Consider the following 139,923-nt stretch of genomic DNA (forward strand, 5'->3'; position numbering starts at 1 on the left):
GCATGTGCAGCCAAATGGTGAAACTTATAGGATGCCACTTGCGAAGTACACATTGACAAGAGATGAGAAGAAGAGTTTATGTGAGTGGTTGTTAGGTGTTAAATTTCCTGACGGGTATGCATCTAACATTGGTCGATGTGTGAACAAGCTTCCTGGTAAAATTTCGGGTATGAAAAGCCACGATTGTCATGTCTTCTTACAGCGCTTGCTTCCTGTTGCAATTCGAAATTTCTCTACGTCGAAAATACGAACAACATTGACCGAGTTGAGTACCTTTTTTACGCAGTTATGTGCACGGACGTTGAAAGTTGATATCCTGAAACAAATGAAAGTCGATATTGTAATAATTTTATGCAAAATGGAAAAAATATTTCCGCCAGCTTTTTTTGATGTTATGATCCATCTAGCACTTCATTTACCTCGGGAGGCCGAGCTTGCCGGTCCTGTACAAAACCGTTGGATGTATCCGTTCGAAAGAGAACTTGGAAGATATAAGAAGTGGACACGTAACAAAGCGCGTCCAGAGGGGTCTATTGCCGAGTGTTACCTAGCTGAGGAGAGCTTGACCTTCTGTTCCAGGTATCTTCGGGGGATTGAGACAAGATGGAACCGTGAACGGAGAAATGTTGACGTTGAGGAAGTAGAAATGAGCCAGCGCTTGGATGTGTTCTCCCAACGAGTTCGGCCGTTAGGAGCAGCTAAATTAGTAACACTGAATGCTAATGATTTTGATAGGGCACGATGGTATGTGCTTACCAACTGTAACGAAACGGCGTCATATTTGGAGTAAGTTTAGTAATGGTCTTTGTGTTTTACCTGTTACGACATGTTATAATTTTAGCGGTGATGATCATTTACGAATATGTTTATTTTTCATGCAGTAAACATTATAATATGATCAAAAGAGAAGGCGGCCATGACATTGATAAAAAACATGAGGCTAACTTTGAACGTTGGTTCCATAAACGTTTATACAATAGTGGGTGTACTGCAGACAATGGCTCAAAACAATTATATGATCTTGCATGCGGGCCTGATCGTCATGTTAGATCGTACAGAGGTTGCATCGTGAATGGTGTTAGGTACCACACGAAAGAATGTGCAGAAACTCGTACTACCCAGAACAGTGGTGTTTCTGTTTCAGGTGAGGACGAAACCTCAATAACTGAGTATTATGGTGAGTTAAAAAATATTCTAGAGTTACGTTACCCTGGCCAAAATCTCGTGTACTTGTTTGAGTGCGATTGGTGGGACACTGGGAGTGCAACAGGAATACAAATGGACCAAGGCTTCACGATTGTTAATACTTCTCGTACATGGTGTGAATCCGACCCGTTCATCTTAGCATGTCAAGCTTCGCAAGTGTTTTACTTGGATGATCCCAAATTGGGTGGTAATTGGAAAGTGGTGCAGAAGTGGATCAATAGGGACATCTATGATATTCCAACAGTACAAAAGGGAGATAATACAGAAGATGACGAAAGACTCAGTGATGACGTATACCAGGAAGGTGAATGTGTTGGGGGTAATATGGTCTTCGTTGATGAAGCAAATGTTGAAGCCTCCACTCAATTACGTAGAGATGATGCGACAATAGCAATTGATGAATTATATATTCAACTTGATGCAAGCATGTTTGCCAACGATAACTTGTCGAACGAGGACTATGATACAAACTTTGATGAGGAAGAGGAGTTATGTAGCGACAACGATATAGACTCTGAACACGAAGAGGACTCTGAACACGAACAATCATCTTCAAGTAACAGTGATACAGATTCTGAATATGAATCTGATGATGATATGTGTTGAACATAAGCTCACATTTGGTGTAAGTACAAAGTGTATTAGCATATTTAATGAAGTTGATGCTCTCTCTCTCTCTCTCTATATATATACATGTATTGTGGTGTTTGTTTTTTTTTTTTACTAGCATAATTATTGTTTGTTTGTCAAAAATATTGAACATACTATATGGTTATAATTTGACTAATATATTTTTTTCGTTTTTGAGTTGTTTGCAGATTGATCATAACAATGACAACAACAGGACGTAAACGTGTTCCAGCAGCACGAGGCCGAGGCCAAGGTCAAGGTCGGGGCCTTATTGACGAGCATGAGAGTCCGACTCCCAATTCTGGGTTTGGTGATACAGATATGCAAATGGCGCCCTCGCCCCCCCTCCTCCTCGAGTCAGTGGATAGGCATCCTTCGCACGAGTCTAATGATCCTATTCACTCAGTGGCAGGATTGGATTCACAGGGAGGCGCCCCTACTGCATCTTGTAAGTTCATGAATTATATGTTTATGAAATGTTATTTTTGTATTATTTTGATTTGTTATAGACATTTGACAATATAACTTACTACGTTATCATGTTTTGCATAACAGCTACCACGTCTGTCAGAAGTGTAAGGGGTAAGGCCAAGTGTAAGAAGTTGAGTGAGCACGTACTTAAGCATGGTCCCTTAGTGCTAAACATCCCAAATAGACACCGGGCACCTATAGGCGATAATGCGTCATGGTTTGCAAGCAAGATTGGGGAGATTATTCGTAACATGTGCGAACTCCATCACGGTGAATGGAAAAAGGTCCCAGCTGAGGAAAAGAACAAGTTATTATTTCATGTTCAGGTATGAATATCAATGTAATGTTTATGAATATGTTTTGTATGAAAAAATAATGTGACACATTTTTTACCATTGTTTTCTTATCTATTATGTATCAGTCAAATTTCGCACTGAATATGGAACGATACGAGCACGTCAAAGCTGTTGAAAATAAATTGGGTCGTGCATATGCTAGGATTCGTTCCAGCTTGTATAGAGACCACTACAAAAAATATTTTGAAGGCATTGATAAAGACGATGATGAGGGGATTGCCAAGGCTAAGGCTATTGGGAGGGAAAACGTGCCAGCAGGATATGGTCCTGAACAGTGGAACCTAATATGCGACTCATTTGATGACGATAAATGGAAGGTAAATATATATTATTATACTGATTAGAAAATTCAGATTGATATAATTTGCATGCACTTGAGGACATTTTATGAATAATTGTGTTTGTTTTTTTCTCCAAATTTTATAGAAAAAGTCTGCACGAAATATAAAAAACAGAAGCAAATTGGAAACAAATCACACAGCTGGCACTTGTTCATTTGTTAACGTCATTTACAAAAAGGTAAGTGTCTCTTTTTTATAATTTAATTAAAGTAACATTATTTAGTGTAAACTTTGATTATATGTATTATGTGTAGGAACAAGAAACAAAAGTGAAGCCCGATCCTGTTGAACTATATGAGGCTACCCATACAAGAAAAAAAGATAAAGAGTTTGTGAACGACAAATGCAAAACTCTATATGTAAGTAAATGTTTACGCTCCGATTATTAAGTTGATTAGTGAAGAACATGAATAGTAAACTTGCATGAAGTATATATTAAACTAAAGCCAACTATGACTTGTGCAGCTTCAGATGCAAGAATTAACAACCAGTGAGGCCTTAGAGGAAGGCAATGTGGAGGGGACAAGTGTCGAGGACCGAATGCAAGAAATAGTCACACAAGTGCTAGGGGGCCGACGATCTGGTCACGTTAGAGGAATGGGATGCGGTCTTATTCCTACCCCTTTAAGTACTTCATCTCAAGCGTTCACCCACTTCGACAACCATGACGAGTGTAGGAAAAGACAAGAAGATACTCAAAGCGAGCTTCAACAGACTAGAATCGAACTTCATCAGTATAGAGAGAATTTGCAAGCCAACGTTGAGGAAACCAACAAATTGAAAGCCACTGTTGAGTTCTTAATGTCACGTATTGGAGGGTTAGTGAAACTATATCTATGCATTAATTTTACAAAAACACACATACTAAGTAATCGTTAAAAAGCTTATTAATCATTATATGAAATTCTATTCTTCTTAGGTCTGGAGGGAGCTTGCTTGGAGGTGCATCAAGTGAAGCCAACAATTGAGGGAGCTTTGAAATAACCATTTATTTATGATGTACTTTTTGATACCATATTTCAGATTTTTTTTTTGATACTATGTATTTGGATAGTTGTTGGTACTTTCTATTTGCTATTGTGTATTTGAGTATTTGTTGATCGTGATCTGTTTGGTAATGTATATTTGTTGGTACTTTTTATTTGGTTTATATTATGTTAAGATATTCGCAAAATTTTTGGTTCACGAACTTTTGAGTTAGTAAATCTCCCTTGACATGTTTATCAAGGTTAAAGAGCTTTGAGTAAACAATGCAAGGGAGTAATAATATCTTTCTAAATTTTATTTTTAAGTGTATGCAGGATGATAAGAGTACAAGAAAGTTAAACTACCCAAGCAGGTTCTTACTTTAATATGTTTCATGAACAAACACATTTTTAGTATTTCTTTCTCTATCATGTTGGGTTTCATTCTTATTGTCTTGATATCATATATTGGTTCATTGTGGTAGATTACTCAAATTGCTTATGAGGATGAATTGGCAAGGAAGATGATGCAGATAAGTATTTTATTTTGGGTTTTGAAATTTTCCTGGCCATAGATTGTAAAACATATATTTAATAGTTTTCTCCCTTGGCAGGTTTGGTTCATGGGGCAGTTCTCACATATTTTTGATGATTTTGATGAGGTTAGTCATTTTGAGTTACGTTGCTTGTGAGCATTTAGATTAGTTTGAAGATTGTTGTCTGATGTGGTGAAGTAGTGTTAATGCATAGTACTCTTCTCTAAAAGGTGTTAAACTTTTAAACTTTGCCAATATTTGTGGTTTTCGGCTTCTGTTTCCAATGATAGGTGTCGTTTTGTAGTTTTAAGCCATTATTCATGATATGTTTGCCCTTTATATTATATCATTTTCATAATTATAGGATAAAGAGGTATAAGATGTGTTAGTTGTGGTGAATGAATGGGAGAGAGTGGTTGATGGGTTTGTTTTGTTTTGGTGATTGATAGCGTCGAGAAGGAACGAAGCGGCGGGGTGGCTGAGGAAGATGGTGGGAGTAGTGGGGGCGAAGGATTTGCCGGCGGAGCCGTTGGAGCAGGAGTTACGGCTAGGATTGAGAGGTGGGATCATTCTCTGCAATGTGCTCAACAAGGTTTACTCTGGAGCTGTGCCCAAGGTTAGCCTTTTCCTCATCCTTATCTTCATTTAAATTCTGTGTCTTTTTTGTTTTTTCAATTTGGGATGTTTAAGCAGTAGTTTGATTTCTTTTTAGGTGGTGGAAAGTCCATGTGATTCTGCTTTGGTTCTTGATGGGGCCGCATTGTCCGCATTTGGCTGCTGTATTTTATGCACAGAAAAGGAAATATTCTGATAAGTTAGGACCTCAATGGAGCAAGGAGGAGCTTGAGCATTTTTATCAAGCCTATTGGAAATATGGAAAAGACTGGAAGAAGGTATGCCTTTATTTGACGTTGTGTTTTATTTACTCTTTTGGGATTTACTTAATTAGCCATAATTGGTTGTCTTTCATTATATAAGCAGCTTCTAATTTTTGTGGTGTAACTTGATATCTAATTTGGTTATGCATACATATGCAAACATTTTTCATGCTTTCTCCCTGTAATACTGTTTACAATAAAATTTTTTGTTCTAATGAGACAATTTCTAATGTGCTCCAGTTTTGTTTTTGGTCTCTTTTCTATTATTGACTTCTGTGCATATCCAGGTGGCTGCTGTAGTACATAACGGATCCATTGAGATGGTGGAGGCTCTCTACATTACAAACTGGGTTGGTAGCGTCCATTACTGTTAGATTGATTTATAACTAGAATCCGTAAAATTAAGCACTATTTTCACCTTTCTTGTATAATCTATTGCGCTTTATTTTAATGTAATTGATTTGCATGAACTAATGACCAGGGTATGACCTGGTTTAATATTTCTTTTGTTTTTTTCTTAATACTTGTCACTGCTTTGTCTTGAACGCGTTCTTACAGATTTGAATAAGGGTCATAGTGCTCATTTACTTCTATTAATTGCAAGCTGGAGGATTGAATCTACTAAACCTCTTGGCAGAAAATAGTTTCTTTTGCATCCCAGTTATTAGATAGTTTGGAGCGGGTTTGTCATTCAGTTAATAATTTCTTCTAGTTTTAGTAGTTAGTTATGGTGAGATTCTTGATAACTAAAGTTAATAAATTTGTATGAAATTTGATCTTAAATTCAGAAATGAAACTGGTTTGCATATGTAAGTAATTTGGTTCCCTGGGTCTGGGTCTGGGTCTGCGATCGATCGCACACGATTGTGCGATCGATCGCAACATCACAAACACCTTCTGGTACTGCGATCGATCGCACACATTGTGCGATCGATCGCAAAATCTCGAACACCTTCTGGTACTGCGATCGATCGTACACATTGTGCGATCGATCGTAGATTATTTTTTTTTAAAATTTTTTAGGACAATTAGGGTCCACTTTGTGGACGCTAATGGTTAACTATTAGCGTCCACTTTAAGTCGACGCTAATGGTTAACCATTAGCGTCGACTATGGGTTCCGTTTACATTACCTTTAGGGTCAAAAAATTGTGACTTTTAGGATCCATACAGTGGACGCTAAAAGTTATCAATAGGGTCGACCCTAAGCCGACGCTGATACATAGTTTTTTATTTTTATTTATTTAGGACCATTAGCGTCCACTTTGTGGACGCTAATGGTTAACTAATCAGCGTCCACTTTTATTTGGACGCTGATAGTTAATTTTTTTTTAATTTTTTTTAGGACCATTAGGGTCCACTTTGTGGACGCTAATGGTTAACTATTAGCGTCCAATTTAAGTCGACGCTAATGGTTAACCATTAGCGTCGACTATGACTTTTTTTTACATCACTTTTAGGGTCAAAAAATGTGACTTTTAGGGTCGATAAAGTGGACGCTAAAAGTTATCATTAGGGTCGACTTGAAGTGGACGCTGATGATCACACGTATGAGCATTAGGGTCGGACTATTAGCGTCGACACTTTTAGGGTCCAAAAGTCGACGCTGTTGGCAACAGCGTCCACTTTAGGACTTTTAGGGTCGACTTTGAGTCGCCCCTAAAGACCTAATTTCTTGTAGTGAGACGACCTTTACAATTCAATGTAATCACCACCGATCCACGAGGTGAAGCATATATAGGACAGAGAGTTATGAAGAATGAGAGTGCAATGGATGACTGCCCATATTACGTGAAACATGTTATTCATTGAATCTGTTATATTTAACTATTCTGTAATACATGATCAAAGTCGGATTAGGGTTTGATAAAGAGAATTTATTTTATAGTTTAAATTAAATTTTACATATTTAATATTATATATATTACCACGTGAAGTACGGTGGCGTAGATGGTTCGCAATAACAAACAACAGTAGAATCACAATTCTTCTTAAACTAAGATTCTATCAAGAAATTAAGGCAAAAGGGATAGAAAATCATTCACTCTCTATTTCATATTGATAAATTGATCAAAATACATAAAATCTGTCTCTTACATATTAGGTTGGTTGTATTTATAACAATAAGTAAACTTGGAACAAAAGTAAACCTAAGCCTATTATGTGAACTTCTAGAATAATAAAGGAAAGATTACAATTAAATAAAATCATAATTTAAATAATGTAAATAATAAAATAAAATATATTTCATTGCTGAATTATTTGATTTGTTGGAATAAAATCTTCATTAAAGTCCCCAATAGAGCAATCAAGCCTTTCCTTATTGGATTATTGCATTTATTTCCGTCCAGTTTTTCAATATTTCCTTTGCATCCTGTTTTGACCTAGTAAAGATCGGAATTAGCCAAATCTTGTGACACATGACTTTGTAGATCTTTGAATTAGCTTTCCAACGCCACCAATCTTCCTCAAATCAGATATCCAAAAACTCGAGATATAACATTTTTAGTAAAACTCTTCAAGTGTGAATTTAACCAAAATAGGTAAAACTGGCTTGCATCATTTAAAATTTAAAATTTTAAATAACATCACTATTTCATTTAAAACCAAATAATCCAATTCCAGAAAAGAGAAGGCATTGATTAGAAATGTTATAAATTTGACAGAAGTTTTCTCCAAACCAGTTTAGAGGAAATATCTTCCAACCCATTTAAAATAGAGAAATGCTTGGTTGTAATAAAAAGTCCATATTTTGGCCATAAATGTCTGTGGCAAAATGCTACATCATTTTTTTTTTTTTTTTGTCTTTTTCCGATCCCTTCCAAATAGCACATTCTCTCTCCATTGTCGGCAAAGCAAAAGTTTTTCTTCTTTTTCTCCTCTGTCACTCCATTTCTTCCTCTCGCCATTTTCTCCCTCTCTCAAACGCTCTCTAGCTCTCGCTCTCTCTCAAAAAAAAAAATCAAAAAGTGTATTCTCTCTCCTGTGTTTGACGTTTGGGTGGTTTGGGTCTTGCGGAACTCACAGTTTTCTAGAGTCGACCCTGGCGGTTTGGCTCCGATCTGATGTGGCATTGATCTGGTAAGATTTTTATTTTATGATTTTTATTTTTTACTGTAATATGATTCTTTAAACATTCAAATGTGATTTTTTGCTTCAATATGATGTATGCTCGTGCTGAGTGGAGAAAAATGGGATTTACTACAATATGATTTCTCTCTCTCTCTCTCTCTCTCTCACTCTTTTTTTTTTTTTTTTTTTTGTGTGTGTGTGTGTTTCGTCTGCGCATATATGGGATTATCTTTACAAGCTCAAGCTAAACTCAACGATGCATGAACATATGGGTTCGATAACAAATTGAATTTAAAAAAGAAAAAAGATTGTGGTTAATTGAGGTGATTACTTTTCTTAGCAATTGGGTAGATGATTATGATTTTGGTTCAACTCAAGCACTTGAATGGACAGGTTATTGAACTTGCTTAATCATCATTGATTAAGAACTTGATTGGACAAGTTCTTAGACTTTACATGAATGGATTTCATTTATAAGATATGTAGGATTAAAATTATGAAATGATGTTAGGTATGATTACTCCATTTGGACATTTTCTTCTTGTCAAATAATTATACTAATTATACATTTGTACGATTGATTGGGACTGTCTTCTCTGTTCTTAAATGGACATTCAAGCTCATGCTTAGGTAATGAGAGTGAAGTTGAGTCTTTGTAACACGTATTCCAAATGATGACGAGGATAAAGAAGACATGTTGGTTCTTTGTTCGGAGGAAAAGTTTGATGATAACGAAGGCAATGTTGTATTACCCGAGATGATTGATGGGGATGACGAAGTTGAAGAACCACAAAAGTCAATGACATTTAGTTCACAAGAAAAAGTTATCTCATATTATAAGAAGTATGCTAAGCAAAGTGGCTTTGGTGTGTTAAGAAGAATGATTAAAAAGACACCATATGGTCACCCAAATTACATGATTCTTACATGCCTTTGTAATGGCTCAAAGTGGTGCAGCAAAAGTAATGCTTCCAAAGCAACACTTACAATTATTAGAATTGGGTGTAAGGTTAGGATTTGTGCAAGTTTATAGGATGATGGGACGTGGTATTTGAGAAAAGTGGTGATTGAGCATAACTATCATGTAAGCCCAAAAAAATCAAGGTTTTTAAGCAGATTAATGATGCTGCAAAAAGAAAGCTTGATCTTGATGATAGATCTAGAATACGTTTAAATAAGAATTTTAACTCTTTAGTTGTTGAAATTGAGTATTTGAGAATATTCCCTTTGGGGAGAAAGACTGTCGAAATTTTATTGCCAAGGCAAGAGAGCATCGGCTTGGCAAATGAGGTGGTCAAGTACTTTGTGATTATTTCAGAAGAATGCAGGATATGAATGATGACTTCTATTATGTGATGGACATGGGTGGTGATGCTAGGTTGCAAAATGTGTTTTGGGCTGATGCACGAATTAGGGCAGCGTACGAATTCTTTTGGGATATCATTACATTTGACATGACTTACTTGACAAATAAGTATGACATGCCATTATATTTGCTCCTTTCGGCCACCCCATTTTGTGTGAGGCACCCCCAGATGGTCAGTCTAGGGGTGGCCGAACCACCCCCAAGCAAAATGGGGTGGCCAAACCACCCCCCTTGTCCTTTATTTTATTTATTTTTAGATTCATTTTAAAATTAAATTAATAAAAAATTAATATTTTAATGAGGTGAAACGGTGCATTTTGAATTTGACTAAGTTAAAAAATTTTGACCGCAGAAATTTTATTGTCATTTCTATTAACCTAAGGAGTAAATTTTCGCGAAAAAAATAAAATAAAATAAAAAAATAAAAACTTAGGAATTTAAAAATTTTCTAGGGTTAACTCAAGAACTTATCATACAAATACCCAATTAATTAACTACTCATAATCAGCCATATAAGTCTAAAAAAAAAAAAAAAAAAAAAAAAACCCGCCAATTAAGTATATCTATAGGAACAAATTTTTATTAAAACAAAAAAAATTTTATTTTCCTTTTATATTTTTTTTTTTCAAATGTTCAAAATTATAGCGTTTGATTTGTATGATATTATTTTCTCAGAATTTATTACTTTCCAAAGTTATATAAAGAAAATATTTAAAATTTATTCAAGAACCAAGTCCTAGAATTAATGAAAAAGTGTGAGCAAAAGATTAATTCGAAGCGATTAATGAAAAATAACATAGCTTAATTGTAATTTGAAATGGTCTTATATTCCACCAATGTTTTGTGGAACTAAATCAATATTTATATATGTACACAGAAAAAGGATCTTCATTAAAAAGGGAAATTAATTCTCTCCCTCTCTCTCTCTCTCTCTCTCAAGATGGATAAGAAGAGAGCAAGTTTTTTGGTATACATGAAGAACTCCTCCATGCCCTATCGTGCAGCTTAAGTATCTCTCTAGCTTTTTCTTTAGCCTTGTTCTCACAGTCAATTTGAAGCATCAAACATAGCTTTGCCACCACACCCAACTGCAACATTTCCTGAACAACCGCCGGAGTCGCTGAGAACTTCGAAACTGACAGGAGAATTCTCACAGCCTTGTCGGTCGCCACCTGCGAAACCCTCATAATTTTCTTCGACACGATGGCCAATCCCGCCGCGTGCTCCAAGAGCTCGGCCCGCCCCTCGGCGCATCCGCAGAGAATGTCCACCGCCATCAACATCATCTCACAAGCCCTTCGTTCGGAAGAATCAAGAAGAAGTCCTATCAAAACAGAAATTGCGCCTCCATTGACGGCTTTGATTCTGTTTCTCCCCCACGGAGAAAGCTGGATTAGTAGTTTCAATGCGGCGCTTGAGGCCTGCTGGGAGATCTGATCATGCAAAACCTGCACTATTTCGACGAAGAATTCGGTTTCCAACTTGATCATCTGCATCGGATCAGCACCTGACATCATGGATTTCAACAACAAAATCGAATAAGCACGAGACTCGTAGCTGCCACGTTGCATGACTCGTAGCAATGATTTGATAAATTCGCCATTTTTCCCGATGAGAATCTTCAGAGTAGCTCCGGAAAGCTGGAGACTGTAGAGGATGCTTAAGGCGTCGGCGCTTGAAGCTTCTTCTACTGTTGTTGAACTCACAATGGAAGCTAAGAACTCAACGGCTCCTGCAGCTTGCATGCAACGTTTGTTGGCGGCACTCTCCGAAGCGATTGAGCGGAGTTTTTGCAAACACTTGGCATTCAAGTGTGGGGATTTGGCGTCGTTGAGGAGCTTGGCAATCTGGGTTTTGCTGATCGGAGGCTTCGGGGTCGGAATCCTTTCGACGCCGTGGGAGGCGTTCATGGTGCACCAAGACTGGATTAATCGCCTGAGAGTGTGGTTTGGCGTGAGATCACAGTCGGCGGGAAGTGCTTGTTTTGTAGCCGGACAGGTGTTGTTCTTCCCGGAAAACAACCACTTTTCGATGCTTTCGCGGTCGTAGGTTATTCCGGTGGAGACTGTGACGGGGTCTTTCATGAGCTCCAGAGAAATGGGGCAGAGAAAGAAGGGAGGAACGTCGATCTCGTCCATTAATTTTGAGCAGATACGAGATAAAAAGTTTGAAGGTGTTAGAGAAGGCGCTAGCTGTGTGAATTGGTTTGAAGATGTTGGGAGAGGAGATCAGGGGGGGTTTTATATACGCGTTGTGGAGTGAGGTTTCTAAATGAGAAAGTCAAACACGGACAAAATGAGAGCGTTGAGAGATAGAGAGAGAGAGAGAGATGACTTTTCCAAGCTATTAAGAGTCGGTCATCAATGGCTGGTTAATTGAATGTGCATTATCCGGTGCCACGCCCTTTGACTTTCTCTCACTTCTTTCTCTCTCTACAAGTATATATGTTTTTTTTTTTTTTTTTTTTTTTTAATTAAATTTTATGAAACTCGTGGTTTTTAGAAACGTCCACTTGCCGACAAAACGTGGTGGGAGGGGTAGGATTAATTGTCAATTTTGTTTATTTAGGAAACGATGTCACTCCATGGTTCTACTTGGCCAACCTTTTTCAAATGGGGAAATTGAGTTGCATAAATTGAATTTGTCCGCATGATTTAATATATGATTAGGGTAAGTAAGGACCAAATGATTCAATGTTTGCCTTAGTCAACCCCATTGGCATTGCAACTTGTAACGGCAGTACGAAGTATTCCACCTTTTTTTTAAGGTTTGATATGGACACAATAAAAACTTAACTCTTAACCAACTTCTTTCTATGTGTAAAAAAAATTTGAATTTTAAATCAAGCAAATTGTTTTTTTTTTTTCTAAATTTTTAGAATCCCAAAATTCTCTTTATCAATTTTTTTTATTTTTTATTTTTTAAATAACACGTAGGAGAGAAATTGGTCATAACTTAAATTTATGTTGTAACCTTAATATTTTCTCTTTTTTTTTAGGTATCAAGTATTATTTTACGTACATTCCTTAGATTTTGTGACTTCAAAAATATATATATATATATTTATTTTAAACTTTTTTTATTTTTGTAACTTTAAACTTAAAAAGTAGTTAACAGTACTCATGAAGAACAGTATTTGGTTGCGTTGAAAATTCTAGCTCTCACACAAAGAGATTAGAACAACAATTAATAAAAAACGTGCTCCAAGAAAAATTGGTAAGCCCCATCCAATTAACAATCAAGAAGAAAGAAGAAAATTAACAATCAATTGTCGTTGTCGGCCATGAAATCAAGTCTTCTCACGTGGCAAAAAAAACCCAATTACTAGTCCCACTCAGACAGTAAGAATAGTAGTGGCAGTGCCATGCATATCCACATGGCAAAATTTCAAAGCCGCCATCGCCAGCCAACTCCTCTTAGAGAGGCTGACCTGTCCTTATGATCCTATCCCCTAATTCCACCCTGCAGGCTTCCACGAGCCCTTCGTTGTCAATAAGAACCCGTGTGAGAGCAGCGTAGCCGTTGATCGCTCTGGTCGTTCGCCTGGCCATAGATTAATCCGCAGTACCCATGGTTTACGAAATTCTTTTATTGGTAGTTGGATGTTTTATTTCTACTTTTGTATGTTTTTTCTGTTTAATGTGAAGTCAACCGCCAAGCCGACCATGACGTCTCACCCGTGGCAGTAATTTAAGGAATTTACTTATTTATTTTCACATTTATAATATATTAATATATTTTTATAAAAAAATATATATATCTACTTTAACCTCCTAAATTATGTATTACCATGTACAATTTTATTTGCACCTCTTTAAAAAATGACATCCGCAGGCCTAAAATTATTCACTTTTATTTACCCTTCATATTACTATCACCTATCAAATAAGTTACTTTTGTATTTTTTTTTTTTTTTTTTGAGAATATTCTTGACGTTATTAAAAAGTAAATATAATTTCACGTACACAAAATAGTAACATGGGTTCAGCTCTTGAGGTTACTTTTTACTGTTTGAAGGCATACATAAAAATATAGCGGTTGTTAGGCCGTTGTTTTCATCAGCATTTTCCGTTAAGATTTATATCCACACATGAATATTCCTACAAGCACAAGCACCATCTTACACATGCACACTAAAGGACAAAACAAGCCCCGCAAAAGAAAAAAACAATTGCATATCTCAAAAAAGATATCACTTTTTAAAAGATAAACCTACGGTTTGCTTTTTAAAGCTACTATCTTCCAACATCTATTTAACTCAAACTAGTAAGCACTTGCCATAGAACAAAAACAAAATAACCAGACACACAGAGAGGGAAAGATTGTTTACATAAATAGAAAGTACTGCCAAAAAACGCAAATGCCCAAGTCTCAGACTCAGATGAAGACGACGGCAAGAATCATTGGGGAAGATGAAGACGACGGCGGCACAGGGGATATAGAATGATTATGTTTATTTAATTTGACGTGAAGTGTGTGTTGGAGCCTCAAAATGACGTGAAAGAAATGTAATTGTCATTTTTTAAAAGCATAAATAAAAAAGAACACGTGTCTTATTTTTATTGAGTGTGATGCGGCAATGTAATGGTTTCCGTTAAATCATTTAACAGAAAATGATTTCAGGAAGTAAAATGTTATTTTGACCTACCCTAGGGACCAATAAATTATTTTTTAAACCACAGTGAGTGATTTGTAAATTAGGCCAACCACAAGGACCAATTTTGCATTTATCCATTATATATATTACATCATGAAGCAAGATGGTGTAGAGGGTTTGCAATAGCAAATAACAATAGAATCACAACTTTTCTTAAACCAAGATTCTATCAAAAAATCAAGGCAAAAGGGGTAGAAAATCACCCACTCTCTGTTTCATATTGATAAATTGATCAAAATACATAAATCTGTCTCTTACATATTAGGTTGGCTACATTTATAACAATAAGCAAACTTGGAGCAAAAATAAACCTAAGCCTATTATGTGAACTTCTAGAATAATAAAGAAAAAATTACAATTAAATAAAATCATAATTTAAATAATGTAAATAATAAAATAAAATATATTTGATTGCTGGATTGTTTGATTTGCTGGAATAAAATCTTTATTAAAGTTCCCAATAGAGCAATCAAGTCTTTTCTTATTGGATTATTGCATTAATTTTCGTCCAGTTTTTCAATCTTCCATTTGCATCCCGTTTTGACCTAGTAAACATCGGAATTAGCCAAACTTCATGACACATAACTTTGTAGATATTTGAATTAACTTTCCAATGCCATCAATCTTGCTCAAATCAAATATCCAAAAATTTGAGATATAACATTTTTAGTAAAACTCATTAGGTGTGAATTTAATCAAAATGGGTAAAACTGGTTTGCATAATTTAAAATTTAAAATTTTAAACAACATCACTATTTCATTTGAAACCAAATAATCCAATTCCAGAAAAGAGAAGGCATTGATTAGAAAGGTTATAAATTTTGGACAGAAATTTCCTCTAAACCAGTATAGAGGAAATATCCTCCAACCAATTTAAAATAGGTGTCAAGTGTCAATAAACATTTAAAGCGCATATTAAATTCTTAAGGTCATTAATAGCAGTTTACTAATATAGACTAACGTTTTAAATGTCTATAGACACTTGACCTAATTTTAAATGAGTTGGAGATGGAACTGGTGGCTTATATTAATACTAGTGGAAGACCAAGTAAACGGGAGCAGAGTGAACGTCGCGATAAGTCCGTACAAGTAGGGTTTTGGGTTTTTCAAAATTATACGCCTTTGATTTGTACAATATTTTTTTTGTCAGAATTTATTACTTTCCAAAACTATATAAAGACAATACTTAGAATTTAAAAACATACTACATTATTATTTATTTATTTTTTATTTTTTTGAGAAAAACATAACCTCATAAAGCTCTAAAGCAACCATAGCATAAAGATACAAGATTACCAAGTTTAGTACAAGATTCAAGACCAATCCGCTAACCCATAACTAAAATCAGATTTAATACTAGATCTATGACAGACAAACTCAACCAAATGCATGGATAGCAATTATTTCTTGATCTTGAGAGCGGAAAGACTCTCATGTCAAAACTCTTTCTCTTCGACCCGAATGTCAAGATAATGATCACATCCACAACCCAAAGGTCTGGACCAAAACTAATTAACCTAAAGGTGACATAGATTGAGTGAGAGAGGAAAGAGCCTTATTACAAGCCGAACAAAACAGAGAAATTGAACAATACAGGGAAAAACACAAGCCAAAACACAAATACATCTTAAAGAAGCAACAAAACAGGAAAATAAAACAAGAAAAGAAACAACACACTCCGATCATGCACACGCTAGGAACCGAAAACTGAAGGGGCGTTGGAAGCTCATCGCGGCGGCGACACGTCGAAAGCCCCAGTAGTGGACAGTGGGCGGCGAACAAGCACGGAGAAGACTGGCAAAGCAAGACCTGAAAACAACCACAAAAAAAAAAAAAAAAAAAAAAAAAAAGGAAAAAACAACAAAGAACCACCAAAACAGTGAAAAAACAAGGAAAATGAGCACAAAATAGGAAGATGGTAGCTGGAAGGGAGTTGGACCCTTGCAAGCCGGAAACCACCGCGTAAGAGGCATGGGAGTTCAATGCGGTGGGGACGCATGAAAGAAAACCCTAATATTGGGCAGTGAAGCGGGGACACAGGTCGGCGGCGACCACAGACAAAATCCATGAGGGTTTGAAAGAAAGCCACCCACAAGTCGAACCCACAAAGAGCCAAAACAAGGCCAATGAGCCTGCTGTAAAAAATGAAGGCAGGGGAAGAAAAGCGGCAGGGAAGGGGCAAAAACGGAGAAAACGAAGGGGGAAAGGGGGGGCAAGGAAGGGGAAGAGAGGAGGCACCATAGTTAGGGCATTAGGTAAATAACTAGCACCGGAGTGAAGTGGACGAGGGGAGGAGGGAGGCAGCCAAACGACCAACCCTCCTCCCCTGTGTGGCTGAAGGGTTTCGCTTTTCTTTCTGGCGGCTAACATACTACATTAATTAACTATTCATAATCGGCCATATAAGTTATAAACAAAAAAATTAAAAATCGGCCATATATATAGCCCATTATTTTGAAAGGCTATTTTTTTTTTCTTTATACTTTTCATTTTAAACTAAGTATATCTATAGGAACAAATTTTTATTAAAAAAAAAAAATTGTTTATTTTCCTCTGTATTTTTTTTTTTTCAATTGTTCAAAATTTGAAAATTTTTTTTATCATTTGGAAAAAAAAAAAAAATAGATTCATTCAATGTTGAGTTAAAAAATGTAGTATTATTTTGTATTCATAAAAAAATATTTTGCTTCTTTTTACCTATGTTTTTTTTTTCTTCTTCGAATGTTCATAAGTATACGAGTTTTATTTGTATCGAAATATAATAGGTATCACACCAACAATATAATAGATTCTTGAAATAATTACACTTTACTCCCCCAAAGTTGGCAGCATTTTTCAATTTGACCTCCAATGTTTCAATTTTTGCAATCCATCCCCGCAAAGTTTCAATTTTTTGCAATTCGGCCATTTCGTCAGTCAAAGCCGTTTTGACTAACCGAACAGTGATCATGTGACTCGCATGTGATCACTGCTGGCCTTTTTGTACCCAAAATGCCCTCACCCACACTTTACCCACAGCAAATGGCATCATTTGGTGCTGTTCCTTTGCCAGAGTTCGTTGATGGGTCATTGCTCGGAAATTTTCCTTTACTTGCAACAGGATAGAGAGCCCAAATGACGGAATCATCTACAACAGATCAGAATCTCCTCCTCTGCCTCCTTTGGCGTTCAAAGATAGAGTCCCCTTTAACACTAAATTAATTCAAACTTTGAATGTCATTTTCTACAAAATTAATTCAAACTTTAATTATTCATTTTGTTGACAGTCTTCCTAAAGGGATCGTACAAGTCAATGTGTTGCTTGTATGTTTTGTTTGTTGGCGGGATGCAGATCTTCAGGAAAACCATGTGCTGCATTTGGATTGGTTAGGTCTAAGCCCAAAGACAGATGTTGGGAGATGAGAGCATCCCCAGAGCTAACGCGTTGCCCCACGCCTTGTCCTCTTCCATGTGCTTGCCCCGCGCCTTATTCTCTTCCTACAGATGAGCTAGATCTAAGCAAAGCCAACCAAGTTCGAAGCCAGGTTTTGGGGATTCAACAAACTCCGGCAAAGGAAAAGCACCAAACTGTGATTAACGAAAACCGTGATTCTGTGAAACTTGTAAGAATTAGAAAGCACTGAACCTGAGAATGATATATTTGAGATAAACTTGTTAGAAACTTAGACCGTTAATCGTGTTACTTGTTAGAGAGAGAGAGAGAGAGAGAGAGAGAGAGAGGGAAATAGAGAGACAAACCTGAGAGCTGAATGGAAAGCTGGAGCGGTGGTCCGGTGGAGATCGGAGCAGCGTGGGTTAGCCTAGGTTGGGTTGGACGTGCGTGTGTGACAGAAAAGCATGGGGGCATTTTGGTTACAAAAAGGCCAGCAGTGATCACGTGCGGTGAACATGATCACTGTTCCATCAGTCAAAACGGCTTTGACTGACGGAATGACCAAATTGCAAAAAATTGAAAATTTAGGGGGGTGAATTGCAAAAATTGAAACATTGGAGGTCAAATTGAAAAACACTGCCAACTTTGGGGGGGTGATGTAGTGCCCCAGAATTTTCAAAGCTATTTAAATAGATTATTTTGATAATGATGTTATTTTAATATCCATTGTAGCTAAGGATTTTAATTCTTGGGAAATTTATGAGAGTGGTAATTAGAGAATGGTAATTGGCGAAATAATAGGATAGTAAATGATAGGTATAAGGATGGTAGAATAAGAAGGTAGAATAGTATAGGTAGAATAGTATAGGGTTGGTAGAATAGTATAGGGTTGGTGAAATAGTATAGGGTTGGTGAAATAGTATAGGGTTGGTGAAATAGTATTTGATTTTCTCCTATAAATAGAGCTCTTCTCCTTCAGTATTTTCACCACTCATCTCCTCTCCCATCTCTTGCATATATTCTTCCTTCTTCCGCTTTTTACTCGGTCTTTCTTCTTTCTAAGAGTGTTTACTCAGAACAGAGAGAGAAAGGGCGAGACCAAGCGCTACAAGAAAGAAAGAACACAAGAGATAGCGGACTTTAGAAAGTAGTTTCAAAAGATATACTAGTGGTGTTAGTCATATTGGAGCAACTAGATTCCTTCATACCACTTCTAGCTTCAGTCTAGAGGTAAGTAAATTCACTACCCCTTCTAAAATTACTTCATGTCATGCTATTTATTCATTCTTTAGTAAATTGTAAATGATTATTTTATTTATGTATTATGAAGTTATGTTGCATGCATGAAGGATTTCTAAAAGAATTATCTAGAAAGTTTCTATTTATTTAAACGCTTTCTAAGTACAACAAGTTTATATTTGAAAAGGTTTCCATTTTGAGAAAAGAAAGTTGAAAAATGATGATGATTATAAGAAAGAAAAAAGGATGATAAACCCTCCTACATGTTGCCCTAAGATGCATCAAAAGAAGTATAAAGAAAAGTACAAGAGATGAGATAAATGTTTATGAAATGAGGGCACATGTATGGAGGAGAGTATTTTTGGCCCCAAGATAAGTAAGAATGAGAAGAGTTCGGTACCGATACTCGGATGGAGGCGAAACCACTAAAGGAGGCTATGCCAGAAGGTGGTATTCCATCAACAGACCGTTGAGTGCACCAAGAAAAAGAGTTAATTGACGGTCGGGCATGGCTGAGGCCACAGTTCAGTGCCATGGTCACAAGGACCCGCAACCCTCGTGCACAGGGGTAATAGTGTACATGGGCCCTATTATGAGAAAATGATACTATATTTTCAACGATGATATGCTATGATGATTTACAGAGATGATTTATAATGATGATTTATAATGATGCATTATGATGATGATTTATAAAGATGATTTACAACGATGATTTATTACTAGATGTAATAGTATGTATATGTTACGGGAGATGCAACCGTACGTACATATATTATTATGGCTGGATGTATATTTATTTGTGAAAACGATTTTCAAAACTGAGAACAAGGAGTAAAACTATTTATGGTTGTGGATTTTACTTGCTGGGCCCCCTTTGGGCTCATTCAGTTTTATTTCTTGTTTTCAGGTAGAAAGGATGCTGGAATAGGAGGCCGGAATGGGGTGGGAATAATTATTAATTTTCAAAGTCTTTTCATATAAGTTATTGTAATGATATGATATTCCGCAACTAAAATCTAATGTTTTCTAATTCCGCTTGTAATAAAATCTCTTGAAAAAAATGTTTTACGCATTTATTGTATCTTTTAAAATCAAGTACTCTGATAGACCTTATAGATCTTTGCAAGAATTTTTAGAAAAAGAAGAAAAGTGGCAAACTCAGTCTTAACGGACTGGGGATGTTACAGGTGAAGTGTAGTTTTTCCTAAATTCTTACTAATTTCTATTAATGCCTTGATAATCAGAATCCAAGTTTTATTCTTGCTTTTTTTTTTTTTTTTTTTTTTTCTATTTATACTTCTTTTCATTTTAAACTACTCCGACGGGAACAAAAATTTTACCATGTTTTAGTTTTTATACATTAAACTAAATTCAATGGTAGTCTTATGTTTTAATTCATCTGTGTATGATTGTGTCATTAAGTACATGTTTAGTACACTTAAAAAAAATTGCATGTTCAATAATGTACTGGTGTATAACCTTTAATATGCCTTTTCGTTAAAATAGACATAATAAATTTTTTTCACATGAAAAGTAAGATGGGGATACGTTTAAATTTTAAAATTAAATTACACAGAAGAATCCCGTGCATAACGCGAGTCATGTGCTAGTTACTATTAATTATCGTAATCGAATCCTTTATAGTCCATTTTAGACTGGTGAGCATCCAGTTGACGGCCAGGTTTTCTTAGTATTTCTTAGACGAAATCTTGAGGCCATAAATGGGACACATATATATCCAACTAACAAAAATATAATAAAATATTATTTAAAATTTAAAAAAAATTAAAACCTAACATATTAAAAAACTAATGAGGGTGGCTAGCCACCTCATCTTTGCCATAGGGGGTGGCCGCCACCTTGGTTGGGGCTAGGTATAGCTTCGGCCACCCCATGGCCCGTGGGGGTGGTTCGGCCACCCCCAATGGTCAAATAAAAAATAAAAATAATGAAAAGATTGGCATTTGGGGGTGGTTTGTCCACCCCCCCCCCCCCCCCCCCCCCCAAAAATCTCCGTTGGGGCGGGTTGTGGCTTTGGCCACCCCAGGCCCAGGCTTGGGGTGGCCAAAGCCACACCTAGCCCCAACGGGGGTGGCCGAGCCACCCCCAAATGCCAATCTTTATTTTTTTTATTTTATTTTTATTTGGCCCAATTAACCCCAAGGGCTATGGGGTGGCCGGCCATTCCTTATGGCAAAGATGGAGTAGCCAGCCACTCCATCAGTTTTTTAGTATTTTAGTTTTTAAATTGTAAATAATATTTTATTATATTTTTATCAGTGGGATATGTGTCCTATTTATGGCCTCAAGATTTCTTAGAAGAAATGCTGGCCATATGGCAGATGCTCTCCAATCCATTTTGGACCGGAGATGATCCAATTCCTTAATTATCATGATCATATTTAATTACTAATTATATTTACTTTACAACTAATATAATCATTAAAGTTGTTGCGAATGGCATTTGGACAAACTTTAGCAAATAATTCGCTTTTGAAACTTACGTCAGTTTTTGCATGCATCCACGTGGTAATTAAAATTAAAACATGACCACATGGTATAAATAAAATCGTCTAATTGGCTGCACATTGTTTGGATTCTTTTAACGGGTAATGATAGAGTTTACGCCCGGCGTGCATCACTGCGTAAATTTTTATTTTTATTTTTATTATTTTAATTAAAAAAATAAAAAATTTACGCCAAATCCAATCATCTTTTTAGGATTTCCATTTGATGGGCTCCTTTAGAGGGGCACACTACACATCTCTTTTTCTTTTTCTTTCTTTTTATTTTTTTATTTTTTATTTTTATTCAAATATGGCAAACAAGTTACGGAGGATCGGACAATAATAAAAGGGTGAGCACCTTAATAATATAACCCAAACGAAAAAGACAGTACAAACAAACAGAGAAATAACAGGCAATGGTTTCATTCATAATTTTAAAAGAACCATAAATGAGACAAGCATTTTTAAGAGCCGCGTAAGGAAACAAACGACAAAAAGACTTAATGAAGAGCTCGAACCGGTAAAGGCAACAACCATCATGAAATGGTTATTGCAGGAAACTTACTGCCACAAACCATAATGGAGTCATTGATAAAGAATGAACACTAACTACAAAAGTCTCCTTCACTGGATCAAATCAAATAAGGACCATGAGACAGTAACCCACAAAAAACAAGTGCAACAAAACATAAAAGTAAATGTAGAAAAAAGAACAAAAAGACAATAAAGGAGAAACAACCACTCCACAAAATAGCTGCTCCAGTTGCCAATTAGACAAGAAGCTGAAGATCCAAATTCGTTGATTTCTAATTGGAGCCCGTTGGATTTGTCAAGTGATGATACTTTCTCAAGAACATGATCAGGGAGTACGAATTTCTTTGTTGTTTTCTTATTATTTAACTCACTATGATTATAAATATTGTATAGAATAGGATGGGAAAATTACCTTTGAAATAATCTTTTAAGTGTATTGAGGAGTGTTATATATATCAAGAATATCACTCCTATAGCCAAGTTTGAGATTCATGATCCATTTGTAAAAAAAATTATGTATCCCCATGACCAACAACTTAAAAAAACACATTTTTTTTTTTTTTTGAAAAAATACGGAATCAGTTTTTGTGGTTACACCCATTTATAATTCAGCTCTTTGTGGTATACAAATTGGTTGAGAATAAAAAAAAAAACAAATAGCTTTCTACCTCCATTAACTTCCGTCAAAGATTTTGACATAATTTATTAATGTGCCATGTCAAACAAATCAGATAGTTACATGCGGCTGATTTGATTACTCACGGGCAACAAGGCATGTTAGGCTTGACACATCATTTAGTTAAACCCATGTGTGCTAGCTCCACGTCAACTCTCCTCTTCTTTCTCACCCTTTCCTTCGCCATTAACAAAGAGAAAACATTACCAATAAACATCTTGATGAGGCAACATATATTGTGCCTACAGGATAGCTAAACACAAAGTTTTGGTCTTTCAAATTACACCATCAAAAATATTTTTTGAGTTATTGAGGCAAAATATATTGTGTCTAAAATCACAAATCTTTTGGTAACGTTTATCACACGAGTTTTATGGATGGATGGTTATAATTATGTATGCGAACTCCAGGCAAATTTGAAGCGTAAGGAGACAAATGACGCCTTGAAATAAAAGACAATATATTATGATTCAACTGTTTATAATAAACAAGAAAATAAAGCTATTAATTCTTAATATTACAACTAAGAATTTCATGAATAGAGCTCATATATTCTTGGCGTATGATGAATGCTAACTGATCATGGCATGCTTAATTAACACATTCAAATGGCATTAAACAAATTAATTACAACATAATTAACTAAAAAAAAAAAAAAAAAAGGATTATTCTAGATGCATGCCTACAACTTTGATTCTAGTCCATGTATTCGTTGCCAACTAGATGGACCAATCTCAGCCGATCTGCAACCAATGATTCCTCCATCAGCTTCGATTGCGGGCCAAGAAAAGTTCAACATGCAGCACAGGCATTCAAGTTCTCATGGTAGGTAGCTAGCTAGCTAGGGTTGGGGCTGCCATAGTTATTCCAAAAGCTTAAGCTGGTCGGAAGAGGTAAATTTAATCACTTAATCATTACTTTAACACTTTCCTTCACGTGTGGGATCAATAAGTGAAATATTTAATTAAATGAGAGTGAATTGACGGAGTCAAGAGGTTCGATCTCCAGGACTTTTGACTTTGATACCATATTAAAAATGGGTCTTAGGCCTAACTTAATCCAAAAGCTAGCTTAAGAGCTGAGGTTTCCCCTCACCTTATAAATAGCTCATCTCTTTAATACCCAAGTAATGTAGAACTTCCAACAAATATTAATATTGCAGCTGGGACGACAATAAACCAAGTGGAAAAGACATCCTTATAAAATTCAAATACACGTTGTGAGTAACTTCAAACTCCAAACCAACGGGAAACTAGAATTGGAATCCTAAAATATCCTAGAGAATAAAAGTACTTGGTAATTGAAAAATTAGAGGACAAAAGACTACAATCTTGTCTAGATCATATAGACATGCAATTTTGTGACGTGTATATATATATATATATACACGTGGCATATATGATATAATTCAACTCATGTAAAGATCGATCGTGGAAACATTAATTTTTGGTCGTGGGAAGTTTCTACCTTTGCTTTGCTGGTCAAAAACTTGGAACAGCAACCCCATGGTCCCCATCTCCCAATATATATATATATATATTAGTTCTGCCCTAATACTAGATACGATTGGTCCCTCGTAAGTACGTGGACCTGAATTGTAATTTAGTGAGAATTTTCTAGTCTGTTTTGACCTTAGACTCATGCATATTCAAAACCCTATAAAGTAAAAGCCATTAATAAATGCTACGTGGAATTTTTATAAACCACGTGTTCTATGTGGGAGTTAAGACCATATTAATTATTTGAGATATGTTACAATGCAATAAAAATATTATTTTTTTATTCATAAAAATGTTAAATGGCAAAAAATTATATGTTTATTAGTGGGTAGAGCCACAACAACTACGAATAAACCCTATAACCTCTTATCATCTAAGATATTTATAAGTTAAAAATAATATTTTTATTAGGAAAATCATATCTAAAATCCTTAGGTAAACGCGCTTTTTTAAAAAACTCCCTGGGTATTTTTTTTCGGAAATTTAATCCCTGGGTCACTCGAGACTACTTAAAAACTCCTTACCGTTAATTTTTGTTAACTTCCGTTATTTGAGTTAAACGCACCGTTTTACTTAAGTCCACCTCAGTAGAATTTTGTATCCTACGTGTTCACATTGGACACGTAGGATATAAAACTCACCGTTTTGGACCATCCAAAACGGTGAGTTTGGCTTAAACTTGAGGGCTTATTTTTTGAAACCCTCAAGTTTCATACGGTCACAATACCAGCCTCCCGATACACCTCAAGCGGCAACCCACCGACGCAGACACCACCGACGCAGACCCCGCCGGCGACAGGACCCACCGGAGACAGAACCACCGGCGACAGAGGCCACCGGCGACAGTACCCACCGGTTAAATCACCCATTTCGGCGTCACTTTTCCGGCTAGGTTTCCGTCAAATCACAATATTTTGAATCGGAAAAAATCTGGTTTCGACGAAGGTATTTTCCGAAATTTCTTTGTGGGTTTTGTTGATTGACTGAAATGGAAGCCTTTAATAGTTGTTTTTTGAATTTTTTTGTTGTGTTGGAAGCATTTGGTCGAAACCCCATCCCCAACCTGTTTTTTGTCCAACCTCTGTCCCCATCCGCAACTTGTTTTTTGTCCAACATCTGTCGAATATTGCACTTTTGAGCCAATATTAGTGTTGATTGGCAGTGGGTGTGGTCCACCTTGGTTGTGGTCCTGGAATGAGACAGTTGTTGTGTCGTGTGCATTGGCAGGTTTGGTCAAGGGGGATTTTGTCGTGTTAGGCAGAAGGGATTCTATCAATTTTTTTCTGTGGGGCTTAATTTCCTTCCATTTAATGTACAACTCAACTTGCTCAATATACAACTCACCGTGCTCATTCTAGAAGGGGATTGATGTTCTGAATTTGTAGAAGTCAAATTTGGTGTTTAATTTATCTGTTATTTTAATATGGGATTTAATTTGGATGAGGCATTGATAATGAAATAGTAATTTGAAGATGGTATATATATATATATATATATACTGTTCTTTATATTTAAAATTTTTTTCCTTTAGTAGTTAGCTCAACCACATTTTGCCTTAAACAGAAGGTTTTATTATCTCATGAGCTGTCTTCTAGGATAAATTGTCTATATCCTCTTGTGATAGCTTTCCAATATGAGATTTAATCTCTCACGCTCACAAGTGTATATAATTGTACCTATATTCAACTACTTTCTTGGATTACATGCCCTCCATGCTATTGTGCATGGTAAATTTCATGTCAATCTGGTGGGATTTACTATAATCTAAAACTTATTTATTTATAAGCTTGTTTAAAATTCTTTTTAAAGAAACTTTATCTTTAACATTTCCATAACATTTCCAGATTAGACAGTTTCTAATCTCTCATTCTCTTAATATTTAGCAAGCATGATGGACATGTATATTAATACAATGTAATGGTGACTTTGGCAAAATAGTGATCCTATGGAAAGTTATTAAGTAGCAAATGTAACTTAAACCTGCCTCTTTTACGTATATTGATGAATTTTTGCATAATTTAAGGCATTGAATAGGTTAATGGTTCTTATAGAAAGAGAAATTTTTTACATGTATTGTATGCATTTGTTGATCTTTCCACATATAACAATGAGCGAAAAGTGCACTTTGCACCTATAACATGCATGTGCAAAAGTATATGTTTATTATTACTATTATGTTTTGTCCTTTTTTCCCAATTGAATGGTTGCCAACTATGTCAACCTAACTTCCAAAATCAGCTTAAGTTGGGCATCTTGAGTCCAAAACATGCATGTATAATTTTTAATGATATATATATATATATATATATATATATATATATATATATATATATATATATATATATATATATCATTTCATTTCATGCAATAGATAGATATTATTGTTTTTTGTGTTTTCTTGTATTGACAAATATTTTTTCTTACACTCTTTTATATTTTTTCTTACACTCGTTTATATGTTTACAGATATGGCTGTCAATATAATCATGCACCACGGTGGAACAATGACGCATACCCCATTTAACTACGTTGGTGGCGACGTCCATGAAGTGAAAGGCTATGATGTTGACTATTTTAGTATGTGGGAAGTCAAAGAGTTGGTTCGTGACTTAGGATACATGAGCGACGTTAGATGTTGGTATAATGTCGGTGATGGTCCACATAATCAAGTGATATCTTTAAATAGTGATGCAGACGTTGTAGATTTTGTAAATATTATGGATGAGTACAGAGCACAAGATGTTCATTTATACGTTGAACATATGGTGGACAGTGCTATAATAGTAGATGAGCATTTATTTCTTGAAGCTGTTGAAGGACAACATGGAGAAGGTGGTAGCGGGGTGGGTGAGATACCTAATACTGCCCAGCATGACGGAGATGGAGAAGGTGGTGGCGGGGTGGGTGAGATACCTAGGGCTCCCCGTCATGATGGAGATGCAGAAGGTGGTGGCGGGGTGGGTGAGATACCTAGGCCTCCCCTTCATGATGGAGATGGAGAAGGTGACGGGGTGGATGAAATACCCCGTGCTGAAGGTAGTATACTTATTTCTTATTTGTTAACTTAATTGTTTTTTCAAATAATATATCATGAGAGCACTTAGCCTTCCCTTCCTGAATGACTAACAACAAATTTGATTGTTTCTTTTAGGGATGGAGGACATACCTAATGCTGCACGTGAAGATGGAGATGTACAAGGACAAGGTGGAGAAGGTGGACATTCTCAATCAAAACATTTCAAAAGCCCCCGAGTTAAAACTAAGGCTGCCCGTTCTGTTACGCCATCCAAGAAACCAAGCGGGCAACCGACCACCAGCCGAGGAGGTACATAGAAATTGAAATTGAGTTGGACTCTTATGTTGTCACAATTATTTATGGTTTTTATTAGTTGATTCTTTTGTTTTAGGTTTTTTATTTTAATTTATTTGTATATATTTTTCAGTACGTAGAAGAAGAAGAAGACGGGTTGCTCAACCGGTTTTGCAGGACGAGGAAGACAATCAGAATGTTGGTGCGGACACCGTGCCCAAAACTGGTAAAAAAAAAAGTGGACGTGGTGGTAGGCCACGGAAGAAGAAAGTGGAAGAGGATATTGATGAAGTTATCAAGGAGTTGTTGACTGACTTCGAAGCAACCGATGGCGAGGATGAGGACCTTTTCTATGATGCTGCTGAGGTCAATAAAGAGAATGATGGGACGTCCAAATGGTGGGAAAAAGTTGACATTAACATAGGTGATAAAGGAGCCGATTTTGGGGAAGAGGAATCTGATGATGAAAGTGATGGTCTTGCAAGTTTGCAAGAAAGTGATGCTGCCGAGGTTGGAAAAAAAAGGAAGCGGTATAGACAGTTCAATCTGAAACATGACTTGAAGATTCCAGTGACGTTTGAGCTTGGGGATCAATTTGCAGATTCAAGTTCCTTCAAGATGGCACTGAAGACGCATGCTGTGCAGAAAGGGTTTGATTACAACTACAAGCACAATGACACGAGTAGGGTGAGTGCAGTCTGTAAATTAGACCATTGCTCATGGAGGATTCATGCCTCTACTGATGCTACCAGGACTTCTTTTCAAATTAAGACGTACTACCCGGTTCATATTTGTGGTAATCAGTACGAAAACTCCAGATGCGATGTTGAGTATCTTGTTCGTGCTTATAAGAGGGACTTCAAGGATGACCCCACGTGGACACCATATGCATTGAAACAGAGGGTGAAGAGAGACCTTAACATCGATGTTCCTATTGACCGTTGCTATAGAGCGAAGAAGGAGGCATTGCATCAAGTTTTTGGTAGGCACTCTAAGCAATATCGCCTCACACGGAGATACGCAATGGCAATACTCAGCACGAACCCTGGTAGTAGTGCTTTTGTACACAGAGATGGAGTATTCTTTCAGCGGATGTATATTTGTCTTGATGCATGTAAGAAGGGGTTCAGACATGGTTGTCGGCCCATAATTTGTTTAGATGCTTGTCATCTAAAGGGGGAATATGGGGGGCAATTGTTGTGTGCCATAGGCAAGGATGGCAACGACGACATGTTCCCCATTGCAATTGCTGTGGCCGAGGCAGAGACAAGAGATTCATGGCAGTGGTTCATTGCCATTTTATTGGAGGACTTATGCGGGCCAGAAGGCGGACTTGGTTGGACTATAATGTCTGACAGACAGAAGGTATTTAGTGTAAAATACTATTTATGTTCTTATTGTGTTATTTTATTCCTTTTATTCCTTTATGTTGTTCCATATAATTTAACATAAATTTATGTGTGTAGGGGCTTGGAATTGCAGTTGAGGCTGTGTTGCCACATGCTGAGCATCGCTTTTGTGTTCGGCATCTACATGCGAACCTCAAAGCGAAAGGCTACACCGGGAAAGCTATGAAGGATGAGTTGTGGGGGGCTGCACGTGCAGCCAATGTTTATGCGTTTGACCATCACATGCAGAATATATTGTCAATGGATAAAGGTGCACACGATTACCTTAGTGGTGTACCGAAGGCATCATGGTCCAGACATGCTTTCAACTGCCAAACCAAAAGTGATATGTTATTAAACAACTTGGCCGAGAGCTTCAACGCGTGGATTAAGGAAGCTAGGATTAAGCCTATACTGACTATGCTTGAAGAAATTCGTCTGCAAATAATGGCACGCTTCCAGCAGAAAAGGAATGGAATCCGGTCGACGCACTACACAATATGCCCAAAGATCCAGAAAAAATTGGAGAGGTCAAAAAGTGGTGCAAGGAATTGTATTAGTCGGTGGCAGAATGAGTTGGAGTTTGAGATCGAGGACATATACGAGCCACGGCGTTTAGTCCGGTTAGATCATCGCACATGCACATGTGGACGATGGCAGGTGAGTGGGATCCCTTGCTCACATGCTTGTGCTGCAATTTACATGCATAAACAAAAACCAGAGGATTATTTGGATGATTATTACAAGATGGACAAGTATATGCAAGGATATGCAGCTCGAGTGTATGGCATGGAAGGTCCACAGACATGGCCAGCTGATGATCCATGCGATGAAATCCAGCCACCTATCATTAGAAGGGCTCCTGGTCGACCAAAGATTAGTAGGCGAAAGGCTGTGGATGAGCCAACTAACCCCTACAAGCTAACCCGTAGTGGATATATTGTTAAATGTGGAAATTGTGGGGGTTTAGGGCATAATTATAAAGGTTGTCATTTACCTTTGAACCCAGACCGGAAGAGGTGGAAACCGAAGAAATATAAGCCGAAAAAAGATGCTACTCAAGCACAGGTAAAACAAATACATTTTACAACATAAGGTTCATATTCCAAAATTTGTTAACTTAATTATTATTGTACAAGTAATATAATAATTATTGTTGGTATTTGTCTGAATGTTTGGTTAAATTATTGTAGGGATCACAAGCTCAACCCCACCCAGAAGCAGAAGCCCACGGACCATCACAGCCAAGTGTACGTACACGTAGGGCTACTCAGTCACAGGTAAAATTCAAGTTTTTTTTTTTTTTTATTAAGAAAACTCTTATTTCCCGATGATTCCATAGCTGCCCCCTAGTATCTAAAAGTTTGCTGAAATTGGTGGTGGGTACTATTCACAATTCTGGTTGAGATTATGGTATATTTCAATTAAATTAAGCTCGAATTTGGGTTAGTGTGAAGTGCATTCAATAAGCTGCTTTGAGCTGCAGCATTGTAAAGTGTATGTGGCGACCAATGGATTGTCCTAAGTCATCACCATACAAGTGTCCCACATCATTAATTCCCAATATTGTCACCAAGTTCTTCAATTCTACGGCTGTCAAAAAAATGAAAAATATATATATTACTTGTCATTCTAAAATGAGGAAAAACCAAAAGGTATAACTTAATATTGGTTTGTCCTGTTGTTGGCTTGTAACTTTTAATTTTGCTCTGCATCTCCAGCAATAATCCTTGTTATAAAAAAAAGCTAAGTTTACTATAATAGAAACTGGTTATTGAGATGTGATTTTGTCTTTGCTTATGTAATGGATGAACTCAGTATAGCTATTTAGGATAAGGTCCGATGGTGTATGCATTTTTTCAGAAAACATTGATGATACTATAATAGAAGCTAACTCTACTTATCAAAAAAATATAATCAATAAGTAATGGGAGCTAACTCTAAGCTGGAAGTTTGGGAGGGTGCTTTAAGTTTAAGGTTAAGGAGGGTGCTTTAATCTTTGATTTCTATTAGAAAATTGTCTATTTAAAGAAGTGTTTGTAGAAGTAATATAATAATTATTTGGAAATGCTTCATAATCTTTTCCTTTTTTTTAACGCATTTTTTGGATCCCAACATGAACGACAGGCAGAGGTAGAGGCCCCCGGGTCATCACAGCCAAGTGTACGTACACGTAGGGCTACTCAGTCACAGGTAAAATCCAAGTTTTTTTGTGATTAAGAAAACTCTTATTTCACGATCATTCCCCCCCCCCCCCCCCTTTTTTTTTAACGCATTTTTTGGATCCCAACATGAACGACAGGCAGAGGTAGAAGCCCCCGGGTCATCACAGCCAAGTGTACGTACACGTAGGGCTACTCAGTCACAGGTAAAATTCAAGTTTTTTTTTTTTTTTATTAAGAAAACTCTTATTTCCCGATGATTCCATAGCTGCCCCCTAGTATCTAAAAGTTTGCTGAAATTGGTGTTGTAATTTAGTAAATTAGTCTGCGGTTTTTTTTTGCACTTAAAAAACTCATATACTTGTGCTTAATTTGTAATATTCACAATGATTTCCGGTTTTTTTTTTTTTTAATTTGTCTTAATTATTATTTTTGTTAACGCATTCTTTGAATCCCAACATGAACCACAGGCGGAAGCAGCAGCGGAATCATCACATCATGGTAGTACACGTAGGGCTACACGTGTACTAAGAAGCCGAGGAAGTGGTGCCACACAATGATCACATTTATCACTTACAAGATCTCTTGATTTTGCCTTTTTCCCGTATACCTATTTCATAATCAAGTGATATGTCGGCTTTTTTTGTTTTATGTTTGTAATATAAAAAACAATTGGGGGATTCATTTTGGGACTTTATGTGCTTGTAAAATTCAATGTTGTTCATGAAGCATTAAACGTGCACTGTTGTATATTGAATTATATTTTGGAATTTCGTCATGGCAATTACCAATTCCAGATTGTATTAGTGGACGGATAAAATTAATTCTGTCTGCAAATTCTACTGTAGGGTTCAATATTTCAGACTTAAGAGCAACATACAAATAATCATAAATCGCCGCATACAAATAAAACTAATGCATGGAAATAGTTGTTCCAAAAAAGTAATCAGCCAACCTGATAATTACGTCTGGATTTTTACATAATTGTTACATAGAAGCCATAACCATATATCCACGTGGACAACATAGCTCAGTAAACAATATCCTTGACAACAACAAAATAGATAGTCTATTCCACTGATAATAATCTAATTGCCTCATTCTCATGCCTCAATGCCCCATCAACCTTAGACAAATCAACAGTACACAAATCACCAACAAAAAAACCAACAAATATGTTTGGATCTTTAGTTGTCCCCTAAGTAATGACACTTCACATTTCAGGGAATGAACTTGTTTATACAACGCAGGTAGGACCTCCCTTCCGCGAGCACAAGTTTCTTCGTCATACCATTGGAAAAAACGACATTGGCCAACTTTCTGTAATTACACAAAAAAATCTGATAATTACGAACAAGTACGAAGTAATAACTATTTGTTAAAACCAAATTATCCAAATTCAAATACCTTTTTACGGTCATACATAGCACACCCATAGAATCGCCTCCCAGGATTTTTTATAGTAGTGGATGTTATAATTGGGCTTGTAAGTCCGCACCTACACTGCACAGGTTCCTTATCCTCTTTCACCGATGATGTTATAGATGCCGACGACATTGACTGTTCATTTTACAGTAAAACCCACAATTATTAGAAGTAATCACAGTTCCCTAATGGGTTTCACTAAATAAAATTCACAAACCTTTTTCATCTTCCCATCGTAGAATTCGCTTTCATTGTATCCTATCCCGAAATCTTTCTTCCTCCTGTTCATCTTATAATATGAACCTAACAATATATAACTGACATGTGAGAGAATAATCAAGATCATAAAAGAAAAATAAAATCAAGCTTCCCAAACAATTATTCTCACTTCAATTTGTAATCTAAACAATACTGGGAAAAAAAATGTACCATAAACCCTAAACAAAAGATAATCACATTGTTTAAAATGTGATTCCCCTGCAGAAATAGTACTGCTCAATTTGTAATCTAAACAATACTAAGTTGTTAGTGTAGTAGCTGGAGATGGTATATGAGCATAGGCGGCGGCTCCCTACAAACATGCAAATATGCAGTGTAATCAAACATGCAATAAAAAGAAATTAGCCGTAACATCCAACCACGTATATAGTACTGCTCAATTGTAGAATGATGAAACTTCCCTAAAAAAATTTACGACGTCATCAAAACCCAACCAACCACAATCTATCATATCCCAACAATAATACCACTTTTTTCTCCATTGAAAAATACTTTTCTTCCAAATGTTAATACTAATATGATTAACATTTCTTCCAGTAATTGACCTTTCTTCTTATCAACTAAAAAGGTGGCAAAAATATTGGATGACCTAAAAACAAATACATGCATAGAAAAGTATGGCATGAACTATTAGGTAAAAAAAAAAAAAAACCAAAATTTCAAAAAATACTGTTCAATTGTAGCATGATGATGCTGGCGTAAACAATGCACAAAGAATTCCTATTTTCATGTCCTCGACAATCCACCATTTGAGTAGAGAAGCAAAAAAATCAAATAAATAGTTATACAGATGAAAAAATCCCCCTTGACCAACTTGCCAGTTCACACGAAAAAACAACTGTCTCATTCCAGGACCACAACCAAGGTGGACCACACCCACTGCCAATCAACAATAATATTGGCTCAAAATCGCAATATTCGACAGATGTTGGACAAACAACAGGTTGGGGATGAGGTTTCAACCAAAAGCTTCCAACACAACAAAAAAATTCAAAAAACAACTATTAAAGGCTTCCATTTCAGTCAATCAACAAAACCCACAAAGAAATTTCGGAAAATACCTTCGTCGAAACCAGATTTTTCCGATTCAAAATATTGTGATTTGACGGAAACCTAGCCTGAAAAGTGACGCCGGAATGGGTGATTTAACCGGTGGGTACTGTCGCTGGTGGCCTCTGTCGCCGGTGGTTCTGTCTTCGGTGGGTTCTGTCGCCGGCGGGGTCTGCGTCGGTGGCGTCTGCGTCGGTGGGTTGCCGCTTGAGGTGTATCGGAAGGCTTGTATTTTGACCGTATAAAACTTGAGAGTTTCAAAGAAGAAGGCCTCAATTTTAAGCCAAACTCACCGTTTTGGATGGTCCAAAACGGTGAGTTTTATATCCTACGTGTCCAATGTGAATACGTAGGATACAAAATTCTACTGAGGTGGACTTAAGTAAAACGGTGCGTTTAACTAAAATAACGGAAGTTAACAAAAATTAACGGTAGGGAGTTTTTAAGTAGTCTCGAGTGACCCAGGGATTAAATTTCCGAAAAAAAATACCCAAGGAATTTTTAAAAAAAGCGCGTTGACCTAAGGATTTTATATATGATTTCCCTTTTTATTACACTACATCATTTATCTAATTATTAACTCAGCTTTGAATTTGTGGTTTAAAATTAACATAAATTTTTTTTTTTTTTTTTTGGGTTAGAAAATTCAAGGAATTTTTCAGACCACATGTTCCAGGTGCCTGTCGAGACCGTGTTAAGTCAGCCATGAAAAATTTTAGGTGCCATAATGACTCTTATTATTATTATTATTATTATTGATTGGTTCGAAAATTCAAGATATTAAATTATTGCTGCAACTTGTGATCCCAGAAGCACATGATCCAAGAAAATAATCATCGAATTACGAACACTCTAGATCGTCTCGCTTAAAAAGGGCCTAAAATTAGGCCAGGTTTGATAAATTAAATGATATATAAAAAAAACACCCAGTCAAATGGCAGAATATTATATGAATTAAAGTTGGGTAGAATATAATATATAAATACCCACCTTGACATGGCGTGCAACAATGGGGGCATGGATTGAGAAGACACACGACATGGTCACTGCCTAGACGTATACGCTGGCCGTTTTTGAAAGAAAATAGAAAAAATTGCTAACAACATAGATAAATACGATTTTATGTTTTAAGTTTTGAAAAAAGCATTAATCACTAATTAACCTTTTTTTACGTATATTATATAATATATATTATAGTTATATAATACAAAAGTTTAAGTTAATAAAAATTACTTAATTGATATTCTATTAAATATCACGGCAAACAGCAGAACAAATATATTAGATAAAATACATTCTCAAAAGATAACTCAATCGATTGGAATTACGTTTAATAAAATAGAAATTACTAGTTCGAATTTTCCTTACTTCTCTTGTGCGGACATGTCAAGAAATTTTTTTTTATATATATAGTTGTAATTTGAATTTAAAAAAGATGCTATCAATCAAGTACATTTGAGGGCAGATTAAGTCTAATTTAGAGTAAAGCCATCTCTAGTAGAAGTGTAAAACAAATCTGCTCCACATATTAAGGGTGGGTGATAGACTGATAGGAGATGATATTGAAAAGGCAATGCTGCTGACAATTGAGAAATGTCATTACCTGCTGTCGATTGAGAAATGTGGAAAAGTCATACTAATTTCCTTGTAACTTTCGACTTCAAAAATTTTAGAGGTTAAAACCATATATATATATATAATAGTGGTTGAGGCTTGTGGTATTAGGGAGTATCACTTCATAGATCTTAAGTTTGAGACTTACTAAGTGTAAACTCTCCCTTGAGATCACATCCTCTGGTATAAAAGTCAACGATTTATCTTGATTCGTGTAAGAAAATTAAAATAAAGTTGTCACCTAAAATTTATATGACCATGAACTTTTTAATGTAATCAAGCATTTCTCTTTAGAAAAGGTAAAAAAAACATATATATATATATATACATATATATATATATATATATATATATATGAGAAAGTCTAAAGTCTAAAGTCTAAAGGGTGGAGTACTTTTTCTTCTTAATTGGGCGATGGAGTTGGACCGCTCCTCAATTACGTGAAAAGAAAACCACCAAATTTGTTGGTTTTAAAACCTGGTGCTTGGGCGCAGCAATATATACAGCCTGCAGTGGCCGCCGCCGGTGGAGAGAGAAAATTGAGAAGATAAATTAAGAAAATTAGGACAATGTCAGGATTGACCTCAATTTCCTTACAAAATATAAAATTTAAAGATTTCCATCTTTATCGTAAATGGTTTTCATAGGAGTGAGATAAATATGAAAACAAATGTATTTTTAAGGATATTGTAACTTCTAAGAGAAGTTTCAGAAAACTTTCCTTACCTTCCATTGGTTAAAAATTCTCAATTAAGGGTATCCAACGTACTTTCAATTGCTCAATGTTGTTAGGATTTTTTGTTAATTTTTTGTCAAAATGCCCAAAATACCCATATATTTTTTTTTCTTTTTATAAAAAACAAAAAAATTGCAAAAATGTTGCAAATATATATATAAAATGCCTAAATCTTTACAATTTTTTATTTTATTTTTTTACAAGAAAAAGCATGGGTATTTTAAAAATTTTGACAAGATTTAACTGAAACTTCTAACGGAATGGGGCAATTGAAATAAATTGAAAGTTCGATACCCTTATTTCAGAGTTTTTGACCTTTGAGAGCACTTTTAAAACGCGTGAAAGTTCATGAGAGTTTTGTGAAATTTTCTCTATTTTTTTTTTATAAATTAATGTTGCAATTTATAATTGGTGAATTAATTAAGCAAAAAAAATTTGATTTGTCAATTTAATTAATTAATGACGGACTTGTCAACCATTTACACGTGCATATCAATCTTCTGCTACCTTGAAAGCCATACTTCCAAGTTCCAAGCACAAGCACACCCAAGAAATTAAGGAAGGCTCCCAATATCCTCAAAATTATATGAAAAATGCTATGCCGACTCCAAAAACTTGTTTATCACAATTTATGCGGAATTAATATTATAAAGTAATAAACAATTCAATCACCCAAAATATATAAAGCAATAGAGAGGCAGACACATATATTTTGGTTACGAAGAGGAAACCTTTTAGAAACCGATCTAAAAGTAAAACCTCTCCGGGGTAGCCAAACCCAGGAAATCACTATCAAAAGATTATCCAGAGATTACAGACACTAGGAACACTTACAACCCTTTGCAAGACCTTGGCTCTGTAAGATCGACAAGCCTACAACTCGTCTCCTTGCTCACAATCTTCTTCAACGTGATTCTCCTTTACCGGACCCTTCCGATAGACTTCTCAACCGTAGATTTATCAAAGGAATAACTAAAACTCTAAGAGATTTAATTTAACGCTCACCACATATGATCTCTCTTAGTACAGCCTCCGACGAACTCTCTGGGGTGAAAAATTCGTACTTCTATCTTCTATAATGATGTATATATACCCCCGACAAAACCCTAGACTTAAACCACTTAAAATCACGTTTTTGGGCCTCAAACTTACGGGGTGTCCAGACATGTTAATGGGCTGTCCGGACACGGCTTTGCGGAGCAAAATTTGAGTTTCTGGAAATGAGGTCCGGACCCGGGAAAGGCATGTCCGGACATGGGTGAAACAGCATTCTGGAAATGCTGTCCAGTCTTGATCAGCAGCCCCGATCGATGGGCGTTTGTGGTCCGATTGAGCTGAAATTTTGCAGGGACGTTCATAACACATGAATCTACATTATGAACGGTGGAGATTGGATTCTGAGCATTCTATATCAGTGTTTGAGCTCGTAAACAGTAGCCTCTGCATTTTGGAACTGAATTAAGCCAACACAAGAACTAACAAACTCCCCCTTTGGCAATTCAGTGACAAAACCAAAATGCCGAGCCAATCCCATCATCTCCCCATATTTACTCCCCCTTTTTGTCACAGAATGACAAAAGGTCTTCATATTTCCTGAAACACTTCACAAAATATATTAAGGCATATGTGGAACAGGAATACAGAAATAAAACTCATGATCACAAAAAAATGACGTAGAATGCAAGATCATGAACACACATCACCAAAAACTCCCCCTCAACATATGACTCAATAATCAACAAGAAGCTAAAAAATGCGAAACATGTTTCTCCCCCTCAAAAGTCAAATGAACACAAATGATAACACATTAATGACTCATGTATTGCACAATGAATATCCCAAACATGCTCCAAATATGCAAAACATACATGATACTAGAAATGGCTAGAAACTCATATTGCTTAACCCAAGCCAAGAAAATGTTTCATTCAACCTATGCTTGTGTGGTGTGTGGGTAAGCCATCCAAAGAGAAAAAATTTCAATTTACAAAATGAGGAGAAAGTTTCACCACCATGAGGTTTTGACAAGTATATCAAATCAAAAGTCAAACCTTATCATACTAGGGCCTAGCCACTCTCATCCTATACAATTCTCTTTGTAAAATATTTTGCACAAGTTTGACAGAGTGAAATAAATTCCTTTTGGAATATGATCTTTTGATTTTATTTGTTTCACTATTTTGTTTATTTTTCTCTTTGAGAAAGTGTCATTAAACTTTTGGTACTTATCACAACAGAGAAAGCAGGAATTTTTAAGCCCTAGGTTTAACTCGCATATGGTCAATTTGAAAAATATGACTAGTCAAAAACCTCATATGGTTACCTAACAGACCTCACAAATAAAGTGAAACAAAACCTCAATTTAAGCTTAAATGTGCACAAAAGATAAAGCATAAGCAAAATGTACCACATAAGCTCAGGCTTTAGGTAACCACAAAAACAAGTCCATTGACACAAATTTTCATCTCATGCATATTAAGAACATTCCAAGACGTGAGGAATTACATCCATAGAACGCAACATGAGAAATTAATGGACTATCTAGGTGCATAAGACAAAAGAAAGAAAAGGAAACAATCAAAGTAACATATTTTTGCCTTTTTGAAATTTTTCACAAAAGAAATGCACACAAAAGAAAAACAAATGCAAAAAAAAGAAAAATGCAATGCAAAACAAAACAACATGCTTGAATTGAGATTACAACAGGCAAGACATGAATGTCCTTTAGCATTAAACTTTCATCACATCTTATAGGTCCCACTACAAAATAATGATTTGGTTTAATAACTACTTCTAGGTCTTCACAAGACATTACACATTCCTGAACATTTGATTAGCAAGTAGACAAAAATCTTGGTGGTCCGCACACAACATCTCATCTATAAGCTTTTCAAAGATCATGATATATGAATTTCTTGAAAAATCCTTTATGAATATGCCTCAAAACATGAATCTCAAAACAATCATGTATATACTCTTCATACAGAAAGTGTAACAACAAAAACAATGCAGTGCATAAACAATAAAGCAAAAACAAAAAAAATGCAAAGCAAAGAAAAATAACACGCTCTAGGATATTCAAAAATAAACAAAACAATCAATCCTAGGCATGTTATTGACTCACCTAACTTTAGGTGAGATCACTACCACTCCCCCTCAATGGGTGAATGGTATAATCCTTCCTAACCCAAACCTTCTTCAATAAAGGTGTAGAGACATGAATATTTTCAAACTTGTCTACTCTAGACACACCTCCCATCATCATTACCAAACCCTCATAATCTTTCCTAGAAACAGAATTTTTATTTTTATGCACATGAGGTTTCAATTTAAAACAGTTGGGTTGAATGTGACCAACTTTTCCACAATGATGACAAGTAGGGATAAACCTTTTAGGAGGTAGATTCCTAGGAGGATGGACGACTCTATAGTTGGGGTAAGATACATAAGGTTCAATATGAATTTTCTTAACTTTCTTACCTTGTGAGGTCGAGGCAGCTGCTGTTCTTCTTTTAACCACAGAGTCTTCTACTTTTTCTGATTTAACAAATATTATCTCGGAAGTATAATCATTGTTAGAAGACAAAGCAACATGACAATCAAAACTTAACTCAGATTTATCACAATCAGAATTCTGAGTATGTAACATATTCTCAAGGGAATTGCTAGAGAATTTTTCCAATTGAGTTTCTGACTCTTTTAATTTATTCTCTAACAAATCAACTTTAGAACCTAAAACAAAATTTTCAGATTTTAAAGAATCAATTAAAGCATGTGATTCAGACAATTTAGTAACAATAGATTCATTCACATGTTTAAGATCTTGAAACTCCCCCAAACAATTTGTGTATTGATGTCTCAAAAGAGTGAATTTTTCCAACAAATTGTTGAAGGAGTTTATAAGATCATATTCCCCTTGAGAAGTATTCATAGCAAACAGGAGTCAACAGATCTCACTCAAGAATTTAATCCAAACAGAGTGAACCCGCTCTGATACCAATTGAAAAATGCTATGCCGACTCCAAAAACTTGTTTATCACAATTTATGCGGAATTAATATTATAAAGTAATAAACAATTCAATCACCCAAAATATATAAAGCAATAGAGAGGCAGACACAGATATTTTGGTTACGAAGAGGAAACCTTTTAGAAACCGATCTAAAAGTAAAACCTCTCCGGGGCAGCCAAACCCAGGAAATCACTATCAAAAGATTATCCAGAGATTACAGACACTAGGAACACTTACAACCCTTTGCAAGACCTTGGCTCTGTAAGATCGACAAGCCTACAACTCGTCTCCTTGCTCACAATCTTCTTCAACGTGATTCTCTTTTACCGGACCCTTCTGATAGACTTCTCAACCGTAGATTTATCAAAGGAATAACTAAAACTCTAAGAGATTTAATTTAACGCTCACCACATATGATCTCTCTTAGTACAGCCTCCGACGAACTCTTTGGGGTGAAAAATTCGTACTTCTATCTTCTATAATGATGTATATATACCCCCGACAAAACTCTAGACTTAAACCACTTAAAATCACGTTTTTGGGCCTCAAACTTACGGGGTGTCCGGACATGTTAATGGGCTGTCCGGACACGGCTTTGCGGAGCAAAATTTGAGTTTCTGGAAATGAGGTCCGGACCCGGGGAAGGCATGTCCGGACATGGGTGAAACAGCATTCTGGAAATGCTGTCTAGTCTTGATCAGCAGCCCCGATCGATGGGTGTTTGTGGTCCGATTGAGCTGAAATTTTGCAGGGACGTTCATAACACATGAATCTACATTATGAACGGTGGAGATTGGATTCTGAGTATTCTATATCAGTGTTTGAGCTCGTAAACAGTAGCCTCTGCATTTTGGAACTGAATTAAGCCAACACAAGAACTAACATTATAGAACGAATTAATACTTGGATATGCTTGACCTAATTAAGTGTCATGTCCAACATTATTGAAGCATATATGTTTTTGCCCATGATATTTCATGGTTTCAAACAATTTGTACTACAAGAACCAAGCCCTAGAATTAATGAAAACGCCCTAGCAAAAGATTAATTCGAAGCGATTAATGAAAAATATATAACACAACTTAATTGTAATTTGAAATGATCTTATATATTCCACCAATGTTTTGTGGAACTAAATCAATTATATATGTACACAGAGAAAGGATCCTAATTAAAAAGGGAAATTAATTCTCTCCCAGTCTCTCTCTCAAGATGGATAAGAAGAGAGCAAGTTTTTTGGTATACATGAAGAACTCCTCCATGCCCTAGCGTGCAGCTTAAGTATCTCTCTAGCTTTTTCTTTAGCCTTGTTCTCACAGTCCATTTGAAGCATCACACATAGCTTTGCCACCACACCCAACTGCAACATTTCTTGAATAACCGCTGGAGTTGCCGAGAACTTCGAAACCAACAGGAGAATTCTCACCGCCTTGTCGGTCGCCACCTGCGAAACCCTCATAATTTTCTTCGACACGATGGCGAGCCCCGCAGCGTGCTCCAAGAGCTCCGCCCGCCCCTCGGCACATCCACAGAGAATGTCTACCGCCATCAACATCATCTCGCAAGCCCTTCGCTCGGAAGAATCAAGAAGAAGTCCTATCAAAACAGAAACTGCGCCTCCATTGACGGCTTTGATTCTGTTTCTCCCCCACGGAGAAAGCTGGATTAGTAGTTTCAATGCGGCGCTTGAGGCCTGCTGGGAGATCTGATCATGCAAAACCTGCACTATTTCGACGAAGAATTCGGTTTCCAACCTGATCATCTGCATCGGATCAGCAACTGCCATCATGGATTTCAACAACAAAATCGAATAAGCACGAGACTCGTAGCTGCCACGTTGCATGACTCGTAGCAATGATTTGATAAATTCGCCATTTTTCCCGATGAGATTCTTCAGAGCGGCTTCTGAAAGCTGGAGACTGTAGAGGATGCTTAAGGCGTCGGCGCTTGAAGCTTCTTCTACTGTTGTTGAGCTCACAATGGAAGCTAAGAACTCAACGGCTCCCGCAGCTTCCATGCAACGTTTGTTGGCGGCGCTCTCCGAAGCGATAGAGCGGAGTTTTTGCAAACACTTGGTATTCAAGTGTGGGGATTTAGCGTCGTTGAGGAGCTTGGCAATCTGGGTTTTGCTGATCGGAGGCTTTGGGGTCGGAATCCTTTCGACGCCATGTGAAGCGTTCATGGTGCACCACGACTGGATCAATCGCCTGAGAGTGTGGTTTGGCGTGAGATCACAGTCGGCGGGAAGTGCTTGTTTTGTAACCGGACAGGTGTTGTTCTTCCCCGAAAACAACCACTTTTCGATGCTTTCGCGGTCGTAGGTTATTCCGGTGGAGACTGTGACGGGGTCTTTCATGAGCTCCAGAGAAATGGGGCAGAGAAAGAAGGGAGGAACGTCGATCTCGTCCATTGATTTTCAGATATGAGATAAAAAGTTTGAAGGTGTTAGAGAGGCGCTAGCTGTGTGAATTGGTTTGAAGATGTTGGGAGAGGAGATCGGGGGGGGGGGGGGGGGTTTTATATACGCGTTGAGGAGTGAGGTTTACAAAATGAGAAAGTCAAAACACGGACAAAATGAGAGCGTTGAGAGATAGAGAGAGAGAGAGAGATGACTTTTCCAAGCTATTAAGAGTCGGTCATCAATGGCTGGTTAATTGACTGTGCATTATCCGGTGCCACGCCCTTTGACTTTCTCTCTCTTCTTTCTCTCTCTACAAGTCTATATGTTTAATTTCTTTTTTTTTTTTTTTAATTTTTTTTGAAGCTCGTGCTTTTTAGAAGCGTCCACTTGCCGGCAAAAGCTAGTGGGAGGGGTAGGAATTGTCAATTTTGTTTATTTAGAAAACGATGTCACTCCATGGTTCTACTTGGCCAACGAACCTTTTTCAAATGGGGAAATTGAGTTGCATAAATTGAATTTGTCCGCATGATTTAATATATAATTAGGGTAAGTAAGGGCCAAATGATTCAACGTTTGCCTTTGTCAACCCAACCCCCATTGCAACTTGTAACGGCCGTACGAAGCATTCCATAGATTTTGGGACTTTAATTAATAATATGACGATTTTATCAATTTTAATTTTGTAAAACCTTATCTATATATCTAGAAACCATGTACGAAAATCACTATTAATTCAACTTCACTTTATCATAAACACTTTCGGCCTGCACAAGGAAAGATAAATTTTCCTAGAAAAGAAGAGAAAAGAGATCGAATTAATAAAAGAAAAGCAGCTAGACATGCTTTAGTTGGAATCTTAAACAATGCCATATCCCCTTTTTCTTTTTTATAAGTCTCATTACTTTTCTTAAGACCTTTTATACTCTTTTAATTAATTAATTTATTTATTTTTTTGACAAATTTACTATAAAAAGTTTTATTTATTTAATCATTTAGGCGACCGGAGCTAGAGGGAAGAAGTTGAAGGAAATTAATATATAGGATTAATAGTCGGTTTTATTCTCAGTATCAGAGAAATTTGAGAATTTGTTTCTTTCACCAATATTTTATTAATTTCCAGAATTACGTCGGCGCCAATCAATCTTTTTTTTTTTTTTAATAAAAATTAAGAATAAAATAAAGAGATTCAAATACTTTGTCAACGTGTCATCTAATTAACATAAACAATCAGATAACTAACTAACAAGTAATCTTGTCATGATCTACATCTTCACATGAAAATATATATATATTATAAAAGTGATTTTTGCATGCATATATCTGCGGGTAATTTATATTAAAGTACTGCATTGTATTCATTAATTTTTTTTTTTTTTTTTTTCTCACCAAGAAATAATAATATATATATATATATATATATATCTTAATTTTGTTAACAGGACTAGATCTTGAGTGATCTCATACAATCTAGCATGAAATGTCATGAACTTATCTAATAAATTGGCATCATTTACAAAGATATATAATTCAGCAAGTAGTCAATTATTATTTTTTCAGACTCAATTCATGAACGTACGTTATTGAACTGGTTCAACATTTTCATCTTGCTCGTAAATAAACTAACGCAACAAATATGTTACTCTCATCACCCAATTTTACAACCATCTAACTCTTTAATTTCTTAGTTTACATCTCAATTTCCTACCAAATCCCTCGTATGATAAAAAGGATAACAAAAAACCAAGTATGTGTTGTAAGATGTTCTCTAATATTTAAAATGGTGCCCCTATGCAGCTATGCCACATGTGATTTAGTATGATTTAATTAAGAGGAATGTTATTTTGCATTCTTCTAACGTACTTTGCTGACGTGACATGCTCAATTCATCATCATATTAATCTTAATTAAAAAAAAAAAAAAAAAAAAAATCAAAGGTGGATTGAATATGTCATGTAAGCTAAGTATGATAGCAGAATGCAAAAAAAAAAAAAAAAAAGGCCATTTCCCTTCAAAGGTGTTTTGTATTTAATTCTAATAAGAACACTATTAATAGAATTCTAATTGAAATTAAGTTCTATACCTTGATGGGAGGAATAATAAAAGTAAAATTTTGATTGAGAGTCTCTGATCAAACTTATAAATAAAAAGTTTGTGTATTATAGGCAACAATTAAGATATACTAGAAGAATCATCTCTAAAAAATTAAAATTTTAGTTATGAAAGTTTCTACTTCAAACCAAGAGCAAGAATGAACAAATTCAAGGGGAAGGGCATAGAATTGTTTTTGAGAAATACTGCACACACTTATTTTCATATTTTTGGACGTGTTAATAAAAATTACCATTAGATCAACACTTCAATAACAATCAAATTAAAATTTAATAATAATTTTCAATTACACATCAAAAAGTGTACATTTGAGAGTGTATACAGAAGCATTTATCACGTTCTTTACTGTTTTAAATTATTTTACACGTGTTTATGAAAAACTTTTGATTTGAGTTGACAGAACAGGGAATTTCTACTTGTTTGTATCCAAGATAAATAATAAATAATAAAATAAAACTTAAAAAGTAGTTAACAGCACTCATGAAGAACAATAATTAGTTGCGTTGAAAATTCTAGCTCTCACACAAAGAGATTAGAACAACAATGAAAAACGTGCTCCAAGAAGAATTGGAAACCCATCCAATGTATATTTTATTGAATCTGAAAAACAATCAAGAAGAAAGAAGAAAATAGCTAAAGCAATTTCTAAAATGATTAATTTAAAAAAAGAAGATGTTGAAGCCCCTATAAGATAAGACGAAAGAGCATGGTGTCATGACTTATCTCATAAAATTGGCGTTGTCGGCCATGAAATCAAGTCTTCTCACGTGGCAAAAAAAACCCAAATAGTCCCAGTCAGACAGTAAGAATAGTACTGGCAAGTGCCATCCAATTACATAATTCCACATGGCAAAATGTCAAAGCCGCCATCGCCAGCCAGCACCTCTAAGAAAGGCTGACCTGTCCTTATCTTCAACTTCCACCCTGCAGGCTTCCACAAGCCATTCGTTATCATCAAGAAGCCGTGTGAGAGCAGCGTAGCCGTAGATCGCTCTGGTCATCCGCCTAGGCCTGGCCGTAGATTGCTCCGTACCCATGGTTTTTTCCTTTCTTTTCTTTTCTTTGGTAGTTGGATGTTTTATTTCTACTTCTGTATTTTTTTTTTTTTTTTTTTAATGTCTTACGTGCAATAGGTTAAGCAACGGTCTGTTTTAGTTTAAACAACGGTTAAGATTGAATCTCTAAAAAGCTTCTTTTTTTTTTTTTTTTTTTTTTTTTTTATTTTCTCTCTTTTATTAAAAGTTTTTAAAAGTAAGTGAACTTTAAAATTTAATTTTAACCGTTGCTTAAACTACAGCATATATACTGTTAAGCCGAATCCGAAGTCAACCGCCAAGCAGACCATCACGTCTCACCCGTTGTATTAATTCAAGAAATTTACTTATTTATTTTCACATTTATAATATATTACTAACCTCCTAAATTACCACCATTTTACACCTTTTTAAAAAGTGACATCCGAAGGCCTAAAACTAATCACTTTTATTTACCGTATCAAATTAGTTACTTTTGTATTCGTTTTTTTCAAAGTAGTCGGTTTCAGGTCTTAGGTTACTTTTCACTGTTTGAAGGCATAAATAAAAATATAGAGGTTGTTAGGGGGTTTTTGTTGAGAAATAGGGCATGGACCTTGACCAAGCTCTGTGCATTAAAGAGGCCAAGACGACCTTTACTATTCAATGTAATCAACAATCACCACCGACAACGTGCATGTTAAAACTTGGTATCTGTAATTTTTAGTCAAACTCATATTTTTCTTTGTGAAATGCATGTGAAGCATAGGACAGATCGAGAGCTATGAAGAATGAAAGTGCAATGGATGACTGCCCATATTACGTGAAACATGTTATACATTGAATCTGTTATATTTAATTATTTTGTAATCCATGATGAAAGCAAGCTGGATTAATTAGGTCTAATGAGAATAATTTATTTTATAATTTAAATTAGATTTTACATATTTAATATTGTATATATTACCACATAATTTAAAATTTTAAATGCAATAAATTTTTATGATCACTATTTCACTTGAAACCAAAACTCCTACTCCAGAAAAGAGAAGGCATTTGAATATAAAGGTTATAAATTATCAACAAAATAAAACAATCATACGTTATAAGTTTTTGTGCTGATATGACTTGCATGCCATGATGCAATTGGTCAAAAGAATTAAATAAAAAAATTATAAAGAAAACAAAAAGAAAGGAGAATAGGGAAAGATGAATAAAACTTTGTTCTCTTTCTGTTTTCGGTGATAGACAACTGCTTTGTCTTTACAAGCTTTATATATATATATATATGCAATTTTAAAGTGCTTAATTAATTCTCTTATAACAGTTGAGTCTTCCTTTCTTGGTACATAGTTGGTATGGTTGGGATCGGACAGTTATAGTTCCAAAATCATCTTTGACACGTGGTATTAATTGGGAAAGCATTACTATTAAGTGCTTAATTAATTCTCTTATAACAGTTGAGTCTTCCTTTCTTGGTACATAGTTGGTATGGTTGGGATCGGACAGTTATAGTTCCAAAATCATCTTTGACACGTGGTATTAATTGGGAAAGCATTACTATTAATTATCATGATCATATTGAATTACTAATTATACAACTAATATAATCATTAAAGTTGTTGCGAATGGCATTTGGCCTAACCTTTAGCAAATAATTTGCTTTTGAAAATTACGTCAGTTTTTGCATGACATCCACGTGGTAATTAAAATTAAAACAAACCACATGGTATAAATAAAATTGTCTAATTGGATGCTTTTACCACTAACATCCAATCATCTCTTTAGGACTTCCATTTGATGGGCTCCTTTAGAGGGGCACACCACACGTCTCATGTTCATTTGTCTTCTAGTTCACATAGCAAGAGTAGGATTCTCTCTATTTTACTCAAAATGGAGATAAGTTATTTTATGATTATGATTTTATTTTAGGGTTAAATACTCTATATTCTTTGGGGTTTTGTTGTTGTTGTTTTTTTTTTTTTTAGGGTTTGATTTTTATTACAGGAAGTCCTTGTGGTTTTAATAATAGACCAAGTTAATCCTTCAATCAGTTGACCGTTAGTTAATTTAACTGAAGTCCACATGGACCAATCAAATGTTGACATGTGACACCTACTTAAATTTTTTTTTAATTTCTTTTTTTAAAATTAAAAAAAAAATGTTTTTTTTTAAAAAAAAAAAAACAAAAAAAATTGGCCATTTGGGGGTGGCCTTTGGCCTGGCCACCCCTTGAGCACCAAGGGGGTGGCCGAAACCACCCCTAATACCCACTGGGGGTGGCCGAGCCACCCCCCTGGGGCCAAGAGGGTGGTCGAAACCCCCCCCAATGGTGGTTGGTTGTGGTTTCGGCCACCCCGTAGGCTCCATGGGGGTGGCTCCAGTACCCACTAGGGGTGGTTTTGGCCACCCCCTTGGGCGCCAAAAGGGTGGCCAAAACCATCCCCAACCATCATTGGGGGTCGTTTCGGCCACTCCTTAGGCTCCGTACTGGGGGTGTCTCGGCCACCCCCATGGAACCTAGGGGTTAGGGGTGCAAAGGCGGGCGGTTAAAAACCGCCCGCTAACCGCTAACCGCTATAACCGCCAACCGCCTAACCGCCTAACCGTCTAACCGCATTAACCGCTAACCGCCTAACTGCTATAACCGCCTAGCGGTTAGCGATTAGCGGTTATTGGGTCTATTAACCGTAACCGCTAACCGCTTTTTTATATAATATATTTTTATAATTATAATTATACAAATATTTATACATATAACATAATCACTTGATCATTAAATCACAATTTTTTTAAAAAATAATTAAATCACAATTTGAGTATTAATATATTATCACTATAATTTATATGATTATATCATATAATCACTTGATCATTAAATCACAATTTTTTTTAAAAAAAATAATTAAATCACAATTTGAGTATTAATATATTATCACTATAATTTATATGATTATATCATATGAGATTGATCATTAAATCATTTGATTATATAATAACAAATTATACATATATAATATAACATAACTCATAAGTATACCAATTCATACTAATACAACAATTAAATATCTAGAGACTTATTTTCAATGTATGTTATAAACTTATAAGTCTATATATGTTATAAGTCTATATAAGTCTACATATATGAATAATATAAATGTATAATATCAATACTTAATCATATGATTCAATGACAATTCAAATACTTTATTCAAGACTTCAAGTGAATCATATTATTAACGTACAATGATGATATGATTCGTATAATATCAAATTAAGTAATTGACATTAGATTAAACAATGACAAATGTATTACTTATAAACATAATTTAAGTATTAATGTATTATCATTATAATTTTAGTAATTTATATATTATCACTATAATTGATATGATTATATCACATGATGACTTGATCATTAAATCATATGATTATATAATAATAAATAATACATATATAATATGACATAACTCATAAGTCATAAGTCTACAAGTTAATTATATGATTTATGTACAATGATAATCACAATTGATTCAATTGAATTAAACAATATATTACTTATAACTACAAGTTTACAAGTTAATTAAAGCATTATTAGATACTTTAGGAATTTAGGATTTAGGAGTTTGAACATTACCATTTACCATTAGATATTAAGTTCAATTCAAAGAAAAAATATTATAAGTAAATATGATAAGAATTTAAATAATTAACCGGTTATGATTTAATATTTAAGGAAATTTTTTTAAAGTACAAGTAAATGTAAATTTTGAGTCAAATATTTTTGATTTTTCAATATGGGCTCTTTTTATAGCAATTGGGCCCAAGAAGATATTAAAAATACAAGAAAAAAAAATGAGGGTAAAAAAAAGCCCAAAAAAATAAGTCCAAAAAACCCAAAAAAAAGCCCAATTTTAAAAAAGCGGTTAGCGGGCGGTTATCTATTTCGCTAACCGCTAACCGGCGGTTAACCGCTAACCGTTAACCGCTAGGCGGTTAGCGGTTGCGGTTAGTAAAATCTACTAACCGCTAAGGCGGTTACGGTTAGCGGTTATTGCCACTAACCGCTAACCGTAACCGCCTTTGCACTCCTACTAGGGGTGGCCGAAACCACCATCAACCACCATTGGGGGTGGTTTCGGGCACCCCCTAGGCTCCATGGGGGTGGCCGAGCCACCTACAGTACCCATTGGGGATGGTTTCGATCACCCCCTTGGGCACCAAGGGGGTGGCTCGGCCACCCCCATCCGGCCAGATGGCCACCCCCAATTTTTTTATTTCTTTTTTTTTTTAAAAAAAAAAAAAAACATTTTTTTCTTAATTTAAAAAAAGAAATAAACAAAATTTAAGTAGGTGTCACATGTCAACATTTGATTGGTCCACATGGACTTTCGTTAAGTCAATTAACGGTCTACTAACAGAAGGACTAATTTGGTCTATTATCAAAACCACAAGAACCTCCTGTGATAAAAATTAAATCTTACGGGAAAAAAAATAAAGCAACAAAACCCCATATGGGTATTTAGTATTTAACCCTTTGTTTTATCAAATTTAATTGTGAGTAGGATGCCTTATGGTGCATTTGTTACTATGCCATTTCGAATTGGAAAAAATACATTTTACCTCTCTGAACTATTCACACATTTGTACTTTTAACTTCAATATTTAAAAAGTGAAGTTTTACTCCACAAAGTATCTGATGTTGACACTTGACCCCCATGAAGTACACTTTACCCCCTTAGAGTATTTTGAATTGACACTTTACCCCCAAAACTTAGTTACTTCGGAGGGTAAAGTGTCAACTCAAAATTCTTCAGAAAGTAAAGTATACTTCATGGAGGTCAAGTGTCAATGTTAGATACTTTTTTGGAGGGGGGTAAAGTGTCACTTTTTAAACATTGGAGTTAAAAGTGCAAATTGATAGATAAGTCAAGGGAGTAAAGTATATTTTTTCCTATAAGTTTTAAATGATATGACATCATATTACATATACACGATTACATGTAACAAAATAAAATCTTCCTATAAAATGATCCATATCTATTTTCTTGGAAATGAAGAGAATCTTTTTCCTATTCACACACTGTGAAAAGATTGTTTCATTCATCATACTCAAATGAGAGGTTTATTACAATTCATTTAAGGAAATGAGAGTTACTATAGGATTTACATAGATAATTAATTTTACAATAACTTTGCTCTTTAGCGACCACTTTATAGTTGTTGCTCATAATCTAAAAATTGTTGATAGTATGCGTGGGGCATTGCAGTAAGTTTATATAGCGACCCCATACTACTTTTAGTGATGACCAAGGTCGTTGCTAAAAGTGAAACATCAGCGACACTGTTTTTGTCAATGTTGATATTGTGTAAATTGTTTTTTTTTTTGTTTTTTGTTTTTTTAATTTTTTTTTTAAAATTGAAAAACTTATCTGCGACAATTGGGTATTGTCGTTGTAGATACCCTAGCTACTAAAATTTTAAAAAATAAAATAAAATAAAAATTAGTGCATCTGTCTAATACATATTCGTGACGACATGTTACTGTCGTTGTAATTATGTATTTAATCACGACGACATACATGCATGAGTCGTTGATGTGGTCTTTTTGTATACAAAAATATCAATAATAAAATAACTACTCGAAATAGGACGAATTCGTATAGGATATGGTTATATTGAGGGTGTCGAACCTCAAGGACTGCACAGACATTGCTATTAAGTTTGTCAAGATTAAAAGTAACTTAGATAGAAGGTTGTTTATTTTGTTTGAAAACTTTATGCAGTAAACGTAAAGTAGAATTGGAATAGAATAAGGAGAGAGTAGGGTATTGACTTCACCGCTATCCGCACAACAATGATTAATCATATTTAATTAGAAAAATTAATTCTATGTATGATAAAAATAATCAAGAAAGTATCGTTATTAAAAAATAAGTATAATCCATTTTTGGTTGGCACAAACTGTCCACCTAACTACAAAGATGCGGTACGATCCGTCTTTAAAATTTGTAGATTGAGTTTGAGGCTCATTGAAAGCCTGAGTTAAATGAATAAACAAGTAATGAACATTTACATTTCTCATAGTAGCTTTCCACAAATTCTTATATATGGTAAAAGAAAGTTTGAGTTTTGTTTTTTGACATATCCATACAAGGGGAGAGGGGATTCAAACTAGTAACCTTCGCTTCATGAGATGTAGTCTACTACCAATTGAGCTACCTTTAGGGACTAGAGTTAAATGAATAAACATGCGCATTATCCGATGTCATGCCCTTTGACTTTCTCTCTCTCTACAAGTATATATGTTTAATTTCTTTTTCTTTTTTTTTTTAATTATTTATTTTAGGAAACTCGATCGTGCTTCTTAGAAGCGTCCGCTAGCCTTTGAATTTGTCCGCATGATTTAATTAATAAATGATTAGGAAAAGTAAGGCAAATGATTCAACGTTTGCCTTCGTCAACCCCATTGGCATTGCATGCAACTTGTAACGGCCGTACGAAGTATTCCACTTGTTTTTTAGGTACGTATTCTACGTAAAGGGTTTAGTACGTACGCTCCAATATCACTATTAATTCAACTTCACTTTATCATAATCACTTTCGATCGGCCTGCACAAGAAAAGACAAATTTTCCTAGAAAAGAATAGAAAAAAGAATTAATAAAATAAAAGCAGACATGCTTTAGTTGGAATCTTAAACATGCCATATCACTTTTTTTTTTCTAAGTCTCATTACTTTTCTAAAGACCTTTTAAAATACTGTTTTAATTTATTTATTTTTAACAAATTTTATTATAAAAAGCTTTATTTATTTTAAATATTTAGCCGACAGGAGCTAGAGGAAAGAAGTTGAAGGAATAGTCGGTTTTATTCTCAGTATCAGAGAAATTTGAGAATTTGTTTCTTGCACTAATATTTTATTTCCAGAATTACGTCGGCGCCGATCAGTTTTTTTTTTTTGTTATTTTATATATATAATAAAGAGATTCAAATACTTGTCAACGTGTCATCTCCCCCTTGGCAGAAGGAAATGAAAAACTTGTCATCTAATTAAAGTAAACAATATTCAGATAGCTAACTAACAACTAAACAAGTAATCTTGTCGTCGATCTACATCTTCACATGAAAAAAAAAATGTAAAAATGTTATTATAAAATTAATTTCTGCATGCATCTGCGGGTAATTATATTAAACTGCATTGTATTCATTAAGTTTTTTTTTCTCACCAATAAATAATATTATAAACTCCCATCCCTATCAAAAGAGCAAGTATATAATTTTTTTTTTACTTGTGATTTAAAATGGGGCCCATATGCCACATGTGATTTAGTTAAGAAAAATGTTATTTTGCATTCTCAAAGATGGATTGAATATGCGGTGTCTGCTAAGTATGCTAGGAGAATGCAAAATAATATTTTTATTTAATTAAACATAAATTGAAGGTGTTTTAGTTTATTCTAATAAGAACATTATATATTAATAGAATTCTAATTGGAATTAAGTTCTATACCTTGATGGGAGGAATAATAAAAGAAAATTTTTGATTGAAGGTCTCTAACCTAACTTATAAATAAAAAGCTTGTGTCCTATAGGCAAAAATTAAGATAGACTAGAAGAATTTTAGTTGTGAAAGTTTCTGCTTCAAACCAAATATGTGGGGAAATACATAGAATTGTTCTTGAGAAACACTATACACACTCTCACTCTCACATTTTTTGACGTGTTAAAAGTTATCATTGAATTCAAAATTCAATAGAAATCAATCTAAAATTTAATGGTAATTTTTAATGACTCGTCAAAGAGTATATGCACGCGCGTAGGGTGCTCACCTTGTTATTGTTGTTCGATTCTATGTAACCAATTTCCTTTATTTGAATAGAAAAATAAAAAAGAAAAAAGAAAAAAATTATATGCGCGTAGCATTTCTCTTGCTCTTTACTGTTCTGTGTTCAGATAAATTATTTTACACGTGTTTGATGAAAAGCTTTTGATTTGAGTTGACACAACATGGAATTCTAAAGAGCATGGTGTCATGACTTATCTCATGAATTGTTGTTGTCGGCCGGCCATGAAATTCTTATGTGGCAAAAAAAAACCCAAGTAGTCCCAGTTAGAAAGTAGGAATAGTAGTGGCAGTGCCATCCAATTCCACGTGGCAAAATGTCAAAGCCGCCATCGCCAGCCAACTCCTCTAAGAAAGGCTGACCTGTCCAGCTTATCCTCTTCTTCCACCCTGCAGGCTTCCACGAGCCCTTTGTTGTCATTAAGAAGCCGTGTAAGAGCAGCGTAGCCGTAGATCGCTCTGGTCGTCCGCCTGGCCGTAGATTAATCCGCAGTACCCATGGTTTACGAAATTCTTTTCTTGGTAGTTGGATGTTTTATTTCTACTTTTGTATATATGTTTTTTTTTTCTGTTTAATGTGAAGTCAACCGCCAAGCCCACCATCACGTCCCACCCGGCCCGTTGCAGTAATTTAAGGAATTTACTTATTTATTTTCACAATGATAATATATTAATATTTTTCCAATTAAAAATATACTTTAACCTCTTAAATTACCACCATAATTTTATTCGGAAGGCATAAAATTAGCCACTTTTGTTTACCCTTCATATTACCATCAGGTCCATCACACTACAAAAAAATCCATATTTAATGACTGTCAAAAACTGTCACTACTTATATAATGACAGGTAGAAAGGGTAGAGAACTTAGGGTAACAAAACTGTAAAAAGATGATGGTTTAACCAAAACCGACACTGAAAGATGTTGGTTTCGGTAAACCACACCTTTTACAACGTGTCGGTTGAGGTGATGGTTTTTCACCAAACCATTACCTTTTCTTCCGAAATATTTTTTTCAACGGTTATATTCTCACTTAAAAGTTCTTTTAATTTTTTTTTTTTTTTTTTGTTAAATGAGTACTTTTTTATTTGAATGGGCTTTTTTAGTGTTAAAAACACTATTAGGCCCTTTAAACAGTTATAAAGTGTTAAAAACACTTTATATTTTTCAACGGTTATATTTGCCAACGTTAAGTATGAAAACCATATTCTCATAGTAATGTCAATCATATTTGTAAAATATCTTTTTATTAAAAATTGTGAACGAATATTCTCATAATGATGCCTTGAAAAATGGGAAAAGCTTTGAAAAAAAGAGAAAACATGTGAGAAAAATAATAAAAAATAAAATGACTCCCTTTAAAAGTATTGCTACATTTAGTTTTTTTTTTACTCTTCCAATCAAATATCCATTTTGGATTTTTTTTTTTTTTTTTTGCTAATCTAATGTGGGAATTTTTTTTACAAATTTAATTAGCCATTTTAAATAAAAGTAACAATTTGATTCCTCCATTGTGAATACTCTAAAGGAGGTTAAAATTTTTTATTTTTCTTAAGAAATACGGCATGGACCTTGACCTAGCTCTATGCATTAAAGAGGCCAAGACTACCCTTTACAATTCAATGTAATCACCAATGACCACCGACGACGTGCATGGAAAAACTTGGAATCGGTAACTTTTGGTCAAATTCATATTTTTCTTTGTGAAAGGCATCTGAGGTAAAAGAGAGTGGATGACTGCCCATATTACGTGAAACATGGGCAGTCATGCATGTTATTAATTCATTGAATCTGTTATATATATTTTTTCTGTAATATATAATGAAAGTGGGATTAAGTTTAATGAAAATTGTTTGGAATAAATTCATACTACAAGTCTTCCAAATTTTAGGCCCAATGGCCAAGGATAGGCCTATCAAGATATTAATTAAATAGCAAGGGCTATTTAATTAATTAATAGTCTTATATTCCAATTAGGATAATACTGGAATAAAGACGTCATATTTATCTCTACAAGATGACTACTCAAGATTATCTCTACATGATATCTGTTGAAGGTTTATTACTATATGATAGTTGTTGAGTTTTATCTCAACTATGGACTCCTAATACAACTCAAATAAGAAAAGCTAGTTCAAGCCTACTTCTACAGTCCAAGCCTATAAATAGGCTACTACACATGGTACTAAAACATTATGAAATATCCTCACACATCTTGAATAATCTATTATCTTTTCATATTCTCTCTCAGAGCTCAATTAATCCTTTTGAGCGTATTGAATGGTTGTGCGCCGAAGCACAATCTTTCTCTTAGAAGCTGTCTGACTGACTTTGGCATCGGAGTGTCCCCGGTCTCCTGGGACCCCTTTGACAATTGCTTTTTTTTTTGTAGTGATTTGTAGTGCACAACGATGACATATTGAAGACCTTGAAGAAAACGCATCCACCGTGTTGAAAACTGTTCTAACAAAAATAATTTAATTTATGGCTTAAGTTAAAATTTTCATAATATTTAATATTATATATGTTGTCACGTGAAATCAAAAAAAATCAAAAAAGAGAAGGCCTTGATTATAAAGGTTATAAATTATCAACAAAATAATATATATATATATATATATATATATATATATATATATATATATATATTAGCTCGTGTGCTGATACATGCCCTGATGCAATTGGTCAAAAGAATTAAAGAAAAAAAATTATAATGAATACAAAAAGAAAGGAGAATAGGGAAAAAGCTATGAGGAAGAAAACTTTGTTCTCTTTTTCTTTTCGGTGATAGACAACTGCATGCTTTGTCTAATTTTGTCTAATTGTCTTTACAAGCTTTTTATATATATATATATATATATATATATGCAATTTTAAAGTGCTTAATTAATTCTCTTATAATTCTTGAGTCTTCCTTTCTTGGTAGTTGGTATGGTTGGGACAGTTACAGTTCCAAATTCATCTTTTGACATTTCCCTTTTTCCTCTCTCCCGTTTTGATTTAAAAAATAAAAAAATAATAAATAATCTTTGACACGTGGTATTAATTGGGAAAGCATTACTGTTAATTATCATGATCATATTTAATTAATAATTATATTTACTTTACAACTAATATAATCATTAAGTTGTTGCGAATGGCATTTGGCCTAAGCTTTAGCAAATAATTCGCTTTTGAAAATTACGTCAGTTTTTGCATGACATCCACGTGGTAATTAAAATTAAAACTAGACCACATGGTATAAATAAAATTGCCTAATTGACTGCACATTGTTTGGATGCTTTTACCACTAAACATCCAATCATCTCTTTAGGACTTCCATTTGATGGGCTCCTTTAGAGGGGGCACACTACACGTTTCAATGTTCATTTTTCTTTTAGTTCACATAGAATAGGATTTTCTTTATTTTTCTTGAAACGGAGATAAATTATTTTATGGTTAAGATTTTCTTTTATTATATTTAATAGTGAATATGATGTCATATGGTACATATATGTTACTACATCATTTATAAATTTTAAATGACATGACATCATATTACATATACACAGTTAATTTTTTTTTGAAACGAAATCTTTGTAATTTCATTGATAATAAGATCCATAACATAAAGCTCTTACCTCATAGAGTATAAAAGCTTTGAAAAAATTATAGTCCAAAGCTATGAGGTTACAACTTACAACTGCATAGATACAATACAGATCTTAAAATTACATACTATCTATGACCTCCCTTTTCTGCTAACCTATGTACAACTGCAGTTAATGCACATATTTGCTCTTGGGCACCGTTAAATGTAACACAATAAAATATATCAATGAAATGATTCATATCTATTTTCCTCGAAATGAAGAGAATCTTTTCTTATTCACACTGTGTGAAAATGTTGTCTCATTCATCATACTCAAATGACAGGTTTATTACAATTGATTTAAGGCAATAAGAGTTACTATAGGATTTACATAGATAATTAATTTTACAAGAATTTTGCTCTTTAGCAACCACTTTATGGTTGTTGCTCATAATATAAAAATTGTTGATAGTGCGCGTGGGGCATTGCAGAAAGTTTATATAGCGACCCCATACTACTTTTAGTGATGACCAAAGTTGTCACCAAAATGTGAAACATCAGCGACGATATTTTTGTCAACGTTGATGTTGTGTTAATTTTTTTAGGGATAACTTCACTTTATACCCCTGAATTAGCATGCGATTTGACAAGCCCCTCAAACTTCAAAAACCTCTCAATTTGAACCCTTGAACTTTCAATTGCAGTCAATTTGAACATATCCGTCAGATTTTAAACATTAAAAGTGAGACAATAACATTTATACCCTTGACTATTTTTATAAAATTTTAAATTTACCCTTAATTCCAATTTTTTTTTTTTTTTTTTTTTTTTAAAAAAAGGTTCCCAGCGCAGTTCTGGCCGTGACCCACGTTGGGACTTGGCCAGAGACCCACCATGGTTTAGCAGACCCACGGCTGGTTCTGGCCGTGACCCAACATGGGTCAGGCGTGACCCATACTGGGCCTCGGCCAGAGACCCATCGTGGGTCAGGCAAACCCACACGGGTCAGGCTAGACCCAAGCTGGGTCTTGGCCAGAGACCCACCGTGGGTTAGCAAACCCACAGCAGGTCTGGCCAAGACCCATCCGTGGGTCTAGCCTAACCCACATGTCTTTTTTTTAAAAGAAAAAAAAAAAAAAAAAAAAAAAGGAACAAAAAAAGGGAATATTTTGGTCTTTTTAGGTATCGCCGTTAGAAGTTAACGACTAAATCTGATGGAAGGGTTGACTGCAATTGAAAGTTTAGGGGTTCAAATTGATAAGTTTTAAAGTTTGGGGGAAGACTTGTTAAATAGCGTGGTAATTCAGGGATCTAAAGTAAAGTTACCCATTAAAAAAAAAAAAAAAAAATTGAAAATCTTATCTACGACAACTGAGTATTATCATTGTAGATACCCTAGCTACTTAAATTTAATAAAAAAAAATTTAAAAAAAATTAAAATTAAAAAAAATAGTACCTCTATCTAATACATATTCGTGACGACATATTACTGTAGTTGTAGATATATATTTAATCGCAACCATATACATGAATCGTCGTAAATATGTTCTTATCCATAACGACTCATGGAAATGTGCTTAAATATTAGTGACAACTTCATTTTGTTCTCGTGGATACCACCTTTATCTCATACATATTCATGACGACTTACGGGTGTCATCGCGGATGTGCAATTATGTAATCGCAACCGCTTTATTTTGTCGTCGCAAATAAGTAATCTGTGACAACCCTCGTTGTCATTGTAGCTACACAAGTGAAAATGCTTTATATATATCAAATGTATCAGCGACATATGAATTTGTTCAGACTCAGCCTAGGATCAGTTCATTTATTAATCGAATAGAGCTTGAACAAAAAATTAAGCTTGTTTATTAAATGAGCTAACTTAAAGTCGGCTACACTCGTATAACTTTATTTTTATATGAGAACATGCTAAGTATTCAAAAGAGAAAAATACACTTTACCCCCCCTGAAGTATCCATGCATTTTCGTTTTGATGTTCAATGTTTAAAAAGTGACAAAAGACCCCCACAACGTTTCAGATGTTAACAAAAAAGTCCATCCGTTTATTTTGGCCGTCACTTTGGACGGAACCCAAGTCATGTGCTTGGCACATGACAGTTTTCAACCAAAAAGTTCGAAAACGCCCTAGGGAGTAAATTGTAAACATAAATTACTTTTTTTTGGGGGGGAGGGGGGGGGGGGGTGTAAAGTATAAACATAAATTACTTTGGGGGTAAAGTGTAAACATAAAAAATAAATAAATAAAAAACTGAACTAAACTAAAACAAAAAATTCGGGTAATTACATTAAAAAATTATGGGGTGACCTTTTGGCCTTTGGGGGTGGTTTCGGCCATCGCCAGAACATCCCTAAGGGTGGCTGAGCCACCCCTAATAGCCAAAATGGGGTGGCACGACCAGCCCATCATTTTTTATTTTTTATTTTTCAGTTTTTTATGGACGTGGCTTAAAAAAATATTTTTGAAATTATTTTTAATTTTAATTTTATTTTTGTTAAGGACGTGTGGTATTTTTTGGGGGGACACATGGCAGTCCGTTAGTTTGGGCTAACAAAATGTGACGACGGTACCAAGTTGATTTATTCCCATAACTAAGGTACCATCTGTGATACGATTTGTAACCTAAGAAAAAAAAAAGGTGAGAACTATGGTACTAAAAAGGTAACTAACCTGATTTTTTTGTTTTAGTTTAGTTTAGTTATTTTTTATTTTTAAATAAGCTTTAATATTTAATATTTATTTTTTTTAATGTTTACACTTTATGCCTGAAGTAATTTATGTTTACATTTTACCCCCGAGGGCATATTTGAACTTTTTGGTTGAAAAATGTCAAAGAAACAGATAGGCTTTTTTTGTTAATGTTTGAAACTTTGTGAGGGTTTTTTGTCACTTTTTAAACATTGGACGTCAAAGCGCAAATGCGTGGATACATCAGGGGGTAAAGTGTATTTTCCCTTATTTAAAAATATAAAAAGGAATGTCCTTCATAATGTAATAATTATAGATTGAATTGTTGTAATTGTGATTCTTGATATAGATATATGTGTATTTGAGTGTATATGAGTGGGTTTATGTGTATGTGTATATTATAACAACAAAAGAATTCTTTTGGTGATAATCTTCTCACTTGATGATTTAAACTAATGTATGTGCTACATTATATACAAGCCACGAGAGTGACTTTTACAAGGTAAATTCCATTGATTGAAAATCATATTAATTACAGGAGCGCCATGTAAATTGATGGAGCATTTGTCTTTGATGTTTTCCTTACGAAGGTGTATTTGACTCTTGGCTGTAACGCATGATTCTCTAGATGTATATTTCCTTGTATGATGACTAGAAGATTCTGGCGCAATATCTTTAGCTGTATATTTCCTTATTGAGACCTCATTGACAGATGTGGTCTTGAGTGTGGGAGATGATTGTGGTACAATATCTTCTAGTGTCTTAATATGCCCCCGCAATTGAGACGGAATTTCATTGATGCTGAGATTGTTACATAGAACATCAAAATGTGTAGAGACCAAAGGTTTGGTAAAGATATCAGCTTTTTGATCTTTTGTGGAAATAAATCGGACCTTCAGGATTTTGCTGCAACCTTATCACAAACGAAATGAAAATCTATTTCGATATGTTGGTACGTGCGTGAAATATGGGATTGGCTATTAGGTAGGTTGCACCAATATTGTCACACCATAGGATGGGAGGTGTGGACAGAAATATACCAAGTTCTTTGAGAAGGGACTTGAGCCACTGAATTTCAGCCGTTGTATTGGGAAGTGAGCGGTATTCGGCTTCAGTGCTTGAGTGTGAGACAGTGGCTTGTTTATGAGAGCTCCAAGATATAAGATTACTTCCAAGAAAGATGCAATAGTCACCGGTAGAATGGTGATCATTGGGGCAGCTAGCCCAATCGACATCGGAGTAGGCATGTAATTGCGAGACTAAGTTTTTGCGAATGAGTGCCATAGAACAAAGTATGTTTCAAATACCTCAATATTCGCTTTACAGCAGTCCAATGTGTGATTGTTGGCAGTTGGAGAAATTAACAAACTTTATTGACGGCAAAACAGATGTCTGGGCGAGTGAGGGAGAGATATTGTAAGGAACTAACAATACTTCGATATAACGATGGATCTTCAAATGTTTCACCATCAAAGCGGGACAGGGTCTTGAAAGAAGACATAGGGGATGTCATTGTCTTAGCAGATAGCATATTAGATTTCTTGAGGAGGTCCAAGATGTACCTTCGTCGAGATAGAAAAAGACCAAGTGCATCAGGTAACTTCCACACCCAACAAGGTTCATGTGGGGCTCTCGGAGAATAAGTGTCCCTATCTCATTTTCAAGGAAAGCATTAAATTCAAATGTCATGGTGTCCCTCCAGTGTAGGGATTTATTTGCAATTGTGAATGATATGGGTTCCTCATAGGGAGCATCAATCTTGGTGAGAACTGCCTTTGGTGGAGGATAAGGAATGGTCCCATTCGTAAATGCACGTAGTTTATGGATTTGATTCTTGAACCTTGTTTGTATGGAGTGGCAGTGGCGGAGCCACGTTGGTCTTTGTGGGTACCGACGGTACCCCCAAAGATTTAATTTTTTTTTTCTTTTTTCCTACCTTCGGCACCCTAAAAAAAAAAAAAAAATTCTTTTTTCCAAGCCCCAAGACACGATACCACCAAAGATTTAGCAAAAAAAAAAAAAAAAATTGATAGCCCATAACCTCTTTCTCTCTCTCTCTCTCTCAAATGCTTCATCCTCCATTGCCTCCATCTCTCATTCTCTCCCTATCTAAGCATTCTCCATAACAGGCATTTGGTAACTTTGGTTGTTTTGGCCCTTTTGGGTCCCACAGGGTTCTTAGAAAATCGAAATCAAGGTGAGTCACAGCCCTAATTTCCTAAACCCTAAACTTTTGTGCTACAAAATGAAAATTCTTTATAGTTCTACGACGTATTCACTTCAATTGAGAAGTTGTGCTTAAATTAATTTGAAGACAGAGAAGAAGAAGAAGGAAGAGTTTACACAGGTATGGATTTGATTTCCCTCAAGACTAGTTCAAGGTGAATTGGTATGGTATTCCTTTTTAGATAATCGATTTAATGATTTATAACAATTTTTGTGAGATAAAACAAATATGTAAGCACTGATGTAGTTGAAGCTATTGACTGAAGTGACTTTTTGATTTTAGATAGTGTTTGAATATATTTTTTTTATACAAGTTATAATTTATTGAATTACATTTGGTTTGGATCAGTTATGGCAAAAATGGTTTCAAGAACATTAATTTGAATGATTGCTTATATCCGTATAAACTTTAATGTTTATTTTGTTGCTTATATTCGTATAAACTTTGATTAAACATTAATTTAATTTCACTATTAATTTGAATGATTGAATAAACTTTAATATCCATATGATTGCTTATTTTGTTGTTTAATGTTTATAAACTTTGATTGTCTCTTACGGGGTTGTGGTTTAACTTGAAAATTTTAGGTTTATGAATCATATCAAAGTTTAAAACTATTGATTCATTCTTCAAAAGGAAAGAAGCTGACATTTCGGAATGTAATATACCGTTAAATTTTAATGCCAAAACTTTAAATTCCAATGAGTGTCATCTTAAATCTCCAAGGGGGCGTTTGGCAACAACCTTCACCCAGGCCTCACTACTGTTTTGTCTTTTTGCCCATATGTTTTTACACTTATGCCCTTATATTGTCTTGTTCCTTATATTTGCAAAACAACAGAGCCCCTGCAACACAAGTCGTTTCACCCCAACACAAGTCCTTATATTTGCAACACAAGTCGTGCGCAGTGAACGAAACAGAGCCCCTGTTTCTCAAACTCGAAACTCCTCCAGCCCGCTCCCCCTCTTCGTGGCTTCTCCTGAAAGACTGAAGCACCCATCCCCCCCCTGCGAATGTTACCAGCTGCCGTTTCACCCCAACCCCTTCCGAAAAATCCAGCCTCTCGTTCCCGTTTCACAGTCGCTTCGGAAGTGAGCTCTGTCTCGAGTAGGGGGAAAATCAGCGCGCCAACAAGGTAAGAGCTCTTTTCTTTCGTTTCTTTTCCTGGGTTTTGATGGATTTCGGTTGATTTTGGGTTTTGAGGGATTTCCGTCCTCGCCTTGTTATTTTGTTGATTTTGGGTTCCAAAAATTGTTTAGGGTTTTGAGGGATTTCGGTTTAGGGTGCTATATTGTTTGGGTTCCAAAAGGGTTTGGTGTTTCAGATTTGATTATCTGACATTCCTTTATCCTTTGTTAGTGGTCTTTGTATGATTTGTGCTATGAATCTTAGCTTTTTCAGGCTTTGTGTGATATGAATTGCTGATTTCCTATGTGCTCTAAGAACTTTTCCCAAGTTATTTTTTCCTGAAAGCAGGCTTGAGGATCACTCCATTTTCTTCTGAATAACAAACCTTTTAGTTGTAGTAGTAAATTGTGAGCAATATACATACGAATTGAGCAGGTGCTCCTTGTTCACATGTACATGTGCCTTCCATGCCTATGAGTATTTACGTTTTGCCCTAGCTAGCTTAAGTTCAACCGTGGATATGCTCTGTTTGCTAATTGCGAAGACAGCAAACAAAATAATTGGAATTTTTACATTCGTTTTCTTAGTAAGCAAAGGACCATAGCTGAACAATGATATCCAATGTATAGGTATACTAAAGATAAGCTTACTAGTCTTGAAACATTATTTATTTGCAAATCCAGGTCCTCAGCATCCAATTGTCATGATTTGTTTTTAGTCAGTCAAAACAATGAACATTTACATATATTCTTGGCTGCAATCTATTTACTAGCAAATCCAGGGTTTTAGCAGGTTGTACCTGTACAAAAATTTAATGAGAGGCTTGAATCTTTAAAGAGTGGAACCAAGTACAATGCATTTTAAGTTTATGACACAAAATGCATGTTGGGTAAGTTCTGTAACTTAAAGAGCAGATTGAAGTTCATAAGAAGCCATGATGCACTACTCTATGGATGTAAATGGAATAACAGAACTCCATTCATGATGTGGCTTCAAGGGCAAATATAATTAATTAGAGAAATCATTCGAAGTGGGGAGCTTACATGATAGAATGGCAGGAAAATCTTCATTTTGTAGGAACCATGCATATGTGTATAGTTTTCGATGTAATACAGATTATTTAGGAGAAAGATTTTAATTTGGATAATTTTTAAGTTCACTGATATCTTTCTGTCATGGGTTAGTCCCTTCACTAAGATAATGTAACAGAGCGCTATTTTGTGAATCCTCCCTGCCTGTTTAGCTTTAATGTATACCAATGCAGCCGGTCGATCCTTTTAGTAAATATTTTACGCTCACATAGTATTTCTTTGCTTGCCCAGAAAAGGATTTTCGACATATATGTCATACTAGTCTGTAGGTAATGTTTATTCTAATATACTTCTTAGTTAACGTAGCATTTGTTATGATGGCATAAATATCTTACATATTGTAGAAATCATTTGATCTTGTGCTCATGATATAAGAAGGAAGAATTGCTTTTCCATGTACCAAAGTTTCCTTTATTCCAAGAGAACTTATATCCTTATACTAGGTGCTTCTTTTCTTGCTTTTCCTATCTATCTTCTTTTTAGAATATTATCCGATGTCAAAGTTTCAGTTGGGGCCTCACTCTATGCATCCCCTTCACAATATGACAGGGTTGATTATGTCTGCAATTAGTGATGCGTCGAGCGGCCGTCTATTATGTCGCTGTGGAGTTGTTGCGTTCGTAAGGTATTCTTGGACAAATGATAATTATAGTAGAAAGTGGTATGGGTACGAAAAGTATAAGGTATTGTATGATATTTACCTTCCATGTTTACATTTTTTTACCATTGGCCATTTGGTTTAGGGTATATTTCTGACTTTTCTTCCAAATTTTGTATGTCGTAGCAAGTTGGTGATTGTGGCTTCTTTCATTGGGCTGACAACGAGATGACAGCTTACGAAAAAAAAATCATGCAACGCTTGAAGGACATAGAAGAGCAAACCAGGGCAGACATTGGTAGACTTGAAAAATTGTTGGCTACCGAACAGGCACTGTATAGAGCACATCTAGAAAACATGTTTCAGTCTAGGGATGAGATGTGAAAATCTATGGTTGCGAATAACTAGTCTAGAGAGGTCAAGTTTCAATTAAAGCAAATGATGTATCAGACAATGTTGGCTTTGCTTTTCTTGCTGGTGTTCCTTTATGTTGGCGGTTACAACACAGCTAGTAGTAACAAGTTGATGTTAAAATGAACTATGTCCCTCTAAATTGTAGATACTTAACCGTTGTAATTTATATTAGCTTGTGTTTTGTATTAATTGTGCTACTCTTTTTACGCAATCATTGTAATTTACTAGCCGCTTGTTCTTCATATACAACGTATGGACCTTATTTGTGCAGAGTTGGGACATATACTATTTTTTCAATGAAATTCCAATATTAACATAAAACACTTTTTAATTTTAATTTAGATTATTTATAGTTTATTTAATTTATAAATTATTAATTTTTATATATAAGTATAAGAAATATAAGTATAAGCAGTTGTTAATGCATGTATGAGCCGATGCTTATCGATTTGGATTAAATTAGCGAGTTCGGTTAAGATTCCGATTAGATGGTCCGAACTCCAAAAAATTTATATATGGCAATTATTACATTCCTTGTTTTTTCCTGAAATTAACAATGGAGAAGCCACACAATAAACATAAATTACTCTTCATTCGCGGTTGTCCACATGTGAGATGTCATTGCCTTTCGGACTATAATCATCATTTCCTTGCTTTCGCGGGTTTGGTTTGGTGGTTGTCCATGCGCAACGTACGGAACGGGTGTCATGGTAGGCAATTGCGCGACGTCTATCCAATCTTGCCCGTAATGTTTCATTAGGGCCGCACGAAATAGTGGATCCTCAGCACCGCAGTCTTTACGAATGAAGTTGTGCACCGCGCAGCATGCGACCACAAATAGTCGTTGATTCTCAATCGGGTATGGATGCATATTGTCAAAGATAGGGAATCGGGCTTTCCATACTCCAAAAGTTCTTTCCACAGCTGATCGTAATGAGGAATGTCTATAATTAAACAATTCTACTGCATTCTTCGGACGAGGTCGACCTTGGCGGAAATCTTCCAAATGGTATCGCTCGTTGCGATGTGGGGGTAAAAATCCCTTGTAGCATCTGTAGGATGAGTCAACCAAGTAAAAGTAATCTGCAGATAATCAAGTACAACATTATATCACATAGGGTTCCAATGTAGATAAGGAATTGTAAACGTATTACAAATTAATAGAACCTGACACAAAGACATGCCTCCATATAGTACCTTCGATCGGCATGGGGAAAAGAGCGGTGGGATCCTCGATACACTCCTGAAAAATCTGCGAGTCATGAGTACTGCCCTCCCATCTAGCATAAACGTATGTGAAGCAAAGGTCGAAGTCAACGACGCACATGACATTCTGTGTTATTGTGGACTTCCTGCTTCTGTAGGGCACAATGTTCTCACCTTGAACACACGCTTTAACGTGAGTGCCGTCAACCGCTCCAATGCATTTCTGGTTACAACAGTATTACCGAGTGTAAATCAAATATAACACACAAAAGACAATAGATATATGAGATTGGTGATTGTGAAGTAATGTGATATGTTATACTGTGGCGTACCGCGAACCATGAATAGTAGCGGCCATTTCGGGCAACGTATGGATGAGGCAACTCCATCGCAGCTGGACGTATAATAGTTTTCCCAAGCCTGCACAACGCTTTAGCTATCCGATTAACATAAACGCTTATCGTGTGCAATGATCGCTGTAGCCTATCCGCTACCACCCGTTGCGTGTGGCATTGTGCCATCACTAGGCAAAACGCCGCAACCTGTTCTGTGATCTTAACATACCGACTGCTTTGTAAAAACCCATTGTGTTTCAGTGTGTTGCACAATTTTAAGAAAGTTTTGGGCAAAATACGAAATTGTTTATAGCATGTAGTTGGGTTCGGATTAGTAAGCACCCAGTGTACCCACATCGCCCCAGTCAGCTTGGAAGTCCACTGTAGAATGCAAACCCTTGCGCATGGGTGCATAAAATGGTAGTAACATTCTTCCACGATCATTGCCATGCGCACTCGTAAATTCTCTAACTCAAATCGTATACCCTCAAAATTACACTCATCTTCGTCGTCAGTGTCGGATGCATTCGAGTCGGGCAATTCATCGATACTGTCCGCCCAATGACGTCTATTACCAATGTTACTATTAGACGGGCCAGCTGCATACATATCAACAGGCCTACATTTAAATGAGATGAATAATGTCACATTCTAGTCATAACATTCGTAAACGTCATCAGGCTATAGTCAGTCTATAAATATTAATAACATGCAACCGGATACGAGATATTGAAAAATAACAGTAGGTTAATAACATTAATCATTAATGTTAAAAATGTTCCCCTACTCCATAATAAACATCCATAATATAGCATAACGTTGTGTCTCTAATATTGCAATCAAACTGATTTAAGCGGTTAGAATAGAAAATAGTCAATAGACACATAAAAAACTGCAACAGAAAATATTAGCCTAAAACATAAGCTTCAATTGTCGCTGTCTGTATCAATTGCGTTTAACCAATGACGTATACCGTCGTCATTCATTTTCAACAGTATCCTTGCCCAAGTCTGATTGCGGACCTTCTCGCATGCTTTGACATATTTTTCCGTGGGCAATGACATTTCAGCTGCCAACACATTGATACGGTTCATGATGTCTTCCTCAGGATACTGGTTGGGATGGGGCTTATAAGAACCACAATCGCCGGGTGAATGGCTATCGCTAAGCTTGCACCTCTGTAAATAGTCCGATCTCAAGACATCGTACTTGCTTCGCATCTCCGAGATAATTTGCTCACCCTTGGATGAACGCTTGCTAGAGTTCGATCCATGCAAGTGAGAACCTTCCCTCTTCAACTTCCATTTTCATTTTCCTCTTGTCTTGTGAAATGATGCACAATGGGGCTCTGTGAGGTCTATGATCGCCGCAGGGTTGTTGAGATCGATGTCATTCTCTTCACAATCGCTGCCCGAGGGTGATTGTGTGCTGGCATACCTCCACTTTCCAGTGGATGTTGAGCCCTCAAAGATGTAGCATAGGTACTTGAAGTTTGCCGGAGGGCCATTTCGGAATCTGTAGTACTTCTTGAGGCTCGTTGTCTACAAAGAAATAGCAAATAAACGAAAAAACACAAGATAAAACAAAAATATAACAAATAAGTACGTCAACTCGCGTAATGAAGGAAATATTAAACATAATATTAGTGGCGTACCAGTCGGATGTGTTCCCATTGTTCCGGAGTTTCCGTGACAGTCCCCAAATCATCATCCCACCCACAGTCGGTGCCTGCCTTACCTCGGACAAATTTCGAGAAGCACACCCATACCTCCCTAAGATGTTTAATTTTGTCGCTAACCTGTTTTTGTGTGTAGGCGATGCCATCCTTCAACCGTCTGTTTAATTTTTTCGTGATGTTCGGCATATGCTTCCCAAAGGGATGGCGAATTCCATCATCTTGGTAGCTACAAAGAATATGTACCAAGATATCCTCGTGCTCTTGTTCCCATTTCACATTTGCTAGCGGGATGGGATCTTCTGGTGGGGATGGGGTTTGCATCCCATGCTTTCGAGGAGACTTACGGGGAGTGGTAAAAAACAACATTTACGAATATGTATAGAAAACAGCAAAACGACATGCATAAATCATGTATGATACTTATCTACCAACCACAGTCAACACAAAACTAATATTTTACTTAGACACTCGAACTAATATATACGATTACGTGAACTGTGATACGACATATTTACAATAAGCAGGAAAATAGGTTAGGCACGAACAATTTATAAATGAAGCAAGTTTTGGTATAAAATAAGAAGCCTACCTTGAACTTGTTGGAATGTCGTTGTCGCAAGTTATACCCACCGAACTGAAAATTAAACAAGGCCAACATTAATGCCGAGTAAGCAGAAAGTGGTGGCATATTAATCATTATTGACATATACACCCTAATACCATAGACAACACACAGATACACATATTTATCATACTTATGGCCAATTTTTTCATTGCCAACAAACAAAGTGTCATTTATCCATTTGCTGAAAAAGTATATGAATTTATAACATCTCGAGAAGCTACATATTATGATTACAAGTATAAAATAAGCCCAAGCAGATAAAGCGATAAAATCTTCTTATAAATCAAATCCAACATATATGCAAAACCGAAGCTACATATTTTGAGTATATAACTCTGTACCTTTATACACTTCTCCAATAAGAAGACAATTGAATCAAACAAAATTGCATATACACTTGGAAAACAGCAAACCAGCCCAAGACAGAAGCAAACAAAGTCTGCAATCCTTTAATTCTCAAAAGATTCTCAGCCTTCTCTGTACAAGCAATAAATGGCTGGAGCTAGAGGAAAGTCCATGCTTCAAGAGGTGGATATATATATATATATACCGACTTGTGAAAGTTCCACTATGTTGTCATTGAAACATATGTCATGAAATAGTTCATTTTTTTTAAAGATAATAATGTCAAAAACTAACAAGATTCAAAGCAGCTCTGACCTCACAGCCAAGTGGCATGGACTATTGAGCTAAGATTGGTGGTTAAATAAGTTAGAATATTGGTGGCCTTAAAACTAAAGGAGACCCTAAATCAGTATCATAAAGCATTGGACTTAGAAAAGATAAGCAAATAAATAATTAAATTGGGTACCTTCTGATCAATAATTAAATAAATGTCTCATTTCATTTTGACGTGAATATGGTTGCTTGACCACCAATGGTAATTAAAATTTCCTTAATTTTGTTTTACTGTGCAATTGAATTGGGTGTTTTCTGCATAGCATTTATTTAAGGTTGTGGTGTTCCACATTGTTGATTTAATTTAATCAGAAACATTATGTGAAAAGATACAAAAAGAAAAAGATTGTGTCTATGTTGCTTAAGAAGCTGCACCATATTATTTTAGTGTGAATTTTTTTGGATGATGGATTCAGCCTTTAAATGTCCAGGGAAGCAAAATGATGTGATTTTTCATATTGTGGTAGCAGGACATTTCCTTTCTATATCCCTGTAAATTGATAGCAAGTGTTATCATATCTAACATATTGGTTGCATTACCCAGGCAAAGACTAGATGTACAAATTTGAAAGATGCTGTACCTTCCTATGATTGCCACTGTATTTGCTCAAGCATTTATCAATCTATTTGTACTGTGTTTTGCTTTTGCTTCAATTCACAAAATACAGAGATTTGTGTATCCATTGAGTGCATCACACTGAGTAAATTTTTTTTTTTTTGTGGCATCTTGAATGTTTTCATAGATAAAATCATCTTATGAAACCAATGGCCAGCTATGATTGGGTTAAAGAAAAAGTTGGAATATATCAGAGAAGAAACTTCATAATCCTTCTTAAAGAAACGGCAAGTCTTCCTAATGCACCAAAAGTTAGAACCACCTTATTCAAAAGCTCTACTTAGAAATATCAGCAGAATCTCATTTGTGCATACTTAATTAAGTTTGATAACTTTTCAATTGAGAAGCTTGGTAGTACTACTCTGCAAAACATAGCATATATATACATATATCCCATGTTATATTAATTATACCATGATACACAATAATTCCCCCTTCAAATTCTCTGAGAAACCCCACATATTGGTAAAACTTAAATATAATTGAGAATGATACAATTAATTAATCTTACATATTTCCAAACCAACAAAATTAAATTCTACAGAACCATAATAAAAAACTATATGCAATACCTTAGATCGTGATCGTGTGCGTGGAGCCGTGGCTAGAGCTCTTCTCCACCGAGACTTGCGGCTGGCTTCACGGGCAGTGTAATTTCTGGATGGGTGCTTTGAATTTTTGGGAGGCAAAGCCTCTAATATACCCGAGGAACACAGCTGGCCAGGTCCAGGCATTGTGGGGAGACCTGATACGCATGGGCTGGACGCGTGTTGGGGGGTAGAAATTCTGCAAACTAGGCGCAGGGGGGTGGGGGGCGAGAGAAATCTATGGGCTTTCACTCGCCTGCTTCGGACGCGTGGTAGGGGGGAGAACTTCTGCAAACAAAGCCCAAAGTCGCAGGGGGACGAGAACTCAGAAATGGGTTTCCCTTGGCTGAATCGAACGCGTGTGAGGGGGGGGGGGGGGGGAGAAATTTTGCAAAGAAAATTGCAGGGGGTAGGGAGGGCACGAAATCAGAACTGGTTTTCCGTAGGGAGCTTCGGACGCGTGTGGGGGTGGGGGTGGGGGGGGGGGGAGAAATCAGAAATGGGTTTCCCTTCTTCGCGGCTTCGGACGCTTGTGTTCGGGGCACTGTGTTCCAATGGCGGTGGGCTTTTTCCCTTCCTCAGCGTGGGAAGCACACAAAGCGCAGGGGGTGGGAGGGCCTTCTTCAGCGTAGGAAAATCCAGCATAAACGGTCGTGTTTCAATCAGGAGGAAGTAGGGGCGAAATAGGAAAAAAGTGGTAAATTTTTACACCAAAAGCAGAGCCTTGACCCAAACACTGAACAATGTCTGGGTCAAGGCTGTTGCCAAACAAACCCCAAGTGTTGAAGATGAAAAACATCCTTTTGAATCTCTAATTGCGGAAACACAAGAGATTCAATTTAAACCATCCACACTTAATGTTAATGAAGTTGATGTTTGTTCTATAGATCTAGATCTAGGATTATGTCCTTCGATGTGGGACTATCCAGTCAATCAACGTGATGAAATAAGACGTGCTTATTTGAAATATGGTCCACATCAACTTGTTCTTTCAAATTATCCACTTTTTGGACCAAAAAAGCACCATCGTCGCTTTCAAGCCTCTTGGTTCACACAATTTTCAACTTGGCTTCAGTATTCTCGGTCTAAGGATGCTGCATATTGTCTACCATGTTATCTTTTTACTATGAAAAGAGATGGACATCTTGGATGGAATATATTTACTATCAAGGGATTTAGAAATTGGAAAAAATGTTCATGAGGGAAAAAATTGTGCATTTTTTACTCATATTGGAGATGATCCTTGTCACCTCATAATAATGCTGTGAAATCTTGTGAGGATTTACGAAATCAATCACGGCATATCGATAAAGTATTGAATGCACAAAGTACCAAACAAATTCTAAATAATCGACTGCGTATGAAAGCTTTTAGGGGAAACTTCAGAAAGCCCCCCTGAACTTCTAGCCGTTTTGACATACCCTCCCTAAATTTTCAAAACTCTCACTTAGGCTCCCTGAATTTTGGTTTTCTCTCACTTTGGACCCTTTTAACTTTTTATACCCATTTTACCCTCCACCAAAACTACGTCGTTTTGTGTCCTAAAACTACAACACCTACCCAACCCAAAACGACGTCGTTTTAGGCATTAATTTTTTTAATTTATTTATTTTGCTTTTCTTTTTTTTTAAAAAAAAAAAAATTAATGCCTAAAACGAAGTCGTTTTGGGCTGGGTAGGTATTGTAGTTTTAGGACCCAAAACGACGTCGTTTTGGGGGAGGGTAAAATGGGTATAAAAAGTCAAATTATTTGACTTTAACGTTAAAAGGGTCCAAAGTAAGAGAAAACCAAAGTTCAGAAGGTCTAAGTGAGAGTTTTGGAAATTCAGGGGGGGTATATCAAAATGGCTGGAAGTTCATGGGGGCTTTCTGAAGTTTTCCCAAACTTTTATTGATGTTGTTCGGTGGCTTGCATTTCAAGGATATGCTTTTAGAGGTCATGATAAGATTCTTGATTCAAAAAATTGAGGTAATTTTCTTGAGACGATTAAAATTTTGATTCAATAAAGTTGCAAGTGTTGTTTTGAAAAATGCTACAAAATCTGCAAAGTATAATTCACATACAGTTCAAAAGGAGATTTTGCAAGTCATTGCAAGTAAAGTGCGAGATAAAATTCGTGAAGATATTGAAAACTCTAAATTTTGCATCATTGTTGATGAACACGAGATGAGTCTAAGAGAGAGCAAAAAGATAATACTTCTCCGCAAGATATATCTTTTTGCATCATTACGTTTCTTTGATCTAGTTCATGTTAAAGATATATCGGCATTAACTCTAAACTATGGAATATCTGATGTTCTCTCTCGTTATCTCCTTGATATTCAAAATATACGTGGACAAAGATATGTTGGTGCTAGTAACATGCGTTGTGAATAGAAAGGATTGCAAGCATTATTTCTTAATGATTGCCATTGTGCATACTATGTTCATTGTTTGGCTCATCAATTACAATTAGCATTAGTTGTTGCATCTAGAGAGGTGGTTTCTGTTCATGAGTTCTTCACAAATTTGAACTTTATTATTAATGTGGCCAGTGTTTCATGTAAATGTCATGCTCAAATACAAGCTGTTCATGCAACACAAATTGCATATATGCAAGCTATTGGTGAGCTTGAACCTAGAAAAGGGGCTAACCAATTTGACACTTTGAAACGAGTTGGTGATTCTCGTTGGGGTTCTCATTCTAATTCTATTTGTAGCCTAATAAGGATATTTGATGCTACTTGTACAGTTCTATCTTGAAGATGTTAGAAGAGAAAAAGGGACTTACTTTCAATGAGGAGATGCTAATGCTGCTTATAACATGCTTACATCCTTCGAGTTCATGTTTATTTTACATTTAATGAAAAAATCGTGGGCATTACTAATGTTCTTTGTCAAGTTTTGCAGCAAAAATCTCAAGACATTTTAAATGCTATTCATTCAGTTTCTATTGCAAAAAAAACTTATCCAAAAGTTGAGATATGATGGTTGAGATAATTTGCTTGAGAACATTGTCTCTTTCTCCAAGAAATCTGAAATTGACATTCCGGATTTGAGTGCTCGTTATATTGAAGGTCGAGGTGGTGATCAAAAGAATCACATTACAGTGGAGCATCATTATCATTTTGACATATTCAATATTACTATCGACTTTCAATTGCAATAGCTTGTTAGTAGGTTTGGTGAAAAGGCGATGGAACTTTTGATACTTAGCTCAGCTTTGAATCCAAAAGATGCTTATAAATCCTTTAAAATTGACGATATGTGTATCCTTGTGGAGAAGTATTATTCTCTTAATTTTTCTGAGCAGGAGAAAATTAATTTGAGATATCAGTTGAGGTATTTTGAATTTGATGTGCTTACTGATCTGACATTACAAAATTTGTCTTCTATTGTAAAATTATGCCAAGAATTGGTAAAGACAGAAAAATCAAAGACATACTATCTTATTGATAGATTGATTCGTCTTATTTGAAATCTTCCAGTGTCTACAACAACTACTGAATGAGCATTTTCAGCAATAAAAATTGTTAAAACATGATTTCGCAACAAAATGGAGGATGATTTTCTTGCATATAGGTTAGTTCTCTATATTGAAAGGGAAATTGTTGAGAGCTTTGATTTAAAGTCGATACTTGATAATTTTATACTTCTAAGAGACTGTAAAGTGCAATTCTATACTCTTTTTTTTTTTTTTTTTTTTTTTTTTTTTTTCTGTCTTTTTGATATAGTGGCAACATGTTACATTTATAATATATCAATTTGAGCACATATTTATACACTTTTATAGATATCTTTTTGAGATGCATATACTGTGTGAATTACTTAATTTTTATTTAAAATTATGTTTATCATATTTTTAGTTTAGCGACCCCTACAATATGAATTGTCTAGCTCCGCCATTGTATATATATATATATATGTGTGTGTGTGTGTGTGTGTGTGTATTTAAAAAATGTGAATACATACTATAATACATACTATAAGATAAACATATGAACTTGAATTGCAACTACCATCATATCATCCGCATTCTCAGATTGTTCATTGTCGGACTCAGACTCCCACCATTAATTTCTAAGTAAGTTGGCTCTTCCATTGGTTCAATCATTAGTAATTTTCCTTGCTTGCATTGATGTCCTCTGTGCCACTTCTCATCACAATGCCAACAAGCCCTTTAGTTGATAATTGCTTGAGTTCTTCTTGTGTCAACTGAGTAACGAGAGGTTTTTGAAATGAATTTGGAGCACCGGTACTTCCAATAGTCATCTTGTTTACTACTTTGGTTATTTTGCGATTTTCCTCACCAAGCCTTTCCTCTTGTACTCTTGCAATTGAAAATGCAACAGTGATTGTCCTTGGTCGTTGGGCCTTGACTTTCAAGTCAAATCTCTGACCGAAGTCCCTCAATGAAAGTCCCCACCAACTGTTTTTCAGACCACCCCCGAGTTTGGTTGTAGAGGTGCTCAAAGCGGCTTTGATATCCACTCACAATAGATCTTTGTCAAATCTTTGTGAGTTCTTCGTCTACATTATCATCTTTGTCAAATCTTTGTGAGCTCTTCGTCTACATTATCATATGCTGAAGGACTAAATCAGATAAGAAGTCCCTCCACAAATTCATCACATGTTGTTTCTCCACGACAAGCTACTAACCAGTCAAACCATTGTATGGCATCTTCATTAAGACTGATTGATGCTATCCCCACCTTCGAATCAACATGTGTGTGGTCATATTTGAAAAAGTGCTCTGCTCTAGAAATCCATCCTGATGGATCTTTATCATCCTAGCACGGAAACTCCAATTTCATATGTGGAGCTCCATACTCTTACTCCCTTTGCAATCGATGTTCGAGTGACTCTATTTTTGTTTGACCTAGAGTGCACACCTCAGCTATCTTGGGCTTCTGCCATTAATTCCCTCAATTGTTTCTCAATCTTTGAAATAATTCTCGATTCAAAAGAATCCTCGTCTATTAGAACATTGCTAGTGACAACCATGATGTATTAAATTAAGTCGGTAATAGTAAGCTCTCTCTTCTTACTACGAGTAAAAGGCATAAACTTCTTCTTTGTTTTTTTTTTTTTTTTAATTTCTTTTATTTATTTTTTATTTTTGCCTTTAGGCTGAATAAGATATGCTGAGAATACAATAAGCTTGAAAGTGCTAACTTAACACTGTTACCAAACAGTCAGAACTTCCAACACTAAATCAGAATAAGATAATCCTCACAGTGGAAGAAGCTTACCCGTGCACTGGAATAGAGATTTCCACCAAGTGCTGCAACCAAACAGCCCCCTTCTTCCCCAAAAATAAACACGCACAAAGCAAAATTTCAGAGCAAAAAGTTCCAGAAAATTTTGCACCTCCCACAGCCGCTCACGGGAACACATAGGAATCAGCAACCGCTGTACCACCGGAACAGCGCTGAACATCTACCACCCACGTTGACGGCGATCCACTCACGCTCAGTACGGTTGCGCAACAGCCCACTGCCGCACAATCAGCACCACACACGGCACTCCAAAATCGCCCAAGAAAGCACTGCTCTGATTCCAGATGGTGAGAACCATAGTTCTTATCCTCTTCGAGGGGGTCTAGCCTCCAGAATTTGCTTATAGCAATTGATTGAAAATTGTTATTCAATGATAAGCCTAAGGGCACTTACATTGCTTTTTATAGAGTAGAAAATAAACCTAATCTTAGTAGGAAAGGATTAATTAGTTAATAATAATGTGAAGTAGAGGGTTCGTAACAACAAATTACGTGTTTGATGTTCTCTATTTTCTAGGGTTTCCCAATAGGCATTTATGTTTAACATGTATACTTTTGTTTGTTATTGCTTTTGGTTTTGTTTGGTTTCAAAGCAATTTTTATCACAAGTTTGTGAGATCTTAAGAAAGAGTTGGAACAGGTAGGATACAACTTCGTACTAAATTTCTTAGTCATGATGCATCTATTAGTAATGATTGTAAACGTTTTTACTAAATTCATGTCTATGCCTAAAAAAATTAGTACTATGTTCGTCGCCATTAACTGTCCTATCTTTTATTAATGCACCATGTTGTGTGGCTAAAACCTCTTGCTTTAAAATTATGACCTCTGATTAAATGATGTCATGGCACGGCCACTGCTCGAGATTGCTAGATTAGTGATCGATCATAGAACCGGTATATTTTATGGGCTAGATTATGTTCTGGGTTTACAAATATTGCCCCAACCCCTGCTGACAACTCTTTTGAACACCATGGACAGAGGCTAAAATTAAAGAAGATCATTGATGTCGCGATGACAAAGTATACACACCTGAATGCCTACAATAATGTCGGATCTGGTCTCAATAACTATATTGAGCAATGCATTTATGAGAAGCTCTCTGATTTGCGTACCCCCAATCACCCTACCTATGCTTTGGTACCACTCTCTTTTTCTTATCTCTTGCTCTTTAGCTGTTCTATGATGACTTTTTGATGTCCTAACTTTACGTGTGAATTTGTGTAGATGATACGGAGGGCGATTGAACAATTGAATGAGGAAAAGGGCTCAACTGAGGAAGCAATATCAAAGTTTATTAAGGAAGATGTTGAGGATTTGCCACTGGCTCATGCAAGTTTTTTGAGTCATCATTTGAACAAACTTAGTGAGAGTGGAGAGATTGTTAAAGCTTTTGGAAACCGTTATATGGTTCCTGTTGAAAGCACTAATTCTCTTCTTAATAGGGAGGAGGGAAATGTCCATCGAACTGAAGATAGAGTCGAAGCAATAGAAGAACAAAAGCCTGCAGAAGAGCAAAGTGAACAAGACCCACAGGTCAATGGAACTGAAGATCTAACGCAAGCGGCAGAACTTGTTGAAGTGCTTGAGGAACAAATAGAACAAGTGCAACAACTTGAAGTGATAGAAAAACACAATGAAGCAAAAGAACACAAAGTTGAATTCATTGAAGAAAAATATCAAGAACAAAGAGGTGACTCAATTGAGAAACCATATCCATCTCAAAAGCAGCAAAATAAAGAGCAAGATGAAGTGAGTTCACAACAAGGTCAAACACAAAGGCATGAAATTGCAGTTATTGTGGAAGAGCCTAGTGGAGCAGAAGAGAAAAATAAAGTGACTGGAGAACAAATTCAAGAAAAACGAGTGGATGGTACAATTCTAGATCCTTGTCTAACAAAGAAACAGCAAATCGAAGTGCTTAAGGATCAGAATCTGCCACACGATCACCAAATTGAAGATGTTAAAAAACAGATTCAGTTACAAGAACAAATTCTACTGATTGAAAAGCTGATTGAACTACAAGGGGAAAAGAATGAAGTGATTGAGAAACAAATTAACCCACCAACTGAAGTGAGGAGCAAGATTATTGGCCTTAGGTTTGCCCCTTTCTAGTTACTATTATTATTTTTTATCTTTATTGTGCCCTTTTCCTTTTATTATTGATCTCACATGCACTCCTTTTCTTGTTTAATTAACAGTGATCTGCAGTTTTATAAGAAGCCAGAGAAAGATGAAGCTATTGTGACAACCCAGAGCTCTTCTCTTACAAGCCAGAGATTGAAAAATGATGGCTCATTACTTCCAGTAAAGGTGGATATTAAAGATGTTCATTTCAACAATGTGATGATCTCTTTCAATTCATTTTATAAAAAAATTGTTTTTACTTATTACTCTCTGAATGATAGGATAAGTGTATAGAATTGCTGAAGAGGACCAAGAAGATTGAGGAAAAACTGATGGATATTATTAGCTCATCATGTACAGGGGAGGTGTCAAAGCATGACACTCTAAAACCTTCCATAGAAGAACAAGAGAAAAAAAATCTTAAGAAGCCTGAGCAGACGCAACAAAAAAAGCAAGTAAAACTTTGCGGTCAGCATGAGGCTCGAGGATGCCATCCTGAACCAACTGGAGCCTTCTCTGGTGTGCTAAAAAATTCAGGAGAGCTTGACGATGAGCAACAGCAAGAGCATGAGAATTCGGAGATAGGATTAGAACTTGGTTTAAAGGAAATGGAAACAAAAAATATTGGGCAAGAGGCATCCATATCAAAAAATTCTCTCAACATGGACTCAAGGCAGCTTGAGATGAAGCAACTGGACTTTGCTGAAGGCCGTCCAGAACTTTGCAGCAACCCGAAGCTATTGGAATCTTTGCCAGTTATGAGTTCTCTTGAGGTACCCTCAGAGTCACGTGCACTTGAGCTGGAGAAGAAACCAGAGCTTCCATATTCAGAAAGTGCTCTACAGCTCAAATCATCCAGAGTGGAGCCATCAGCTCAAAAGGAGCAGCAGCAGAAAACTACTCTTTGTGGCAAGGCAAAGGCACATGAATACCAGGTAATAACGATGAAGCTTTGCCTAATTTCTTTGCAATCAGCTATTTTTTATCAATACAAGTGTAGCAAAAGCCATAGGATAGAAATCTTCAAAGAATGCTAAAAATGATAAGCATGTTAATATGCCTATTATGATGTTTATTCCACGGATCTCTAGCAGCTTGAGCAAGAGCGGTGTTATTGTAGCAAAAAGGGAAAATGGTATTTTTGTCAAAAACTGCATATCATGCCATAGTCTTTGCCCTAGGAAATTTAGAGATCAATTAAGTTGAAATATCAACCCCCCAACATCCTCTTTTTTGCAAGTAGGTTCTTTGTCTCCATGTTTCTGCCTGCTGCATGATGTAAAATGTACTGGTAAATGATTTAAAATAAGTCATCTTTTGCAAATTTTATGGTGATTAGACCCTGTTATTTCTCTATCTTATACTACTCCTTAAATGTTGCTTCTGTATTATGTGTCCAAGCGTTTGTAAACAAATATGAGAATACTACTAATTTTTCCATCAATCACGTTGGTTCTAGTAGATTTGACTTCCATTGCTTATTACTGTGTTGAAGGTACCAAAGCAATCATATAAACTTCGTGTTAAGTGACCACAATTTAGTTGATCAAAAGTGATTTAGTGATTAGTTATCATGATTTTCTTGTTCTTTTTGTCCCTACTACCTAGGTGGCTTATGTTGTGTACTCCATGTGTATAAAGAAACGCCTTACTCTATTTTATGATATTTTGATTAATTATAAAAAAAAATTAATCAAAAGTGGTTACCACTAATCCCCAAGGATTGGTAAGAAAATAATTATATATTTTTTTGTACGGATCAATGAGTGTTTTAGACTCCATATGGCAAGGCATAATCGGTGAGGCATAGTAGTGTGTAAGCTTTTCGAAATTTGAATTTTTAATATTATAAAATATTTAAATAAAGAACTATTAAAAAAATTAATAAATAACAAATACGATCATGAAAGAATAAGTAGTATGCTGTAAAATCTATTTAACATATTTTAAGAGGTTCCTACAGTTAATTGCATTAGAATTACACCATCAATAACTTATAATATGTTTGAGGAGCGTATGCAGGAAATCAATTTGTTACTGGATTTATCTTGTGGGAATAAAAATTGTGATATACGAGCTCTCCACGAACTCATGGAATCTAGATTTTGTTTTTGGTGGTTTGGGATATTAATAGTTGAAAGGAAGAAGTGGCTTTATTTTATTAATCTTTGATAAACCACCCCAATGAAGTTAACCAGAGCATTTTAAGATATTTTGCCTCCTTTTATGCTTTTTGTATGGTCTATATATATATTTTTACTAAATATGTTAATTAAAGGAAAAAGACTAAACTAAACCTTGCCACTAAGGCTTAGGCCTTTGAGGACTCCCCATAAAATATGAATGCTATGTTATCAAGTTTTAGTGACGTCCCCCAGGCCTCTGTAGTGGATGGTGTTATATACAAATTCGGCAACTAATTAATAAATTAAGTTACCCTAATGCATGGGCTTGTTATTGGATACTAGAATACAAGATAGAGTAGAATCTCAAAAATAATGAATTTTCTCTTTACAATTTGTCGATTAAAATTTCAAGCTTATGGAATCCTAGAAGCCTGGGCTGGAGAAGCAACTCGAATTTAGTAATTAATTTATATGGTGGATGTGGAAACTTGAAGATATCAATAACTAGCTTGTAACCCTTAAATTGCAAGGATATGTTTTTTAAGAATTTTAAATTTTATATAAAACTGTGTAGTTATTTGGATATTAAAATTTCTCATCTTGGTTATAAAACTAATTAAATTAAGCGACCAACTGTAAAAAGCACTATACGCAGAAATGTGTGGTTGTGCGTATGTCTGTTTTACAATCCAAATATAATTTGATAGACCAACCAATATTAATCTCTAAGCTACATCAATACAATGTTGAAGAACTTAAACAAAGCAATCCAAAAGTTATGCATTAATAATTGATTATGACTAATTGAAACCAATTTAACTCAATTCATGGTAAGATTGGATGATAGCTCTAAGCAATGGTTTTTTCACAACTTTTTTGAATTTTTAGATCTTTCGAATTCACATTGTAATTCTTCGGGAATACCTTTGGTAAACTCCCTATGCCCCCTTTTTGGCATTAAGATTCTTCACTTGTCCAAAAACAAAATAGATACCAAATTAGAAATTGAATTTTCAACTCAATATTGGCAGGAACAGCTGAAGTGTCAGGGCCAGGGAAGGCAAGTACACCCTCCTCGATCCCAAGGTGTTTCCCAACTTGAACTTTCTGAAAAAGATACCATTATGGAATCGTTTTCCTCAAAAAATCAGTATGAGCAACTGCAGCAATTCAAGCGTAAAGGCCGAGGGAGGACTTCAAAGTTAAAGCCAGATTGGCATATGGCTATTGCGGAATCACTGCCCTCAGATGATCAGCGTCATCATGAGCAACCGCTGCCAAAGCATCAAGGCTGGGGGAGGCCTCCTAAATCGAAGGAAGATATAGATCCACCTATTGCTCATCAGAATCTAAATGGACACCAAAAAGAAGGGTGTGAGAGCCAGGGGAGACATCCTATTCCTACACCCAAGAGAAAGGCAGACACAATTTTGCAAGAGTCAATACCCTTGGATCACCAGAATCATAATGAATTGCAGCTGCAGCAGCCTGGTAAACGGAGTCGGGGGAGGCCTCCTAGACCAAAACCAGTTTTAGTTACAACCATGGAGGCATTATTGCCTTCACAGCAGCAGGAGCAACCCCAACGTCGAGGACAGGGGAGGCCTCCTAAAAGGAAGTTGTTTACAGACAGAATGATGGGAGAGCCATTGACCTCAGAGAGCCAACTGCAGCAACCGAAACCCCGGGGCCGGGGAAGGCCTCCAAAAGTGGACAAACAGTAACTTAAATGTTCTGTTTGTAGTAGCACTAGCATTATAAGGTGGCAATTTTTATAGTAGGGTTGATACTTGATTGGTTATTTGTTTTTGTAGAATCGTGCAAATAAGTTTCAATCTTTTTTGGTGCAGATGTATATAACGAATATCAATCCACTCTTCATTTCTTTACATCTCTGGAATGGCGACTTTGTGCAATGAAGTCTTTGATGGGTTCAACTGCCTTTTGTTTAACCTACAGAGAGATTATTTACATGTATGAATTAAATAAGTTTTGCTTAGTTTCCTGAAATTGTACTCTTTTTCTTTCCTGCTATAGTTTTATGCCTGATGCTTCTGCTCTGGTCATTTGGTTAATAGAGAGATTGATAATTTCATTGGCTTTGCTATTTGTTTACCCACAATAGAGGAAGAAATTATCAAAATAAAGAAATTTCTTCATTTCCGATTCAAGAAGAAAGTGCTAACCGATCAATAAATCTGCATGTTTTGCAACTGCAGCTGTTTCTCCCATAATATATAATATGTTTATTTGGTTGCTTCTTTGACCGTTTAACTTTTTGTTTGATAACCCAAGTTTTTTTTTTTTGACATATTCGTACAAGAGGGGGGGAGAGAAATTCGAACTAGTAACCTCTACTTCATTAGGCGTGGTTCTAGCTGATTAAGCTATCTCTTAAAGACGATAACCCAAGTTTTTTAAAACCTCGTGCAAGGTTACAAATGTAAAAATATTAATAAAACCAGCAACACCATATTTAAAAGAAAAGTGAAAAGTCCAAAACATTGTATTTAAAAGGTGAGTAATGATACACATACTTTCACTTTTTTATATCAATTTTTTCGTACTCATATATTGCTTTTAAAACTACTATCAAATTTGTAATAGATCTTTATTAGATTTTAATCTAATGGTGATTTTAAAAGCCACCTATAAATGTAAGGAAGTAGGTGTAAGAAAGTGGAAGTATAAATAGCATTACTCCAGTTGCTTCCCCAAGGTACAAAATTTGAAACTCTCTATGTTGATTATTAGTTATTACATTACCCCTTTGCTAAATCATGCTTTGCTCCAACACTACTTCAATGGGAGAGAAAATAAAAACACTAAAAAAAAAACAGAGCTTAGTTTCTCTTTTTGAAGATTAAATACACTTAACCCTTCTAAACTAATCTGTCATTTTTTTAAAAGTATCATGAAATGACATAAGTGACACTTGCATACATCAAACTATCATTTTGTTGCAATTAAGCTACTTTTCTGTCATTCTTAAAAAAATACCCCTATTTTCTTAAAATCAATGAATTTATTAAAAAAAAAAAGTTTTTATTAAATACTAATATACATGGAGTAAGGTTCGATTAGTGTGGAAAGAATTTGCATGAAATTTGGATTTTTGATTTTATGAACATAGGGGCATTTTTGGTAGAATGATATAAAAAGACTTAATTGCTACAAAATTATAGTTTGATGTATCTAAGTATCACACCTATCAGTTCGTGAAACTTTTTAAAAAATGATTGATAGTTCAAGGGGTTATATTTAACCCTAAAAACTAAGTATCAGTTTCTCATTGCTTGAAACTAACCACTAATGAGCTTTCTAAAATTTAGCCAAATTTTAGCTATAAAATTTGTTTTTGTTATTTTATTTAACTACTTTTTACGAGTACCAAATATTAAGCTCTCTAAAAAATTTTCTACTTTCACTAAATATTATTTTTTTTATTAATTGTTAATTGGTTGAAACTAACCACCAAAGAAAAAAAAAATGAGGACTTTCAAGCTCACGTATGGAAAGAGAAAACAATGGAAGTAATAAAATAAAGAATGACTAAAGAAAAACTAGCATGAAATATGGAGAGAGATTCTAACAAAAACTAAATTGGAAAAAAGATGGAGAGTTTGATAAATATGAGCTTTTGAAAATATTATCTAAATTTTGACTAAAAGCACATAATAGAGAACTCATCGATGATGCTCCCTTGCCAATGAGAAATTGATACTTAGTTTTTGGGGTTAATATACCCCCCTGAAGTGAACTTTGATGTATAGGAAGCATGTACTTCTAAAGATTTTCACCAATAAGTATGAATTAAAAAGAAAATAAACGGCACAACACGGTGGAAGGTGGATGGATGCATAGCGGAGAGGCCGAAGTTATTGATATGATCGGAGAACATCTACAAACATAAAGAGAAAAAAAAAAAAAAAAAAAAAAAAACCAGAAGGGCAGGATATGAACAGCACAACACGGTAAAAGGTGGACGGATGTATAATAGAGATGCCAAAGTTACTGATATGATTGGAGAACACCTACAAACATAAAGAAAAAAAGAAAAAAAAAATATAGAAGGGGAGGATAGGAGTGGGGAGTAGATGGGGAAGGGCTGAGAGAAACACGACTAGGGTTCCTTTAGTGGAAAAAATTCCCATTAAAGCCTTAATAGGCTAAATATTTCCTTCCCTTCATGGTAGTTAGTTTCAACTAATTAATAATCAATAAAAATAAAATTTAGTTAAAGTAGAAAAATATTTGAACAGCTTGATGTTTAGTGCTTGTAAAAAGTAATTAGTTAAAATAACAAAAATAAATTTTTTACCTAATATTTAACTAAACTTTAGATAGCCCAGCGACCAGCGTTAAAGGAATGCTAGGGGCCATGTGACAGAAGAGAATCAAAGGGGTTCTTGGGTGATGACCTTGTTCAGAGTAAGGTCTTAATCCCTCTCGAAGGTAGATTCATGTGTATTGGGAAGTGGCCAGACGTATGGAAAGAAGAGAGATGAGCTGGCTTGTGTTTAAAGATGAGAGGAAAATATGTTTTTTTTTTTGAAAAAAATTTGTCTTATTCTGACTGACCATTATATTTTTTAATATTTATTTTATTTTAACGGTCACATCTTTTAAAAATTTATATTTTCTTAACGGTCATATTTTCTTCAAAAAATTCATATACTTTGGGTATATATAAAACCATTTCCTCTCCATTATCCTTTCATCTTTAAACACAAGTCAGCTCATCTCGCTTATTTCCATACGTCTGGCCATTTCCCTAAATTACTACCTTCGAGACCTTACTCTGAACGAGGTCATCACTCAAGAACCCCTTTGATTCTCTTCTGTCACAGAGCCCCTTGCCTTGCATTCCTTTAACGCCATAAGTGACATTTTGAGTGTAAGTATATATATATGTCTCAATTTGACTGAATTCAAGATTGACTAACTTTTTGTTGATTTGGATTTCGGTTGTTTTTTTTTTTTTTTTGCTGAGTAAATGTGGGAGCAGCAAATAAATTGGTTTTGTTTTGTTTTGTTTTTGTTTTTTTTTTTTTTTTTTCCAACAATCTGAATTCTATTTAATAGAAAACTAAATTAAAAGAACGTCTCATAAAAATGGTATATTCTGTATTTACAGGTTTTCGAATTACCTCGTGAGCAGCTCTGGTAGAGGCCCATCTCCGGAGTGTACATCAAGTTGATCGATTGCGAGGCTTGGAAAATGTAAGCAACCTGACCATTTACTCTCCTTCTCCTTTCTGTGCACTCTGAAAAAGTAACGAGTTTCGTACACCGATTTACGTCATTTAGCTTTGACAACACGCTTCTAACTTTTCCGGTAGTGCATGTTTGGAAATTGGGAGAGATAAATAAAGTTTTTAAGTTAAATTTTCTTTCTTTTTTTTTTTTTTGTGGCAAACGTCTTATTTTTTAACTTTCGTTAAAAGTGTGTTTTGATAATTTTTCAAGTTTTTTGGACCCTTAAAAGTATTTTTAATTTTTTCTTACTAAATTGATACTTTTTTCTTCATACGAAATTTTTGAGTCTTAAACACACTTTTAAGCCCTTCAAACAAACCCTTAACGGTGTGTCTTGGGCAGGTAAATTATGTTAGAATAGTTTAGAGAATATATAACGCATATTAAATTGAATATATTTGAAAAAAAACTAAAACTAAAAATTAAAGAAAAAAAGAATTTTAAATATTAAAAGCTAGAAAAAAAAATTTGGGAAAACCACCCTGGGTGGCTTCCTGCTTGGGGATGGCTCTTTGGGGGTGGCAAGACCAAATAAGTAGGGGTGAAAAAGTGCCAATTACAGCTAACTGTAATCGTCTAGGTGGTTATTAAAATTTATTAATTGCTTAGGCGGTTAATTGGTGGTTAGAGATTAGTAACTATAATAACCGCTAACCACTTTTTAAAAGAAAAATTATAAAAATTATAAAAATTATAAAATTATTTTTTCTTAAGAAATAAAAAAAAAAAAAAAAAAAAAAACCAAAATGATGTTGTTTCTATGATAATAATGTACTCTAGATTTTTATATATATTTAAAATTTGAAACACAAAAATGACACGGTTTCATATATATATATATATATAGGCGGTTAGTGGGCGGTTAATCTTTCTCACCCCTACAAATAAGCGCAGGTCTATATGATGTGCGCTGCAAATAAGTGCCTTATAAAAAGAGAAACCGTAGCATTCATCATTTTTTTTTTTAAATTTTTTTATTTATTTTTTTATTTTAAGTGGTATAGCCCAATAGATTAAATAAGAAAGGGAATAAACCTACAAGAAAACTAAATAAAGAAAATATTCTAACATTCATGATGTTGATTTCGTTGTTGTTGTTGGGCAACATAATGCTGATTTCTTTTTTAAGCACATTATGTTGGTTGTTGATGCAATAATTTTGCTCTTTTTCCTTTTCTTTTTTTGGTTACTTGTTCTTTTTTTTTTTTTTTTGGGCAAAACAAAATAGAGAATAGTTTACTCGTTCAATTGTTTGGAAAATATATATATATATATATATATATATATATATATATATATATATATTGTCATCTAAATTTGTTTTTGACTTCTGTCAACTTACAAGAAATATCAATTAAGTGTTATAAAATAATTTATTGAGAAAAAATATAATGTTATTTTATTAATTTAGCCATTACTTTGCCACTAAAAATATGTGATGACGACATGACAGAGAATAGTAGCAAAGATTCCACAAAAGTAGGAGATAATTATATGATGACAGAGGCGAGTAGCAATCAAGCTTCTACCGATACTATTAAGGACGTAACAGAAGTAGTATCTTCGATTGAAGAAAAGCTTTGCCAGACGAATCGAATACTATCTAAGTGTTCCATATTTAGGGTTCCGGATAAACTACGCATGCATAATGAGAAGGATTTTGAGCCAGAGTTAGTTTCAATTGGTCCATTTCACCACGGAAAGGAGAAGCTGCTACCAATGCAAGAAATTAAGTTATGGTATTTGCATTGCCTCCTGAGTAGAGCACCAACTAATGAAACTACTTTGAAGTGCTTTGTAGAAGCCATTGAAGAGATTGAGCAAGAATGTCGTGCTTGTTACGCTGGAGAAATTGGTTTCGTTAAAAAGGAATTCATAGAGATGATGGTGATTGATGGCTGCTTTATCATTGAATTTTTTCGCAAATATTTAAGTCTGGTTCCCCGAGAGAAGGAAGATCCCGTATTCAATTCGTCATGGAGGACTTATCAAATAAAAAATGACTTGTTTCTGCTTGAGAATCAGCTTCCTTGGCGGGTGCTGGATTGTTTATTCAGCATGACCAGATTAAATGATCAAGAGATGTCCCTGCCTGATCTTATCCTATCTGATCCTACCGGTTTGAAGACCAGATCAAATGATCAAGAGATGTCCCTGCCTGATCTTATCCTATCTGATCCTACCGGTTTGAAGGACCCTCATGGTAACCTCCAAAACAGGCATTTACTTGTCAGTTTGCCAGACCCTGAGCATTTACTTGACTGCTACCGAAACAAATTTGTTGGATCTTTCGGCGGGGGGGCTAATCATAATGAGCGTAATTGCCCGATTAGTGAAACGATTCCATCTGTGACAGAGCTTTGCCACGCTGGAGTTATAATCAAAATTGGAGACAAAGGCATGCTCAATGTAACTTTCGAAAATGGGGTGATGACAATCCCACCGATACTTATCACAGAGGACACAAAATATTTTTTCAAAAACATGGTTGCGTTTGAACAGTGTGAATCAACGCAAGACCATAAAGTCAGCTCTTATGCTTTACTTTTGCGTGACCTTATTAGCACCAGCGAGGACGTGGATATTCTCAAAAGGAAAGGAATTCTTAAAAGCTTTTTGAGAACTGAGGACACATTAACTTTCATCAACAGGCTTGGTAGTGATGCTGCCTACGGTGATTTCCTTTACTCAAATCTCTGTCGCAATGTGCAAGCATTTTGTAATGAGCCTAGGAACTTATGGAAGGCAGCATTAAAGCGTGACTATTTCACCAATCCACAGGCGTTGATGTCTACCTATTTTGCACTCGTTGGTCTAATTTTGACCATGTTACAAACCACAATTTCTATACGGCAAATGTAACAAGGTTAGAATATATGATAAAGAGATTTGATATTACGAGAATATTTTTGTATTTATTGTAATTAATAAAAGCAAATTAGAAATATTCAACACTGATTTGATTTTATCAATCCTGTCTTTTTGTATTTTCTCTACATCCTTATAAATAGGGTCATTTGGACTGTAAACACCACATCAAATATTTTGTCTATTTTATTATTTTTCACATTTAATATTAATAGTATTATAAATTTTTTCATGGTATCAAAATTATTGGCCTATGCCAGTTGATCTAATGGTCCTATGAATATATACATATTTGGGGAGTGCTAGGGAGTCCGAATTTTGGCTCCCGAAAATTGCCCAAAATGAACTGGCACTTGTTTTTAACTCTCTCCTTTGTCTGCCATCAAATCTCATCTTAAATCTGGAGTGTTCATTTTAATCTAACGGTTCATAACATTTCACTAATAACACATTTAAAAAAATCAAAATCAAAATAATAAGATATTTTAAAAAAAAATTAATTATTTTTTTACATGGTCCTTGGGGGTGCCCCCAAAGGCCAAGGAGTGGTTCACAATTTTTTTCTTCTTCTTTTCTTACATGCCATCGGAGGTAGTTCGGCCATCCCTTGCTCTTAACAGGGGTTATTAATATTTTATTATTTTAATTTTAATTTTCTTTTTTAATGTGTTATTAGTGAAATGTTCTGGACTGTTAGATTAAAATGAATGGTTCTAAGATGAGATTTGATGGTAGACAAAGCAGAGAGGGAGCAAACTTTTTTGAATGAAAAACAAGTGCAGGCTCATTTTGGGCAATTTTCGGGAGCTAAAATTCGGGCTCCCTAGTAGGGGTGTTATGTGAGCAAGCCGCTCACGAGGAAGCTTGAGATCAATTCGTGCTCGACTCGATTATTAAATGAAACGTTTTGTGAACACAAATTCTGACTCGAATATTAAACGAAGCCAGCTCGGCTCGACTCGTGAGCAAGCTCGTATATATATATATATATATATATATATATATATATATATATAAACTAAGTAATACATAATCAATTATAAATCTCATAATTATTAAAATCATAAGCATTAAAAAATGAAAAATTCTAGACCCTTCGTGATCAAAGAGAGAGAGAGCAATCATTAAAAAGACCCAAATTCAATTAGACCAGATCCAAACGAAGGGAGGAAGAATCAAGCAGAAACTATTGAGGGAGATTACCAAAGGCAAAAATTATTAAAGAATCAAACAAACCAAAAAACTATCACTACTTGTCTGGTGAGCGAGAGTGAGAGAGTGAGAAATGAGAGTTTAGGTGGAAGATACTATGACTGGTTAGGGAGATTGAGAGAAAAACACTGAAAAAATATTTTTTTGTAAGGGACGTTGTTCCAATGCAGTCTGAATACAACCTGTTAACTTTTCCTATATTGTTAAGAAAACACCAATCCCCAAGTTTACTTATCTATAAAAGGATGCATATCCTTTCACTTTGACACCAAATGTTTTGTTGTAAAGACTCAGGCTCCATACTCAACTAGTCAGACTAAGCAAATACTCATATACAAGCTAACTTTTTAAGCCGTTTAAAAGTAGTTGAAGTTTAATTTTTTTTATTTTTTTTTAGGGTTTAGGGTTTAGTAAATATAGGAGTCAGCTTGCGAGCTAGCTCGGTTCGACTTATTATGAGTTCGAGCTCGATTTTTTTGGCTCACCCTCGAACTCGGCTCGAGTACAAGTAAAATTTAAACGAGCCAAGCCTGAAGAAGCGAAACTCGGTCAAATCGGCTCATTTGCACCCCAGCTCCCTCAAATCGGCTCATTTGCACCCCAGCTCCCTAGCACTCCCCTACATATTTTTTTCAATTTATTGTTTATTTCTTGAAAAAAAAAAAAAAAAAAAAAAAAAAAAGAAACGATTTGCAGTAAACACAGCCGCTTCCCATGTCTGCACACAGCCGCTTCCAGCCTTCGCCAACACCGGGAGAACGCCGCTAGCCACGGACTTCCGTTCCCGCTCACAGTCCAGCCTCCAGCGGTTGCCACGCCACGTCTGGCCTTCCACGGCTCTGTCCAACCAAATCCAGCCGCCGCCGACAGCCACAACCAATTCCAGCCACCGTCTACCTCTTCTCACGGTCAGATCCGGACAGTGAACCTCCGTGCCGTTCAGAACCTCCGCGTCGCCCCTGCACACCGCGACCATCGTCTCCTCCGCCATTCGCAGCCCGGTTGGATCTCTCCGTCGTAACCCCACCCCTCCTCTCCGTTGCCGCTGCTCAAGCCACAGACGACCACGCCGCCACGGGCTGGCCATCGCCAGCCGAAGTCCACCTTTCAGAAAGTTTCCGCCCATGCGCGCCGTTCGTAACCCCACGCCATCGCCGGCACCAGCACCAGCAACGTGTGCTGTCAATCTGGAGAAGAAATAGAAGAAGATGAATGGTGTTTGGTAACGGGTTTGATGTACTCTTATTCGGGTTTGCAGATTTGCTTATTCTAGTTTAGGATATGTTACCCTGGTTTAGGTTTTTAAACCTAGATGTCTTCGGTTAGGGATTAAGGTAAGGGTTAAATACTAAATTAGTCCCTAGGGTTTCACAACTTTATTTTTTCTCCCCTGGGTTTTCATTTTTATCACAGGAGGTCCCTGTGGTTTTGATAAGTGACCAAATTAGTCCATCCGTTAGTTGACCGTTAAACTGGACACGTGGACCAATCAGACGTCGACACGTGGCACATATATTATTTTTTTTAATTAAAAAAAATGTTTTTTTTTTAAAAAAAAATTAAAAAAAAATATATTAAAAAAAAAAAAAAAAAAAAAAAATCGGAAAAAACTGGGGGTGGCTCGGCCACCCCCTTGGCAATTTGGGGGTGGCTCGGCCACCCCCTTTGGCCATGGGGGTGGCCAGGCCACCCCCTTGGGCCCCAAGGGTTGGGGGTGGTTTCGGCCACCCCCAAGGCTCCATGGGGGTGGCCGAGCCACCCCCTTGGCAGCCACCCCCAAATTGCCAAGGGGGTGGCTCGGCCACCCCCAGTTTTTTCCGATTTTTTTTTTTTTTTTTTTTTTAATATATTTTTTTTAATTTTTTTTTTTTAAAAAAACATTTTTTTTAATTAAAAAAAAATTAAAAAAAAAATTAATATATGTGCCACGTGTCGACGTCTGATTGGTCCACGTGTCCAGTTTAACGGTCAACTAACGGTCAACTAACGGATGGACTAATTTGGTCACTTATCAAAACCACAGGGACCTCCTGTGATAAAAATGAAAACCCAGGGGGGAAAAAATAAAGTTGTGAAACCCTAGGGACTAATTTAGTATTTAACCCTTAAGGTAATTCTTATCCCAGTTTTATCCCAGTTTAATCTAATATGCGAATAGATATTCTTATAAAAAAATTAAAAAAAAAAATGAAAAGAATCTCTGTTGAAAAGAAAAAAATAATTAAAAAATCAAAAGAATTTCAAGTTGTCTATCTATTGGCCCATAATTGGCCAATTTTTGGGCCTATTTTTCTCGGTTATGTGGTATTGTTTAAAATCCTAGTCAGGCCGAAGTTGGCTCACTTAAGCCCAAAATTCTCTCAGCATGGACTCAAGGCAGCTTGAGATGAAGCAACTGGACTTTGCTGAAGGCACTCCAGAACTTTGCAGCAACCAGAAAGCTATTGGAATATTTGCCAGTTATGAGTCGGATGCACTTGAGCTGGAGAAGAAACCAGAGCTTCCATATTCAGAAAGTGCTCTACAGCTCAAATCATCCAGAGTGGAGCCATCAGCTCAAAAGGAGCAGCAGCAGAAAGCTACTCTCTGCGGCAAGGCAAAGCACATGAATACCAGGTAATAATGATGAAGCTTTGTCTAATTTCTTTACAATCAGCTATTTTTTTTTTTATCAATACAAGTGTAGCAAAACAATAGGTTAGAAATCTTCAAAGAATGCTAAAAATGATAAGCATGTTAATATGCCTATTATGATGTTTATTGCACGGATTTCTAGCAGCTTGAGCAAGAGCGTTGTTATTGTAGCAAAAAGGGAAAATGGTATTTTTGTCAAAAACTGCATATCATGCCAGTCTTTGCCCTAGGTAACTTAGAGATCAGTTAAGTTGAATTATCAACCCCGGCTCCCTCCATCCTCTTTTTTGCAAGTAGGTTCTTTTTCTCCATGTTTCTGCCTGCTGCATGATGTAAAATGTACTGGTAAATGATTTAAAATAAGTCATCTTTTTGCAAATTTTATGGTGATTAGAACCTGTTATCTCTCTATCTTATACTACTCCTTTAATGTTGCTTCTGTATTATGTGTCCAAGCGTTTGTAAACAAATATGAGAATACTACTAATTTTTCCATCAATCACGTTGGTTCTAGTAGGGTTGACTTCCATTGCTTATTACTTTGTTGAAGGTACCAAAACAATCATATGAACTTCATGTAAGTGACCACAATTTAGTTGATCAAAAGTGATTTAGTGATTAGTTATTATGATTTTCTTGTTCTTTTTGCCCCTACTATCTAGGTGGTTTTTCTTGTGTACTCTATGTGTATAAAGAAACACCTTACTCTTTTAATGATATTTTGATTAATTATAAAATAAAAAAATTTGATCAAAAGTGGTTACCATTAATCCCCAAGGATTGGTAAGAAAATAATTATATATTTTTTTGTGCGGATCAATGAGTGTTTTAGACTCAAGGCATAATCGGTGAGGCATAGTAGTGTGTAAGCTTTTCGAAATTTGAATTTTTAATATTATAAATTTTTTAAATAAAGAACTATTAAAAAAATTAATAAATAACAAATACAATCATGAAAGAATAAGTAGCATGCTGTAAAATCTATTTAACATATTTTAAGAGGTTTGTACGGTTAATTGCATTAGAATTACACCATCAATAACTTATAATTTGTTTGAGGAGCGTATGCAGGAAATCAATTTGTTACTGGATTTATCTTGTGGGAATAAAAATTGTGATATACGAGCTCTCCGCGAACTCATGGAATCTAGATTTTGTTTTTGGTGGTCTGGGATATTAATAGTTGAAAGGAAGAAGTGGCTTTATTTTATTAATCTTTGATAAACCAACCCAATGAAGTTAACCAGAGAATTTTAAGATATTTTGCCTCCTTTTATTCTTTTTGTATGGTCTATATACTTGTTAAAAACAAGTATTAAATATGTTAATTAAAGGCAAAAGACTAAACTAAACCTTGCCACTAAGGCTTAGGCCTTTGAGGACTCCCCATAAAATATGAATGCTATGTTATCAAGTTTCAGTGAGGCCCCCCAGACCTCTGTAGTGGATGGTGTTATATACAAATTCGGCAACTAACTAATAAATTAAGTTCCCCTAATGCATGGGCTTGCTATTGGATACTAGAATACAAGATAGAGTATAATCTCAAAGATAATGAATTTTCTCTTTACAATTTGTCGATTAAAATTTCAAGCTTATGGAATCCTAGAAGCCTGGGCGGTAAAAAGCACTATACGCAGAAATGTGTGGTTGTGCGTATGTGTGTGTTACAATCCAAATATAATTTGATAGACCAACCAATGTTAATCTTTAAACTACATCAATACAATGTTGAAGAACTTGAACAAAGCAATCCAAAAGTTATGCATTAATAATTGATTATGACTAATTGAAACCAATTCAACTCAATTCATGGTAAGATTGGATGATAGCTCTAGGCAATGGATTTTTCACAACTTTTTTGAATTTTTAGATCGTTTGAATTCACATTGTAATTCTTCGGGAATACCTTTGGTAAACTCCCTATGCCCCCTTTTTTGCATTAAGATTCTTGACTTGTCCAAAAACAAAATAGATGAACCAAATTAGAAATTGAATTTTCAACTCAATATTGGCAGGAGCGGCTGAAGTGTCAGGGCCAGGGAAGGCGAGTACGTACGCCCTCCTCGATCTCAAGGTGTTTCCCAACTTGAACTTTCCGAAAATGATACCATGATGGAATCGTTTTCCTCAAAAAATCAGTATGAGCAACTGCAGCAACTCAAGCGTAAAGGCCGAGGGAGGACTTCAAAGTTAAAGCCAGATTGGCATATGGCTATTGCGGAATCACTGCCGTCAGATGATCAGCGTCATCATGAGCAACCGCTGCCAAAGCATCGAGGCTGGGGGAGGCCTCCTAAATCGAAGGAAGATATAGATCCACCTATAGCTCATCAGAATCTAAATGGACACCAAAAAGAAGGGTGTGAGAGCCAGGGGAGACATCCTACACCCAAGAGAAAGGCAGACACAATTTTGCAAGAGTCAATACCCTTGGATCACCAGAATCATAATGAATTGCAGCTGCAGCAGCCTGGTAAACGGGTCGGGGGAGGCCTTCTAGACCAAAACCAGTTTTAGCTACAACCATGGAGGCATTATTGCCTTCACAACAGCAGGAGCAACCCCAACGTCGAGGACAGGGGAGGCCTCCTAAAAGGAAGTTGTTTACAGAGAGAATGATGGGAGAGCCATTGACCTCAGAGAGCCAACTGCAGCAACCGAAATGCCGGGGCCGGGGAAGGCCTCCAAAAGTGGACCAACAGTAACTTAAATGTTCTGTTTGTATTAGCACTGGCATTATAAGGTGGCAGTTTTTATAGTAAGGTTGATACTTGATTGGTTATTTGTTTTTGTAGAATCGTGCAAATAAGTTTCAATCTTTTTTGGTGGAGATGTATATAACGAATATCAATCCACTCTTCATTTGTTTACATCTCAGGAATGGCGACTTTGTGCAATGAAGTCTTTGATGGGTTCAACTGCCTTTTGTTTAACCTACAGAGAGATTATTTACATGTATAAATTAAATAAGTTTTGCTTAGTTTCCTGAAATTGTACTCTTAATTTTCTTTCCTGCTATAGTTATATGCCTGATGCTTCTGCTCTGGTCATTTGGTTAATAGAGAGATTGATAATTTCATTGGCTTTGCTATTTGTTTTCCCAGAATAGAGGAAGAAATTATCAAAATAAAGAAATTTCTGCTTTTCCGATTCAAGAAGAAAGTGCTAACCGATCAATAAATCTGCATGTTTTGCAGCTGCAGCTGTTTCTCCCATAATATATAATATATTTATTTCGTCGCTTCTTTGACCGTAGTTTAACTTTTTGTTTGATAACCCAAGTTTTTTAAAACCTCGTGCAAGGTTACAAATGTATAAATATTAATAAAACCAGCAACACCATATACATTTAAAAGAAAAGTGAAAAGTCCAAAACATTGTATTTAAAATTTGAGTACTGATACACATACTTTTACTTTTTTACATCAGTTTTTTCATATTCATATATGACTTTTAAAACTATTATCAAATTTGGAATAGATCTTTATTAGATTTTAATCTAATGGTGATTTTAAAAGTTACCTATAAATGCAAAGACGTAGGTGTAAGAAAGTGGAAATATATGTAGCATTACTTCAGTTGCTTCCCCAAGGAACAAAATTTGAAACTCTCTATGTTGATTGTTAGTTATTACATTACCCCTTTGCTGAATCATGCTTTGCTCCAACACTACTTCATGGGAGAGAAAATAAAAACACTAAAAAAAAAGAGCTTAGTTACTCTTTTTTAAGATTAAATACACTTAACCCTTCTAAACTATCCGTCATTTTTTAAAAAGTATCACAAAATGACATAAGTAACACTTGCATACATCAAACTACTATTTTGTTGCAATTAAACTACTTTTCTATCATTCTTAAAAAAATACCCCTATTTTCTTAAAATCAATAAATTTATTTTTTAAAAAAAAAAAAGTTTTGATTAAATACTAATATACATGGCGTAAGGTTCGATTTGTGTGGAAAGAATTTGCATGAAATTTGGATTTTTGATTTTATGAACATAGGGGTATTTTTGGAAGAATGATATAAAAAAGACTTAATTGCAACAAAACTGTAGTTTGATGTACCTAAGTGTCACACCTGTCAATTCGTGAAACTTTTTAAAACATAATTGATAGTTTAAGGGGTTATATTTAACCCTAAAAACTAAGTATCAGTTTCTCATTGCTTGAAACAAACCACTAATGAGCTCTCTAAAATTTAGCCAAATTTTAGCTATAAAATCTACTTTTGTTATTTTATCTAACAACATTTTACAAGTACCAAATATCAAGCTCTCTAAATATTTCTCTACTTTCACTACATATTATCTTTTATTGATTGTTAATTGGTTGAAACTAACCACCAAAAGAGAAAAAAAAAATTTAATAAAAAAAAGAGGACTTTCAAGTTCACATATGGAAAGAGAAAACAATGGAAATAATAAAATAAAGAATGACTAAATTAAAACTAGCATCAAATATGGAGAGAGATTCTAACAAAAACTAAATTGGAAAAAAGATGGAGAGTTTGATAAATATGAGCTTTTGAAAATATTATCTAATTTTTGACTAAAAGCACATAATAGAGAACTCATCGGTGATGCTCCCTTGCCAATGAGAAATTGATACTTAGTTTTTGCCCTTGAAGTGAACTTTGATGTATAGGAAGTATATATGTACCTCTAAAGATTTTCATCAATAAGTATGAATTAAAAAGAAAATAAGTAAGTGAACGTTAACAAGGCATGCCACTTATGCTTACACCTGATAATTAAAAAGAAAAATTAAAAATCAAAAAGAAAAATAAAAATAAAAGAAGAGTTAATAGGATTGAATATATTTGCTTCCAACCGAATTTGTGACACCACATTAATTTGGTTTCATGAATTGGGATGAATTGCACTTGTTAATTTTTTGTAAAATATCACTCTTCACGGTAGGGTTTTTATTTTTTTATTTTTATTTTTATTTTTTAATGAAACCTAAGGATTTCATTGATTAAATATTACAAGCATAAAGTTCTTACAGAGCCAAGCAAAAAGCTTTTACAGCACAAAGCATAAAGCTCTGCAAAATCATAGCCACATTCTATGAGGTTACAAAGTCATAGATACAAACAAAAATTCTTATAATCAAGTGCTATCTATGACTTCAATCTTCTGCTAACCTATGTACAAATACAGTTAAAGAACAGATTGGCTCCAAGTAAACTAAATCTAAGACATGGATAGCCAAATTTCCTAACAAAATTTATTTTAAACCGGCAGTGAGAGATAAGCCCTCACACCAAAATATCAAGGCCGTGAGAAAAAACCCTTACACCTAATTATTCATCATCGCTCATGAGGACAGATCTAGAGAGAAGAAACATCTTAATCAAAATTAAAAAAAAAAAAAAAAAAAAAAAACATAAATAAACAATCAGCAAGCAACAGCAGCGGCCGAGGAGGAGATGAACGACACAACACGGTGGAAGGATGATAGCGGAAAGGCCGAAGTTACTGATATGATCGGAGAACACCTATAAATATAAAGAAAAAAAAGTGGAGGATATGAACGGTACAACACGGTGGAAGGTGGACACCTACAAACATAAAAAATAGATAAATAAAAATAAAAATAAAAAAATAAAAGAATAAAAAAATAAAAATAAAAAAAAGGAAGAAGAAGAAGAGAGGGGAGGATATAGGAGTGGGGAGTAGAAGGGGAAGGGGAGAGGAGAAGGGAGCAGCTCTGCTCCCTCCTCCTCTCAAATCTGTTTTCTAAGGAGAAGGGCTAAGAGAAACACAACTAGGGTTCCTTTAGTGGCTAAAATTCCCATTAAAGCCTTAATAGGCTAAATATTTCCTTCCCTTCATGGTAGTTAGTTTCAACTAATTAATAATCAATAAAAATAAAATTTAGTTAAAGTAGAAAAAGATTTGAAGAGCTTGATGTTTAGTGCTTGTAAAAAGTAATTAGCTAAAATAACAAAAATAAATTTTTTACCTAATATTTAACTAAACTTTAGATAGCCCAGCGTTAAAGGAATGCTAGGGGCCATGCGTGATGACCTTGTTCAGAGTAAGGTCTTAATCCCTCTCGATGGTAGATTCATGTGTATTGGGAAGTGGCCAGACGTATGGAAAGAAGAGAGATCAGCAGGCTTGTGTTTAAAGATGAGAGGAAAATATGTTTTTTTTTTTTTTTTTGAAAAAAATTTGTCTTATTTTGATTGAGGTGAGTATCGGTCAAAACAGTTCGATTTTGGCTCTTATCGGTTATTAATCGATAGTTTTTGGTTAAACGATTTCTTAACCGATACTGGGCCGATAAGAATTTTAACCGAAATTATTGGTTATAACGGTACACAGTTAAACGGTTCGATTAAACCGCTTAACCAATTCTAAATTTCACATTCTTCAGTTTTCTCTACTTCTCTAACCTCTAAGCACCAAAAGGCAAAAACTCTTATTTGAATTGAATCTTCGATGCTAAAAGAGAGGTCTGTGACTGTGCGAGCAGATATTGCGAGAACCCGGAAAGAGAAACAAAAAAATGGGGAAGAAACCCATTCTCTTACAATGGTGAGAAAAAAAAAAAAAAATGACGAAGAAACTAGAAAGAGTTTGATAGTGAAAGAGAGCTGTGTGCCTGCGTGGGAGGAGAGGAAAAGGAAAAAAAAGAAAAAGAAATATGTGGCGTGAAAATTGAGAAAAGAAAAGAAATGAATAATTGTGTGGATCCGGATCCCCTGAAATTCTCAGAGGATTCCAGATTCTGGAATTATGAGATCCTGGCCGTCCATTTTAATCCAAAGGCCAGGATCCCGCCACGTGTCCCATTAAATTAAAAAACCTTTTAAAATAATAAAATAAAATTTAAAATTTAAAAAATAATTATAAAAGAAAATAATAAAATTTTAAAAAGTAATAATAAAAAACTTGGGGTGGCCGGCCACCCCAATTTTGCCATATGGGGTGGCCGGCCACCCCATTTTTGGCATTGGGGTGGCTTCGGCCACCACTATGGCCCTTGGGGGTGGATCGGCCACCCCCAAAGGGCCATGGGGGTGGCTTCGGAAAAAAATTTGAGTTTGGCCCTTGGGGGTGGCCGATCCACCCCCAAGGGCCATGGTGGTGGCTTCAGCCACCCCCAAATGGTGGTTAGGGGTGGCATCTGGTCCTTGGGGGGCGGATCGGCCACCCCCAAGGGCCAAACCCAAATTTAAAAGAATTTGAAAATTTTGGGTTTGGCCCTTGGGGGTGGATCGGCCACCCCCAAGGGCCATGGTGGTGGCTTCGGCCACCCCAATGCCAAAAATGGGGTGGCCGCCCACCCCACATGGCAAAATTGGGGTGGCCGCCCACCCCAAGTTTTTTATTATTATTTTTTAAAATTTTATTATTATTTTTTATAATTACTTTTTAAATTTTAAATATTATTTTATTGTTTTAAAGGTTTTTTAATTTAATGGGAGGCGTGGCGGAATCCTGACTTTTGGATTAAAATGGACGGCAGAATTCCCTAATTCCAGAATCTGGAATTCCTTGGGGATTTCAAGGGATCCGGATCCTAAGTGTGTAAGCGGGACTGTGGGCCAAGTGGGAAAGAAAGAGAGAGATGAGGGGAAAAAAAAAAAAAGTGGGAGTAGGAGAAAAAAAAAAAGGAAAGAAAAGAAAAAAAAAAATGTGGCGTGGGAATTGGGAAAAGAAAAGAAAAGACTAAGTGAAAAAGAAAGAAAAAAGTGGGAGGAGGAGAAAAAAAAAAAAAAAAAAAGGAAAGAAAAGAAATATGTGGCGTGGGAATTGGGAAGATAAAAGAAATGAAATGACTAAGTGAAAAAGAAAGAAAAAAGTAGGGGTGCAAAGGCGGGCGGTTAAAAACCGCCCGCTAACCGCTAACCGCTCTAACCGCTTAACCGTATTAACGGCTAACCGCTTAACCGCTATAACCGCCTAGCGGTTAGTGGTTAACGGTTATTGGGTTTACTAACCGTAACCGCTAACCGCCTTTTTATATAATGTATTTTTATAATTATAATTATAAAAATATTTATACATATAACATAATCATTTGATCATTAAATCACAATTTAAAAAAAAATATATAATTAAATCACAATTTGAGTATTAATATATTATCGCTATAATTTATATGATTATATCACATGATCAATTGATCATTAAATCATTTGATTATATAATAACAAATTATACATATATAATATGACATAACTCATAAGTATATCAATTCATATTAATACAACAATTAAATATCTAGAGACTTATTTCCAATGTATGTTATAAACTTATAAGTCTATATATGTTATAAGTCTATATAAGTCTACATTTGCATATGAATAATATAAATGTATAATATCAATACTTAATCATATGATTCAATGACAATTCAAATACTTTATTCAAGACTTCAAATGAATCATATTATTAATGTACAATGATGATATGATTCGTATAATATCAAATTAAGTAATTGACATTGAATTAAACAATGAACAATGTGTTACTTATAAACACAATTTAAGTATTAATGTATTATCATTATAATTTTAGTAATTTATATATTATCACAATAATTGATATGATTAGTTGATTATATCACATGATGACATGATCATTAAATCATATGATTATATAATAATAAATAATACATATATAATATGACATAACTTATAAGTCATAAGTCTACAAGTTAATCATATGATTCATATACAATGATAGTCACAATTGATTCAATTGAATTAAACAATATATTACTTATAACTACAAGTCTACAATTTAATTAAAGCATTATTAGATACTTTAGGAATTTAGGATTTAGGAGTTTGAACATTACCTTTACCATTAGATATTAAGTTCAATTCAAAGAAAAAAAGATTATAAGTAAATATGATAAGAATTTAAATAATTAATCATATGAATCATATGATATAATTTAATGAGACTATATGATTATATAATATCAAATTAAGTAATTGACATTAGATTCAACAATGTGTTACTTATAATCACAATTGAAGTATTAATGTATTTTTTGAACATTTTTTAGAAAAAGAAATTTAAGCATTTTTTGAAAAAAAAAAAAAAAAAGAAAATTAACCATTTTTTGAACAATTTTGATTTTTTTGAACCATTTGTAACAATTTTTTTAAAATTGAATCATTGATAGTTAATAGTTTTATCCTTTAACCTTTTTTTTTAAACAAAAAAAATTATATAGAAGGCAAAACTACGTCGTTTTGCACTTGTATATATTCATCTCTTTCTTCCCAACCCTAAATCTCACGAAATCTCAAAATCACTCGCTCAAAGTTGCTGAGCGCCTGAGCAGCCTTTCTCAAAGTTGCTGAGCGCCTGAGCAGCCTCTCTCCAGTCTCAAACTCTCAGTCTCTCACTGTGAGTCTGTGACACCGTCTCAAATCTCAACTCTCTCAAACTCACCCGCTGCTCGCGATTGACTCAACGAAAATACTGGGTAGTTTCTTTCCCAAATTAGACAGCCAAGGTCAATGATTTTGGGTAAAATATTTTTGATTTTTCAATATGGGCACTTTTTATAGCAATTGGGCCCAAGAAGATATTAAAAATACGAGAAAGAAAAATGAGGGTAAAAAAAAGCCCAAAAAGCCAAAAAATAAAAGCCCAATTTAAAAAAAAGCGGTTAGCGGGCGGTTATCTATTTCGCTAACCGCTAAGTGGTTAGCAGTTGCGGTTAGTGAAATCTACTAACCGCTAAAGCGGTTACGGTTAGCGGTTATTACCACTAACCGCTAACCGTAATCGCCTTTGCACCCCTAGAAAAAAGTGGGAACAGGAGGAAAAAAAAAAGAAAAAAAAAAAAAAAAAATAGGTGGGGTGGGAATTATGAAAAGAAAAGAAATGACTAAGTGTGTGAGCGTGATAGCAGCTCAAATCCACGACCACAAGTTAAGAGGCTTGTGCTTTAATGCCCTACCGATTGAATTAGATTGACTTTGTTAATAGCCTTTTTCTATACCGGTTCTTATCGGTTCAAACAGTTAACCGATAACAAATGGTTAACCGGATTGGACCGGACCGATAAAAATATCTGTTAAATAATTACGGTTAATATCAGTTCGATTGAAACCGGTAGACGGCCAATAATCGGTAACCGGTTAATCTGTCCACCCCTTTCTGACCATTATATTTTTTAATATTTATTTTATTTTAACGGTCACATCTTTTAAAAATTTATATTTTCTTAACAGTCATATTTTCTTTAAAAAATTCATATACTTTGGGTATTGTAGAAAAAGAATGCATTTTTAACATCCATCTGAAATAACCGCCAATGACGAACAGCAGCAACTGCAAGTAAGGATCTAACAGAGGTCAGTCTAGCAACAGGAACAAAAGTCTCCTTATAGTTAATACCATACTCCTGAGCAAATCCTTTCGCAACAAGATTCGCCTTATAGCGTTCCACAGATCTATCTGCACGAGTTTTAATTTTATAAATCCACTTACATCCCACTACAAACTTCCCAAGAGGCAAATCCACCAAGTCCCATGTATGGGTTTTAGAAAGGGCATCTAGTTCATCAGACATAGCTTTCTGCCAAAGAAGGTCAACACTAGCCTCACGATAAGAGTGAGGTTCGTGAATAGTAGTAAAAACAGAAAAACATTGATAATCATAGAGATGAGCAGGTGGTGCTCTTACCCTATCGGAGCGACGAAGTTCATGAGAAGGCTCGGGAGTATGTGATGCAGCAGGAGGATCCGTAGTCGAATCAGGCAAATTAGAAGCAGTCGTAGAAGGTTCGTCCAATGAGCTTGAGTTATCTGCAGATGATCCAGGAAATAAGACACTAGAGGGGTCAGTGAAGACAGGAGAATATACGGAGGAGGAATGCGGAAAAGGCATTTGACTAGTGAACATTTTATGTTCCCAGAACTCCACATAGCGAGAGATCCTAAGTCGTCGGGCAATAGGGTGATAGCAGCGATAACCTTTTTGAGTGATGCCATAACCAAGGAAGCAACACAAGCGAGAGCGGGGTTCAAGTTTAGTACGCTCATGTGGAGGAAGAGTGACAAAACAGATACAACCAAAGACGCGAAGCAAAGAATAGTTAGGTGTGCTACCGTACAAGCGCTCATAAGGAGTTTGGTTGTGAATAGTTGGGGAAGGCACACGATTAATCGTGTAGATAGCAGTGAGAGCAGCCTCACCCCAAAAGCGTTCAGGAAGTGAAGCAGAGATGAGAAGAGCTCTTACAGTGTTTAAGATGTGACGATGTTTGCGTTCTGCACACCCATTTTGCTGACAAGTGTAAGGACAAGAACGATGAGAGAGGGTTCCATTTTGTTTTAAAAATTTTTGAAAAGATTTCTCATTATACTCCATAGCATTATTTGAAGGAAAATTTTGATGGTACGAGAAAATTGGGTTTGTACCATTTGATGAAAATTTTGACAAACTTAAGTGAGTTTAGAGCGATGTTGTAATAAATATATCCAAGTATAACGAGAATAATCATCAAGAAAAATAACAAAATAGCGAGATCCCCCCTCAGTGGGAACAGGGGCAGAGCCCCAAATATCAGAATGAACCAAATCAAATGGTGCAGAAGATGAAGACTCACTTTTATTAAAAGATAAATGTGTTTGTTTTCCAAGATGACAAGAAACACAATCAAAAGATTTTGCATCTATGGATCTTATATGACCTTGAGATGCAAGAAGTTGGACACGTGGTAGAGAGGCATGACCCAAACGTTCATGCCATAAGTTGGAAGAGGCAGTGAGTGTTGTGACAGCACCTGCTAAGTGAGTAGGAGTTTGCAAGAATGAAAGCTCAAAAAGACATCCAATCTTACGGCCGGTCCCAATTAGTTGACCCGTCTGTGGATCCTGCACATCAACACCCCTGTTAGAAAATGTCAACTCCAAACCTAGTTCACAAAGTTGGCCAACTGAAAGAAGATTTAATGACAATTGAGAAACAAGATATGTGTTATCAATAGACAAATTAGGTGAAGAAATAGATCCATTATGACTAACAAGTAACCTAGAACCATCAACAATATTAATGACAGGATTGGGAGAAAGGGCAGACTTTTGGGAAAATAAAGTGGGATCAGGGGTCATATGACTACAGCAAGCAGAGTCGATGAACCATGAATTTTTACCTGATGTGACGGACAAGGCAGTAGAGGAACGAGATAGAACCTGATGAATTAATGCCTCAACGTCAGATGCAGTGAGAGTAGATGATTGAGATGGGTTCTCAGTGTAAGATGCAGGTACAGAGGGACCAGATGAAACAACTGCGGTTGTTTGTTGGAAAGGACTAATTGTAACCTCTAACCTCTAACCTCTAACCACTAATTGTAACCGTTTAGAAGAAAACTTTGTCCTTATATTTTTGGTTTATGCCACTAACACCAACATGCGCATGCAAGGGCGGAGGGAGGGGATTCGGATCCTCTCTGGTCCATTTGGACTGGAGAGGTCTCCAGTTAATGATGAGGATGACCCTAGGTGAAATTTTAGGGCCATAAAAACGCAATGTGTCTCACTTATTTAAAAATAATAAAATATCATTTAATATTTTAAAAATAAATAAAAAATAATATAATATAATAATATTTGTTTTTTGTTCTTTTGATATGATCGTTGGGGGTGACTGGGGCCACTGATTTGGCCTGGGGATGGCTTCCCCAAAGGGCCAAATCAAAAATTTTTTTTTTAAAAAAAAAAATTTGGCCATTGTGGGTGGCTGATTCACCCCAATTGGCTCTTGGGGGTTGCCGAAACCACCTCATGGGGTGTATTAGTCACCCCAAGAGCCAAAAAGAAAGAAAGAAAAAAAAAATTTGGTGGGTTTGGCCATTGGGGGTGGATCGAAGGCCATGTGGGTGGTTTCGGCCACTCCCAACAGCCAGTGGGGGAGGCCGAAGGCCAAATAATTTTTTTTAAAAATATTTGATTAGGCCCTTAAGAGTGGCTTGGGCCACCCTCTAGCCAAATCAGTGGCCCTTGGGGGTGGTCTGGGGCCACCCCCAAGGGCCATATCAAATGAACCAAATATATATATATATATAATTTTTTATTTATTTTAAAAATATTAAATAATATTTTATTAGTTTTAAATGAATGGAACACGTGGCGTTTTTATGGCTCTAGGATTTCTCTTAAGGCCATTCTCACTATTAACTGGAGACTTCTTCAGTCTATTTGAACTAGACTAAAGAGGATCCGAATCCGAAAGAAGGACGGATTGAGGGGGTCAAATGCTACAATCGAAAATCTCTGGGATGTCATGGTTGTCCACCCTCAACTGTGAATGAGGGGCAATCGCCATCCACTCATCAAACGTTAGTGCAAATAATTCAAGCAGGATGTCTGGAATTTTTTCAGTCATTGTTACAAGGTTTCAGACATTTAGGTTTAGGTTAGATGAAAATGGGGAAAATGACTATGACAAAGATGTCCCTTTTATTAAACTCACTGTTTAAATAATTGTAATTCATTTGACTGTTTGTGGCCCACACAATCAATACAGTAAAATGCGTCAGTAGGCTTAGAAAATAAATCAAATTGGTCCACCAATGACGAAACTATCCATAGTAAAATAAAAATAAAAAATACTAAAACTTTTAAAAAAATCTTAAAACTAAAAAATAAAATAAAATCCAAGGGGTGGCTAAATTTCAAATTAAAAGAAAAAAATCTTTTTTCTAAGAAAAAAATTTAAAATTTTTCGTTTCTTTTTTTAAATTGTTTTGTAATTTTTTTTTTAAATAAAAATTTCGTTTAAAAAATAAAAATTTTCGTTTTAAAAAAAATTCCGTTAAAAGAAATTCGTTTAAAAAATTAAAAAAATTTCGTTTAAAAAAATAAAAATTAAAAAATCATTTTTTTAATTAAAATTTTCGTTTTAAAAAAAATTAAAAAATTATTATTATTTTTTTGAATTTAGAGGGGTATTTTTGTCTCATCGTTTTGCTAATCTTGCAGGGATATTGACAATGTTTTGGTAGTTTGGAATGGACATTGTTATAATTAAAATTTTGGAGAGGACATTATCAATTGAGTGGTAATTTGAGGGAGTTTGTGAATTTTTTTTTTTTTTTTTTTTTTTTTTTTTTTGAGTTGAAGTGAACAAAAGCCCATATACTTACCAAAGGAAAATGGATCAGTGGCATTAATACGTCAGCCCAAACCACTTAACTCTATAATAACAGCACAACACCATTAAAAGCTTGTTAAAAAGAAAAAAAAAAACACAAAAACAAAAACAAAACAAAAGCCTTAGCTCTTAAAAAAAAAAATAATAATAAACAAAAGCCTAAAAGTGTATACTTACATTTAAAAAAAAAAAAAAAAGTGAGTAAAGTATAGGTCTCAATCCTTAAGGGCCAACTTTAAAAACAATAGCAAGTATATGAGGTCAGAAAAGGTCAGCAAGTGATAAAGGGTATTCACAAGGGCTGAAATAAAGGGCAGTGATTAGTCGCTTGCTAATCGCTAACCATCCTAACTACTAACCGCTAGATGGGTTCAATTGCCTTTTGTTTAAATTGTCAAAGAGATTATTTACATGTATAAATTAAATAAGTTTTGCTTAGACTCTTGAAATTAATGGTACTCTTTTTCTTTCCTTCTATAGTTATGCCTGATGCTTCTGCTCTGGTCATTTGGTTAATAGAGATTGATAATGTCATTGGCTTTGCTATTTGTTTTTTTGTTTGTTTGTTTTGTTTTTTTATTTATTTTTTTTTATATGAGGTATCCAGTTTCACCTATGGCCCGAACGATGCCTTGGGCTTACCCCACTGAGATGAGGGCTTACCAAGTGCAGAGGTCCAAATAGGCTCCACCACTAATCCCCGAATTCATGCACCGCACCCATGGAAATTTTTCTACACTAATCGGGTAACTCCTGGCTATTCATTAGAGGGTGTGGCCCCAACAGGAAGGTAGCACCCAGCAGGATTCGAACTTGAGACCAAGAGGGAGCACACCCCTAGATCCCAAGCTCTCCACCATAGAGGGAGAAATGATAAAAATAAAGAAATTTCTGATTTTCCTATTCAAGAAGAAAGTGCTAATCGATCAATAAATCTGGATGTTTTGCAACAACAACTGTTTCTCGGGGAAAATTCATCAAATTTCCTTAAATTTTTACACATTTTGAATCTATATTTTGAAGTTTAAAAACTTTCAATTTCATTCAATTACCACATTTTGTTAGAATTTTTCATTAAATTTTGTCAAAATTTTTAAAATACCTCATTTTTTTATTATAAAAAATTAAAAAAAATTTAAAAATTCAGTTGTTTTTGTTTATATATATATAATTTTATGCTCTCTTCTGTTTTCTTTTACAATTTTTGAAAATTATAGTAGTGATTTTCCAACCCCTAGACAGCTACCCCATCCATCATCATCCGGCAGCAATCTATTCCCATCTTTATCTCTTGCAAAAGCCTTTCATATCAAATAAGTAAATAAATAGATAAAAATTCAATGATCCCTATAGACCACAAAAGCTATACATATACACATTTTAACATTCTCAATTAAAGCCAGCTTAGACCAAGTTTGTTATTATAAAGATGCACGTATGTGAAAGAGTTTTTGGAATGCCAAATTATAATAACAAGTTTAATCATCGTAAGAGTCCTTTTCGAAAGTATGATTGCTTCTTTAAGTTGGTATTGGAGTTCTAATTATAAACAATTCGCTTTTAGTTACTTTTCTTCGTTCAACCAATTTTAATTAATAGATGAAGATTTAACATGCATCTTCTCTTTGATTTTTATTATAAATTGGTTTGAATTAATACACAAAGAGAATACCTTTGGTCCGAACGTGGAGTGAAACCAATCTTTTATAATATCCAATAAAAGGTTGACACTTCAGTTAAAAACACAAAATATAATAGACATGCATGAAAACACCGGATCTTATGAACAAAAGAAACCTATAAACAAAAGAGGCACTTTTCCAGAGACCTAACTAGGTCAACCCCTATACAACCCACCACCTCCTCGATCAGCAGGACGCTGCCGTCAGAATCCGCCCAAGGCCACGGTCTTTCGGGTTGTAGTTTCTTTGTCGTTTTTCATGGTTTTGCGTTGAGAGAGGAGGCAAGGGGTTGAATGGGTATTTCAGCCCACTCCACTTAATTTGTTTCTCAAAATGATGATAATTGTTGGCTAGAAGGAAGCTATACATTTACAATATTTCCTTACAATTTTCTCTTTCTTTACAAGAAAGTCTATAAGATTTGGGGCATGGAAGAAATGGTTATGCATTAGCTGAATTGGTAGTACTGATAGTGGCTATTCCGGTGGTGGCTTTGGCAGATTCCGGCAGTAGCGTTCCGCTAAAGAGGCGGTGGGGCTGTTTAGTGGTAGATCCGATGGAGTCTCTGAAAGGCAAAAAGTGCCTCTTTTGCTCATAAGTTTCTTTTGTTCATAAGATCCCGTGTTTTCATTTCTATTATATATATATTTGGTATTTTCCCTAATGTATAAATCCTGATTGAATGAAGGTGCACTCATGCACAAAAGACACCTATAATTTAGCTTGTTTCTAAAAATATAGTATAAGATAATGTTCACCTGCAAATTAGAGAGGTGTCAAATAATTGATTATAAGTTGTACGTTTTGCTTAGATGGGCTCAAAATGAGATAATAATAGATAACAAGAGAAGAAGGAGGTGATGATAATCTCATCTATGCATTTCACCTTAGATATAGATCTCTCGAGGATTAACACCAAAGCAAGGAGAATGCTTCCACTCCTTCGAATGAGATCTCAGGATTTCCCTTGCTTTCTCTTTCAAGTATGCGGCACAGTCAATTTGGAGCAGCAAGCAAAGCTTTGCCACAGCCCCAACCCTCAACATCTCCTGAAGCACCGGATATGTCCCTGCAGAGAACTTACAAATCATTGAAAGGATCAGAACCGCCCGATCGTCCGCCGCAGCTGAAACCGTCAAGATCCTCTTCGACAACACCGCAATGCTTCCACTGTGGCTCAGAAACTGAGCTCTCCCATCGGCGCAACAACATAGATGAAATAGTATTCCTAAAATGAGCTCGGTGGTTCTCCTCTCTGGCAACCCCAATTCAAGTTCAATGAGCTCAAATGCTGCGCCAGCTTCCACCATCATTATTCGATTTCTTCCCCAAGCAGATGCTTCTAACAACACATGCAAAGCAGCATTAATTCCTTCTTGAGTGATATTTCCACTCCTCAAAACTCCTACAATCGCTTTAAAGAATTCTGGCTTCAACGTTTCTAATACAGCGGTTGAGCTCCCGGGCTTGATGATTGTTTTCAACACGATCATCGCATGGGATCTCACTGCCGCATGATTTTCCATCTCACAACATAAAACCCACGTTAGAGAATCGATAATACAATCATTCTCCGAAAGATCTTGCTTTAGTTCTCCCGAAGGAACCGGGATAAAGTTGAGCACGCTGAGAGCTTCTTCAACGCCGTTTATTTGCTGGTTCTTGAAACACGTGGCAATAAACAACAACATGGCTTTCGGCACGCCGGCTTCCACCATAGGATTCCTGTTCCTTTCGCTCCCGGCCGCGAGGAGCTCCAACTGTCTGACGGTTTTCAGTTGGAGCTGAGGTTTCGAAAGGTGTTTGATGAGTTTGATGACTTGAAACTTGTCGAGCGGCGGCTTCGGCGTCGGAATCCGGTCGATGCCGTGGGAGGCGTTTTGGGTGCACCAAGCCTGGATCAGGCGGCGTAATGTGTGGTTAGGGGTTAACCCGGAGTCTCTCGGCAGCGGCTGTTTACTGACCGGACATGTCGTGTTCTTGCCTGTGAACAGCCAATGCTCGATGCTTTCTCTATCGTAGGTGATGCCTGTAATGACCGTCACGGGGTCTTTCATGATTTGGAGGGATATGGGGCAGATAAAGTAGTGAGGAACCTCAATGTCATCCATGGAATAGCACTGCAGAAATATAATCGATGTGGGATAATATGTAATATAAATTTCTTCACGAAGAATTATATCGCTTTGGGAGAAAAGGATGAGGATTGAGATGATGATCGGGTGGCGGTGGTAAGAGAAAGCGGCTATAGTTTATCAACAAGTATAGTGATGAGAAGGTGAGAGAGGGTGAGATAATAATTAATTTGATATACTGGTCATACAGTCTTAAAGGAAACATTCTAACAGACCCTTGTGTGGTCAAAGGAGGAAGTTGCGCTCGAAGGCCACACGGAAGAGGCATCAAAATTAAGCCTATTTAATTAATTAATTGCCTTAATTTGGTCCGTCAAGTAAAAAAACATTGCATTAATTTCCTATAATATTATTAGATTTAGACTATGGTTCTCTCTTTAGACAATGCATGTTCTAGCTCAAGTAAATTACTTTTTTATTAGTATACGTGTTTGACTCGAAATTAAATCCACCTGTGGTAAATAGACTTAAAAGGTTCGTCCTTCTCTTTTCTTTCTTTTCTTTAAGATATAAGAGAGTGGCATAAATTTGTAAGATTTGTAAATAATTAAGAATCTTCCTAATTTCATCTTACATTTTATCATCTGGGTCCAAATATATACAAGTGGATGCATGTTTATTAATTATTTTTAATGTAATAATATATGTTGGAATAACTTGACAACAAAAACATTTTTTTTTATTGTAATAATATATAGTAATGCTACATATTATATCTTTATCCGATCCCATTCTTATTTTACTGACTAGTGTGGTGGTGAATAATATTCCGTTAAAAAAAAAAGATAACTTATGAACATTGCCACATCAATTGATCAGTGTAATGAAGGTGTATTAAATAGTATTACTTGCGGGAATAAGCTTACTCATTTCTTAATGCTCAGAAATTAATCAATTTAGACAAGTTTTACTGGTATAAATCAAATCCCAAGTCCATTTACTTGGTGGTTATCCTCCTAACAATAAGTTAATTTGAGAAAAAAAAAATATTGGTGTTAATATTTATCTTTTTTTATTATTTAATGAGCTGGATTATCGGGTTTCGCGCCCACTGTAACATAAACCAATTTATAATTGTGTCCAACGTACGCAAAGTGACAAAGCCAAGCAGTCCATTTTGACCGTTATTTACTTGATTGTAAATTATTAAGTGTCAGATCAGAAATTTCGAGAACTAGTTAATTTCAGATTCCAGAACATGTCCACTATATTAATTTTCTTTCATTTAGATCTACTTCAATAAATATAGGATGCTACATTTTCGGAATATAGCTGAAATTGGCGCAAGATATGCAAAACCAATGGTTAATTTGAATCAAGATTTTCTCGGGAACACTTTTATTTTTACACTTTCAATTGCTTATATTTTGACGTGGTATTGAAAATTATCATTGGACTTAAAATTTCAATACTGATCAAATTAAAATCTAAAGGTAATTTTTAGTGCCACGCTAGAGAGTGCGCACTTAAGAGTATTAGGTGTTTATAACATTTTTCTTCCCTGCGCAAGAGCCACTTTACATTACCTCAAATTATTTGCAATGAATGGTTAGGTTTGTGCCACATCATCAAAAAATATATATATATATATATATTTTTTTTAAAAAAAAAATTGCTTAAAAGGGGAAAAGAAAAGTGAGTGGTTTCAACGAACCCATCAAATTTTTTTTTGGGATGATCGACGATCCCCATAAATTTTTTAAGAGTGACCATTTACGCTCATTATCATTTACGGGTAGCTAGCTAGTTAGACCACTTCAAACTTTTTTGGGATAGTCGGCCACTTCCATTGTCTACTTTGTAAGTGGCCGACTATACCTAAAACTATTTTGGAGTGGTCTGACCATCATATCAACTATTTTAAGGCCATTGGATTTAAGAGCGACTAGCCACCCAATAATTGCTAAAAAATTTTAGAAGTGCTAGCTGAAGTGCTAGCCATCTCTAAAGCTGCCAATGGTGGTGCCAACCACCCTCACACACACGTGTGTGTATATATATATATATATATATATATATAATTTTATATGTGTATTATAAATGAAGAGTCGGGTATTGCAAAACTAATGTACATGTAATTTTACTTAAAAATTCCGAAGGACAACGTACGCGGGAGATTGGGATATGGAAGTCATGAATCATGATCATTACGCGTGCAGAGACTTTCCTTAAATGAACAAACAACCATTGGTGATGGAGTACACGCTTATTGCTTTACTTGTTTTGGGGAAAAAGACTTTGAATTATTAATGTTGACTACCACAATATACTTTTATATCATCACAAGATTGATTGTTAGGTTTAATTGTCCAATTTTTTTTTTTTTTTTTAATGGCGGAAAATCCTATAAGGCATGACCCTTCGGACTTATCCTTGCAGAGTAAACCTCGGTTTCAGGCACTGTACCCCCAAAAATTTTCTTACACGGAACAAGGTATTTCACGCTATCACCAAAAGGCCGGGTGTGACCACAAAAAACAAGTTGCCCTTAATTAGTTTTGAACTGCAAGCCTCTAAAGTTGCCAATTGAATATTATGCGCCACTGATCCAACCCATTAGCCACTTGGTTTCTTTGACGTGTACGTTCTTTCTCACCAACCAATTAAAAATAATTGATTAGCAAGAGTTTAATTACAAACAAATAACTGAAACAAGTCATTGAGTGGAACACATGCATGCACCCTAGCCAGCTCCTAGGGCATCAAGAATAATGGGGTTCGATATATATTCTCCCGTGCATATATAATTGTATGCAGATTAGTAAGAGTCAAAGTAGAAAGTATTGACTCAGTTCGCAAAGAGACAATTATTCGCTAGCTTTCTACTTCCCTGCATGCCTCAAAAGTCCAAGTCAAACACTTATTTTACGTAAAGAGTTACTCCAGTCAACGCACTACACAACGTTTTTGCTTTATTACCTAAATAGGAATCTAGGTTTTTTTATTTTTTTAGAAAACTCCACTTAATTAACCTCATAAGCTTTCATTAAGTTTGTAATTACTAATAAAAATTACAAAATTCTTAATTTAGTCTATTGAACTTTTAATTTTTTGTAATGACACTTATCTGTTTTGTTAAGCCTTTTCGTTAAATCTTTTCAAAATTTTCAAAATACCAATTTATTTTTATTAAAAAAAAAACTATAAAGATTCAGTTGTGAGTATTTTTGCAAAATCTAGTTAAATCCCTGACATGCATGAATCTTTGCGTTTTTTTTTTTTTTTTTTTAAAAAAAAATAGAGAGTATTTTGGCAATTTTGAAACCTATTGGTTATGATTTAATGGAAAAATCTAATGGAGGGTGATTTCATTTGAGAATATTGGTCACTGTTCTATGCCTGTTCTAATACTCCAAATAACGTGCGCGATTAATTGGTTGATTTCTCTGGCCAAAAATATCGGCTGGTCGTAGCAGCATGGGTTTTGCTTTGAATTCCGATTAATGTTTCAAAGTCAAAATCTGCTTTCCTTATTTTGGTTTCTGGAAGCGCTACAAAAAATAGAATTTTTTTTAACAGGGTAATTTTGACATGTTAGGTAGTCTAACACGTCACTAAGTTTATTGATGTGTGTCTGAGCGTTAAAAATGTAGGTGTCAAAAACATGAATTTTTTGACGTGTCACTAAAATTTTGACGTGTCATTTTCTGACACGTCAATAATTTATTGACTTGTCAGTTTTGACACGTCAACAAATTTATTGATGTGTCAGAAATTAACGTGTCAATAAATTAATGACGTGTCAATAAATTTTTGTCGTGCCAGAAATTGAAACGTCAATAAATTTGTTGACGTTTCAATTTCGAAACGTCACTAAAGTTTAAAAATTATTAAAAAAATAATTCTTTTTAAAAAAAATTGTTTCACCAATACGCCATTCTCTCTCTCTCTCTTTTCTTTTCTCTATTTTCAAAAACCCAAACCCAAAAAATCTTCAAAAAATCAAAAGCCCAAATCAAAAAATCAAAAACCCAACAAATCTTCTTATCTTCTCTTTTTTTTTTTTTTGGCTTCTGTTCTTCTCTCTTCTCCTTTTCTTTTTCTTCTTCTTCTGCTTTTCTTTTGCTGCTTCTCTTCTTTTTCTCTTCTCCTTTTCTTTTTCTTCTCCCCTCTAGAGGGAGTTGGCCGTGCAGAGAGAAGAGGGAGATTGAGAGAGGCCAGGAGAGAGAAAGTGTGGGGAAATAAAAGAAGAAGGAAAGAATAAATAATAAGAAAAGGGAAAGAAGAGGGAAAAAGTTGAACATCACGCTCATTTTTTTAGTAACGTGCCAACATATTTAACACATCAAAAAATTCTTGACATGTCACATGTAACACGTCAAAAAATTCTTGACGTGTCACATGTACATGTCAAGAAATTTTTTTTCTTGACGTGTTACATTTGACACATCAAGAAATTCTTGACGTATCAAATTTGACATGTCAAGAAAATATTTTTTCTTGATGTGCCACATGTGACACGTCAAAAAATTCTTGACATGTTACATATGACACGTTAAGAAAATAAATTGAAAATAGTAAGAGAAAAAAAATGATATGATCCTTATTTTTTTTAAAAAATACTATATACTTAAGACTAAGAGAACACATATATGTATTAATATTCTAAAAAAACACTTTAATTTTTTAGTTCATAATACTCCTACAATATTGAAAACGTGATATAGCCATAATAATTGTTTCAAAATAAATTAAAAGAGTACATATTTATCATTTTCTATTTAATAGCTGATGCATTAACTAGTTTTATAACGACATATTTAATAGCTAAAGAATATATCTCTTAATATATGATGACATATACTAATTAAATTGTGTTACCTAATATAGTTACTAATAAAATTTTGAATCAGGTATAATTATACAGGTACATATATAATTATACATATACCAATTAAATTTTGTTACCTAATATAGGTATCAATTAAATTTTGTTATCTAATATTTAATTATAATTAAAATAAGGAAAAAATATAAAATGGCCCTTCAAACTATCAGTCATTTGTAATTTAGCTCCCTAATGTTTAAAATGTGATAAAATAGCCTCCCAAACTACCAACATTTTGCAATTTGGCCACTCCGTTAAGCAGCACCGTTAAAATGGATGGAAAACTTAAAATGACGTCGTTTTGTTGAGATAAAGTTACTGAAATGCTCTTTTTAGAAGAAAAAAAAATTAAAAAAAAAAATCCAACTATACGTCGTCGTTTTGCTTTCAAGCAACAAATCCCCTTCAACAAAAAAAGTTGTTGTGTTGATTTGTTTCTCAAGCAAAGAACCCATTCCGGCAAATAACCCCTTGTCTAGCAAAGAACCAAGAATCCCAGTAGCTATTAGATCTTCTTCGTCAGTAACTTCAAAGATTCACGTGCTTCTTGTTCCTTTCAAGATTCCACTTTGATTTCAGCAAATGAGGCGAAGTGAAGTGACGAAATGAAAACGGCATTAAAAATTGAAATCGGATGGAAGGTGCTCTTTCATTTGCTGAAATCTGTTGAATTTTGAAGGAGTTGGCCTGCTGAAATCAAAGTGAAATCTTGAAAGGAACAAGAAGCACGTGAATTTTTGAAGTTGCCGACGAAGAAGACCCAATAGCTGCTGAGATTCTTGGTTCTTTGCTGGACAAAGGGGTTATTTGCCGGAATGGGTTCTTCCCTTCTTTGCTTGAGAAACAAATCAACACGACAACTTTTTTGTTGAAGGGGTTTGTTGCTTGAAAGCAAAACGACGACGTATAGTTGGCCTTTTTTAAATTTTATTTTTTCTTCTAAAAATGGCATTCCAGTAACTTTATTTCAACAAAACGACGTCATTTTAACTTTTCCATCCATTTTAACGGTGCTGCCTAACGGAGTGGCCAAATTGCAAAATGTTGGTAGTTTGGGGGCTACTTTATCACATTTTGAACGTTGGGGGCTAAATTTCAAATAGCTGGTAGTTTGGAGGGCCATTTTATATTTTTCCCTTAAAATAATCGTTATTGATGTGTCATTTTTTACACGTTAAGAATTATTGACGTGCCAAAATGCCACGTCAATAATTATTGATGTGTCAATTTGGCACGTCAATAATTATTGACGTGTCAAAATGTGACACGTCAAGAAATTATTGACGTGTTACATTTGACACGTCAAGAAAATATTGAAAATATTAAGAGAAAAAAATTATATGATTACTTATTTTTTTAAAAAAATACTATATACTTAATTAGACTAAGATAATACATATATGTATTAATATTCTAGATTGTTAATACTAAAAAAAACCTTTAATTTTTTAGTTTATAATACTCCTACAATATTGAAAACGTGATATATATATATATATAAATTTTGAATCAGGTATAATTAGACATGTATATATATAATTATATATATACCAATTATATTTTGTTACCTAATATAGGTACCAATTAAATTTTGTTATCTAATATTTTTTTAAAACAAATAATTAATATTATTGATTAATTAATTTTTGACGTGTGAAATAATGACACGTCAATAATTATTGACGTGTCATTTTTGATACATCAATAATTATTGACGTGCCAAATTGCCACATCAATAATTATTGACGTGCTAAAATGCCACGTCAATAATTATTGACGTGCCAAAATGATACATCAATAATTATTGACGTGTCAAATCACACGTCAATAATTATTGATGTGTCAAAATAACACGTGCGTCAATAATTATTGACGTATTAAAAATGACACATTAATAATGTTTTTCTTGACGTGCCAGTAATTACCGCATCAGTAATTAGTGACGTGGCAAAAAGTGTGTTACTGTAAACATGTCAAAAAATTATCTTTTTTTTTTTTTTTTTTTTTTTTTTTTTTTTGTAGTGATGCAGTAATTAAGCTTCAATTCTCTTGATTTGGACACCTTCTATCTTTTCTATTTACTGCAAATGGATTCTCCACTACTCTACAATGCCCATTGAACACTCAAATATTATTTGTCTTTTAAATATCACAGTCTATTGAGTTGTAGTTACTAGAAACATGTTCTTAAATCTATAAAGGGTTGATTGAAATCACAAGCAAGATTAAGAAAATATATGAAAACTGTCCCATAAGGACTTGAATTTTACCCCTTGACCAGTAACAGTTTGAGTTTTTTTTTTATTATTTTTTTTATTTTTTACAATTAAAGGCTTTTGGGTTTTCACCTTGAGAGAAAATAGAAATGTTGAAATAATGATGATGTGGGAATATTGAGCAAAAGCAAGAGAGAGAATGAATGTAAAGAATTTGTGGGTGGTTCGGTGTTAGACACATACGTCTATCACTCGGAATACCACTTAGGGTTACATTGTGCTTATTAACTTGATTTGTCTACAATACAAAATTCTCTATTTACAGGATAGTGTCTACATACAAGCATAGTAGTCAAATCTCTTTGATTTGATTACAATCTCAATATTTGATTACAATCAACCCATAAATAGAGAATATTTCAATATCAACCTAATTATGGAATATATGAAAAATATAATATATTTTTTATATATTCTAATATCCCCCTCAAACGCAATGTGGAATATTCTGGAACCTTAAGTTTGAAATCAGAAACAATGATGACGGTGTTGGCGGAGGCCGAGAATGAGCCATAGATGGTGATGACTGCCAGAAGAGATAGAGGTTGATGGGGTAGCTAGCGACGGCGGCAGGTGGCTAGTGAATGCAAATTCAAAAGGGCCGACAATAGGCTAAAACTCCAAAAGAGGCTGACAATGAGTCATACTTCAAAAGGGGCCACCTGACAATGAGCCAAAAATACGAAGGGCCGACTTGGTCCAAAAATAAAAGGAGCCAACTTGGGCCAAAAATAAAAATAAAATGAGCCCACTTGGGCGGTTATCAGATCGGCGCACCAAACTTGACTGATGAGTGGCGTGTGTGATGTGGTCACTCGGATTTTTTTTTTTTTTTTTCTTCGAATCTGGATCTGGTGTGGGCAACTGCACTATAGGACTGTGAGCTTGGCTGCTGAGCAAGGAGTCGCTGTGGCTGATTGCAATTGGAATCGCGGGCTGCGATCTAGTGTGACGCATCATGTGCACCCATGGGTTGTGATCTGGTGTGGGCATGTGCACTGAGGAACTTTTGAGCATGAATGCAGATTGCGCCGAACATCGTACATGGTGGGGACTGGAACCACAGGACTGTCGGCGGCAGTGGAGAGCTCGGACTAATGATGGCCAGCATGTGTTGCTAGACGGAGAGGCTGACTGGTCGGTGTGGATCTCGGTGATGAGGGCCGGCAGTGTCATGGATAACGGCCGGCAACAGCTCGTGCAAGAGAGCTCCACCGACAGAAGCGGGGCGTCAAGGAGCGTCTAAGGCCAGTTTGGGCTGATCTTGATGGGGCTATGTAGATCGGGAGCCTCCGATCTTGGATCTGGTCTCCTTATCTGAAAATAGTTGAGTAGGGCGGTGCGTGGATGCTGTGGACTCTCTGATGACATCGTACTCGGCAAATCTGGCATCTTCGGTGGCGGATCTGTGTAGTGGCGGGGTGGTGGATCTGTGTTCTAGCAAGACTTGGCAGCAGCGCATGTACTTCCGACAGTAGCGGTGGAGGCGCGTGAATATCATGGTAGAACCTTTCAGTGGCACGTGGAAGGGTGGGCGACGTAGATTTTGCCAGATATGGACTTTTCAATGTTTGATATGTTGAATGGTGGGAACATCGAGGTGTTTGGATGAATGCGGTGGTGCATGGCTGAACTGATAGAGAGCCTGGGTGGAGAGTGGCAGTCGAATTGAGCACCAAGATTGTTAGACGGAAAGTGAGGAAACAGCAAGGACGTTGAAGGTCACAAGAAAGTGTTTCGGATACCATGTTGAAATAACGATGATGTGGGAATATTAAGCGAAAGCAAGAGAGAGAATGAACACAAACAATTTACGGGCGGTTCGGTGTTAGACACATACGTCTACCACTCGGAATATCCCTTAGGATTACATTGTGCTTATGAACTTGATTTGTCTCCAATACAAATGTCCCTATTTATAGGGCAGTGTCTACATACAAGTATAATAATAAAATCTCTTTGATTTGATTACAATCTCAATATTTGATTACAGTTAACTTATAAATAGAGAATATTTCAATATTAACCTAATTATGAAATATATGAAAAATAATTATATTTTTCATATATTCTAACAAGAAACCTGAATATAATCATGGGAAAAATAAAATAAAAAATACATAATGTAAACAAATGCGGGGAGTTGAACACATACACAATTTCAAGCGCATATTTCTCAATAATTACTTGTTGGAGTCCCAAGTCTCTAAAAAAATTCTGCTGCAATCGCCTCAGCTACTGTTTGGTCTTTAATAAAAGGCACTGTGGTACATATAAATGCGAGAACAAACCCCTCAACATCTATAGATATTACTCGCACACCTATCTTTTTGTTTAGTTTATCAAGAGCTGCGTTCCAATTTATTTTGACCACCCCCGCATGAAGTTCTTTCCCATCTCTACCGTTACTTCATGTTCATGATATTCTGGAAATTTTAATTTCTATAAATCAATTTAGGAGAAACTACACTTTACCCCTGAAGTTGTACTCCTTTTTTTTTTTTTATTTTACTTTCAATATTTAAAAATTGACAATATATTTTAATGAAGTTTATTTTTTATTGCAATATAGTATTTCCGTTTAAAAATTCCGTCTTTTTGGACGGCGGTAGGCAGGCCACATCCCCCCTTGTTTGTTTGTTTGTTTGTTTTTTTTTTTTTTTGCACTCTTCTGTTTTCTTTACAATTTAGTAGTGATTTTCCAACGCCTTAGACCCCATCCACATCATCATCCGGCAGCACGCTATTCCCATCTTTATCCCCTGAAAAGCCTTTCATAGCTGTTAAATATATTAGAATAATATCAAATATATTCTTAACAATAGCAAATAAGTAAATAAATAGATAAAACTTTAATGATCCCTAAAAACCACAAGAGCTATATATATACACATTTTAACATTCTCAGTTAAAGCCAGCTTAGGCCAAGTTTGTTATTATAAAGATGCACGTATGTGAAAGAGTTTTTGGAATGCCAAATTATAATATCAATTTTCGAAAGTATGATTGCTTCTTTAAGTTGGTATTGGAGTTCTAATTATAAACAATTCGCTTTTAATTAGTTTTCTTCGTTCAACCAATTTTAATTAATAGATGAAGATTTAACATCGATCTTCTCTTTGATTTTTATTATAAATTGGTTTGAATTAATACACAAAGAGAATACGTTCAGTCCGAATCTAGAGTAAAACCAATCTTTGACAGTGTCCAATAAGAGGTTAACACTTAAGTTAAAAACACCTGCAAATTAAAGAGGTGTCAAATAATTGATTATAAGTTGTTTTGCTTACATGGGCTCGAAATGAGATATTAATAGATAGCAAGAGAAGAAAAATTTAGAAGGAGGTGATGATAATCTCATCTATGCATTTCACCTTAGATATAGATCTCTCGAGGATTAACACCAAAGCAAGGAGAATCCTTCCACTCCTTCGAATGAGATCTCAGGATTTCCCTTGCTTTCTCTTTCAAGTATGCGGCACAGTCAGCTTGGAGCAGCAAGCAAAGTTTTGCCACAGCCCCAACCCTTAACATCTCCTGAAGCAACGGATATGTCGCTGCAGAGAACTTACAAATCGTTGAAAGGATCAGAACCGCCCGATGGTCGGCTGCTGCTGAAACAGTCAAGATCCTCTTTGACACAACCGCAATGCTTCCACTATGGCTCAGAAACTGAGCTCTCCCATCGGCGCAACAACATAGATGAAATAGTATTCCTAAAATGAGCTCGGTGGTTCTCCTCTCCGGCAAACCCAATTCAAGCTCAATGAGCTCAAACGCTGCGCCAGCTTCCGCCATCATTATTCGATTTCTTCCCCAAGCAGATGCCTCTAACAACACATGCAAAGCAGCATTAATTCCTTCTTGAGTGATATTTCCACTCCTCAAAACTCCTACAATCGTTTTAAAGAATTCTGGCTTCAACGTTTTTAATACAGCGCTTGAGCTCCCTGGCTTGATGATTCTTTTCAACACGATCATCGCATGGGATCTCACTGCCGCATGATTTTCCATCTCATAAAATAAAACCCACGTCAGAGAATTGATAATACAATCATTCTCAGCAAGAACTTGCTTTAGTTCTCCCGAAGGAACCGGGATAAAGTTGAGCACGCTGAGAGCCTCTTCAACGCCGTTTATCTGGGCGTTCTTGAAACACGTGGCAATAAACAACAACATGGCTTTCGGAACGCCGGCTTCCACCATAGGATTCCTGTTTCTTTCGCTCCCGACGGCTAGGAGCTCCAACTGTCTGACGGTTTTCAGCTGGAGCTGAGGTTTCGAAAGGTGTTTGATGAGTTTGATGACTTGAAACTTGTCGAGCGGCGCCTTCGGCGTTGGAATCCGGTTGATGCCGTGGGAGGCGTTTTGGGTGCACCAAGCCTGGATTAGGCGGCGTAATGTGTGGTTAGGGGTTAACCCGGAGTCTCTTGGCAACGGCTGTTTGCTGACCGGACATGTCGTGTTCTTGCCTATGAACAGCCAGTGCTCGATACTTTCTCTATCATAGGTGATGCCCGTAATTGCCGTCACAGGATCTTTCATGATTTGGAGGGATATAGGGCAGATAAAGTAGTGAGGAACTTGAATGTCATCCATGGAATAGTACTGCAGAAATATAATCGATGTGGGATAATATGTAATATAAATTTCTTCACGTAGAATTATATCACTTTGGGAGAATAAGATGAGGATTGAGATGATGATGGGGGTGGCCGTGGTAAGAGAAAGCGGCTATAGTTTTTCAACAATATATTCTCTTGTCCATAATTCGGTGCAGATTAGAAAGAGTCGAAGTATAAAGTATTGACTCAGTTCGCAAAGAGACAATTATTATTCGCTCGCTTTCTACGAAGTTTTTGCTGTTTTTTGCTTTATCAGTTATCACCTATCTAGACAGGGATCTAGGTTTTTTTTTTTTTTTTTTTAAATTAATTTTGTAATTACTAATCAAAAGTTTAAAAACTATTACTTCAGCTTATCGAACTTTTAATTTTTTGGAATGTCACTCATCCGTTAGGCTTTTCTATTAAATTTAATCAAAAATTTTCAAAATATCAATCTTTTTTTAATATAAGAAATAAAATAAAAAATTACAGAGATTTAAATGTCAATATTTTGGAAATTCCATTAAATCATGACTGATGCTAGAATCTTAGCAATTTTTTTTTTTTTTTTTTTTTGAAAATGGGGTATTGTGGTAAATTTTGACACCCCTTGTTAGATTTTTCTAACGGATGGGTGATATTGCCAAAAATTAAAATATCCATACACTAAATTAAAAATTTTTAAACTTTAAGAAGTAAAAATGATGAACGTTTAAGTAAAAATTTCCTTTTTAATTTTTTTTTTTTTTTTTTTTGAACAGAGATATTGAAGTTTTGTGATTTGTGAAGTAATCCTTTAATAATTATGAGTCTAAAGGGTGGTTGATTTCATTTGATGGAGAAAATTGGTCGCTGTTCTACCTGTTCTAATACTCCAACTAACGTGCGCGCCTAATTGGTTGATTTCTCTGGCCCAAAATATCGGCTGGTCGTAGCAACATGGGTTTTCCTTTGAATTCCAATTAATTAATGTTTCAAAGTCAAAATCTGTTTTCTTCAATTCTCTTGATTTGGACACCTTTTCTATTTACTGCAAATGCATTCTCCACTACTCGACATTCCCTTTCAACACTCAAATATTATTTGTCTTTGAAATATCAGTCTTTTGTTTTTTTGGATGAATAAACTTCTTTTGGATGAATATATCACAATCCATTGAGTTGTAGTCAGTGGTACTCACTACCACTGACTACAAAAGCTTTTGGGCTTTCACCTTGAGAGAAAATATATAGAAACTTGAATATAATCATGGGAAAAATAAAATAGAAAAATACATAACGTAAACAAATGCTGGGAGTTGAACACATACACAATTTCAAGCGCATCTTTTTCAATAATTACTTGTTGGAGCTCTATGTCTCGAAAAACATTATGCTGCCTTCTAGGGCCGGTTTAATAGATTTTGATGCTTACGGTGACAAACTTAAGTATGACCTTTTTTTATTTAAATATTTAATTAAATAATTTTAATTTTAAATCATTCTTTTTAACTTTTGCCCTTAATTATTATTATTATTATTTTTTTTTTCTAAAGACTGCAAAATATATTTTGTTAGGAGACATTTAAATTCAACACATGTCATATTTTGTGTTGAGCTACATATAATTCTTTTTTTTTTTTTTTTTTTATGTATAATTTAACGTGAAAAAACGAAATTTACTTTATTCTAAAAGTTATTTAACGAACGAACTTAGCTAATATATTGGTTTTAAGTTCGGATGAAACTATGAGTTTAGTAGCTGCTTTAGGAGTGCAATCAATGTTACTTTCCAATTTTCTCTTTCATTTCCTTTAAAGTCTTATTATTTTGGAATTTAATTCTATGTATTCATGTTTACCGTAAGGGCCATGATTCACACTACGCCGGCGTGCTTAGCACGCCAGGCTAATTTTTCTTTTTTCAAAATTTTAATATTAAAAAAAATAAAAATAAAATAAAATTTGCTGGCGTGCCGTTGTATTTAGCTTCACCCTTACCGTAATTGTGGCCTTAATTAAAGAGCACTTACTAACTTTTTTGTCATAATATTATTTTTTACCATAATTGAGGCCTTAATGAATTGAAAGACATTTGACTAACTTTTTATCATAATTGAGGCTCTAATTATGTTTTTTATAAAAGGAAACTTAATTATGCTATAGTTATTGAGTGCCTTATTTTTATTGGGGGCATTAGGCAATTGCCTAATTTGCCCAAGCTGCCATCGCCTCAGCTACTGTTGGGTCTGTAATAAAAGGTATCGTGGTACACAAAGATGCAAGAACAAACCCCTCAACATCTCTAGATATTACTCCCACACCCATCTTCTTGTTTAGTTTATCAAGAGCTGCATTCCAATTTATTTTGACCACCCTCGAATGAAGTTCTTTTACAACTCTGCCTCTCTTGTTGAGTATTTTCCTCAATGTTATTCCTAGATACTTGTGTTGATTGATAAAATTCCTTTATTGAGTCTTTTTTTTGGGGGGTGGGGTGGGGTGATTCTTTGGCACGAGGGCTTACACACTATTTTGAATGGACATAAATTAGTTACAAACTGATTTGTATGAATTAGCAACAAACCAGTTTAATAAAATGACATGTATTCCTTAGCATGTACTTCTCATATGTTTTTTTTAATAGCACTAATAAAAAAACATGTGATTTTCACATACTTTACCAATACATGTCACTTTATTAGACTGGTTTGTATGAATTAGCTACAAAGTAACTAATTTCTATCCATTTTGAATTATTGTTTACTTATCGAGCTATTAAGTGTATAAATTTTGGTCTTACGTTTTTCGTTTTTGGATAACAACTCAGAAAAAAGGGGGAGGGGATCAAAGAGGATCTTTCCCACTCTTTATTCTTACCGTAGATTATAAAGAAAGAGAAGTGGGAACGCTTTCATAACAATAATGAGAAGCGGCCCATTTAACAATGAAATGTGCCCCAAGATTAGCTCTAGCTCCTAAAAACTTGATACACCTTTAACTGGAGTAATTAATTCTATAAACTTGGCTATGCAATTAAAGTTATAAATGTCATGTTCTCTTGACGTACGTAATTATGGATGAATGCTATGATTTAGAGCTTTTGTAATGCTGATGATTATAGTTTCAAACTATATATATAAAATTTTGTTGTGAATATACTAAGTGCCTGTTTATAAGGGTGAAAAAGTGGACGGTTATTAACCATCCGCTAACCGCATTAACCGCTAACTGTTTTTTAAGGTGATTAGGAAAAATCGTTAACCGTCTGGACAGTTACGGTTAGCGGTTTTAGGTTTTTTCAAAATAGCTAACTGTTAACCGTTAACCGCTATATATATATATATACATGAAACACCTTCGTTTTTACGTTTAAATATATATAAAAATGTACACAAATCTATAAATGATATTGTATGTAGTAGGGTATTATCATAGAAACAAAGTGGTTTTGTTTTTCTCTTTTAAAAAACAGCTGCTAACCCCCTAGCAGTTAGCAGAGGCGGTTAGTGAATTTGACTAATCACCTAGGAAGTTATTATTAGTGGTTTTAGCCAATAACCATTAATCGTAACCGCTTTTTTACCTTTAACTGTTTAGGTAAGGGCAAAAATGAGAGCAAAAAGGTTAGTAGTGCTCTTGGACCTCTGTTATCTAAAAGAAAAAGAAAAAAAAAAAAATTTGGGGGCATTACATAGAACATATATATGGGGAAAAAAATGTAAAATTAGTCATTGTAGTTTAGCTGAATTATAATTAGTTTCATGTGGTATCAAAATGAACTCAAAGATAACTGAGGTATGGAAAAACAAAATAATTTAGTCTATATAGTCAAATTTAATCCACTAATATGACAAGTATCACAATTTTATTAGCTCTAATTTTTACGCTATCAATGAAATTTCCACTTTCTTATATTAATGAAATTTAATCTTACCTATAGAAAGAAAAACCAACCAATAAAACCAATACAAGTCCACTTAGTATTGTAACTTAATAGTAAGTTGCAACTGAAATTTATGGTTTATTGGTATGCCTAAAAGTAGGGCTGACAATTTTAACATGACCCGCGAACCTGACACGAACACGACACAAAAAAACAAGTATTGGGTTTGGCCTTATTTGGTTCAGATCTTAATCGGGTCTACCTGATTAAGATCCGGTTAATTTCGTGTCTGCGCGGGTCGACCCGCCAGACCCGGTTACTGTTCATGTCTAGTAGGTCGACCCGCTAGACCCAATTATTGTTCACCATTTTTTTTGTTTTTTTAATATTTTTTTTGGTGGGTAAAGTACAAAAAATCTTAATATGATCTTTGATGATGATTATATATACTGAAGTCAAGTGTGGTCTCTATATGATGATTATATATATGTGCTATCCATCTTTCGATTCTTTCCTAGTTCCAGTCTGTAGCTATTTAAAGAAGCTATAAATCTTAATATCAAATATTTGCAATAGCCATCAAGAGATGTCATTTATCTCTATTTTGTGTTCTCATTTTTTTCTTCTTAAACCTTGTGTGTCTTTCATGGTTTGTAATTATTTTTGTCTTTCCTCTTATTTCCATTGTACCTATGCAGATAAAGAGTTGTGAGATATGAGAGATCTCATGGGAATTTCTTAATAGCTAACAAAATTAATGATCCAAATTGTAGAGTATCAGCATGTGAGGGAAAATTAATTAAGTTTTATGTGGAAACATATTATAAGAGTAATTGATTAATATAACTCAATTGAGTCTAAATTCCTAAAGAGTTAATCTCCTCTAAAGTGGTATCAAAATTCAAAGCCAGCTTAAGAGCTACCTTCTATGTGGTTGACATTTGTGATTATTGGGTCAAATTCCTTCAAATTAAATTGGTGGTTTGATGCGAATAAGTTGTATAGTTTAAGTTGTTGGAAATAATACAGAAGATTTATTGAAATAAAATAATAACAATCTAAAAATTAATTTTTGAAAATTGTGAATGTTTTTTTAACAATTGCATTGGTATTGTTATTATTATTATTTTAATTTTAGGGTTATTTTCTTTTAAATGGGTCGGGTCGTGTCGGGTCGTATCTACCCACAAAGACCTGGTTCTTTTAAACAAGTTAAACGGGTCGTGTCGGGTTACCCGGCTATTTCCGTGTCATAATCATGTCAGACCCGCAAACACGTTCAGCTAAACGGGTTGTGTTCGTGTATGGGTTAATCGGGTCGCGGGTCCTTGTGGGTCGTAATTGGGTCGTGTCAGGTACCTTTTTTGCCAGCCGTACCTAAAATTTTGTGTGTATCCAACATAATCATGGTTGATATAGAAGTGGCTGGAAATTCAATATTGATAGAGAAATGTGCCTTGCTAGAATTTTTGCCTACCGATTTGTAATTTCAGCAAAGATTTGGAATTTCTTACAAGTTTCAAACATTCACTGATGTGCAAGTTGAGCTCCCAAACATAATTAATAATTATTGGCCAGTCAACCAGAACATGTTCTAGTGCTTGTCAAAGGATATATATACATGAGCCACGTTTTGGGGGCATGACTTCATTAACAATCAATGTTAAACAAATGGGAAATGCTACATATATGAACATTTTTTACAAACAGAACCTTACATACTGACGTGGTAGACAAAAAGAAATAAAAAAACAACTTACTCATTTGCTTGTTTGTTTGGCTTTCAGTGTTTTCTCATATTCTTCGAGGAGTTTTACGAAGAGGAACGCAGCCTTCTTGCTGACTCACGACTAGGTCTGGCCGAGACCCAGCGTGGTCAGGTCATGACCCACAGCTGGGTCTTGCGGGCGATAGTAGAGACCCAGGCGTAGGTCGTCGTAAGCCGTTGGGTCTTGGCTGTGACCTAGGCATGGCTGAGCCCCTCCATCACAGACCAAGAATGTTGGAATTTGTAGGATGATCTTCAGGAAGGATTTCTCCCATTAGGGTGGAAATCCTATGGAGAACAAGAGAAAACTTGAATGCATAATCTATACGTAACAAAAACTAATGTATAAAATATATGAGGATAGCTTCTATAAGGAGGTGGTGTAAACCACTTTCTTTGTGCCCACCAATGAGCATTTGACAACTAGGATTATTACATCAACTAAAATAAGATGCAAAACACCTTATTAAAAACTATTTCTCTCGAAATCACAAAAACCCTCATTTTTCCCTCTCCCTCCCACTCTTTCTTTTTCTCTCTCTCCAGCGGCGAGCTCTCCCTTAGACCCTCACTAGTCACTCCCTTTCTCTCTCTCTGATCTCTCCGTCTCCTCCATCTCTCTCTGGCAGCAGTAGAGGTCTTGCCGTTGAAGACGCCGGAGTCCAGCCTAGATTTTGCTGGAGAAGCCACCGGAGCCCAACCCGACGCCGGAGACTAGACATCGGAGCCTAGATTATTTGACATTAAAACCAGATCCAAAAAGAATGAATTTATGCACTGAAACTTATAATTTCCTGCATGATCTTAATACTGATTGTTGTGGTTCTTTTTTTTTTTTTTTTGCCTTTTACAAAAACAAAAATTTTGCCTCGGCCAAACCAGCGTCTTCTCAGGTTTGGTCTCCGGCAACTCTGGGCTGGGCTCTGACGTCTTTTCAAGCCGCTCTGGGCTGCACTCTGGCACTTTCAACGGCAGCTCTGGGCTGGGCTTAGCGGTGGTCACTGCTGCCGCCAGAGAGAGAGAGAGAGAGAAAGAGAGAGTACGGAGGAGTGAGGAGAGAGAGAGAACGAGAGAGAAAATGATGGGTTTGAGGAGTTTTTTTTTATGATGGGAGAATGGATTTTAATCTAGTGCTTCTCATCTCATTTGAAAGTGTGTAATTTTCCTAGTTGTCAAATGCTCATTGGTGGGCACAAAGGAGGTGGTTTAAACCACCTCCTTATAGAAGTTATCCTCAAAACATATATGTTGGGATACAGTTTATGTTCTCATGGGACTCTATTTATAGAGTCCCAACTCAACTCTTTGCCAAGAGTTGTTTCTTTTGACCGGTTACCTGCACCTGCAAAATTTATTACCTTCCTGTAAATATTATACAATCTGGTATGGGGGTGACCACACTTATAATAGTGCGATCATCCTATACACCATCATCTCCCACTAGATCATACTATTATGATTGGTAATAAAACCATAGTTGTACATGATTACCTTGGTAGTAATAATTTTGCCCCATGCCAACTCTCATCTGTAAAACTTACAGATTGGCGTCAGATCATGACATGGCTATACGTAAGCACGTTTTCATCATTTTATCTGACTGCATCCTTTACCATATACTTCCTCAGCGTTAGCAAATTAGGGATGACTTCATTTCACTATCTCTCAAATGAACGGCATTAATTCTCCATGGTTGGGAGTATAGTCCACACCCATTCCACAATTGACAACTTTAGCCGTGCAAAAAACCTTGTGTAGACTTGTGCTAAATTTTTTGATCAAGTACTTCCTTTAAAGCCTTTATTCCTATGGTTTTCCTTGATACACCTTATTAGCATCTTCTTACACCCTCTAAGCATAGATACTACCCAATCTCAACATAATGCCTTTCAGTGGACTTTACATTTATGTGAGATGTAATATCCATACCTCATTAGTGTCATCAACCCTTAACTGACTAATTATTTCCCCATTAGGCAGAAGTGCATAAAATCATTCTTTCGGGCATCCTCAGATCCTTCCAACTATGTGTCAACCCAGCTAGCTCTTACCTAGGTGTATTTCAATCCTATTGTTGCTACATGCCCTTTGAATTCATCCAGAGGTAAGACCTTGGTCATAGGATCGGCTACTATCTCTATTGATGAAATAAATTCAACTTTTTGTTTCACCCCTCGCCACTATATCTTTGAATATAGTGATAAATTCTATTAATGTATTCGTCTTTGGAGCTATGTGCTCCACTTTTTATTAAAGAGATAACAAACTTATTATCACAAAACACATTTATTGGTCTACTAGGTATACCTAAATTAAATTGTCGACAAAAAATTAAATCCAAACCAAATTACTCACCATTGTGATGCATGCAATGTACTAAGCTCCATTGTGAACTCTGCAACACAACCTTGTTTCTTTCTCAAACCAAGAAACAATTGTTCTACACTTTTACCAAAAAGGAATATGCATTCACTTGTAAATTTTCTATCATCTACATTGTAGTGCCCCAGAATTTTCAAAGCTATTTAAATAGATTATTTTGATAATGATGTTATTTTAATATCCATTGTAGCTAAGGATTTTAATTCTTGGGAAATTTATGAGAGTGGTAATTAGAGAATGGTAATTGGTGAAATAGTATAGGGTTGGTGAAATAGTAAAATGAGGGTATAATTGTAAATTGAAGATAGAATGAGGGTATAATTGTAAATTGAAGGTAGAATAGTATAGGGTTGGTGAAATAGTATAGGGTTGGTGAAATAGTAAAATGAGGGTATAATTGTAAATTGAAGATAGAATGAGGGTATAATTGTAAATTGAAGGTAGAATAGTATAGGGTTGGTGAAATAGTAAAATGAGGGTATAATTGTAAATTGAAGATAGAATGAGGGTATAATTGTAAATTGAAGGTAGAATAGTATAGGGTTGGTGAAATAGTGTAGGGTTGGTGAAATAGTAAAATGAGGGTATAATTGTAAATTGACGGTAGAATAGTGTTTGATTTTCTCCTATAAATAGAGCTCTTCTCCTTCAGAATTTTCACCACTCATCTCCTCTCCCATCTCTTGCATATATTCTTCCTTCTTCCGTTTTTTACTCGGTCTTTCTTCTTTCCAAGAGTGTTTACTCAGAACAGAGAGAGAAAGGGCGAGACCAAGCGCTACAAGAAAGAAAGAACCCAAGAGATAGCGGACTTTAGAAATTAGTTTCAAAAGATATACTAGTGGTGTTAGTTATATTGGAGCAACTGGATTCCTTCATACCACTTTTAGCTTCAGTCTAGAGGTAAGTAAATTCACTACCCCTTCTAAAATTACTTCATGTCATGCTATTTATATATTCTTGTATCAAACTGTAAATGATTATTTTATTTACCTGTCATGGAGATATGTTGCATGCATGAAGGATTTCTAAAAGAATTATTTAGAAAGTTTATATTTCTTTACATGTTTTTTTTAAACACAACAAGTTTATATTTGGAAAAGTTTCCATTTTAAGAAAAGAAAGTTGAGAAATGATGATGATTATAAGAAAGAAAAAAGATGATAAACCCTCCTACATGTTGCCCTAAGATGCATCAAAAGAAGTACAAAGAAAAGTACAAGAGATGAGATAAATGTTTATGAAATGAGGGCACATGTATGGAGGAGAGTATTTTTGGCCCCAAGATAAGATAAGATGAGAGTTCGGTACCGATACTCGGATGGAGGCGAAACCACTGAAGGAGGCTATGCCAGAAGGTGGTATTCCATCAACTAGACCGTTGAGTGCACCAAGAAAGAGTTAATTGACGGTCGGGCATGGCTGTGGCCACAGTTCAGTGCCATGGTCACAAGGACCCGCAACCCTCGTGCACAGGGGTAATAGTGTACATGGGCCTTATTATGAGAAAATGATACTATATTTTCAACGAAGATATGCTAAGATGATTTACAAAGATTATTTATAATGATGCATTATGATGATGATTTATAAAGATGATTTACAACGATGATCTATTACTAGATGTAATAGTATGTATATGTTACGGGAGATGCAACCGTACATACAGATATTATTATGGCTAGAATTATATTTATTTGCGAAAATGATTTTCAAAACTGAGAACAAGGAGTAAAACTATTTATGGTCGTGGATGTTACTTGCTGGGCCCCCTTTGGGCTCATTCAGTTTTATTTCTTGTTTTCAGGTAGAAAGGATGCTGGAATAGGAGGCCGGAATGGGGTGGGAATAATTATTAATTTTCAAAGTCTTTTCATATAAGTTATTGTAATGATATGATATTCCGCAACTAAAGTTTAATGTTTTCTAATTCCGCTTGTAATAAAATCTCTTGAAAAAAAGATGTTTTACGCATTTATTGTATCTTTTAAAATCAAGTACTCTGATAGAGCTTATAGATCTTTGCAAGAATTTTTGTTGAAAAAGAAGAAAAGTGGCAAACTCAGTCTTAACGGACTGGGGATGTTACATACATAACCTGAAAAACTTGCATCACTACAAACAATAAGGTTAAGATCACTTAGCCAATAGACAATTTCATACCTTGATGCCATGCAAATATCATAGTATTTGTGTCACTGCCTATCAATGTACTCTAATTGGATTGAATTTGAAACATATTTACCAATCCAACTGCATGACAAATGTCGTGCCTAATTCTTGTCATAGCATACATGAGGATGCCCATAGCCTGGGCATAGGGGACATTTTCATTTCTTTGTTATTTTATCCTCATTTCTCGAGCACAGTCTCTTTGCCCTTCGTAGACAAGTGTGCTCAAAACTTTACAATTCTCCAAATTGTACCTTTTGAACACTTAATCCAGATAGTTTTCGACAAAAACAATAATCCTGAATTTCTATATCCAGAAGTTCTTGTACCATGAACATGAGTGTCATTACCCATGTCTTTCATTTCAAATTCGGATCTTGAGAATGCCGTTTATTTCATGCACCATATATGGACAATTACCAGCTAACAATATACCATTAACATATAATGGCTACGTTGTTAACTTATCTTGGCACCTCTATGTGTAAACATAGTGATTTAACTGACTCATCTCATATCCTATTTTCAATATAACTTGGAGGAACTTCAAATACCACTCTCTAGAAGACTATATGAGTTTATATATATATAGACTTATGTCATCTGCACTCAGAACATAATGACCCCTGAGTATATTTGACAGTTGCCTTTTATCTCTTACTCCCACTATTTCCATCACTTGCATCCACAAGTGATTGATCATTAAACTTTCTTTTACTCCCATTGTTTTGAACATATGTATCTTGTTCATCTTGTAATGGAGTATCTTGTAGTTCTTGACATTGGGGATCTACATCTTGTAAAAGTTAGATCCTTTCCATAGGAGTAATTTAGTTGGTATTTTGAAGAAAGATAACATCCTTACTTTCTATCAATCTTCTCTCAGAATAGTAGATTTTGTACCCTTTATCATTCTTTATATATCACACAAACCTGTATTCCTAGATTTTGCTATAATTAACTACCGTGCTTGCCTCCAAAGCGTTTTGCATTACATTACTCTGAACTCATATCTCGTGGAGTGCTCAAAATCTCACATTTTTGCTTAGACTCATATATCCCGCAAAAATAAATTTAAGCAATATTAGTAGTGCTATTAAATTTTGCCACAAAGGCACACTGCTACTATTTTAAATCAATGTGTCACCTTAGAATATTTAAATATCCTATTGCACATTAAGATTTAAAACTCCCACTAACCATGTATATATACTAGTGAATCTTAGAGAGTATGCATACATCTATGGGTTCATAGTTTCTAAGTTGCTTCAAAATAATAATGCTCAACCCAACATTATGGGAGCAATTAATATTTGTGTCACATAAAAGACACACAACATAACTTAGTACTCACATAATTTTCTAAGGCAAAAGTAGCGATTTAATTTCACATGTCAATAAATCCCCTTAATTTCTATGAAAATTATAGTTCATGCGACCCACACGCATTAGCAATTTCACTGAAAAAAATTATAGAGATTTAGGTATCCTTAGTCTAACATGCATGGGGAACACGGGTTGAGAACTACTTCAAACCAAGGCATGGGCTTGCTCTTGGATTCGGCCTTCTGCTACTCTCTGTGTGTTAATACATTAAGCAAGTGACAATTTTACATGAAGATTTGATAGCCTATTGGTTCAAGCGTTCATCCTAGACCCAAACGGTGCGAGTTTGAGTTATACTGGATACACCTTTTCATCTTCATGCTTCTCTTCTTCAAAGCCTTAACCATCATGCTAAGCACTTATGATGATAAATTTTAACCAAATGAATTATTATACTGTAAATCTATAATCAAATCTTCGCCACACGCATCCAATGATTGATTTTAACCAAATCAATTTATAACCCATTTTTGAATCTGTTAACACAGATTACTTGCGATGATCACCATGCAAATTTCAAACAACTGATCTGATAATTGATTTTAACCAAATCAATTAATAAATCGTGTTTGCTGCACTTAGAATCCTCTGAATCCAAATTCTGCAGAGCTTGATTGATACATGGGAAACTTTGAATTAGCAAGTGGAGGCACTCATGTAAACAAAAATGAATTTCTTCCTTCTCAAAATATCTTTGGATGCCGTCATCAAATTCCTCTCTTTACAAAGAGAAACACACACTACCAAAAAAAAGTAAGGTTTTTGTCACTACCATTTAGTGACCTTTTTTGGCCAAAGAAGGTCACTAATGGGGTAGTGACTTTCCATTAGTGACGTGGCGACAAAGGACTTCAATCTGGTAGACTAGAAATGGGAATAGTGACGTGTGGCTTTTTTGCACATCACCCCTAGCGAAAGTGGCACATCACCTTACTGAAGGTGACGTGCACTTTTCTCACATCACCCCTAGGGGTAATGTGCGTTTTTTCAAATGCCAATATGGATATTCTATTCCCCCTTGAAGCCAAGCCATTTGCACACCCATTATGGGGATTCATTTTTGACAGGTGACTTCGAATTGTGTCCAGAACATCTGCTGTCATCTCGCCAGCTCTTCTTGGGCTCTTTTGGATAATCTAGAAAAGCAACAAAAAAATAAAAATAAAAGATAAAAAAATAAACCAAGGATAGATAAATGACAGTATATCAAATTCCACTAAAGTAATAGCATTCCCATATATAGAATTCAAAATTATGAAGCTGTGAAACAATATTCCCTTAACAGATCATATTTCTTAAAAATTACCAACTATAATTAAATTCAAACTCGTGAAACGCACGTTGCCTTTCCTAGTAGGTGTCAATAGCTTCGACCGAATCGGTGATTTCAACCAATTCGGTGTCAACGACTTGGAGTCGCCGGAATACGACTTTGGCTCCTTAGATAAATCGCACTTTCACGTCACTTGTTCTCTCCCAAAATCGTACAAATTCAATGAATCTTCAAATTTTCCATGTTCATGAACTAAAATCTAAGAATAATTCAAAAAAAAAAAAAAAAAACAAAACAAAACAAAACAAAAAAAACAAAGAAATAAATATATATGGAAAACTATATGTAAATAAATAAAATTAATTAAAAATTCTTACCTAGGTACATGCTGGTGTATGTTGGTGGAGGGAAGAGTAGCTAGCTGGCCAGAGAGAGGAGTGATGGAGATGAGAGGAAGAAGTAGAGAAGAAGAAGAAATTAAGAAAGAAGGAGCCAGTTGCACGAGAGAAGAAAGAAAGAAGAAAGAAATTAATTAAGCTAGTTGCAGGTTTGCAGCTAGGGGCATGCCTTCCCATGCAGGGTGGAGGTGACATTTTCACACGTCACCCTCGCCCTTAGGGGTGATGTGTGACACATCACCCCTAGGGGCAACATATGACTTTTTCAGACGTCACCCCCTAGTTCGAATCCCCCCTCCCCCTTCCCTTGTGTGAACATGTCAAAAAAAAAAAAAAAACCTTATTTTTTTTGTAATGACATTTCTCAAGACACCACCTGGTTAAGGATTTCTGTGAGAAATCAAAACCGGTGATCAAGAAATCAACGTGGACGATTGATCTTGCCGAGAGCAAAATTCTTCTCTAAACCTTCCAATGGCAGACTAAGAAATTGCAAAATTTTCTTGATTCTCTTGATCTTCCACGGTGGCTTTGATACCATTGTTGAAATTTGTAGAATCATCTCTAGGAAGGATTTCTCCCGTTAGGGTGGAAATCCTGTGTAGAACAAGAGAAAACTTGAACGCAGAGTTTGTACGTAACAAAAACTAATGTACATAAAACATATATGTTGGGATACTATTTGTGTTCTCATGGAACTCTATTTATAGAGTCCCAACTCAACTCTTCACCAAGAGTTGTTTCTCTTGACCGGTTAACTCTACCTGAAAATTTATTACCTTCCTGTAAATATTATACAATCTGGTGTGGAGATGACCACGCTTATAATAGTGTGATCATCCTAAGCACCATAAAAAAAACCTGCCTGGACACACTGTAAGAGCTCAACTCCATGCTAGTTGATGATGTGAGGACCGACATGGAGAACTCCACCGAATTCACCAGCAATAGTTTGGCAATTGTGGCCAAGATTCTGGGTTTACTGTTGAATTTTAACATTCCCATTCACCGGAGGAGGCTACTCGGGTTCGGAGGGGAATTTTTGAAGTGGGTTAGCCCGGGTGACCAGAAATTATTGGAGGAGACCAACACAACAACGTCTCTAAGATCCAGCGGGTCACAGATTATTCTGCTTTGGTTGGTTGATTTGCCCTGTTTTGGGTTTGAGGAGGAGTTTGGATTGTTTGAAAATCCTTTTTCCATGAAAATTCACTCAAGGGTTACAAACTTACATATGAGTTGGGATTAATTGTTGGTTCATTGCTGGACCTTTCCTTTTTCGATGAGAATGGAGCTCTTCGGGCGGGACATGAACAATTTCTCTTTGCCTGATGAGGTCAATAGTAATCTTTTCTAACAAATCCACTCCAACATGGTAGCTATGATTTTTTTTTTTTTTTTTTTTTTTGAGAAAACATAGCCAAGCAACATCAAACAAAAATAACCCAAAATCAAGCCTCAACCTCAATCGAGATTCGAGAACAAACACCCACAAAAAAATCATGGCCGACGTAGCAACAAAGCGGTGCCATGGCCTTCAACCGCCATAGACACAAACTCTCTCTCACTTCTATCTTTGATCTTCTCTCTCTTGCTGCAGAATGGCCGGTGGAAGTGCAGAATGGCGGTAAAGAGTTCTCTCCATCAGTCCTTTTCCAATGTTTGAGTAAATTGTTTTTTATTTCTATTTGTCTGCCACGTCGGTACGTAAGTTTCTGTTTGTAAAAGCTGTTTGTATCTGTAGCATTTCCCTAAACAAATAAGAAGCAGACTGCTGACCAGCGTCGTTTTTATTATAAAAAAGTATATATATATATAGACGAGTGGATTGAAAGCATTTTACGAGAATTTGACAATCACATCTTCTAACTATTGAAAGATAAATAAAAATAACATTCAAGTTAATAAATTGTGACAGAGTTTTTCTTCAAATTAAGTTAGAGAAAATTATGTTACTCTTCTTATTAAACTGTCATTTGTCTTTAGAGCATGGAAATTGATTTCAGAGAGTAAACTGTTATTTTGGCCTACCATGAAAACCTATAAATTATTTTTTATACCACAATGAGTGATTTGTAATTTAGGCCAACTACATTAACCTATAAATTATTTTTAAATCTTTAAAATAATAAAAAAATTTAATTATTTTAATTAATATTTTAAAACAATTGTGGTTGTAACTCATTGCCAAACTAAGGTACTTTGTGGTCACAAAGCAGTATCTTTTCCATACCAGTGGATGAGAAGTTGTACACTTCCTAAAATTTGTTTTTAAATGTTAGTTTTCTAATGATGTGTCACAATCTCACAAGATTTATTATGAAATAAGGAGGAAAAAAGTAAATATAAGTAACAAAAATGAAAAGTAAAAGTGATTATGAATTTCAATTTTGAGAAGATTAATGCAATAGGTTTAGGTGCTTTAAAAAAATTACAGTAGATTGTCTACAGTTTTTCAACCGCACATATTTAAGAAGGATAAATATAAAATTCGTCCCTATGGTTGGCCTAAATTACAAATCACTCCCTATGGTATACAAATAATTTATAGGTCCTCAGGGTATGTCAAAATAACAGTCTACTCCCTGAAATCAATTTTTGTTAAGTAACTTAAAAGAATCCGTTACTTTTTTCACGTCATACCCAATAAAAATGTGACACATGTTATTATTAATTTATGAATTTAAAAAATGACAACTAGGATTTTTCACATCATTTTTGTAACGCCTCAAAACTAGCATTGGCAAGCCTGGCAAGGTTACTGGCAATTGCCCCAATTAAACCAACTTGTGGCTAAATAAGGAATCGCTCATCTAAACTTTATCAGAGTTAATGCATAGAAAGGTGAAAATATATCTGAGAAACTATTAATCATTATGGGAGAAGTGTATTTCTCGAAATTCAAGACATGGAGCAACGAATAGCAATATAAACAAACATGATGATAGCATGAAGATTCTTAAGCAAAGTTCGTAGTGGCATCCGTGCCACTCCTGGGTTCTAGAAACATATTTCCTAAGAGAGTAATAACAGCGTAAGTCTAAAGACTTAATAAGTACACCTCACAATTAGGTATAACATGAGCTAATTATTAAGCAGAAATAAATGTGCAGTTTGGGTAAACACTTAAAAGAGGTGTTGTCTCCGTTAATACACCTTGAAAATATCGTTTGGTTTGATAAAGGGTGGTGTACTCCCGACAGCAATCACCTAAGTATTTTAATGTATAAAAATTAATACTTTATAGGTCTTAACTCTTATGTATAGTCTTTCCGAGATATTACCCTTTCTTAGCAGGGTTGGCGCTGTCCTAAGAGACTTGTAATACAATACGAGTGCCCCGGATATTGTACGCTACCATCCGTAACACTAGTGGTACGACCGAGTCCGACCTTAGGTGGCCCACACCACTAATGATGTGCATCATGTAGTGACTGGACGTTAAGGTTGTGCCAGTCAAAAAACAGCCATTGGATCCAAGGCCCCCCCACACACACTTGACTATAGAATCAAGTATATATAGTAAGTGCATGGCCATTATGCCGCACGTACCGATGTACCATGTCATATGATGCATCTTATAAATATGTTATTAAAGCAATTACTAAGTTATTACAAAAATGTAGACATGCTCATATCATACGTGTGGTTAGTCAACAGACATATCCCACGTTTTTAAGGAAAGTGTTCGTAAGCGTTTACTTACCTCGTACACTCGCTTAAGTTTTCCAACATCACAAATCCCTGCTATAATGAAACATGACTCATTGTTATAAGCTATACTAGTGGATTCTACAAGGGTCCACATGATGAAAAAAAAGGGGGTTACGACCTTGTAAGCATTTATGGGGCTAAGGAGCACAATAGCCGGCCTCGGGTCGAGCGCTCATTTCCTAGGACGAGCGTTCATCCAGAGGCTATGGTTTAGTCAAAAGTGACCAAAATGCTCCTAGGCTCCTATTTAAAGTTATGGGTTGATTCCTACTTCCTAAGCTCTTAATAAAGCAAGTAAAACACAAGAATTCAAGAGGTGTTAAAAGCTTTTGAAAACGCTTCTTTGTTTATAAGAAATATGTTCGTTTCAAGCACAAAACATATTGCAAGTGTCCTTAATGGCGGCTTTTGAAAACACTTTTTGAAACAAGTCTTGTTAAACAAAGAAATGGTGCAAAGGCTTGCCGTAACACTAAAATGCTTAAAACATTGAAATGAGTAATCATAACTTTAAGAAAACATTTAGGCTATTGTAAAACAAAAAAAAAATCAACATAATAACAAGAAGGCGTAAAGATTATCTCAACAAGTAAGTCTCCTAAGAGTGCTCCTCCTTCCTCCAATGTTACTTACAAAGCGCACACACACTCAAAAATGAAGGCAACATGGTTTCTCTAAGGCTTTAGAGGCTA

General features: G+C 35.3%; 6 protein-coding genes and 2 pseudogenes across 7 annotated transcripts in view; 4 read left to right on the forward strand and 4 right to left on the reverse strand.

Annotated features, from left to right (window-relative positions):
• Positions 1 to 3,239, forward strand: part of LOC148583294 (uncharacterized) — an 8,285-nt gene extending 5,046 nt beyond the window's left edge. The window contains exons 2-6 of the mRNA XM_088511340.1: positions 2,025 to 2,284; positions 2,392 to 2,633; positions 2,729 to 2,980; positions 3,090 to 3,182; positions 3,228 to 3,239. Of these exons, the coding sequence (XP_088367466.1) occupies positions 2,038 to 2,284; positions 2,392 to 2,633; positions 2,729 to 2,980; positions 3,090 to 3,182; positions 3,228 to 3,239 (846 nt within the window). The 5' untranslated portion in view covers positions 2,025 to 2,037. The remainder of the gene's footprint in view (positions 1 to 2,024; positions 2,285 to 2,391; positions 2,634 to 2,728; positions 2,981 to 3,089; positions 3,183 to 3,227) is intronic.
• Positions 3,240 to 10,675: 7,436 nt separating this feature from the next.
• On the reverse strand, positions 10,676 to 12,001 carry LOC132162004 (E3 ubiquitin-protein ligase PUB23 pseudogene; annotated as a pseudogene).
• A 16,649-nt stretch (positions 12,002 to 28,650) lies between these two features.
• Positions 28,651 to 30,733, forward strand: LOC132169346 (uncharacterized). The gene is made up of 4 exons (XM_088511341.1): positions 28,651 to 28,983; positions 29,085 to 30,074; positions 30,200 to 30,256; positions 30,728 to 30,733. The coding sequence occupies exons 1-4, from the start codon at positions 28,711 to 28,713 to the stop codon at positions 30,731 to 30,733; spliced, it is 1,326 nt and encodes a 441-aa protein (XP_088367467.1). The 5' UTR covers positions 28,651 to 28,710.
• Positions 30,734 to 41,457: 10,724 nt separating this feature from the next.
• LOC132161893 (E3 ubiquitin-protein ligase PUB23) lies at positions 41,458 to 42,744 on the reverse strand. Its single transcript, XM_059572111.2, has one exon. The coding sequence runs from the start codon at positions 42,691 to 42,693 to the stop codon at positions 41,491 to 41,493; it is 1,203 nt and encodes a 400-aa protein (XP_059428094.1). The 5' UTR covers positions 42,694 to 42,744; the 3' UTR covers positions 41,458 to 41,490.
• Positions 42,745 to 76,460: 33,716 nt separating this feature from the next.
• On the forward strand, positions 76,461 to 82,517 carry LOC132162662 (uncharacterized). 2 transcript variants are annotated; one of them, XM_059572946.2, is made up of 6 exons: positions 76,461 to 76,663; positions 77,357 to 77,515; positions 77,603 to 78,474; positions 78,577 to 78,688; positions 78,784 to 79,437; positions 81,660 to 82,517. In XM_059572946.2, exons 1-6 carry the CDS (start codon positions 76,661 to 76,663, stop codon positions 82,350 to 82,352), a joined length of 2,493 nt encoding a protein of 830 aa, XP_059428929.2. In that variant the 5' UTR covers positions 76,461 to 76,660; the 3' UTR covers positions 82,353 to 82,517. The 2 variants fall into 2 exon arrangements, with proteins under 2 accessions (XP_059428929.2, XP_059428931.2); XM_059572948.2 differs by having other exon boundaries at positions 81,666 to 82,517.
• A 4,772-nt stretch (positions 82,518 to 87,289) lies between these two features.
• LOC132162042 (UPF0481 protein At3g47200-like) lies at positions 87,290 to 88,768 on the forward strand. The gene is made up of 2 exons (XM_088511140.1): positions 87,290 to 88,006; positions 88,130 to 88,768. The coding sequence occupies exons 1-2, from the start codon at positions 87,334 to 87,336 to the stop codon at positions 88,747 to 88,749; spliced, it is 1,293 nt and encodes a 430-aa protein (XP_088367266.1). The 5' UTR covers positions 87,290 to 87,333; the 3' UTR covers positions 88,750 to 88,768.
• Positions 88,769 to 109,252: 20,484 nt separating this feature from the next.
• On the reverse strand, positions 109,253 to 110,553 carry LOC132162563 (E3 ubiquitin-protein ligase PUB24 pseudogene; annotated as a pseudogene).
• A 9,856-nt stretch (positions 110,554 to 120,409) lies between these two features.
• On the reverse strand, positions 120,410 to 122,287 carry LOC132162181 (E3 ubiquitin-protein ligase PUB24-like). The gene is made up of 2 exons (XM_059572446.2): positions 121,043 to 122,287; positions 120,410 to 120,430 (listed from the first exon to the last, which is right to left on the reverse strand). Exon 1 carries the CDS (start codon positions 122,265 to 122,267, stop codon positions 121,044 to 121,046), a length of 1,224 nt encoding a protein of 407 aa, XP_059428429.2. The 5' UTR covers positions 122,268 to 122,287; the 3' UTR covers positions 120,410 to 120,430; position 121,043.
• Between the last annotated feature and the right edge of the window lie 17,636 nt (positions 122,288 to 139,923).

This window comes from Corylus avellana, chromosome 10 (assembly GCF_965113065.1).
Source record: "Corylus avellana chromosome 10, dhCorAvel1.hap1.2, whole genome shotgun sequence".
NCBI classification, from domain to species: Eukaryota; Viridiplantae; Streptophyta; class Magnoliopsida; order Fagales; family Betulaceae; genus Corylus; species Corylus avellana.

Bases quoted from the DNA above. Each gene is read 5' to 3' on its own strand.
- LOC132162181 (XM_059572446.2), bottom strand. From the start codon at position 122,267: ATGGATGACATTCAAGTTCCTCACTACTTTATCTGCCCTATATCCCTC.
- LOC132162042 (XM_088511140.1), top strand. From the start codon at position 87,334: ATGACAGAGAATAGTAGCAAAGATTCCACAAAAGTAGGAGATAATTAT. The intron at 88,007-88,129 runs GTTTGAAGACCA...TCAGTTTGCCAG, and splicing joins TATCCTATCTGATCCTACCG to ACCCTGAGCATTTACTTGAC.
- LOC132161893 (XM_059572111.2), bottom strand. From the start codon at position 42,693: ATGGACGAGATCGACGTTCCTCCCTTCTTTCTCTGCCCCATTTCTCTG.
- LOC132169346 (XM_088511341.1), top strand. From the start codon at position 28,711: ATGTATATTTGTCTTGATGCATGTAAGAAGGGGTTCAGACATGGTTGT. The intron at 28,984-29,084 runs GTATTTAGTGTA...TTATGTGTGTAG, and splicing joins TAATGTCTGACAGACAGAAG to GGGCTTGGAATTGCAGTTGA. The intron at 30,075-30,199 runs GTAAAACAAATA...AAATTATTGTAG, and splicing joins AAGATGCTACTCAAGCACAG to GGATCACAAGCTCAACCCCA.
- LOC132162662 (XM_059572946.2), top strand. The intron at 78,689-78,783 runs GTGGATATTAAA...TCTGAATGATAG, and splicing joins GCTCATTACTTCCAGTAAAG to GATAAGTGTATAGAATTGCT. The intron at 79,438-81,659 runs GTAATAACGATG...CAATATTGGCAG, and splicing joins CAAAGGCACATGAATACCAG to GAACAGCTGAAGTGTCAGGG.